Raw genomic sequence first — 109,252 nt, 5'->3', positions numbered from 1 at the left:
AAAATACATGTCTTATCAAGGGAAATTTGGCAACTCTCGAATGTTCGTGCGGCGTTCTACCTTATAACACTCCGCTAGGATAATCACGCCTCATTCCGCCCGTCGTAGCAACTGGCAACTGGCAACTAGTGGGTGAGGTCCGATATGTCGGGTTAAAACCACCGAATCTCTGGCGAGCAAAGTCGGGGCGATTGGAGAATTTTTTGAAGACCTATCAATAAATCAGGGGAAGGCCGAAGCAGAGAGAGAGGGAGAGAACGCTGTAGCAGCGGACGGTGGTTGGTCGCGGACGAGAGAGAGAGACGAAGCGATGACCGCCCTGGCGGAGCCGAGAGGAGAAGCGGAGAAAGGTGTTGGAAAGGTGACGGATCTAGGATTTCTCACGCCTGGCGATGCGCTCTTGACTTCGGCCCTGTCCGAATTTCACCCCCACCTGAGCCACCCTCAACCCCCACTCGACTGCACCCTGCACGTGCGAATGAGCAAAGGTAAACTCATCAGGTAAATCCGGTGACCTCTCGGCCTATTGTCCAGTTTCCATCCTCGCCTCCCGGAGTTCCTCGTTCTGTTCCCTACGTCGACTATTTTTAGCTCGGGTGGTGCGGTTTCTCGCTCATGCTCGGGTGTTGGTGGTTTGAACCTATGCGAGTGTTTGAATTTGTGAATCGTTTTTGCAGTGCCGCTTTCGATGGTATCGGCGGATTGTGCTGTGCCTTTGATTCTTAGTGCTTTCATACCCGGAACCTACCCGTTTTACTTTGTTTGGAGAAACGGACAACGGACACCAGCGTCATTTAAAATGCATGTTGGATTCTTGCTCAAAGGTAAGCCCGACAAATTATGCCTGTGGTACTTGATGAGTGGGCATTCAAATTGGTGAGCGCCACTAGGGGTGGTGATGTTGTGGTTAGATAATGAGGTTTTCATGTGCATATTTTCCCTCACTGATAAGACAATTGAATGCTTCCAGTCTAGGGACTATATATTCGGAGATTTTCTCTGAATTTTGATCTCACTTCCAAGACGCGGATCAGAGTCCCGTTAAGCATTAGAAATAGTTGCGCAATTTTAACACCAAATGCAGCTCACCAGGTTAAATTTCCACTTCTCATATCCCGAAATGCCACATCGCTAGGTCGTTTGCCATTACTTTCTTTCGTTGGTGAGTCATAGAGTAAAAGTGGATTTGGGGAGTAGAGAAATAGCGAGTCAGTAAGCACGTGCTTGCGTTGCGTGAAAGCACCGGTCTCAAAATAATGACGCTTATTATGAGATGAATGGATGATATAATGTTTGCACGTCTGTACAACTTGTTGCGGTATCATTGTTATCTATGAACGCCCTTATTTACTTACTTACACACGTTTGCTTACCATTGGTCTGTGCCAATTTTTCCGTGAAAGTAGGCGCACATGGATTGGTGCAGTTTGAATAGCCATACTTAAAAAATCGAAGTTGAATAATAAAATTGATTGATAAGATTGCTGATACGTTGCGGTAACGTTTACTTTGAGTTTCTTCAACCGTTTTAGCAACCATTTGCCAGGTGGGTAAGCTACACTGCAAAGTACACCAAAAAATGAAAAGGACGATAAGTTAAGGTTAGAACCCCAATTATTAAGTCTGTAACTTCAAAAGTAATTTACTTCCTTTACTTGATAATGCAGACCCTACCATTAAAAGTTAAGGGAAGATACGAATGACAACACTGCATTTGAATGGCAGGTCGCTGCGCTGCACACCACCTCTGTCAGGTAAACAAGAATGGTTTCATTCTTGTAGCAAAATTCAAAGAATCTGAGCCTCTCCCTGTTAAAAATGTCCCATGTGCAATATCCAGAAAAATTCCCACGGGGGCACATGGTATTTTGGGACGCGAATTACTCCGGGGTGCACATGGGAATGGAGTCTCCCCATGGGGGCCCATGGGAATGGGGTCTCCCCATGGGGGCCCATGGGAACGGGGCCTCCCCATGGGGGCCCAAGGGAACGAGGTCTCCCCATGGGAGCACATGGGAATGACGTCCCATGGGGGCACATGATATTCAGGCCTGTGAAAAACCACGGTTCCCCGTAGAGAGAACAAATCTGATGGGGAATCATGAGAGGTGCGATTCCCACTGAGGCCAATTTACGATGTGCCCCTATGGACATTTGGACGTACTTCTGCCAAACAAAACTAAGTGCATTATGACGTGAGCTCTGTTATGCATAAAGTCTTATGAGTCTCAGGGCTTATGTCTTAATGCACATAGTTCCTTTTGGCAGAAATACGTCAAATTTTTTTATAAGTTTAAAATGAAAGGAATTATTGAAATGTCTATGAAATTTATTAAAAAAGTACGATCTTCTGTGAATTTGCATGCAAAAGGAAAATATAATGGGCATGACTCACCAAATTCAACTGATCCTTCATCAAAAATAAAACCTGAAGAAAAACACCAAAGATGCTATTCATGATACTTTGAACACAGCACTTTCACTTTCATTTATTTTCTCCTTTAGATTAGAGCAATGAATATTAAAGGTAACTAATCGAACTTCACACCACTTCAAATTTCTTAAGAAATTTTCGGTCACACATAAAATTTTAGGAAAACTATGGGTACTACGTTTATTTTCTCTGAACACACTGCAATTAACTTCTTTTGATGATGTTGTTTTGAGGCGATTCGTGGTGAATTTCTCAAAACCAGATGATTTTTAGTTGCTGCTAATTTCCTATTGGATGACTGCTCAGATGAGAAACTGACAGCCATGTCATAGAACAGTAGCCGCTTTCTTAATCCAGAATGCAAGATATCCAGAAAGAAGGCGCAAGCTGGAGTGCAGAAAGCCCTTCAAAACCCTGAAAAACAAACAAATAAACAGCATTATACAAGGCATTTGAATGGTCATTTGGTGTTAGTTGGATGAGGTTGTTACCGTTCAGCTATACGACTCTATTTATACTTGATATGCAAATTTGACCCATTGAAAAAAAAAAAGACCTAGATCTTAGGCTGATCAATTTAGAATGAAATTTTAAAATGTTCATAAAATTGCAATTTTCTCAAAAACTATAAATCGGTGTAACTTCTCAATTATTATGATACCTACCTGAGATTTAATCTTAAAATTAAATTTTAAAAGAACTCTCTTGAAACTGAGGATTTTACTTTTTGCTCTGCCTAATGTAAAAAACAGGTTCAGAGGAACACATACCAAAACCGAGTTGCCAACAATTTATTTTCAAATATTCTCAGCAAATTTTAAACTGAGGAAAAGTAGGCATCTGAAATCAGGTTTGGATTATCTTCTTTTTTCCCCTCGGATCCAACACAAAGATTGAATTTCTTAATCATTCAGTTCCCAAAATGTAGGTTAGTGCAAAGTTACGTGATTTTTCTCATTTATTGCACTTTTGAAAAAAACAAATATACTATTCTGCACTCCAGTTTGTTTGTGAAATAATGACCCAGCATAGAGTAAGTAAGAATGGAACCTGAGAGACTATATACTGATTCGCTCTGAAGGCTTGGATTCATTCATATCTTGGTCCCTACAAACAGTTCAATGAAAAAATGCTCCTCCAAGGTGAAATTTGGTCATGCTTAAGTTCTACAGCAATCTATATTGCCTAGGTGCTCGTAAATAATCAAGGAACGAAGAGCCGGAAGCACCGCTCACAGGCACAACATTTCTATTAAATCTCCACTGGAAATTCTAACATGCAAAGCCACAATTGTAGGAAAAGTACAATGGGTCAGTTGTTAATGTCACGGAACAGATTATTTTAGTTGTAGGTCCTATACGCTTATAGTGCTATGTCAAACGAGTGAGATATTCAAGATTCAAGAGGTACCGTTTCATGTTCACTGAGAGGATTGGAAGAGGTCATGTGTTTGAGTAACCTTATGAGAAGACATCAAGGCAGTTTAGGTACAAAAATAATGGAAATAGGGGACATAATATCACTCCCATGACAGATAGGCGTAATTTTGTATTGTACTAGCTGCATGAGCTATAATGTCCACATAACTTGGCTCGTATAGGGCTCATGTGAAAATTGAGGTGCAACCAAAGAATGAATAAGCGATAATATGTTTTAGTAGCAAGTAATACATCCAAATTCAACACTGAGTTTCAAGGCCACTAATTTTTTGCATCGCCTGTAACCTAATTTTTTCATAGGTGCTACACTCCGCAACAGAGAATCGTAGCTCTTGTTCGTCCAAAATGGCAGAGTGTTTTTCACAACAGCAGTGGCTGAGTTAAGTTGCACACTAAGGCAGGTGGTCAGAGAAGATCAAGTCATTCTCGACATTTAGAGATGTGGCATGAGCTCGGCTTGTGAGTGGGAGATAGGTCAGATCGGGACGAACGTCTGAACTTGGGCACTGTTGTCTCATGAGAGGAACGGGGACTGACAACTTGTGAGACGAAAGTATTTCATGGTTTCCAGTGAGTCATTAATGGTTCCTACCCTCTCCATGTTTTCCAGAACAATTTCTCTTTTCATAATGATGAGGTAAAACTAGGTACAATGTGACAGAGTGAGTGAGGCTGGAGGGAGGAAAATCTCAGTTCATTTAGATCATTAATTTTGGGAAAGGTCTGTTGATCTACATTATCTGAACGATATACTAACAAACTTTAAGTACTTACATTAATTTTTAAGACTGCATATGATGAGAGAGAGAGACTGGAATGATCGGCACGCAAATCTTTCTCCGCTAACGTCGTAACGGCTCCAGGGCTGCCAGAAACGGGACTTGAGAAAGTGCACAGAATTTGAGTCCAAAGTACAAAATAATCCGAAATTTTGGGGGAAAGTACAAAATAATCCGCGAGAAAGAAAGTACACAAATAGTACACATTTTTTTCAAATATACACAAAAGCACGCCAAAAGTACTTGGAAGTCTACAATTTGATCCCACGATTGAGTAGAATTAGGTAGAATCAACCATTGAATAACAGAGAGGGATTTCTGCGGGAATTTTAGCCTAATAAATTATTTGCGCCACTAATTCGGCGGGAAATTTTAAAAATTCTTTAAGAAATCCACTACTTAGGATTCGACTGTTGTGTTAGAAAGGAATTTCCAGAATTTTACAGAGAGACTAATTAATTTTCTGCACTCGAAATTTGATTATCAAACAACACGTACAAATATTAAATGCAGGTTGAGGAGAAAAAAATTGAAAACTCGAGATTATTTCCTAATTTTGAAAAAAATTGTACACAGAGTACACAAAATTCGGCGAAAGTACACAATTAATCCGAATTCTGAAAAGTACAAAATAATCCAAAACGAAAATCGATAGTACACGTGTGTACCGAAAGTACACGTTCTGGCAGCCCTGGTTGAGACAAAATTAGAGGGAAAGTGAAAGCTTGCAGCCAACTAAACGGCAAGGAACAAAAATCTATAACTTTGAGAGAAAAAAATTGAAAACTCGAGATTATTTCCTAATTTTGAAAAAAATTGTACACAGAGTACACAAAATTCGGCGAAAGTACACAATTAATCCGAATTCTGAAAAGTACAAAATAATCCAAAACGAAAATCGATAGTACACGTGTGTACCGAAAGTACACGTTCTGGCAGCCCTGAACGGCTCTATCTTCCCAAGGCGGATCAAGGTAGATGGCGGATAAAGAATGGGTCGCATTTCGATTTTGGCTGCCATCTTGAAGCGTTGTGACGTCAGGAGGGTACGGGTTTTGCCGTGCAATCCGAGGTTGATTGTGAGTCGGCCCCCCCGGCCTCGGCCAGCCCATGTATCCGATGTACCCGATATCGTGTGACGTCCAGAGGGTACGAAATGCGACCACCATTCTTTATCCGCCTTGCTATCTTCCATCAGAACTCGTGACGTGATAACAATTTGTAAACAAATCAAATCACTATTTTTCAGCACTAGACCACTGGCAGCTTTTACGGAGGAAATAAGATAATGAGAAAGAAAGGGTTCTGTGTATCACCATGGACCAAGAGCTTGGAAAAGTGAAGGAAATCAGCCCATTTCCTTGACAAAAGCCAAGGAACGTTTTTACTTGGGAATTACATAGGTAGTAAAATTATTGCAATTCCACTGAGAGTTGTGTATGTTGCCTAGCTCATATTTGAAGGGGCCCAATTTATTGAAACACATTGCAATAAAATTAAAATAAGTAATTGCAATTTTCTATTTTGCATTGCGTATTGCCTATCTTTCGGACACATTAGAGCTCATTTTATTGATTGTTAAAATCGGCATAAATCGACTAAATTGTGTAAAAATTGCAATTTGATGGTAAAGAAATTACCATTTTATTAAAATGGAATTGCAATTTAATTTCAATATTTTCGTTGCACTGTGCTACTTGGGATGAAGGTCATTTCAATAAATAATTATACATTTTTCGCAAGTAAAATGATTTTTTCTATTAACCTCAACAGCACCGACTGGCAAACTTTAACTTCGTTTTTCTCAAGCTCTCAACTTAATTTTATTGTGATCGCTATACCTTATTAAAATAAGTGGCTCTCAAAGGGTAGTATAATTTTTAAAGTTTTCTCGGGTGTTCTTTGTACCAAGTGATGCAGAATTAACTGTTAAGCTTTGACCTTTCCTGGGCACCGACACTTTCCCGCGGGCAACCCGGTCTTGCTCACGGACGCCCAAGTTCTCTCCACGGGAACCACAGTCCTCCCCACGGGCACCACGGTCCATCCCCATGGGCACCCCGGTCCTCCTCATGGGCACCCCGGTCCTCCTCATGGGCACCCCGGTCCTCCCCATGGGCACCCCGATCCTCCCCATGGGCACCCCGGTCCTGCCCATGGGCACCCAGGTCCTGCCCATGGGGACCCATGAGCCCCCATGGGTCCCCATGAAATTCACATGGGCCCCCATGAAATTCTCATGGGCCCCTATGAAATTTTCATGCGGACACATGGGACATTTTTAACAGGGAGCTGTTTCTTCTGTGAATTTTCCGCTCATTCTTATTCATGCATTCACTTTTTGAAATTTTAAAGTGAATATTATTTCGTCATCCTTGGGTCGTCCGTTTTCATCAAAACCCTGTAATGTCGACGTTGCACAGAAGGAGGGTTGTACATACTTATTTACTCCTTATTAGAGTAAGGTTGTTGCAACGTTGCCGCAAGGGTAGCAGGATGCAAATCGACGGTGTAAGTCGGCAGTCACATAACTCGGTTTGCGACGTCGCAGACTTCCTGTCATACTTCATTCTTTAAATGGAAAACTACTCGACGGCAAGTCTTTAAAACAGCCGTGAATTTTCTTTTCTGTGCGAAGAAAACTCTGCATAAACTTCAAGGAATGATGTCAATTTGTTCTCCTTTAAAAAAATAACACAGAGGCGGAGATTTTCAGACACCGCCAACGAGATATGTGATTGCGGACTTACGTCGTCGAAATGTTGCGGCACTTTTGATAAGCAATGTATTTTCCCCGCAACAATGCTTTTGAGAAAAGCCGAAAAGTATTGTAAGTATTTTTAAATGATTTCTTCCACACTCCCACTAGTGCGTGATGGAAGGAGTAAAATAATTCTGTAGAATGCCTGAATATCTTTGTACACAAACATGTCTCCATTTCTGTAATGAGCTTATTTCTCGCGGACAAAAAAGTGAATTTCTGAAATGACCATCCCTAGGAGAAGGAACCTTGCGCCAAAATCTCTGAATCTATTCATTGGCACCTCTGTTAAGAGAGATGTGTGAAATTTTCGATTCCATACACTCTCCGGTGCGAAGTTGTGACAGTTCCATGTTTACTCTAAAACATGCGAGGTACGAAAGGTACCTCGACGGAAGGCATTTTAAAGTTTCTACATGGAGTGTTCAGGCCACAAAATCTTCGGGTTTTGTACCAGAAAGGGATTCCCGATGGGAACTTTCACAGCCAAATTTTATTTCGTTGCATACCCAACTTGACAAAATTGCCCTTTTAAAAAATTTGCATCTGCGCACTAAGTTCCCTTCAATACTATAACTTTCACAAATATAGTGATAAACATAGTGATCTGTAACGGGTGTCTCCTTTCTTTAAAAATCTATTTAGAAACTGACAAGAGGGTACAAAACTCACCATTTGTACCACTGTCCTCTGACTGTGTGGAAATGAGTCATAACCGCCCCACAAGCAACCTCCTCTCTTGTTTGATGACAATTATGACGTCACATATTAAAGGGGGTAGCTCCTGCTTGTCGACATGACTTCGCCATTTGATGCGACCCAATTTGACGCGTCTCTTATCGCCCCTATTTTTTTCAATAACGATTTTTTAATGGCAGCTGCGATGTCTGCCCCAAAAGAGGTGTCTGTTCATCAACGTCAGAGTCAGCGCAACGCAAGTGACGGCACAGGTGTGGAGATCATACATAATGACAACATCACCCTTAATATTGATATTGAGATAGATACACTGAAAATAACACTTTATAAAATAAAAACTGTTTTACCCATGCACCTCAAATTTTCAGGTTAAGTTCTGGATAGTATTTGCGGAGGAATTCTGTAAAAACATTGTCCCAGGGTACACAGTTTTCCTGCTATGTTACATTGTTTCTAAAAAATGTAATATGGCGTTCGTAGCGTTTTTGCGGTGCATGACAGTAATACTGCGGCTCGCAGTCAGCATAAAAGTGACTGCTCCGGGCATGAGAAATCCCAATTGCATCGTAATTATCAGAGAACAAGAATGAAGCCTGTACGGAGTCGTCAGGAGGCAGAAGTTGAACAATGACGAAATTTATTTGCATTCTCTTGGCGATTTTTTGCTGTTAAGCCCAGAGGACATGCGTAGCTCTCATTTTCAGGTTTATTTCAGCGCGGCTTCCATCTGAAATTTTGCGCCAAGAGCCGTCACTCGTCATCCGTTAGTTTTTGCACAATGCCATCTCCCTTACGAAAGATCGTAACTATATTTCCATGTTGCCAAACCTCTCTTCGCAAATTTCATTTTAACTAGGAAATTAAGGGCATTTCTAACTGACGACGCCACTGATTTTTTCTCTGATTCCACGCTAAAATTAGAAAAAATTTGGAACAAAATTACTCAAGTATACATTCATTAGAAAAATGTAATTACCTGGGTCAATTTTGCAACATTGGAATGGAATTACGTTCCTTCGTCTGGAAAACGACGATAATACAACCAACGTGCCGTGGCGCACGCCTCTTGCAGGTGCCATGCAAACCAGTTCGCCTTAATTTGCTCTGAATTCCTGTAACGGGCCATTCTGAAAAGCAGCTCTTCTCATCTCGATGCTCGGTTGGATTGTGGCCCGCGAATTGATCTGACGTTCGAGCACAATTTTCGATGACGCCCCCCCCCCCCCCCCTCATTATCGAGTTAATATTTAAACAGGACCGTCTTGAGGTGAGAATAGCATGTGAAACAAAACAAAAAAACTCGGTGGACCCGTTGAAAATCTATAAATTCAGTTCATCCGCGAAAACTAACACCCGATGATCACTTGCTCAGATCCAAAACCCATGACTACGTTTTCAAATCGCGTGCTAAACCATAATTTTGGATCACTTAGTGATCGCAAGCTTTATTGACATAATGTTTTCCCCCAACGACAAATTCACGTGTTTTGAAGGAGGGAGGACGCAGTTTTGTGAGACCCAATCCGATTCCTTTACCGTGTGCATGAAACTTCCCCAAGGACGGATTTGATCACCATTGATACTGCTTTTTTTTCCGCGGGTTGGAAGTTTAACTTGGATGAAAAAGTACTTTCGCTAATTTCGGTCTAGGAGTTTCATCTTGAAATTCTCGCTTATTTACTGCGTTTCGTGATAAATTTCGATGTGGACAACTACGCTGTCTTTTAGTGCCTTCATGAAGCAGTTGTGCGTGCCAAGAAACGTATGGCAAAGTATTTGACTTCATTTGCCGCACACTTTAGGAGCAGTTTTTCCGGTCCTGCTCTTTTCACTGCTGCCGACTGTGAAACATCGTTTTTATTTCAGGTTGATAGGTTCCCTCACTCATTATGTGGCTTTAGAGGTCAAATAGAACACAAACAACTTTAAGTGTCAACTTCTGGAATATATGTGTTGCAACTTCTCTCTCATTAGGCGCCCAGTTACCCCTCTTTTGGTCTCTGCTTTTTTGGCTGCATGTTGGGCAGGGGTACATCTCTCTGTAAACGTGTATCTTTGGTCAACTAGCTTCCCATATCCATAATTATCCAATAAATCACTCGATCAAAACTGTAAAATGACTGCGAATGGCTCTTTACGGCAGCAACTTTGCGATACCACTTTATCAACAAGGAGGAGCCCTTTTTGCATACTTCCAAAATTGAAGGCGAAATGTATCGGACCAAGCAGCTCAGCGAAGAAAAGTTACACTCGATGAATTTTCGTTAAATAAATGATTTTTTTTTCAAACTTTTGAAGTTTCCGTTACGAGCACCGTTTTTTCTCGAAATTTAAAAAAGGAACCGTACAAATTTATGCGTAGTGTAGACCTCGTCTATCGGCCTTTCCAACACCTGATCCGTGAGCGGATACTGCCGTGCGAGAGGAAACCGAATTTTTTGCCGAATTTCTCGCAAAACTGCTGCGATATTTTATTGGAAGAGTCGTGTTCTCAGGGTTTTTAAGTGAGATCCGGCAACGCTGGAGAAGAGGCAAAGAGGACAAAGCTCGGAGCGAGAGGACAAAAGCCCGATTGTTTGAAAACCTTTTCACTCCAAATCAGCCGAAGTCTTTCGGTTTTTAGTTCAAGTCCGGCCGGCGCGAAGCCTCATTCCGACCGACAATAACGACGAATGGCGAAATAATTTCGAGCAGTGAAAATTCGAAATGAAAGTGAATCGCTGTGCCCCGCAGCCGTGAGGCACGATTGCACCAAAGACTGACAACAATGAAGCTCCTACGAGGATGTCGATTTTCGATTCATCGCAAAATCACTCGGCAAAAGCACTCGTCCGACTCAAACTTTCTCAAATTGGACGAATGTTTTCCCGATGTTTAGAGTTTTCATAATTGCTAATGCATAATGTCGCGTCGAAGAAAGAAAAAGTGACAAAAATGCTCTCAAACCGATTAGATGGCTAGGTCTGACGTTGTTGCAGGACCATACGAAAATAGTCAACATGAGCGCCTCAATTAATTAGAGTGTACCTTCAAATCTGCAGTTATGCAATGTTATCAGTGACGAGGCGTGAATGATCGATTATCAATATTTCCCAAAATGAAGCTATGGTAAAAAAAAATAAATGAATAAATAAAAATGCCGCCTTTAATTTTTATTTGTCATCCAATTTTTCTCTAAATTTCTAGGGGAAATATTCACAGAGTCGTATTCATAGTCGTTCATTAAACTGCTCCTTTCCTTTGGAGGCCCCGTATGGTTTATTACTTTGTGATCAAGGGCGGTTCAAGGGGACCTTCAACATAGCATTATGGAAAGGGACGATCTTTTAACGAACATAGTGTAAAACTCATAAGTATAATTGAGGGGCTTGGAGAACAAGACGCACAAGTGCAGTTTTTGCTTTCTCGAGAAATACGTGTTTAAAGTTTCGAAATTTCAAAATAAAGTGTTCTATGATGCTACGTAAAACATACATAGATGCTACATAATTGTATTTGTATACATTGTATTTTTGAAGTTTAAAACTGCACTAATGCGCCTTGTTCTCCAAGCCCCTCATTTATAGTATTTTCAACAGAATTTTAGGTAGGTTCTCCGTCAATAATGCAACTTTAAATAAGTTTTTCCCTTTTTAATTTAATTTCCCTATTTTTGACTATTCTACAAACTATAGGTACATTTCACTTAATTTCTTTTCATGAAATGATCTTCTCCTGAACCTTGTGATAGTCTCCTTTCTTGATTTCTTCCCCAGTATGTCATTTCAAGGCACATTTTCCACGAGCTGGAATTACGAATCCACATACGTGCGGGAAATTTTCGATGCTCAAACACTGAGCCGCGGAGAAAATTCGCTGTGGGATCCTCGGTTCCGCTCTAGTCCAATTCGATGCAAATGGGAATGGTAATAAGATTGCTATGCTCTCTCGAGGGTCTTGTTCAACGGAGAATAAATTATCGAGTTCATTGTTAGTCCCTTTGTCGTCGGCCTCTTAGCTTTGTGTTTTAATTATTTCCGAGAGGACGATTTAATCAGATAGGTATCCGTCGGCTCTAGTGCTTCGCTCGCGGCTCGCTCCTACCAAGATATATTTCGTTTTGTCATGGGTTCTAGGACTCACTATACTTAATAAGTACCGCTCAATTCGTATCAATGCATAATTTGACAGTTCAAGTCAAAATACCCCCATCACCTGCCGTGAAAAATTCCTCTAATTTCTCATCTCTTTGAAATTCTCTATTTCACATGTACTATAGACACAAATGGTTATGGTATCGCTTGAAATGTGACAGAGTAAAATAAAAGGTATTGGAGGTGGCTCCTTTGGGGCGTATCTCAATTTCTACGTGCACGGAGAAAAAACCTCGTGTGTGGGACCCAAAGTTTAGGTCGTATGAATTTCTGAAGTTTTCGGATTGAGCATCTGAACACTTTAGGTCTAGCTGTCGAGGCTCGGAGTTCATCTGAAACTTCAGTTCTTACATCTGAAGTACTCCAGATGTGAGAACCGAAGTTTTTCGGATGTGAGAACCGAAGTTCTTGGAGTGTGAAAACCGAAGTACTTTCAGACGTAAGAACTGAAGTTTCAGATGTGTAATTCAAACCTCAGCAGCCGGACCTTAAGAGTTCGGATGCTCAATTCGAAAACTTCAGAGATCCATATGACCTAAACTTCGGGTCCCACGCACGAAGTTTTTTTCTCCGTGTGAGCCCTGTTTAAAATGTAAATCCATGCTCTCTGGGGCTCATGTGGAAATCAAAACCGCTCTTACATCAGGAAGCGGCAAAATGTAACGCAATTTTTCCGGATGTTTTGACACCCACCCACACTTGGTAGTGCTATCGTGACGTGGGTCCGGACACCTCCAGAATAATTACATGATTTTTATAATTGGCCCCTCGTCTTCACAATAAACTCGGAAGAAACAACTCGCTGTGTCTACGGTCTTCATAAATTGGCAAATCAGAAAAATTAAATTCAAATATGATGGAAAAAATGGACATCTGAATAATAAATTAAGATATAAATTAATAGTAGTTGCAGAGAGATTTTGTGAAAAATACAAGTGAATAAACAAATACTGAAGAAAGTAAAATTAGCATATCATAAAACTTTAAGAAAAAAAACCAGTAAAACATACCATTACGTGACGCTGATTTTGACATCCCCCGCACCCCATGCCACGCCCAGTCACAAAATTATGACGACTCGCTCACCCGCTAGTGCGTTCCGTAATTTACGTACAGCCAAAGTGATTTACGTTACGCACAAACAAAGTGAGACCCTCCTTTTGTCCTCCTTTGTCGAAAAACTTTTTTAAGCAGTGTTTGGCCACTGAGGGTTTACTCGTGATTGGCTAAGCCATACTAAGATTTATGGGCTAGGATGAAAAAAATGGCGGACGTTGTAAGCAGACGATTTGAGAGTGCAGATACTGAGGTTTTATATGCCAATATTACAATTTATCAAATCGCGTAGTTAGGCGTGCGTTTTTACTCAGTTTTGAAATCAATTTTGTGCATTACATTTGAAAAAAAAAAAAAAAAAATGAATTAGAGCCTCTACTATGATGAAGTTGGTAATAGGCGGGGCAGTTGATAAACGTCAAAAGTTGGCGACAGACCCTTTTCACTCGTTCCTGCCTTACTCTCTTCTAGAATCGCCGCGCATTTTTTTTTTTAACCTAGGAGTCTCCATGAGACCCGGTATACGTTTGTGCAAAACATGTAAAGGAAAATTAGAAAAATCGCCAACACTGATAGTCCCTTTGACATAAGTATAGGTTTATTCGATCGACTGAACGAACACCCCGAGGAGAGAGAGAGAGATAGAGAAGAAATATTGATTGGGCCCTTTCGAACAAGTTCCAATGTGCAGTGCCTTTCTCGCAGTATAAAGTTGTCGACTTTTCGCCGACCTATCTTGGCCATATGGTGTTCATTACGAATTGAATAATTGGTTTCATCAAGGATTCCTGGTATTTTCTCGGTAAAACCGAGCCGGCGCGGCCTATTCCTATTCCGACCCCGTTGATTTTATGGACCCTCCTTCCGGTCGCGACTGAAGTCGCCGTGTCAAAGAAGAACGACGTATGATCATTCAAGTGTTGTCAAGTTCTTGGCAGTAAAGTGGGTTTATTAAAGAGAATTTATGAGCCGAATTCGTTGTCGTTCCATTTTCAGCTTAGTTTCTTGTGAGGCTCCATATTATGATTCACATCGCGAAGGAGGGAGGTTTAAGGGGACCTTCAACGTAGCATCATAGCACACTTTATTTTAACATTTCGAAACTCTAAACACGTATTTCTCGAGATAGCAAAAACTGCACTTGTGCGCCTTGTTCTCCAAGCCCCTCAATTGTACTTATGAGTTTTACACCATGTTCGTTAAAAGCACGTCCCTTTTCATGACGCTATGTTGAAGGTCAGCTTGAACCGCCCTTGATCACAAAGTAATAAACCATACGGGGCTTCCAAAGGAAAGGAGCAGTTTAATGAACGACTATGAATACGATTCTGTGAATATTTCCCCTAGAAATTTACAGAAAAATTGGATGACAAATAAAAATTAAAGGCGGCATTTTATTTATTTATTTATTTACTTATTTTTTACCACTTCAACTATCTTACAAGGGATAATCCTGCTCCTTGTCCCGTCCCCGTCTGTCCTTACTGAACAACAAGTCCCAGGCAACCATTGTCTAAGGCCATCAAACTCGGGTCGCCTGGCCGGGAATTGAACCCAGGTCCTCTCGATCATAGCGCTAACGCTATACCTATGTAGCGAGAGTATGGACAGATCGCTTCACGGAGGGCTTAGGCCCAAAAGTGCAGCCACCCTTCTAACCAACTTATTATGCTCAAAATTTCACTGCCAGTCTGCAGATTCCAATTCTAACCAAGATGGCTTGGAATGTACATAAATGAGCGTTCTTCCACAAAAATGATTAAATTTATGCGAAAACTTAGTCAAATACGTGCTTTATAAACGATGGTTCGTAACAATTGTATTAGTAAAGCACTCTAGATCATTAAAATTCATAGGTTGGCTGAATTTCTGGGCCCTAACTTTATTCGCGGAGGCATCGGTGAAGGCCTGATGGATTTTCGGAGTTTCACATCTGTCTATACTCTCGCTACTCTAGCTAGCGCTACAACCACTTCACCAAAAAAGGCCGAATTTCGTAAGATTCAAAGGAAATTAGTTTCCTACCAAATGAAATATTGGCAACGTCGGAGTGTTGTTACGGCGTTTTTCCTGAGAACGGAGCGATGAGTCACCGCGGCGACTGGTTTGGAAAACAGAATGGAGACGACTCGGCCGGGCAACACCTCTATATTTGTCTGCGACCGCGTGCGCGAGCTCATGCTTCCGAATTAAAAGGAGGAAAGCTCTCAAATTGGAGCCATACTGTCTGCAACGAAACTAAGTCGCTTCGCCTTTTACGACGAAACTGACGAGTATATGGTGACCATCCGTCTGCCAGGTCCTCACACAGAGGCAACTCGCAGCGTCCATTCTCGTGCATGAATATTGTTACGTTCATGTTACCACTTACCAGCCCGATTGGGGGTTTGGCGGTGCAGAGGTCGGGATACTTTTTTTTTTTTTTTTTTTTTTTTTTTTTTTGTGTTGATAATATATGAAATTAGCAAAGTTTATACTTTCCTAAGATCGTATGCATAGTCGTACCTTAAACAGCCCCTTTCCTTACACTGAAAAAAAAAAACTCCGGCCGTGGGAGCCGCAATTACGGGCTATATAGACATACCGTCCGTTCCGGGTTCAAAGGCCGAAATTTCCGGCTGCTGGAGCCGGAGCTTCGGGCTCTGAGCCCGGAACGGACGGTATGTCTATATAGCCCGTAATTGCGGCTCCCGTGGCCGGAGTTTTTTTTTCAGTGTAGGAGGCCCCAAATTGAAGGTGAAATTACCACAGACCGGACCACGTATCTCGTCTGCTATATTTTTAAGGGAAAAACATCGGTATATTAGAATTTTTTTTTTTTTTTAGCCAACGTATGCGTTAAAAATCAGCATAAAGCTGGGAATCTCAACACAGGGGTTAAAAGCTCAAATGAGCACATTTTTCCTCCAAGAGACACGCTAAAAACGATACGAAAAAAAAGAAAGAAAGAAAAAAATCCAACATGCTGTCTTACGACCCGCTCGTCTGCATTTCAAAATGTTTTGGTTGCTTTCACTAGTTAAAAAAGCTTAAAAACTTTAAATAGAACCGGACTTTTTTTTAAATTCATTTGCTTTTTGCTTACCAGGGTGACTTATTGCCAGCGAATTGCAATGGCGTGCCACTGAAGAGCAAGAAGGACGAGAGGTAGTAAAAGATGGGGAAAATCAAGGAAAGTTAAAGCGCCCTCATTTTTTAAAACGCAGCACGGGCAACCACTAAGCACGAATAGTTGCATCCAGTGTTTTGCTTTCTTATCCTTTCGTTAAAGTCTCCGAACCATCACGGCCACTCTTACACACGCATTTATAACAGTGTTGGCAAACTTGAACCGAGTATTATCAATTCTCGTTCATTCACCAACTATCAACATTAAATAGTTGAATATTTTCCTAAAAAAAATAGTCCGACAAACTTTTAAATATAGCATTTTTGTGAAGTTGCGTTTTTTTCTTTGCATTTGCATTCTCTCCATTTCAATGTATTTGAAACAATCGATTTTAGGTTATGCAGCCCAGATCTTTTTATTTTTGAAATGTTAGTATTTGTATATAGAAATTAAGGGTTGGAAATGTGACGTACGTGACGTTAGCATGAATATGAAACTAGGAGGTGACCTGACTTAGAGTTCGCGAAGGATCCGAGTGGTGAATTGCCCTAATTAGTAATTACGTGCTACTAATGGTCTATAAATGATGTGACACATTCAACGCCTATCGTTCCGATTTATTTACAGTTATGAACTTTCTCTTGAATTGTAGTTCGCTAGAGTTCTTCCTGAAGGTGTCAAATGCAAAGAAAGTGATCACCAGAACCTAGGAGCGACAAAATTGGCTTTTTCCCTTCTCCTTTCCAACATTGTTGGAATATTAAATTTAGTACAGCAACCTCAAAAAATGACGGCAATGGCTGGAAGTTCCTATGAATTTTCTTGACGCATTCAGAATTTTTCGGAGAATACTTCAAGGAGAGTAATTAGTTCTTTTCCTTTTAAAAATATGAAACATGATTGTAGATTGTTAAAAGTCGCGATGGGATTATTTTTATTTAGGCGTCAATCATTAAATTGTTTCTAGATCAGAGGAAAATTGTCGGTTTTACTAGGTACTCAAAAGTGCTTATTCGCAATACTTGAACGCCACCTAATCTCCACACTGCCGTGCTAAGGAAGAGCGTCGTATGAACATTCGAGAGTTGCCAAATTTCCCTCGATAAAATGCTTATTTTTGAGGATAAATACGAATATATTTCCTTCCCATTTTCAGAAGTTTTAGGTGAAATTGCGAACAAAATTATCTGAAAAAAGGGGAGGAAAATTTTCATAAGTTTACAAGGAAATTCGCGTTTTATCAAAGGAAATTTGGCAACGCCTGAAGGTTCATACGGCGTTTTTCCTAAGCACGGCAGCACAGGTTCTGTGGTTCACCAAAGTCAGGTTGCGGTGTGATGACCAACCACACCACCTAAACTGAGGGGGCCTCCCCCGATCCAAGTGAGTAACCGGATATTAAGGTATCGCACAAGCCCCGATTCAACACCCCCTCCCTCCCCCACGATTCAAATTTCACGTTTCGAGAATCTGCGACCTGCCCTTTCTTGTTTCGTCTCTCCGTTAACATGTCGCGGCGGTCCATGGGTTTGAGAGTCCCCGAACCCCGATTTTTCACTCGAATCACCCGCCACTACACGCTTCTCTACAAGTGTCAGAGACAGGAGGGGAAAGATCGAAAGTTGGACGAAAAAAAATTTGATTCAGCTCTCCGCTGAACTTTCCATCCATTTGGCGGCGCCAATTGTTGAACGAAAAGTTGAATGTGACGTTACATTCAACTTTCCGTTAAATTTTTCATCAAATTGTCGTTGTCTTGCGTCAATAACTATCCAACTTGCCGTTACGACAAGTTGCATTCAAGAGTTGAATGAAAAGTGTGATAGTGGGAATTGGACTTTAGGTGATGTCATATCCATATTTTGCGTGTGAACCGAAAAATCATTGGATAAGAAACCTCTTAAAACTCTTCTGACACAAATTGCTCAAAAATAGAGATATATCACAATTTAGAGGTTTAAATTTGAAAAAAAAAGTTGGGATACATAGGCCACCCCCCCCCCCGCCCCGTTAGCTAGACATGATAAGAAATGTTTAATTTCCGACCTCTGGCATTGGCTCTAAACAATTTTCAATGCGTGTTCTGCCGAGGTTTGCATTATTTAAGAAGGTATCATCCATTGATTGTCTTTGAAAAGTACAAATTCCTCTCGGTTGGGTTTGTTTACGTTGGATCCTTAGAGCCTTTAGGAAAGTTTAAGTGATCAATTTGAAATTTCGAATTCACCTCGGGACTTGAATTCGATTTTTGAATTGATGCAAGAAACTTCATGTTTCACCAGAATTTTTGTTTCATCTATTCTTTCTGTTGTTGTGTTTTGCCATTTCAAGTCCACTGTTTGCAATCTGCTGCGTTTTACTGTTAAGCATTTTCGTATTTTCTTCTAAATTTCTTAAGAAAAAAAAGAAGAAAAAAATCTGAACTCTGATTGGCTCCTGCTTTCACCGATTATCGGCATCACTCTGCATTCATCAATTCGTCTGATGAATGATATTCGATCGCGAAAATTCGCTTAACGCCTATCACTTGCCTATTTCGCTATCGGAAAAATCCACAGAGATTTTCCGGAGAGCTGGTGGATCCCTAGAAATACAGAAAAATCCTAAGATATGAGGATAAATCCCTGAAAGTACCGAAAAATCCCAAGATAGAAGGATAAATCCCTAATCTTGGGATCACTGCCGAAGCCAAGTCTGGAAGCCGCGGCGGGAATGAGCAAGATCGGCTGCGGACTGACCCAGCGCGCCGTGCCGCGGTCGCCGGCGCGGTGGGGACGGCAGGGGATGAGCGGGGTTGGGGGCGGGGGGTGCCGGGAATGGGGGGGCACGTTGGGGGGGATGCGGGACAGGGGAGGAGGCACGATGCGCCAGGCTGTCTAGCAATAACATTAGCCACCTGCACCAAAATCAAGTTAGCTGTTAGGGGGGAAACCCGAAGAGATCTCGGAGATAGCTGTTCCCGAAGAATGTTACAATACCAGTTGTGCGTCAGGCCTCCGAGCATAAGTTTGGTCTTTGTTTAGCCCGTTTCGTTATACCTCGGTTATATCGCCTATTCCGATTTGGCCCCTTCGTTCGGTGCAGCGCGCTTTATTTCTATTTTTTCGCTCGATTTTCAATTTTTTTACGAGTGTCGGTCAGTGCAGTGAGTGCGTGGTATATCCGCCTCCGCTTATCCTCGTTGGTGTTAGTGTCTGGTGGTTTTGTGAAGTTTATGTTCGACTGAAACGGTTACAATTATGCTTAAGGATTATGTGATTGGATTAATACACCCGTTACTTATCATACGTAAGTCCTCCTTCAGTATACGCTTGCGCTTACGTCTTGCGGGGCACTGGATTGATGTACCCCAATCATTTTCAAGGTGTTCGTAACTGTTTTACTCAACTTTTTAACCCGAAACCACGTAAGGGTGTCTAAAAGCTGCGCAGTCGTAGGGATGCAATAAGATATTGGCGTAATTCGCATTTTGTCATATCGTTACAGGAAAGCCTCGTGAGAGTACCATTACAATGGTTGAATTCTGGAAACACACAACTCAGTTGCAACGTTTTTGGATTTCCGTTCGTATTTTAATTTTTCAAGCAAATTAAGCGAATATTATCGCTTGAAGTTTTAACGAAATAATCGTGACCGGCTTTAGAAAAACGAGAAAAAATTGTAATAGATGCGCTAGAGTTTTTTTTCCTTTAAAAAATAAAATGCATGAGAGAGTACCTATGCCTTATTTTGAGGAACGAGTTTTCAGATGTATGCCATTAGTGGTTTCAAGCACCTACATAGTTTTGCGCGATGTAAGGTGCTGAACGGCGATGCATCTCAACCGAGCGTCAGGTACTATTCGAGATTAATTTTTTTTTTTCATTTTATTTTTTTTTTATTCCCTTTTCTCCTTTAAATTCAATTTTAACCTCCTGAAGATAAGGACAAAAACAGTGAGCTATAAAACCTGATTATTCCTCCCGTTAAAGTTTCAATGAGACCGAAGCAGGAAGGAAAAGGGAGGATAAAGTTGCGTTTGCTTATACTTTGAGGCAATTTTTTACCATCACAGTGCAACTCGAGCACAACCATAAATATTTACCAGATTCTCGTTTTCTTTTTTTCGTAAACACCCCGATAGTTCTTGTCGTACTCCCTCTATTTCCAAATGAAAAAACTATTTATCAACTTAATTTCTAAATAATATCGATTGGTTTTTGTCTTATGTGGAATATTCTGCAAAAATTCCACGTAAGTTGCTCTCTATCCCTCCGACAAAACAAAACGGGAGCAGACATTTTGAAACACCACTCGCAATCAGTCTAGATATGTAGTTTCTATTTTTAGCCTTCCATTACGTTCAAATACGATGAATATAAAGTATTTAGAATTTTGAGTGAATTTACCCTGAACATCAACGACCTAAGACGCGAAACCACGTATCTCCATTTGCGACTTTGCAGACTTCCTGTTATACTTCTTGTTTTCCTTCGAGAACTTGCTAAAGTTTCTTGAAACATTCTTGGCATTTCTCCTCCGTTAGCAACGAAGTTCTATTAAAGTTTCAAGCATTCTGTTAAGGTATTTCAAGCTCTAAATGTTGCTTGTGTCTCTTCAGAACATCATTTGGAGCGGAAATTTTGAAACACCGTGGTGCGCATTCGTAGTTCCGCATGAACGTACTTATGCTAAAAGGAACTATGTGCATAGAATTTGCGTGAGACATAGTGCCTTTTGGCATAAATATGTACTCATGTGCTCTATGCATGTGAGCAGGCCCGCCACAAGGGGGGGGGATACTGGGTCCTTGGTACCGGGGCCTGGGTCCTTGGTACCGGGGCCTGGGTCCTTGGTACCGGGGCCCGGGCCCTGGAGGGGCCCGTGACGCAGGTGACAAACCACTACGAATTCATGTGTAACCCTTGTCTCGTAGGGAAAAGTGAAAAAATTACCCTAAAAATTCCGCAAAAGGTGAATAAAGTTTCAAAAACACGCTAGGGCACTATAAAATTTTTCTTACTTTTTTAGAGATTTTCAAGATTTTGAGTATATGTAGAATGATATTTTTAGTAACTGCGAGTTTCATTTTCTTCCGTTGTCGGATGCTAAGAGGCTCCTTTCTGGGCATCCTCGACTTCAATGGCTTAAATTCCTTGCCATAGACGTACGAAAGGGGAGTCCAGGGGGGCCCGGCTCCCCATAGAATTGAAAATTATCATCTGCCCCCTCAAAAAAAATTTATAGATGTTTTGAATGCAACAATTCGAAAGTTTTTGGTGCTGAAAGTAAACAAAAAGGCGTAATTATTCTGCAGAAATTGATGGAAAATCTCCATCATAAGAGCTTCATAATGCGTCCAAATAGATTTAAAATTTCAAAAATTTCCCGGGGGAGGCCCCCCCCCCCCCCGTGCTAGGGGCCCGGGCCAGAAAATTGGTACCAGGGCCCGAGATGGGATGTGGCGGGTCTGCATGTGAGTATACATGGGTAGGTGTTTATGTGCCGAAGTCCACATCATCCCAACATCTCTAGAGAGTTGTCAGGCGCCGCGATTGGGACTAAATCTCTCGGCATAGATTCTAGATTCTTTATCAGAGACTGCACCAAGGCAATCATAAATTAAGCTCGAAATTGAATACGGATCTTTCCTGGCTTAGATAACTCATGTTTTCGGTTTAAGTAACCGAATTTTTCGAACATAGGGACCCTTCTGTAAATTGAACCGAAGTGCGGTCTCCGTGACCGAAATACCTCAACCTGAACATTTCGATGTACAATAATAGAGCCATCCTTGTTTTCTCAGTGAAATCGATTTGCTGGCCGTGTCGAACAGCGGAAGTCTTCACCTTAGAGGTCTTTTGCCGGAATCCGTCACCTTCGTTTTAATTCTTTAGTTAATATGTGCATCAACGGGATAGAATCATACAATGGGGGGGGGGGGGGGGGGTTATAAGGCGAACGGCCGGTGTTCCATATGATTTTCACTATTCGGCCCGTTGAATCGAGCTTTTTGTCTTACCTGAACTTATGAGGTAAATTGGACTGATGAAAAAAACTCGGTTTCATGAATATAACTGGACGTCCGGTTATACGAACTGAAATTTCTGTTTGACAAGCCCATTAGTTGGGATGATATGGAGCACCAAATGTACAGTTCATAAGTTCGAACTATTCTTTAGTGTGTATATGAGTTTCTGGACCACGCAAAGAATCGCACCTTTTTCCGTTAAATTTTATAAAAGATCTCTGTGAATGGAGTAATTAAGAGCTGCTGCGGTCTTGCACCACTCCTGCACTCAGCCCTAATTTGTTTTTGTTTCATTTTTACCCTCCCGTTTCAAATTGGGCGCTGAGTGTTTTAAAAATAGCCGCCCGAAGTCATTGACCATTTCCATTGCTTCGTCGCGCAGGCGAGTGCGCAGATACTCCATGCCTGCGGGGCTCGGTAAAATTCAAATTTTTGCCTCATTTGAAATTTAGATCGGTGAGAGGTTCGTTTTTTTTGTTGCCTCTTTTTCTTTCCTCTGTTGTTTTTTTCTCTTGAAAATTTCTGAGGAGTAATGTTTCATCGCAAAACATTGAGCATACTTACCTCCATCCTATAAAAAGTAACGAATAAAACATTTTACTCTTGTACTTTACCTACTCAGGGTTCGAAATTAAGACCCGCAATATTTGTTACTTTATCGACATTTTTCGTAGGGTGCATCAAAACATTCCAAATTCAATTCATGAGTTATAGAAAGGAAAGAGTTTTGTGTATGTTAATTCACGCTTCCCGATAACAGATCAGCTGGAGCCTGTACCTGACAATGAGTAAAATCGAGCCCGGAAGTAATTTTGGTAGATTTTCTGGGGGGGGGGGGGTCTTAAAATATAAAAGTCTGTTATTGTTAGGCTAGGGACGCTTAAGGCTTAGGACACTCGGCCTGAAACGTTTGGAACCGACTTTAAGAAATGTCCACGCAAAAAAGAATGGGAATATCCCTAAAATTGTGGTACTGCCCAAATTCGTTGGACGATGGACATTACCAATTACTTTTAGTAGTACGCAACATTTAGGTCAGTAACCTAAATTATTGGAGTACCATACCACAATTAATTGGAAATGTCCAGGTTGGAACCCCTAGAGTCCCTTTATACTGAGAGTCAAGACAACCCCCCCCCCCCCCCCTCATGGAGTCACAAACGGGAATAAAGATTACACAAATTGAAAGTTGTTCGTAATCCTTGATCCGCCCATTCTCAAAGTCTTTTCTCCGTTCCTTCGCTCATTCCGTTTGTTCCTTGCCGAACCCGTAATTCCCCGGTCCATTTCAGATTATAATCTTTGCAATCGGTGAAAATGCAATCTTTATTCCTGATTGTGACACTGTGGAGGCCTAAAATACGGGAACCAATCAGAAATGGATTCACATTGTCTTGACTCTCAGTATGAAGGGACTCTAAGAACCCCTACCTCTTTTTCCCGTGCTCCAGAAGTCACATTTTCTGTCTAATCATCTTCCTCCCGAATATTAGTGTCACTGAACGTGTTTCCCCTCATATCTCTATTTTAGAGCTAATCGGATTTTTACGTTTTCCGCCTTATTCACCATTTCATTATATCAATCCTTTACTCTTCACCGCGGGTTTTAGTGAGAATCGTTTTAGTAGTCATTCATTTATCGTCCATACAGTAGTCATCAGTGGCGTGGCCTGCTCCGCGATATATCGATTTATCTCTCATCTAAACTGACGGAAAGGATCGATAAACAGGCTGTTCACAACGAGCACCTTAATAATCGATTCTTTATCATAGCTTTAAATGGGGAAATATCGAAAATCGATCATTCACGCCACTGGTAGTCATGGTGAACGTTTTAATGCGTTTGCAGAATTTCTGAAACGTTGGATGGACAAGGTCACTGCAGACAATCAAACTGGAGCGTTGAAGGGAATCATTGACCGAGATAATGTCTCGACAGTTATCAATGTATGCCCGCCAGGAGCGATACAGCGTCATTACTGCAAGAATTCAATACTCCCAGTTAAGCTCGGAATAGAATATGCGTCTGTTGCACGCACGAAAATGCAGCCGCGTGAATAGACATTTAAAGCGGTATGATGGCACGAAAATCAGGATGGTTTTAAAAAGTCCGGAATTCACCACATAGTGTGCAAATTTCGTAGTTTGGAACACACTTTTTAAATTTCCCGCCTCCGGGGGAGGGGTGGGGGGAAGACACTTTTATAAGTTACCGGAAACGAGCAACTGCAACTTCGGGCTCCCTCTGTGGTTGCCGATTTGTTGTTGTTGTTGTTGTTGTTGTTGTTGTTGTTGTTGTCGATTTGTTTTGCGTGCAAGCGAAACGTGATATTTGATAGTGGCTCACGCCCACGAGCACAATTACCCCAATTGCATCGATCTGCAAGTTATGTTGGTAAATATTGCGTTTAGAATTGTCCGTTTTCGTGAACCGCAAGTTGCCAGATGTTACTGCATACTGCCATTGCCTGTTTTTAGATCCGATGACGAAAACTGCCCTCAACCGCGGGAAATTTGAAACAAGCGTGTTCCTGACCATTCAAATAAATTAGTACGCACATTTTTATTGCTTTATTTATGAGAGTAATTAAATAGCTACTTTCGCAGTAATTCTTACAATTTTTTCTGATAAGGGAAACAGTGTAAAAATAGATTTTTAATTGAGAAAATGCACCGCCTAGCGAAGTCATCAGGCGGCATTTCCCACTTAAACACATATACAGGGTGTTTCAGACCACCCGTACCAGGCCTTTTTCTCAGTTGGTATAGGTCCTACGAAGTCGGAGACCGCGGGGTTGAATAGAAAATTGACCCCAAGGAATCCGAATTTCGTAGTCCCGAAACCCCCCCACCCCCCCTTGGGGGGTAACGGGGGGGACACGATGCTAAAAGTCACGGTTCCCGACCGAATTGCGGATAGATTGCATCATAATTGAAAAGCACGGAAAATTTCACGTGGAATTGACCCCTAAAAATCCAAAATCGGACCATCCAAGGCCCAAAAATGACCCCTAAAGAGGGGGACAGTACCCCCTCCATAATTTCTCTTTGGTCTCAAAATTGACGTAAATTCTCCAGAAAAAGACGGTTTCCCAGGTAATCGACCTCGAAAAATCCAAATTTCATGGTCCCGAAGCTCCTCTAGCCCCCCTTGGGGGGTAAACTGGGGGGCCCAATTTTAAAAATCGGGGCTCCTTTCCGAATCGCAAACTGATTGCATCCAAATTGAGGAGCAGAACACATTTACATCTTAAGTGACTCCTAAGAGTTCTAATAGACCCCCTGAACGGCAGAAAGTAACTCCCTGAGGAGGGGGCTTCACCCCCGCCAAAAGTTTCTCAAGATTCCTCTTTGGTCGCAAAATTGAGGTCGATTCTCCAGAAAAAGACGGTTTCCCATGTAATCGACCCCGAGGAGCTCAGGAACATGAAATTTAGAATCCTCGGGGTCGATTACATGGGAAACCGTCTTTTTCTGGAGAATCGACGTCAATTTTGCGACCAAAGAGGAATCTTGAGCAATTTTTGGCGGGAGCGGAGCCCCCCTCCTCAGGGAGTTACTTTCTGCCGTTCAGGGGGTCTATTAGAACTCTTAGGAGTCATTTAAGATGTAAGTGTGTTCTGCTCCTCAATTTGGATGCAATCAGTTTGCGATTCGGAAAGGAGCCCCGATTTTTAAAATTGGGCCCCCCAGTTTACCCCCAAGGGGGGCTAGAGGAGCTTCGGGACCATGAAATTTGGATTTCTCGAGGTCGATTTCGTGGGAAACTGTCTTTTTCTGGAGAATTTACGTCAATTTTGAGACCAAAGAGAAATTATGGAGGGGGTACTGTCCCCCTCTTTAGGGGGTCATTTTTGGGCCTTAGATGGTCCGATTTTGGTTTTTTAGGGGTCAATTCCACGTGAAATTTTCCGTGCTTTTCAATTATGATGCGATCTATCCGCAATTCGGTCGGGAACCGTGACTTTTAGCATCGTGACCCCCCCGTTACCCCCCAAGGGGAGGTGGGGGGGTTTCGGGACCACGAAATTCGGATTCCTTGGGGTCAATTCCCTATTCAACCCCGCGGTCTCCGACTTCGTACGACCTATACCAACTGAGAAAAAGGCCTGGTACGGGTGGTCTGAAACACCCTGTATTTTCGCAGGTGAGATCATTTTGTCATATCTCCTCCAATAATTGTTCAATTTATGAATCAAGGGTATCCTTGTGTTCAGCTCATTCAGCAGTTGCCAATTGAACGCTAAATTCGCGAAACTTAAGTCACCTGCAAATTTTTCATTCCGCACTGAAGGGTGGATTCCAGACTTTCTTTACTTTACCATTGTAATATTCGTGCCGCAGAGAGTCTATTCACTTGTTGCATCTCTTGTCTGCAACAGACCTTCACAATAATGTAAGGTTCACAATTCAAGAATTTGGTTCCAAATTAGTCTTTTCGATCAGGGAAAACGCAGCCAAATTAATTTTACCAATATTTACTTGGAATATCGAGTGCATGATCCTCAATGCGAGTAATGAATGAAAATAAAGTTCAGCGATCTGATTGTGAATAAAATTGTGATTTAGAAGCAAATCACGCTCATTTTGGTATACCTAATCAATTAGTTTACATTACGTTTAATATTTTTTAGGGTAGGATTATTTTTAAAGAAACAGGAATTCTTTTTAAGACAGTTGGTATACCGTTGTGGGGATTGCCCACAGTGCGTTCTTAATGAGTCGATAGAAAATTTTCCCAGTGCGGGCGTATCATCAAAGCTAGTTTTTCTATCATGGAATTAGACGGAAGAACATTAAATGAGGAAATCCGACATAGTCTTATCAGATTAAATAATAAGAGGGCCATGTGGGTCAAGTTAGGCACAATTAAATAGATGAATCACCATATTTACTTAGAAACGAACAGAACTTTCCAAAGTGATGTCATGATAGAAACTCCTGATGAGTCACAGACTGAATCATGATTCGGCGCGATAATTTTGTGCTTAGACTCACGGTTGGAACAGAAAGTCTTATTTTAAGCCATGGGGGTGGGTACAGCTGCGATAAGGGGATTAATTTCAATAAGAGCATCGTCAAAGCTCGTCCTGATTGTACAATTGCAACGATGACCGTCTAAAGTTAGCTGGTGCGGATAGGGATGCATAAGACGCGTTTACTCGTGTTGGATACATTTTTTTGCGGAAGCCCTGTCAACACTACTAGCAAAAATTCACGGAACTTGTTGAGAAAGTTAAGTTCCGTAATCCTGTCTCTGTATGGACAATGCCTTCCATTAATAAGAAATGAACGAAAAAATTATGAAAGAACAATCATAAATGTGGTTCAATAATTTTAACTTCCACCGCCGCGCCGTGCTGATCGCACTTTGTTTGGCGCAATGCGTGAAGTATTCCTACACTCTTGTAGGCGCTATGCCTTTCACGCCGACCGCTGCTGAACGCACTGTGTTTGACGCAATGCGTGAAGTATTCATGCAGTCTTGTAGGCGCTATGCGTTACACGGCGACCGCTGCTGACCGCACTTTGACGCTATGCGTGGAGTATTCATGCAGTCTTGTAGGCGCTAATATGTGTTACATGCCGACCGCCGCGCCGAGGGCCTCTCCTTTTCATTTCAAGTCCTCGTCATCATTGCTCTCTGCGCCGCGCCACTCCAGGCCAAATTGCGTGTTTGATTTCTCTCTCAAGTAGACTAATGAAAGGGCAGCCAACCTTCTGACAAAAAAATGTCACTGACAAAATTCAGATTCCAATGTCAAACCAAAACGGCCAAGAATGTTCATAAATGAGCGTTCTGGCCATGTTGCGTGTTTGGTTTCTCTCATAACTCGACTAATTAAAGGTGCTGTCTTTTGTATCACCGCAAAACGACAAAATTAGAAATTACGATACTCACAGGAAATGCAAGATTTTGTCGCATTTTCCCGTTTGCATTTTTATTTTTATACCTACATTTAAAAAAAATTGCAAAATTTGCCGCCATTTGCTTAATCCGGCCCTGGAATGAGCTTCCTCTTGTATTAAAACTTGTCTGCCATTTTACGTGTATTCTATGCACTTACCATCAACCATTGATTAACCCAGAACCTATTCCGCGCAATTAAATCGAGCCATTAAATTAACGTCGGTAAATTCGGTCTGTGTACTAATCGGAATTCTTCATTTACACATGACCCTGTCAAGTTGATGGCTACTTTATTGGTTCGTGTAACCAGAAGCATAGATTACTTGCAATTCCATATAATTTTTCAAGAGACACAGTAAGTATATAAAAACCTCACATTTGCTGTCTTCTATTGAGGGGGCGTTTTTTGGAGGACTCTTAAAATGTTTCCCAAATTGTGATTGAGATGAGTGTCGTCATAAGTAATATGTCCCATACTTACAGTAAAAACGACATCTTCAACGTGAGGAAATTGGTTGATATTGTGAATTTTCTGAAAAGTGTCTCCACCTATTCCAGGAGGACTTTTTCAGGAGCATGATTCTGAAATTCAATATAGGACTTAAAATGAGTCATAAATTCCTGAATAATCCTAAGGCTACTGCAAATAGGAATCTCTTGCTGATTTACCAAGGTTAAAACTACACTATAAACAGTCGTTTTGAATATCTAATTTTCGCACTGCAAGGAAAGCACTCCTCGGCATGAAAACTCTTTAAATCGATGGATTATATTGTTTCTTTTTCATCATCAGTAGCAAAAAGATGAGTGTTGCTGTCTTGTGAAATGCAGAATCTTTGAAAGTATTTTTTAGCTCATAGTTTCACATTTCATCAATTATCGTATGCTCTTAAAGTATAATCACTCCATTAAAGTCTTATTTTACGTTAAAATAATTGGATTGTTGAAAATTTACTGGTGTCTGAAGAAAATTTTCGCATCTCATACGAAAAAATCGGTTACTTTCTCAATATAAGCAGTTATAAGAAAACCACAGTTATCGTAAAATGAGCCGAATACCTAAAAATACTCAAAACTCAAAACCCAACACTTTTTTAATACTTTCAAGGTGATGGGAAAGTCACCATACAGTACAGGCCACAAAAGTTATCATCATTGTCTCGGTCACACTCGAAGAGACTAGAAATAAATCAAGCGAAATTATAGGATAATCAACTTTTATTCGCCGCAGCGCCTCTTGACAAGCTAGAGACACAGGCAAAAAAGGCTCAGGATTTAAGCTGACCATTAATCTTAAAACTATCAAAAATTCTTGGAGCAAACGTTATTCATCTCGCTATGACCGCGATTATTAAGTAGACGGGTGCTTTTACTATTATCGGTGCACATACCGTCACACGCTAAAGTATCAAAGAGCTCCATCATGTTGCCAGGTTTTTCTTAATTTCTGTGAACATTTTGGAGTTTATAGTTGTTTCAAACTCAATACTGGACTCAACAGTGATTCAAGGAAAGGGCCAATGAACATTCTTACAACCAGAATAAAGATTAAAACCAACAGTTTCGATTGAAAATGTGACGCGTCCCTTGACTTTAAAGCGTCAATATTATTATTTGATACACATTTTTAAGAGCAGCCCGAGACAATGATAACAGTGGAAAAACAAGGGGGAGAAAATAGGAAACAAGGCTAAAATACACAATTAATAAAAACCGAGACGTTTCGACTCACGACTGAGTCATTTTCAGTCGGGAATATAATAAAAATTAAAAAAAAAACGATGAAAACCTGAGCCCTACATGGTGGTGGCCGGGATACGAGAAAAAGAGAAAAATGATGTTGTGAGTCGAAACGTCTCGGTTTTTATTAATTGTGTATTTTAGCCTTTTTTTCCCACTTTTATTATTTGATGCTATGCTTTCTGTAATAAACCAAATCAAGAAATGAATGCTCAAAATTGCATCTCTGAATGGCTCAAAAAGGAACTGAGGAACATATTTTGAGTCACCTCAAAATCTCAAGTGCCTCTGTATATAATATTCTGAAGTCCGCGATCAACTCCAAACGAGACGTGAATTACGGCCTATGAAGGCGTTATGTATACTATATAACGTTATATGTCGGTACCACACCGTCAAATAAAATGTCATTTTTAGGGACCGTAACTTTCGCTAAAATTTACTCCTCGCTAGCGAATCTTCAAATAAAATTTTGCCCGTCGATGCCATATATCCCTGACCAGGAAATCTTCCTATAGCGCAGCTAATATGACTATCAGATGACTTTTTTCTTGCTAACCGTAAAACTTCTCTTGGTAAGGAGATTTTACCGGATGACTGTTTTGCCGCTTACCGGAATACTTTTTATACCGTCAAGGGTACTCCCAGAAGAAAAAGAAAAAGAAAATTCATGGTGAAACTTCATTCTTTCGCCTTGAAATTTTCATGTATTAGTGATGAATGTTTGACTGAAGTTAACAAATGCCACAATGGTGATTCCTTGTCATTATGCACATGGAAAATTAGGCAAACACGAAAATTTTGGTCGCGCAGTAATGTACCTAACCATGTTCATTCGCATCAAACGTTGTATCAGTGGACTGTTATCAACAGTGCATCGTTGCGCGCTCACTCTGGCCAGTTCGCGCCTTCAATTTTAAAGTAGGCAATGTGGGTGACTCGGGAGCAATAGAAGTTGCTTGCATGTAATGTAGCCACGTTTGTTCCTACTAAAATTTGTATCGAATGACTACTATCTATAAGCAGTGCACCGTCTCACACTCATTCTAACAAATTCGCCTTGAATACTAAAATAGGCAATGTGAGCTAGTAGCAGTAGTAATTGCTTGCAAAAATATGACCACGTTCATTAAATAAAATAATTATGATTATGCGATTATTAAGGTGGGGGGGGGGGGGGGGGGGTTTGCATAAGACGCGTTTACCCGTGTTGGACACAGTTTTTGCGAAAGCCCTGTCAACACTACTGGCAAAAGTTCAAAGAACTTGGCGCGAAAGTTAAGTTCCGTAAACCTATCTCTGTGCGGACAAGGCCTTCCATTTGTATGAAATGAACGATAAAATTATGAAAGAACAAACATAAATGTATAGTTTAATAATTTTAACTTTCGTCGACGGGCCGCGCTAACTGCATGTTGTTAGGCTGTGTTTGGCGCATTGCGTGAAGTATTCTTACGGTCTTGTATGCGCTAAGCGTTTCACGCCGACCGCCGCTGCACGGCGTGCACGCACTGTGTAAGACGCAATGCGTGAAGTATTTATGCAGTCTTGTAGGCGCTATGCGTTTCACGCCGCCCGCTGCTAACCGCAGCGACCGCGCTGTCTTTGACGCAATGCGTGAAGTATTCATGCAGTCTTGTAGGCACTCATATGTCTTACATGCGAACCGCCGCGCCGAGGGTTTCTCCCTTTCATCTCAAGTTCTTGTCATCATTATGCTCTCTGCGCCGCGCCGTTCCAGGCCAAATTCCGCGTTCGATTTCTCTCTTAGTCTTAACTCGACTAATTAAAGGTGCTGTCTATCGTACCGCAGAAACACAAGGTGACAAAATTAGAGATTTACTCTCAGGAAATGGGAGATTTTGTCACTTTTTCTCGTTTGTAATTTTTTTCCTGAATCCAATTTTTCTTTATAGCCTGGACTACATTTAAAAAATTGCAAAATTTGCCGCCCCCTAAAGCCGCCATGGGCCGCGGCCGCCTAAATCCGGCCTTGCCTACCGTAGGTCCTTCAGGAGCAGAAGCCAAATAATTAGTGGGAGAAAAAACTTTTTTGCTAAGCTTGTACAAATGGATTTCGCCGTATGAAGTGTGACAGAAACTAATTTAATATAAAACAAAAGAAACAATAATAATGCTGATAATTTATATGTATGAAACCTGCATGTGTTCGAACCATAGCAAAAGATAAACACGGAAGGGTCATGGTTCCGGATTTGTTTTTTGTTTGGAATATTTTACCTGTCCCGTTCATAAACTGGGTAAAATCTATGAAAAAAGGTAGGTTTCGCGATTGCGGTTTAAGATCTTCTTAAAATTTAACTAAAACTTGTCCTGATGGATTGAGAACTTTTCGAGTTGCCAAACTAGCGAAAAAAATGAAAGGTACAAGAGTAAAAATGAGTTTAGGCGAATTTTTACAATCATCTATTTCAACCGTTGTAACCCCAAATCGAAATTCCCGTGGAGGAAATTTTTACTTATCTCATTAGCAGCTACTCTCCCACGTTGAATTCATAACTGAATTGTTAGAATAGCTAACCAAAAATCTGCAAACATCGTATCGTTTCTGTCAACTTATACTCCTTTCTGCTGTTTCGTTTGGTAAAATGGGACAAGCTGAAGCAGACTTTCATAAAAAAGTGTATGATGTCCGATCGGAGATATTCGCGTCTAATCATAACTTTGCAACATGGGGCGAGAGTTACGACGTTTCTGCGGGCAGGTGACGATAAAGAAAGCCATGAAACCGGAGGGTGAACAATAAAATTTGTCCGCAGTTTTGCAAAATAAACACCCGCGGTCACGACAAGGGTCTAAAGTGTTTTTTATTACGCTAAATACTTCTTTAAATCTCGCAAAATGATGTGAGATTGATTTTTTATTTCTTACTTTATAACAGCTGAACAAAAGATAATAAACCCCCTCGCTCGACTTCGAGGAAACCGCTTTATTTACGATCACAATTTCAAGAGTCCTCCGGATCTCGCATCGCGCGAGGCCCACTCAACATTCCACCAGATCGTTTAGCGAGGTTTAAAATTCTTGACAAATACTTCGGTATGAGTTTTCTTTTCCCTCCGCTGGGTCTGCAAATGAGTTTACAGGTCGGGCTTGATTCCACCTCTCTCTTTTTGTCGCGGTATGCTCAACGGTTCGACTCCTGTGAAATGCATTTCGTATGTCTGTTTTTCCGTCCGACATCTCAAATTTGAAACTTATGATAGTGCAATAAAGTTTCTTCTGGCATCGAAATCTTCACGATTCAAATAAAGGCCCGTGTTTCATACCTGGTCCCGATCAGGGCCGGATTTTCCTACTTGCCGCCCATGGGCCGCCTGTATTTTGCCGCCCCTTCTCATTCGTTTTGAAACATCAATAAAAACCATCAAGTAAACGTGCCAGACGGGGGAGGGGTGCATAAGACGCGTTTACTCGTGTTGAACACATTTTTTGGGAAAGCCCTGTCAATACTACTAGCAAAAGGTCACGTAACTTTGCGCGAAAGTCAAGTTTTGTAAACATATCTCTAATGGACAAGGCCTTCCATTCATAAGAAATGAACGAAAAAATTATGAAAGAACAAACACGAACTTTGGTTTAATGATTTTAACTTCCGACGCCGCGCCGCGGAGACCGCACCGTGTTTGGCGCAATGCGTGAAGTATTCGTGCAGTCTTGTAGGCGCTTATATGTGTTACATGCCGATTGCTGCGCCGAGGGCTTCTCCTTTTCATCTCAAGTCCTCGACATCATTTCTCCGTAAGTCGCGCCGTTCCAGGCCAAATTGTGTGTTTGGTTTCTCTCTTAAGTCGACTAATTAAAGGTGCTGTCTCTTGTATCACTGAAAGACGACAAAATTTGAAATTACTATTCTCTCAGGAAATGAGAGATTTTGTCGCCTTTTCTCCTTTGCAATTTTTTTTTCTAAATCCGATTTTTTTATACCTACTTTTAAAAAAAATTGCAAAATTTGCCGGCCCCTAGATTTGCCGCCATGGGCCGCGGCCCATGTGGCCACCCCCTTAATCCGGCCCTGGTCCCGATCATGATTTCATTCTGTAGTCCCATCTTATAAAATTTGAGTTTTTCATCCGCATCGAGGCTGAGGATATCTTCACAGTTAAAATTAAATTAGGCCCTCAAAATGGGACACCTGTCCTGATCCCACCGTCCTCTTCGTCTTTGAATTCCCACTTCTTTTGCTCCCAAATTTTTCTTTTTCTCTCTTGATTTTCTTCTGGAACGTAAGCCTGAGGATCAATATGATTGGTAATGATCTTCAAACGTACTGACAATAATTGTTAAAATACTCTGTTCCGTAAGATTTCTTGATTCACTAGTGTTCAACGATGAGTTTGTTGTAAACTGTGGTCACAGTGAAGAGGAAAAGTTCTTCACTTTACTTACAATTGGGTCCTAATTGACGCTTACTGCATCGGGAAAGTCTGATGTCTACTTCTAACTTCCCAACTTTTAAAAGAAATTTTCAACTTTATAAGGAGTGAGTTCCTAACTTTCCTGCTGCACTCGTCGTTATTTATGAGCCGATTTCGTTAGGAAAAACTCTTCATACTCCGTTGCGTAAAATTTTTTGACCAACCGATGGTAAAAAAAAATCCACACGACTTTATTTTGATCGCATGAAAGCATTTTAAGGCTCATCGGAACTTGTTCGTTGCAGGTTGATCGACCATGGATTCCTCATTGATTATAATGAACTGTCGAGAGTTGTCATAATCATCATGTCAAGACCATCTTGTTCCAGACTGGTTCACGGTCATTTTTGCCAATTTTTTGGGGGGGGGGGGGTAGTTGAAATTAATGAGCCTGTTCTTATTTCTTCAAAATAATCGGACCTTATTTTGCGATGAAAAACCATTATCTGTGGCTCGCTCATTCATTGAAGAATCTGTGTCAACGATCATGGTGTCAACAAACCCACAATCTGATCATGTAGTCAACAACTGTTGACGTCGTTCTCTGGCAGTAAAACGTAAAAATGGACCCTGAGCGTAGTGTCAACGATCACGGTGTCAACAAACAGAAAAATATCTTCCTCACAAGTAAAATAAAAAATCAAGCGTACAGGAACAGGGCCGGATTAAGGGGGTGGCCGCATGGGCCGCGGCCCATAGCGGCAAATCTATAGGAGGCGGCAAATTTTGCAATTTTTTTAAATGTAGGTATAAAAAAATCGGATTTAGAAAAAAATTACAAACAAAATCTCTCATTTCCTGAGAGTATAGCAATTTCTAATTTTGTCGTCTTTCGGCGATACAAGAGACAACACCTTTAATTAATCGAGTTAAGAGAGAGACCAAACACGCAATTTGGCCAGGAACGGCGCGACTGAGAGAGAAATGATAACGAGGACTTGAGATGAAAAGGAGAAGCCCTCGGCGCGGCGATCGGCATGTAACACATATTAGCGCCTACAAGACTGCACGAATACTTCACGCATTGCATCAAACACAGTGCGGTCACTGCGGTCAGCGTGAAACGGATAGCGCCTACAAGAATGCATGAATACTTCACGCATTGCGCCAAACACAGTGCGGTCAGCGTGAAACGCATAGCGCCTACAAGACTGCGTGAATACTTCACGCATTGCGTCAAACACAGTGCGTTCAGCAGCGGTCGTCGGCGTGAAACTCATAGCGCCTACAAAACTGTCGGAATACTTCACGCATTGCTCCAAACACAGTGCGGTCTGCGCGGCGCGGCGGCGGAAGTTAAAATCATTAAACCACATTTATGTTTGTTCTTTCATAATTTTTTCGTTAATTTCTTATGAATGGAAGGTCTTTGTCCACGCAGAGATAGGTTTACGAAACTTAACGTTCGCGCAAAGTTCGGTGAATTTTTCCTAGTAGTGTTGACAGGGCTTTCGCAAAAAATGTTTCCAACACGAGTAAATGTGTCTTATGCACCCCACACCCGCTGGGACGTTCACTTGATGGTTTTTATTGATGTTTCAAAACGAATGAGAAGGGGGCGGCAAAATAGAGGCGGTCCATGGCGGCAAGTAGGTAAATCCGGCCCTGTACAGGAGAGGTTTGGGTCACGTATAGTTAGAGTAGATTAGGACAGGTAAGGCTAGATTAGGGAGGTAAGATCGGGGAAATTTTGGCTCACTGGAGTTGGGTTACTTGTAAGGTAAAGTTGGTTGGTAAGGTTGGTGAGTTAGGTTAGGTCAGATTAGGCTAGAGTAAATAACAAAAGAAAAATTAGACTTGAATTCGAAAGATGTTATAGAGGGAAGTTCTAAGTTTTGTTGACACCATGATCATCTTTCATAGGAGTCAGAATTTTTAATTTTTGGATGATCATGGTGTCAACAAAAACCTAGAAAAACTGTTTGTTGACATGATGATCGTTGACACCGTGTAACGTAATCTTTAAGAGTCTTGATTTCAGATCCAAGAGCCATTTTTTCCGGTATTTATATCAGCCCATACGACCTCAAGGAACTTCAGTAGCTAGTACCAAATTCCTGGCAATGTTAAACATGCGTACAGAAATCTAGTGACGGTTATCAGAATTCTTAAGCATCATAACTAGTCCGAGTTAGGAGTAGTTTTGTTACTCCTAATTCATTTTTTTCTGTAATAATGCGCGGCTCCTAATCAGGCAAACTACTCCCTAGGGCATTTGATAAGATGTCTAGTTCGACCATTGGCTTTCACTCTATTTCCATGGTTTTCGTTTGAGTTCAACGTGGCATTTGAAGGAGAAAACATGGGGTGTAGCAATTCCATTCGCGCTGTAGGTATCTTTCCGCGACCTTTTTGTCGCGGGCCGGAGCATAAAAGGGTGGGGGGGGGGGGGGGGACAAAGCTTGTTGCGAATCGGTGTCGTATGAGAAATGAGCCGATACTCGGAATGATTTTGAAGTATTAAGTAACCTTTGAAACGTCAGCGCGTTGCATAACGCTTACTCATTCCAGGTCCAGCTGCCGCTGCCCGTGCACCGCGCCGCCGGCCGGGGGGCAAAATTCCTCGCTTTGCCCTCTCGCGGAAAGTTAGCCGACACCGCGAGACGAGCTTCGTGCTCGGAGAGGGGGCGGGAAGGAGAGAGAGGACAGAAGAGTAAATATAAAAAGCTAACACACAGCTTGTTTCGCCAACGATCTTGGTGTCAACATTCCCAAAAGAGGGCACTATTCTAGCTTCATCTAGAAAACACTACGGGAACATTGGCACCAGAAACAATACGAGCATATTCTATGGCCTGGTTACACGCTCAAATTTCCGTCAAATTCCGATCAAAATGATGACCAAGATGGCGGTCGAGAGTTATCCAGATTGATGAGTAAAATTCATTAAAACAGCGTGTTGATTGAAATAAGCATGAAATAAGCACGGTTGTGTGGAAATCAGATGAAGGATGAGCCCCACAGCTCCATCATCTACCATCAAATTTTTGCAGGCTGCAGAGATTTGATGGTAGATGGTGCGCACCAGTCACCATTTGATCGGAAATTGATGGGAATTTGAGCGTGTAACCAGCACACTAGAGATTCCGCGACTACTCCCAGTGCTAGAGTCCCTTTTTAGAGAGAGTTGAGGCAACGCGGCTTTTGGATGTCCCAAACGGAAATAAAGATTACTCAAATCATACGTTTTTTGTAATCTTTGATCAACCTATTCCCGAATCCCTGTCTCCATTCCCTCTCTCATCTCATGTGTTCCTGCGCACTCCCTATTCCCCGGTCCATTCCAGTTTATAATCTTTGCAATTGGTGCAAATTTAATCTTTGTGACATTGCGAAGGCCTAAAATACGGGAACCAATCGGAAATGGATTCACATTGTCTTTACTCTCAGTATAAAGGAACTAGACCCAGTGCTATCTTCCTCATAGTGTAAAAGTCAATTCGGAAGTCAATACTTAGATTCGCCTGGTGACGGCGGATGCCCAAAGATATCGCCCAAAGCCGGTCCCCGGTGGTGCAGTGGTTGTAGCGCTTGCTCCATGATTGGGAGGTCCCGGGTTCGATTACCAGCCAGGTGATCTGAGTTTGATGGTCTCAAACAACGGTTACCTGGGGCTGGCTTGATTAGGGACTGAGGGGAGATTGGACTTTTGGAACTGCAAGCGTGGGTTGACTCCCGTAGGGATCTATAAAGTATAAAAAAAAAGAAATGGGAAAAAAAGACTTGAGTATTCGACGCGAATTTTATTTCAAGTTCCGTGCCCCCTTACGAAGTTCTGTCCGGTTCTGCCCTGTCTCATCAATCACTGAAGCTGATCGATTCCGCTGCCTTTCAAATGTAACGCTTAAGAGTGAGGGGAGGGGGTCGAAATGAGCGTTATGCCATTGTTTTTTATACGTATGAAGGGGAAGGGACCTATATAGCGTTAGAACGGTGGAAGGGGGGGGGGATGGTTGAAAAATCAGAGATGTGGGGTTACGTATTGAATGAACGCGCCCCAAACAGCGGTTTTCCTGAGCACGGCAGAGGCTTTTCAACTTTTCATTGTGCGACGAGCCGAGCGGCCCTGTCCTCGCGGTGCACAAAATACAGCGAATTATGAAGTTGATGAATATTATGACGGCCCGGATAAAATCGTCGAGGCCTTTTACGGCGACAATAAATATGTGAAATCAAATCACGGCTCGGCCCATAAACTCGGGAGTTTTTCCCCTCTCACACGTGTTTGCGGCATTATGATCAGAGCCGAGCATTCCGCCCCACCCCCTCCCTGCTCTGTGCTGTGTTTACCCGACCCAAATCATCCGATTCGTAATCGTAACTTTGTATGCGCTTCTTTAAATGTTTATACAACGGCGAATCTTTCCGCCAGCGTTGCCTCTTCATCCAGATAGTTAGTCCTCTATAGGCCAAATCTCAAGCATCTAAAATGGAAAAGGTACGAAGTCACTTTTTCTAACTCTGAGAGAACCGACTAAGTAGGAAACCAAAGGACGCATTTCTGTCAAACGGAACTAAGCGCCAATTTGAATTCTTTTTTAGGAAAGAATGCCGGATAGCGCGTTCTGTCAAACGGAACTAAGCGCCATGGAAAAGCATTGCGAGTATAGGACGGAATGAGCCCGACGCCCGATTCCCCCGCCAATCCAAGCTCCCCTCTCCCTTCCTCCCCCGATGGCGCTTAGTTCCGTTTGACAGAAATACGTCCAAATCCGAAGGATCAATAGAGCACAAAGCCAATTTTTTGTCAAGATAAGTAACAATCGAATGTTACCTCGGAGGAAAATGTCTATCTATACAGTGCTTTTTAATAACCCCTGAAGACTTTCAAGACTTTGAAAATTTTTACTCAAAAAGTACAGCGCAATATGCAACGCTACTGAAGTTACGTCAGTTTGTATCACTTTCACGGTGGATCAAATTTTTGCGTATACTCATGGTTGCGTTACAAGAAGAATACTTCTCTCAAATGTTCGTTTGGCAACATCAATTTTGAATGAAAGCAGTCTTGCTCTTGCCTCGGCGGATAACCATAGTGAGCCCATGCTGAGAATCAATAAACAACGCGATCACTAAATATTCATCCAGAAATCAACTCTGTTATCGGTGATCATTGATCTTGTATACATTTTGTTGAAGTGTTTTCGGAATTTTCAGTAGTGAATCAAATTACTGTAACGATCCTTATGCTTTGTTGTTTATTCAAAAAATAGTTTGTTCGGTTCAACGAAAGAGGAGGTCTTTCTTTTTTATTTTACCTCGTTCCTTTCGTTCCTTGCGAATTTTGGATTTTAATCGACAGGCGTGATATAGCATGTATTGTTATCATTGAAGTATGGATCTTGTTAATTAGTTGCTCATTTTTTGGACCCGATTACAGAGATAGTGTTTTTCCTTTCTTTCTATCTTTTCTAAAACTTTTTGAATTTATGCGTTCCACTGAACTCAAAATTTAACCTTCCCCCTCAACTTTTTTGTATTTTCACTGATGTAACCTTGATTTCCGTGGAAACACACAGAGGTGTAAATGGCCTTAGATGCTAAAGCACCGCTAAAATAAACTTATCTTACTACTACTACCCTCTTTCCTTTATTTATTTATTTATTTATTTATTTATTTATTTAACATTTTGTAACTTCGAATCATATGCCTGTCATCCTTTCCTCGTTAAATCTTAATAATTTTTACATTTCTTATTTTATTATTTTTGTTTAGCAAACATTTATACAGAGAGAAAGAGAGGAGGAGAGAAAAGAAACATCAGAGGTTCCCATCTCACTGAATGTATTGATTTTTAAAGTTTTTTCTCTTAAATTCTGCGTTAAAAGGATAAGGAAACGTTTTTGAAACCGTGCCTGGACATTCATGATGTTAGACTCATTTTAAAATTGACTTCAACCCTGTTGTTGGTTTTTTTTCGTGTTTTTATTTTATTTGCTATCTTTCTCATAGATTTTTATGGTTAAGGATCGTAGTGAAAGCTATTAACGTTAATATCTCTCTCAGGAGTTGATTCCAGTTTTCAATATCACGTCCATCATGTCCGGCGTGCAAAAATTAAACGAGGCAACAATTTTTGCTGTGTCCTTTTTATTAGTCTATCTTTTTGTCTACCATTATACTTCGAGAAAGCGGCAGCCCTTCCTCATTAATCAAATCGAATGGGTCAAAAATTTCAGGGAAACTTCATCTATTACCTCTGCGTAAGCGCTAAGCGCTGAACGTCCTTTTTTCTATCCGTTCGTTGAAGTCACCGGCTGTATGGGATTTCGTGCATTTAAAACCGCGTGATTGCACGCCGCGTTGTTAGCTCCCCCTAATAAAGTTGTGCTGCAGTGAGAAGCCGCAGCCTGCAGTTATGCCTCTGTACTTTCGTGCGTGCCTTACAAGCAGCTTAATCATGAGAATACGTGCGTACGTCACAGGTCGTGCAAGAACAGGCGGTACACATCGCTCGTCGTGAATCTTAATTTCGACCATTCTGAGTTCCTTTTTCTTTCAAGGCTGTAGGAGTCAGGACACCTTTGACTGAATATGTGGAGACCAGAAGGCTATGTTCCCTGGCCGTTACCCAGCCCAACCCCCTAAGGGCGTTTTGCGCCCTCCAAGGCCTTCTTCGCAGGTCCTTTTGACTTAATCTAAATAGAGCGGGATTTTTCAGGGACAATCTCCGATTAGTAGCAGCAAACACCATGAAAATCGGTCATAGTGATCTTCCGAACGAACTTTGAAGGGGAAAAATATGAACATTTACATTGTCTAAATAGGAGAATTCACAACTTTATTATTAAGGGTAGACAACTCTATAGCGGCAAAGTCACACGCAAGGCAAGGGTTAATGAAAAACGTACCTACCCTAAATTTATATGAAACTTCCTGAGACGCGACCAAATATTCATCAAGTTCTGATTAATTGTATCCAATTAAAGTTCATCAAAGAAGTCGGATCAATTAAACTTGTTTTTAAGTTACATTGTGTTTTCATTAAATTGTGTTTATTAGTGTATCGTCACGTTTTACGGGCGATCTTGTTGTTCTAAAATCATGTTCTCGTTTTGCCGTTAGTATAGAAGTTGACTCATGCCCTTAGTCAATTTTATCGGAGATTCAGGATTTTTAAATTTTGCAATATTCACTTTCCTCTGGACTCCTGAAACAGCGGAGTCAGAAAATTCTGGTTTTTTAAGCATCCGTTTCCTTTTTTCATCCGATTTTTTCTCTCGTGCATCTTAGTCACCCAGTAAAATTCACGAATTTGCCGTAGGGAATCGGGATTTCGGACGGTACAGTCAGACCGAAGAGGGGCGTGAATCTAACTTTAGCAACGGAATATTTCAAAAGTTGTTTATTCGAATTTAAACTTGGGAGCGTGTTTACATCTTGCCACCACCGCCGCTCCTCACTCGCACTTCGCACTCCGCGCTTCGTGCGTCACACTTTTGCGCAGCGATGCCAAATCGCTGCCGAAAATACGAACCCCAACCCCATTTATCAGCGAGATCTGGCAACGCTTTGAGGAATAGGAGAGAAAGGTTGTCGTTGCGCGGTTGATCCGGCTCGTTTCCAGGAATTTTTCGGCACGATCTGGAAGCCTTGCTTTTGCTAGAGCTTTATTCTTGTTCCCGTTTCTTGGATCCCTGAATCCGCACCCTCCGCCCCCCGATCCACCCCCACCGCCCCCACCCTCGAGCTCATGCTTCAACTAGCTGGATCCTAGAGAACCGAGACCCAGTTGCATCCAACTCGTTCTTTGCGCCGTTGGCAAATTGGCCGGGGTATGTAAATGTTATTTCATGAAAGCTCGCGACTTTTGGTGCGATCTTTGACTAGTCAGTCAACCCTGCCTGAGTTGCGCGGTGCCCTTTCCTTTCTCTGAGCGTGGTTGTCAGTTCGTCGAGTAAGGAAGAGTATTTGCGTCAAAGCGTCCAAAGAAGATTAATGATTCAATTTCTGAACTGAAAGATTTCCACGGAAAAAAATCAAACCTTCCCGGAGATGTTGAGTGTATGGTTTTTTTTTAAAAAAAAATAACGGGCCTCAGATAAATTACATTTAAGCATGCGCTTTTATCTGAGTTTAGCGTTTAAAAATGTCCCCCTAATTTGTACTTATTTCACAGAAGAACCACAATTTTTTTATCATTAGACATTTTAAGGGAATATTTTTAATGCACGTCAAGTCGCCTTCGGGAGAGTGATGGAATCAGTCAAACAGGCTCTCAAAGCGACGGAAAAGAAGAAGAGTCTGGTAACTGCACTACAGCTGAAAAGAATTGATTTGCATCATTTAACATTAAAAACATCGCAAAATTTCAAGAAGTGACTCTTTGAGCGCCAGTCAAAGTTTGTGAACGATATAAATCGCAAAAGCAACTTTTACCTCATCTCTGATTGTGAGATACCTAGATGAGGGAGTTGGAATAACTCATTTTGGGGTACCCTCAAGAGAGCTTTCTCTGTACAATGATGATTCTTGCAAAACGGTGACATCATTTTTCCATTTATATGCATATGAAATGATTGATTCTGGGTGAGACAGACTGTCTCGGCTAGAATCGATATTTATAATGGTTTTAAATTAGTTTCTACCCTTAGGATCTTTTTTCTGGCTCCATCAGAGGTAATTTCACGGACAGATCATCGTATGTCAGGGCACCTATAGAGGGATAGCATTGCTTTGGCTGTGATTGGTTTTAGGCTTTTCATGGGGTTCCTAAAAAACGTATTACGTCCAAAACTCAATCACCATCTTGTTAGTTTGCTCCGGTCCGATCCAAGCAGAGACAATACTTATATGTTATAGAGATCCTGTTCTGATATCTTCCGTTTATTGGATATCAATGCTCAGATTTGCCAAATGATGTCCACAGCTCGACCAAAGGGTCGAGCGATTGATTTCTTAAGCACAACCTAATTTGTAAAAACTCTTTTAGCAAAGCGCTAAACACAACAGTCATCAGTCATTATAAGGTGAACTTCTTTTAATTATTTGCGCATGAAGTTGCTCACGGAACATCGCTATTGGCGTAAAATAGCGTTGACTCCGAATTAATTTCAGCCTCATTTGATTACGTTGCTCAAATTGTTGAGGCGGGGTCTCTAAAATATATTGTTACTGATTGAAAAAGTCGGGACGTCAATGCTCTTTTCATGTAAATACTGTTTAGCCAACGTGGACTGGAAGACAGAGCGGCTTTGAATCGGCTCAAAGCTTTCAGCGTGGAGGTGCGCTGGCCCCGACGCGATCGCTTGCGAATGCGGCAATTGCAGTGAGCGGCACAGTGCAGCAAAGTGCAAGCGTCGCGTTCGCGTAGCCCCACGGCTCGTAACTTGCGGCCCTCTCCTCGACGCTTACCTCTCCCTGAGGCGACGCCCCTGTTGCTTCCAACGGTGACTCCAGCTGGAGTGCCTACATTAAGCACAAAAATGTCGGTAATTTAAAGGTTAGGTCATGGAGCATCTAGAGCCCAAAGGGCAGCCAACCTATGAATTCAAATTATTCAGAGTGATTTAATATTATAATTTTTACGATCCGTCGTTTGTAAAACACACATTTGATTCAGTGTTTGCATAAATTTATTAATCCTTGCAGGGGAGATATCATCAAATATGAACATCTTAGCCATTTTTGTTTGATATCGGAATCTGAGGATTGGCAGAGACATTTTTTGTGTCAGAAGGTTGGCTGCCCTTTTGAGCCCTGAGAGCTACGTATTCCTTACGTCCGTGCTCTCTCGACATAAGCACTCTAATTCCAGCGAATTGGTGACGCTTGATCTCCACCGTTTAAATGCACATGAACGGAAATATATAGAGAATCTCCGCTGGTGTCTCAACTGGGTGCTATTTCTTTGGGGGTCTCTGTGACCTACCTGTTTGTTGTCGGTTGAGGGATACGCTTGAGTTATTCGTTCAGGAAACAAACCGATAATTCATAAAACATTTTACCGCAATGCATCACCCGAGACTCATTATCTATCCTTATGGGCGGAACTAGGAACATTTCATAGGAAGGAGGCGGAAGAGCACCTCATCAAGGGGGTTTAGGGGACCCAAGAAGTCACCCCACCAAGGGGGTCTGCGGGACTCCCCTGGCTAAAAGGAAAGTTCGGAGGGGCTTTCCTAGCTTTAGAGGATCCGGAGGACCTAACTCGGACAATTTTGAAAAATTAAGTCGTTTTAGGAGAAATTTTGAGCAAAATGGATCCAATTACTATGCCTAAAATTAAAAATTTGTCACGCACATATTTAACAAAATCTCTCACATTTTTTGAGAGGGGCCAAGTATATTTCTGAAAGTGTAGGCGCAGGCCCCTCGCCCTCGGCCCCTCATTTCCACCCATTTCCATCCAACAAGAAGGTATCCAAAATCAGTGTATCAGGCAATCATTGGCTTGAAGAACTAAGCGGGGTGAGCGGTTACCGAAGCTTGACTAATCTTATGGGCCCCTATTTTATTCGCGAAGGCATCGTTAAAGATCCGATGGATTTTCGGGATCACTAAGTCGGCCACAATAGAGTACCTTTATGGGAAGAGTATGCACAACTTAGGGCCCAAAAGGGCTACAACGTGAAAAACGAAAATCGTCTGAAAAGTGCCGCTGCCAACCTATACATTTGACACATTAATCAATAGGGCCAGCCGGCCAGGTTGGCCTAGTGGTTAGCGCGTCTGACTCTAGGTCAATAGGTCCCGGGTTCGAATCCCGGTGGTGGCGACAAATTTTCATGGAACTGACGAGTGGATCTGTAAGCAGAATTCGCTCGGCCTTAATCCGTGAAAATTTGTAAGCCCGAGCATGGATGTCTACCAAACTCCCTGATGTCTTCGGACAATAAATAGTGCCTATAGATGGCTGTAGATTCCTAAAGGAATAGAAGCCACTAAACTCTCAATAAAAAAAAAAAAAAAAAATCAATAGGGCCGACAGCGTATTGTAAACAAGCGTTTTTAAGGATTCAGACTTTGAAGCTGAGAAAATTTATGCGAAATCCAAGATTTATACGTGCTTTTGTAATTCTTGATCAGTGTACCTACCAATGTTTTCGGTACCTACTTTCGCAGTTTAAATTAGTACCACTGGATAATTCGAGTTCATAAGTTGGCTACCGTTTTGGGTCCCAAGAGCTACATGACACTGGTAAAAAAAAACCTCTTGGACCAATGCCGCGGTGCATTGTCTTAAGAGTGCAGTTTTTTGTCGCCGGATTTAAGAGTCTTGAACTCTTGTTTTAAGCGGATTTTGCATTGATTCAATTCAAAATCCGCTTGAAACAAGTGTCCAGACTCTAAAATCTGGCGACAAGAAACTCCACTCTTGAACCAAGAGGTTTTTTTTACCAGTGACCTCATCAAACCTAACCTCCAAATTTTCGAGTTGTCCCTACTCTCCCTCTAAAGGTTCTCTACTCTCCTTAGGGTACTGCGGGAATCGCGGCCGGAGCGTTGCGAGTGCGATGCGCGGGAGAGTGGATGCGCTTCGGCTCGGGACGCGAAGGCGGACGGAAGATGGAGATCGCACATGACACATGACGCAGCACAAGGTTACTCCTCTCGTAGATCACGTTCTAACGTCTGCGCCTGCGCGTCCAAGCTCCGGTCACCGCGCGCAGCGTCATGTCAGTCCATGGCCTCAACCGGCGTCGCGGCGGCTGCCCCTCACCGACCCGGGGTTCTCCCTGCAGACGCCTTGGCAACGCTGTCGTCGGCGCAGCCGCGGCGTCGCCACCGATTACGACGTTCCGCAGTGTTGCCAAACTGAGCGCCGTAAAACTGCGGTGTAAGTTCAAGCTTTGGTCCTGTATTACATAGATCACAGGGCTGGATTAGCCGGTACCCCGGGCCTCTGCTATCACGCGGCGCGAGTAATTTTTTTTATTTCTTTTTACTTTTCGTCCGGATAATCTAGGGGTCATCGGAGTCTAAAAGACAGATTTGGAGAGGGCCTAGAATTTTAGGTGTCATAGGGCAAAAAACTTTCAAGATTTGAGACCGCTGTTGACCAGCATCTCAACTGCCGTGATAGCGAAGAGAGCCGTAAGTGCAAAATTTTCGAAATCGAGTTTTCTTCAAAATTCGTTTAAACTCTTTTAGATGAAATTACTGAGACAACTAAAACATCAAAATTCATCCTAATTTAATGAAAACGAGACGTATCAGAAAGCCGTAAGTGCACAAAAAATGACCTAGTTTTTTTCAAGACAGCCGCAGGTGCATGAGAGCCAATGAAAACAGTGCTTTCCAGTAAAGTGCCGCCCTCTTCTGCCAATTTCTAACCTGAAAATGTGTTTGTCGTGCGTCCAAAACGCAACCACGAAAGCATGTAGAAGATAGCATTTACGGCTGTCTTGCCTAACAATAACCCAACACGAAATTGAATTTTACCTTTTTTATGTACTTTAAAATCAAATCGGTCGAGTTTTAATCCCCCTAATGATTTCTAGGAGTCTTCCGGACGAATAGGGGCAATTTGACAAAGAACGGAGGCTTCTTTCAATAAAATGTTCCACTCAGAAGCTTCTGATCCCGTTTTATCAGAACTTCATTTTTGCACTTACGGCTCTCTCCGCTATCACGGCAGTCAAGCTCCTAAGCGCGAAAACGGCCCTGCAAGTCGATGCCAGATATTGAAACGGCTCGGTGGATTTCTACAGATTACTTTGACAGAAATTTAAGATTTTGGACAATAGAGGGCATTAGGAATTGGAAAAGAAAGCGGGATGAAGTAAGAACAATACTTCCTTTAACCGCGAGGGGAGCGAGAAAGTAAAAATCAACCACTCTCAACACTTTTCCGAGCTCGCGCGCGTCCACGATGACAGTGTCTTATTCCTCTACTTTTCTTATCCTGCGTTTAAGTCACGAAGCGGTCTTACGCTGTCCGGTGCGGCGATGTTTTTCCCATTGCCGTTTACCTCACGTCGAAACTTCTAAGCCATTTAAGCTGAACCGTTTATACTTTTACTTATTTCCCACAGGCATAAAGTACAAAATTATCCGACCTTAAGAATGAGCCCCGAGCAGTATTGTATGTACAGCATTTTTTTTTTTTTTTAAATAAAATAAAAAGAAATTGGACGATTTTGAAAACACGTTAGGTAATCGAGTTGATTCCTTTCTGCCAAAGGCATTCCAAATCACTCAAAGTTTTTCTTGCCTCGAAACACGAAGCGTCTCTCAGAGTGTGACCCTACTATATCAAAAGTTGGTCAACCGGACAGTGCTCAAATGAAAGCCTATGGTAAGGCAAACTTCCATGCAAAGTTTCAACTTGAAGTGACCCCTGGTTTAGGCTGTACAGCGTTGCCAATTTTCCAGTTTCATGTGCTAAAATCAAGGATATTGGACTATTAGTCCGGTGCATAAGTAGACTAGTACACCCAAGTTGGTCAACGGGACAGGGCTCAAACGAAAGCTTATGGTAAGGCAAACTTCCAGGAAAAGTTTCAACTTGAAGTGAAACCTCGTTTAGGCTGTACAGCGTTGTCAATTTTCCATTTTTATGCGCTAAACTCACGAAATACTGAATCGTCATGGTTCAACAGACTATTATACCCGAGTTGGTCAACGAGACAAGGCTCAAACGAAAGCTTATGGTAAGGCAAACTTCTGGGAAAAGTTTCAACTTGAAGTGAAACCTCGTTTAGGCTGTACAGCGTTGCCAATTTTCCATTTTTATGCGCTAAACTCACGAAATACTGAATCGTCATGGTTCAACAGACTATTATACCCGAGTTGGTCAACGAGACAAGGCTCAAACGAAAGCTTATGGTAAGGCAAACTTCTGGGAAAAGTTTCAACTTGAAGTGAAACCTCGTTTAGGCTGTACAGCGTTGCCAATTTTCCATTTTTATGCGCTAAACTCACGAAATACTGAATCGTCATGGTTCAACAGACTATTATACCCGAGTTGGTCAACGAGACAAGGCTCAAACGAAAGCTTATGGTAAGGCAAACTTCCGGGAAAAGTTTCAACTTGAAGTGAAACCTCGTTTAGGCTGTACAGCGTTGTCAATTTTCCATTTTTATGCGCTAAACTCACGAAATACTGAATCGTCATGGTTCAACAGACTATTATACCCGAGTTGGTCAACGAGACAAGGCTCAAACGAAAGCTTATGGTAAGGCAAACTTCCAGGAAAAGTTTCAACTTGAAGTGAAACCTCGTTTAGGCTGTACAGCGTTGTCAATTTTCCATTTTTATGCGCTAAACTCACGAAATACTGAATCGTCATGGTTCAACAGACTATTATACCCGAGTTGGTCAACGAGACAAGGCTCAAACGAAAGCTTATGGTAAGGCAAACTTCTGGGAAAAGTTTCAACTTGAAGTGAAACCTCGTTTAGGCTGTACAGCGTCGCCAATTTTCCATTTTTATGCGCTAAACTCACGAAATACTGAATCATTGCGTTCGGAATTCAATTTTCTCCGTCTGTAGCGTTCATTTACTATCGAGTCGTAATGTTTAGCCCATACTCATCAAAGTTATAGCCCATGAAGGTACGTTTTCCCCCAAAAATCTCGGAAAAACCCTAATTTTATGTTAAAAAAATTAATAATAAATTGGCAACACTGCTTCGAAAAGTTTACGATGGCCCTTAGTTGCGCTTCTATTCGATCTCAGGGTAGTATTCAGCTCGTAGACCGATGAACTAGTTTGTTTGATTATGATGCATTGGACTATAAGTCCCGAATTTCTTCATTTTGGCACATAAAAATGGAAAATTGGCAACGCTGTACAGCCTAAACGAGGTTTTACTTCAAATTGAAACTTTTCCCAAAAGTTTGCCTTACCATAAGCTTTCGTTTGAGCCTTGGGTATACCAACTCGGGTTATACTAGTCTGTTGAACCATGATGATTCAGTATTTCGTGAGTTTAGCGCATAAAAATGGAAAATTGGCGACGCTGTACAGCCTAAACGAGGTTTCACTTCAAGTTGAAACTTTTCCCGGAAGTTTGCCTTACCATAAGCTTTCGTTTGAGCCTTGTCTCGTTGACCAACTCGGGTATACTAGTCTGTTGAACCATGATGATTCAGTATTTCGTGAGTTTAGCGCATAAAAATGGAAAATTGGCGACGCTGTACAGCCTAAACGAGGTTTCACTTCAAGTTGAAACTTTTCCTGGAAGTTTGCCTTACCATAAGCTTTCGTTTGAGCCTTGTCTCGTTGACCAACTCGGGTATAATAGTCTGTTGAACCATGACGATTCAGTATTTCGTGAGTTTAGCGCATAAAAATGGAAAATTGGCGACGCTGTACAGCCTAAACGAGGTTTCACTTCAAGTTGAAACTTTTCCCAGAAGTTTGCCTTACCATAAGCTTTCGTTTGAGCCTTGTCTCGTTGACCAACTCGGGTATAATAGTCTGTTGAACCATGACGATTCAGTATTTCGTGAGTTTAGCGCATAAAAATGGAAAATTGACAACGCTGTACAGTCTAAACGAGGTTTCACTTCAAGTTGAAACTTTTCCTGGAAGTTTGCCTTACCATAAGCTTTCGTTTGAGCCCTGTCCCGTTGACCAACTTGGGTGTACTAGTCTACTTATGCACCGGACTAATAGTCCAATATCCTTGATTTTAGCACATGAAACTGGAAAATTGGCAACGCTGTACAGCCTAAACCAGGGGTCACTTCAAGTTGAAACTTTGCATGGAAGTTTGCCTTACCATAGGCTTTCATTTGAGCACTGTCCGGTTGTTTATTGGATCTGTTAGCCGATACAATTAGACTATACGTCGTGCCAGGCCTAGGCGTGGTCATATTAGCGGGCGATATAATTATGATATCGATTTGCGGTTTGTGGCGTCCTTCCTCATATCGAGGGGGAAACTTTTTGAGGTACTTTTCAGTTCTTCACCCCCCCAGGGGGAGGGGGGGCGGGGGGCAACTCAAAAATTTCAAATGGCAACCCCCATCATGTGATACATCGTTAGAAAGAGCATGAAAAAAGAAAATTTTTGGCGCAAACCGGAAGTCGATCTGACCCCCCTGTCAAAAGTTAGGGGGGTCCAAAGGTTATTTAGGGGGTCCGTACCTTCATTTTTTAGGGTAGCTTCGGCGGCTCTTGGACATACCGTTTCTCTTTTCAAAGAGTCCTCGAATACTCCAAGTCTGATACCGAAGTCTTCATATTGCCCCCGGGCCACCACAGCCCCCCCGTAGGGGGGGATGGGCCTGTTACAATGAAACATTGCATTAAAATGCGAAAAGTCACAGAAGAGCTTCAAACTTAGCATCAAATCCGAGTGGAACTTCTTGCCGATGTTAACGCAAACGCAGCCTGCGACTTTAAAGTGAGTTTTCAAAACTCTTAGCCCCCTGCCCCCCTCATTTTTGGTTGCAGAGCGGGTAAAAACCGGGAAATTCACTACAAATAATGCCCAAAACTAATGTCCAACTTGAGGAGGACCCTTGAAACGTTGCGACCAGTCGGAGCATTGGAATACAAGGACTGCCACCCCCTTAAAGTACGGAAACATCCAAAACACCCCCGCTGCCCCCCTCATTTTTCGTTGCGGAGCGGGTGAAAACCGGGAAAATCGCCAGAAATGATGCCCGAAACCACTGTCCAACAAGACGAGGACCCTTGAAACGTCGCGACCAGGCGGAGCATTGAAATATAGGGACTGCCGCCCACTTTAAGGACGGAAACATCCATAAAACCCCCGCTGCCCCCCTCATTTTTCGTTGCAGAGCGGGTAAAAACCGGGAAAATCGCCAGAAATGATGAACCGGTTCTTACCAGCTCTGCAACGAAAAAAGAGGGGGGCAGCGGGGGTTTTATGGATGTTTCCGTCCTTAAAGTGGGCGGCAGTTCCTGTGTTGCAGTTCTCCGACTGAGCGCAACGTTTCAAGGGTTCTCGTCAAGTTCTACAGTGGTTTCGGGCATCATTTCTGGCGATTTTCCCGGTTTTTACCCGCTCCGCAACGAAAAATGAGGGGGGCAGCGGGGGTGTTTTGGATGTTTCCGTACTTTAAGGGGGTGGCAGTCCTTGTATTCCAATTCTCCGACTGATCGCAACGTTTCAAGGGTCCTCCTCAAGTTGGACATTAGTTTTGGGCATTATTTGTAGTGAATTTCCCGGTTTTTACCCGCTCTGCAACCAAAAATGAGGGGGGCAGGGGGCTAAGAGTTTTGAAAACTCACTTTAAAGTCGCAGGCTGCGTTTGCGTTAACATCGGCAAGAAGTTCCACTCGGATTTGATGCTAAGTTTGAAGCTCTTCTGTGACTTTTCGCATTTTAATGCAATGTTTCATTGTAACAGGCCCATCCCCCCCTACGGGGGGGCTTTGGTGGCCCGGGGGCAATATGAAGACTTCGGTATCAGACTTGGAGTATTCGAGGACTCTTTGAAAAGAGAAACGGTATGTCCAAGAGCCGCCGAAGCTACTCTAAAAAATGAAGGTACGGACCCCCTAAATAACCTTTGGACCCCCCTAACTTTTGACAGGGGGGTCAGATCGACTTCCGGTTTGCGCCAAAAATTTTCTTTTTTCATGCTCTTTCTAACGATGTATCACATGATGGGGGTTGCCATTTGAAATTTTTGAGTTGCCCCCCGCCCCCCCTCCCCCTGGGGGGGTGAAGAACTGAAAAGTACCTCAAAAAGTTTCCCCCTCGATATGAGGAAGGACGTCACAAACTGCAAATCGATATCATAATTAGAACTAAAGTTATGGCCAGTGGTGCGTAACTTTTGAATAACCCTGTATCACATCATGACAATTCAAAAATCTTAGCAGATTTTGACTTAGCCCTGCGCTTGAGCTTAAAGAGTCACTCTAGGCGAAAACATAGCACGATTCGAAGCGTTAAAACAGGATTTTGTCACAGCAATGAATTGCATGAGACCCAACAATCTATCCCTGTAAAAGCAATGCTTTTTAGTGGCCAAATCCTGTTTCCATCCCTCCGGATATTGCTAATTTTTTCGTTTCGTATGATATAACCTTCTAAAACTATTTTTTCATATCGTACATTTCTTTCTCCTTGACAACATTCCTAGTGTATGCGCTGAAACTTTCCTCCTCATCACGAGGAAAAACTTTACTTTCAATGAAACAAGTTTTACTTATTCGAAGCTCTTTTTCAATGAAGGTCGTAAAACTTTCTCAATGCTTGATGATTTTGTGGTTACCTCCTATTTTTATAGGTTTTTATCGACTAGGAGAGCTGCAAGGACTCGTCTTATAGGTACTGCCTTGCTAAGGAAGAACGCCGTATGAACATTCGAGAGTTGCCAAATTTCCTTCGATAAAACGTTCATTTTTAAGGAGACTAATGCACATTTTTCCTTCAAATTTTCAGGAACTTGAGGTAAAATTGTGAACAAATTGCTCTGAAAAATTAGAGGAAAAATATCCATAAGTTTACCAGGGAATTCGAGTTTTATCGAATGAAATTTGGCAACACCTGAAGGTTCATACGGCGTTTTTCCGTAGCACGGTAGTATAGGTCTTTCTCTAAAGCTCACCGAATGCCCGTTTGCAATTTGTTGGCGGTGGTGTAGGTAGCGATTGAGTGGGGGAAAGTTCGCAAGAGTTCCATACGTTTAAAATTTACTTTCCCGCGAGAATTTGACAGGAAACGCACAAACTGAGAGTTTGATGAGCCACCCCGGATGTTTCTGGGAACTTTCCCGTTCCTGTTCCAGGCACTCGATTAGTGGCGTGGCGTGCTTTGTGATGTATCGATTGATCTGCCATTTAAACTTATGGAAAAGGATCGATAGACAGGGTGTTCGCAGCGAACGCCTTACTAATCGATTCTTTACCGTAGCTTTCAAAGGAGAACTATCGATAATCGATCATTCACTCCTCGCCACTGTCACTGCTCTCTGCCTGTTTCTAGAGTACCTGCATACGGGAGAGTATTACCATCTCTGTGCCGCTCTCTGATTGGTTCATCAGTTTTAGGCCATCACAGAGCTCCAAAGTTGGCTCAATGTGAACAAACCCGACCGAGAGGAACATATATTATCGGCTGAGAAATGAATGGTAATCACACTCAAAGCTTAATTTTCGGCAAGTACTCATCAAAGTTCGATCTGAACTCAATTTAGAAGTTGGATATAAAACATTTCTATCACACCCAAAATCACGTCCAGAACTTTGTCGCTATCTTGAATATTTACATTGTGCCGAACTAGGAGCGGAGGGGTTGGGGCTTCTTCACATTGTTCCAACTTTGGGGCTCCATGATAGCCGACCAATCAGAGAGCGGCACACTTTTTCTGTAGTAAAATGATTGAGATGGCAATACTCTCCCGTATATAGGTACTCTAGACTCTCCAGTGCAGAAGTTTTGTCAACGCAAAAACTGAAACTCCTTATTATCAGTGGCTAAAATCGAGCTGAATCACTTCTGTATAAGCTGGGATGCATATCAGTACACTGAAAAAAAATTCTCGGCGTTTTTACCACGATCCGTTGGTACCTTTACCGTCTCACTTTTTTTTTTACCAATTATTGGTAATTTTATCAAGACAGACTGGTAAGCTTACCTTAAAACCGGTATTTTTACTGTTTTTTTTTCAGGTATAAGAATCCCACTTTTATTGGTAATCAATTCCCGGTAACTTTGCCATTTTATCTCGGTAATTCTACCACAGTCGATAAAAAATATTGGCGTTTATACCAAGGTCCAGTAAAATTACCGAGAAAGTTCAAGAATTTTACCGAGATTTCTCGGTAAAATTACCAATTCCATAAATGGTAATTTTACCAAGAAAAAACTGGGATCAAATAGAACCCTGGATTCTTGGTAATTTTACTCTTTTCTTAGTAAATACACCAAGATTTTTTTTTTTTTCAGTGTAACTAAAATCGAGCCGAATCGCTTCTGTAAAAGCTGGGATGCGATGCCAGCCCTCAGTAGAAATACTACCATCAGCACACATCTGACCATGGCTCTGACCTTGGTGCGTGACATTTAAAGGATGACTTACCTTCAAATCGAAAGCTTTAAAATGGTAGAATTCGGTGGGGTCTTCCCTGTACATATTTATGTAATCATGTCATCCGGGACATCTGAACAGGGTTGTTACCTGAAATTCGGTCCGGCTGCTCGAAGTGCTCCGGCACAGTGCTAACTGGGTAAGCGAAAGTTTCAGGCCTCTCATCCGCGTTCGCGGCGACCGCATCGGCTTGCTCAGGTCCTCGGGCGCTTTTTTGTGCGGCCCCGAACACCGCTGCCAACTGTGCTGTTGCCGATTTTTCGGCCTGTGCCGTCATTTCTTTGGACATGATTTTGTTCTGAGCTCTTGCGCACATCTTGCCCCGCGGTTGAATGGACGCTATTTTCTACGAATTGATTTTAAAAGGCGAGACATCGAGACTAGTGTTTGTACCTTACATTATGTTTTCAGATTTTTTATCGGAAAAAAATTTTCTGGTAAAGTTATGAATATTTTCCTTCCTATTTTTCAGATAATTTTGTTCGGAATTTCACCTGAAGATTCTGAGAATTTAAAGGGAAAATACTCATAGCTTTCCTCAAATATAAACGTGTTATCGAAGTAAATTTGACAACTCTCTAATGTTCACACGGCGTTCTTCCTTAGCACGGCAGTATGGTCTCCTCGTGCACGTCAAGTGATTTTAGGGTAAGCTAAAAAAAGGGGGGCTAGTTTTTTCATCGCAATGCCTAACTTGTTGTCCTACCTATAGTGGTCCCTCGGACGAAACCTTCAAAAGGAGTGCGTGACATTGCATCCACCTGCGATGCATCCACCCTTATCTAACTTCCTAACCTAACCTAACCCACTTAACCTAATCTAACCTAACCTAACCGAATCTAACTTAACCTAACCCAACCTAACCTAACCTAACCTAACCTAACCTAACCTAACGGCTGGGTGGATGCATCGCAGGTGGATGCAACGTCCCGAGCCCCTTCAAAGTAGTCATAAATCTTGTAACGAAATTGGCTTATTAGAGGTACACCTGTGTGAGTTTTTACTAACAACGTTGTGATTTTCGGTGTTTCAGGAGTGTGAACCATGCATGGACTGTTGCTTTTACTGGCGTTTATTGTGCTGACGCTAGAACCAGTGATGCGGGTTTCGGGCTCGCCGACCCCGGAATCCGCGGCCGTGATCGAAGCCAACCTCCTCTCATTACTCGGCATGTCGCGACGCCCCAAGATGGACCGCGAGAAACTCAGGCGCCGGGCTGCCATCCCCGCCGTCATGATGCAGCTATACAAACAGCAGACCAATCAGGAGCTCGACACAGCCACCCTCCCCCTCCCCGGCCGACACATCCGATCCGCCAACACAGTCACCACTTTCACGCACACAGGTGAGCACACATCGTCATTTTCATTCCAACTCGACACGGAAAAAATTAAATTTCTGATTTAACAATTCAATTGCTAAAAAAAGTGACTGCAATGTTTCAATGTAGAATTTACAACAAGATAATGCTACTATAACCACTCCCGTGGTTAAAGTAGCTTACAATAGTGGTTAAAGTAGCATTCTCTTGTTGTAAATTCTACATTGAAACATTAAGTCACTTTTTTTGGCAATTGAATTGTTAAATCAGCAATTTAATTATTTCCGTGCAACTCCAACAACAGGGCGGCATGAAATAAGAGGAACCTATAAGTTTCTATTCAGAAAATTGACAATGCCACGATGAAAATCAGCAATAATAATGTTTTTACTTCATCGGCACGATAGGCAACGCCGAATTTCAGTCACGGTGCAAGAGAAACAAGCGAAGCTCCCGTAGATAGTTTCGATCGCGATAAACTCTCATTGTAACTTTTGGATGCAACTATTCGGACTCCATGGATGTCCGTGTTGCATACTCACATATATGAAGGCGTCAGGCACTCATCACTGTACCCACGTCCCGTACCCCGTACCGCCGCACATAATGGGTCGAGTCAATAGGAGAGGTCGGACATACTTTAAAAACTTTACAAGGGTATATCTTCATCAATATGAAATGTTGGTGTTTTAAAAGTGGATTCATTGGTTTTTTCGTAACATTTTCTGTGAAAAGCATCCATTAAAATTAAAATTAAAATTCTGACGAGGTAAACGTAATATTTCACAATTTTTGTCAAAAAATTCATGTCCGACTTCTTCCAAAGACTCTTTTCACTGTGCGCCGAGGCTTACCGCCAACGGCGGGCTTTTCTGCAAGGTTCCAAAATGGCTCAGCGCTTTCCATTTTTCGTTTTTACGTCATTGCCAACTTTTAACTTTTAAATTCTAGTCTAAAGTTGGCTGCAGGTGCTTAACACAAAGCCATTAAAAACCGAAAAAAAAACTTTTAAATTCTTAAGTTTTTACCGGCGTAGCTTTTCTCTGATTGAATATGCGTTAGGATTAAAACCTCCGAACTTCTGGATAACCAGACACTTTTATGTTTTCTATACATTTTGACCGCGCCACGCGGTAGCAATGAAAAAAAATACCTGCAATCATCCCCTGCTTGTATGAAGTGAAAAAGCTTGAGATTCAATTCATCGTGCATAAAGTACCACGGTGTCAATTCAGGAGGATTGTGATTTCGAGAGCTTAAATTGAAATCGTACGTAGGAACCAGGGCCGTATTAAGGGGGTGGCCACATGGGCCGCGGTCCATGGCGGCAAATCTAAGGGGCGGCAAAAATTTGCGATTTTTTAAAGTTTGGGTATAAAAAAAAATGGACTTTATAAAAAAAAATTACAAACGAGAATAGGCGTCAAAATCTCTCATTTCCTGAGAGTATAGTAATTTCTGATTTTATCGTCTCTTAGTGATACAAGAGACATCACCCTCAATAAGTCGAGTTACGAGAGAAACCAAACACGCAATTTGGCCTAGAACGCCTAGGCGCGACTTAAAGAGAAATGATACCGAGGACTTGAGATGAAAAGGAGAAGTCCTCGGCGCGGCGATCGGCATGATGTAACACATATTAGCGCCTCAAGACTGCACGAATACTTCACGCATTGCATCAAACACAGTTCGGTCATTGCGGTTAGCGTGAAACGGATAGCGCCTACAAGAATGGATGGATACTTCAAGCATTCCGCCAAAGACAGTGCGGTCAGCGTGAAACGCATAGCGCCTACAAGACCGCGTGAATACTTCACACATTGCGTACAATACGGTGCGGTCTGCGCGGCGCGGCGGCGGAAGTTAAAATTATTGAACCATATTTATGTTTGTTCTTTCATAATTTTTTCGTTCATCTCTTATGAATGGAAGGCCTTGTCCACACAAAGATAGGATTACGGAACTGAACTTTCGCGCAAAGTTTCGTGAACTTTTGCTAGAAGTGTTGACAGGGCTCTCCTAAAAAATGTGTTCAACACGAGTAAGTGCGTTTTATGCACCCCTCCCCTCCGGCACGTTCATTTGATGACTTTTATCGAGTTTCAAAACGAATGAGAGGGGGGCGGCAAAATATAGGCGGCCCATGGGCGGCAAGTAGCTGAATCCGGCCCTGGTAGGAACTCATGGCCTAAGAAAATTTGATATTGTTATTGTTCGACTGTGTGTATGAATTCTGACAACCCATCCTCTGCACGTATGGCATTGATGTAAAAAATCATCAATTTTCCAAAAATTGTCACGAAACATTTTAATGCAAGTAATAGGACGGTCGACAAAAGGAAAATGAAAAGCAGAAATCCCCCAAAAATTGTCGGTATGAAACACGCGTCTACTAACGAAGGAAAGGTGTAATTTCGCAGCGTTTAAATTCAATAAAGTATGTATGATTTTGACTCCTTTCAATGAGAGTGCAATAATAAGTCATTAGAAAAGGTGCGAATAAAAATCAAGTAGCTTATTTATCTTCCGAAAGTTCGAGTCAATAACGATATATTCAACAAAAACTACAGAGATTTGGTTCTAGGCTAGAGAGTGACGCCATAATTTGAGAAATTTATTAATTTGAAAGAGACCCCGCCCCCTTGTTTGATCCGGCATGGAACTGAACTTTTAGTTTTAATCATAGTCCAATTCTAGAGAGACAGAGCGTCGAGAAATACTTTAACTCAAAGTCCTCCTATACTGGTTCAACACGTGGTTATTGAAATTATGTCGATTTCAGACGGCAAGTAGCAGAGAGACTCTGTGCTAATGGTCTCGCATAGAGTTAGACGTTGACGTATATATTAGGACTTACTTATGATTGATCCCGTGTTGAGCAATCCCAAATGAAATCAACGGTCTTGTTGACAAACAAGTCTTATTCTCAAAAGTTGCTTCATCAAATGTACAAGTTGACATTTATCATTCATCGTTAGGCAATGATGAGTTGTCCGCTATGAGGAAATATGAAATCCTGGAGAGTAACGTTTGTCTCGACCGCTTCTAATACATACCTAAATAAATCACAAGATTATGATCTCAGGGATATTTTTTCCTTCAGAATATCTGGACTAGAAATCATAACACCCACATTCCTCTTGGATGGGGGAACCGGGGAACCCTTTCGCCAAAATTGACGAACTAAGATTTCACCCCTTCAGGCGTTCGATACATGGGCTTTTCAACAATTATGTATGAAAGAACTGGCATTAATATATTTTTGACTTTGCTAGTACCACCCTATTTTGTTTCTCGAGCAACCCCGACTCTGAATGAATCCGTCTACAGGATGTCCCAGAGCACCCGTACCAGGCCTTTTTCTCGGTTGATTTTTGTCGGACGAAGTCGGGGACCGCGGGATTGAATAGGGGATCGACCCCTAGGAATCCGAATTTCATGGTCTCAAAAATGGAGGGCACAATTTCCCCCGACTTTTGAAATGTTGCCTTCTCCATTGCTCCTTGGGAGGGTAGGGGGGCTTCGGGACCATAAAAATCGGATTCCTTGGGGTCAATTACCTGGTGAACCACCTTTATCCGGAGAATCTGCGTCAATTTTTGACCGAAGGGAACTTATGGAGGGGGCCACCGTCTTTCTCTTCAAGGAATCATTTTTGGGCGTAAAGTGGTCCGATTTGGAATTTTTAGGGGTCGTTTTCACGTGAACTTTTCTGTCCTTTTCAATTCCAATGAAATCTAATCGAAATTCGATCGAGAACCCCGAATTTTAAGATCGTGATCCCCCCTTTACCCCCCAAGGGGTGCCGGGGGATTTTTGAGATCATGAAATTCGGATTCCTTGGGGTCGATTCCCTTCAATTCCGAGGTCCGCGACTTCATCCGACCTAAATCAACCGAGAAAAAAGCTTGGTTCGGGTGCTCTGGGACACCCTGTGTATTCTGAACAACTCTCAAAGTTCTTATGCACATAAAAATTGTTGGCCTCAGCGAAAAAGAGGTTCAGCGGTGCCTTCCCCAGCCTTCTCTTTAGGCAGCAATGGAAATTAGGGTATCGAAGAGCCCTTTTGAGGCATTCAGTTCGAGCAGAGACAAGGAGAGGCCCTCCATTAACCTCTCAACCTCTTGGCGATAGGTGGAAACTTTTACCTCTGGAGATTCAATATTTTGTTATGGAGAATCCTTGGACAGCAACAGTTATCACAATTATTTTGGTTATTGACCTATCCACTTGATGTTGATGAGCTTCGGGTGACGCAATTTGTGTCAAACAATTAGTGTACGAACTTCACCCTCTTATCCCCTACGAAATGCTCAACGTGAATGTTGGAGTCACGGAAGTATAAGCTTCGATCCACCATTGCCAAGATACCGATGGAGAGTCCTTGTCCGTTAAGTTTGAGCGTGGAGGGCCGAAAATCTATGTAAAGCGTGGAGTTTGGGCCCTGTGTGCGCATACTGTCCACTCGGCAGTCCTATTGGTCACGACAGAATCAATGCACCACCACCAAGAGCCTGAACCAGAATTCGCAGCGTCAAGCGAACCGAGTCCATCGGAAGCTCTACGTGAGCTTTCTATCGCTCTGGACGGAATAACATCGGTGGCTCGTGCCAAAATTTAGATTCTTCTCTTTTCGCTTGAATCCGTCCAATCGCGCACTGGGTGAGGGAGGAAGGACGAGATGTGAGCGGGGGAAAGACATCATCCAAGCCGCTGTTGTTATTTACATCCAGGACACATTTATTCGATCTCATCTCGTACATAAATCGTAATTGAAAACACTCGTGGAAGGAATGCATCAACTTTAACCGCATTCCAGCGTGCAACCCGACTTATCACCGCTTCGGTCATCCTCTTCCCTCACTCATAGCCCGACCTTGTTTCTTTTCAATATATACGAATATTTTCTCGTCTTTTCTCGAAGTTGCGTTTCCTCCAAATGTTTCTGTGCCACTTGTCGAATGAATCGCAGCCCGCCATATTTGATGGGACACGGGATCAATAGGGCCAGAGACGATACATTTTAAAGACCCTCTTTGATGATTTGGACGTACTTCTGTCAAACGGAACTACGTACATTATGACGTGAGCCCTGTTATGCATATATTCTTATGAGTCTCAGGGCTCATATCTTCATGCACACACTGAAAAAAAAATCTCGGTACATTTACTAAGAAATGAGTAAAATTACCATGAATTCAGGGTTCTATTTGATCCCAGTTTTTTCTTGGTCAAATTACCATTTATGGAATTGGTAATTTTACCGAGAAATCTCGGTAAAATTATTGAGCTTTCTCGGTAATTTTACTGGGCCTTGGTAAAAACGCCAAAATTTTTTATCGACTGTGGTAGAATTATCGAGATAAAATGGCAAAGTTACCGGGAATGGATTACCAATAAAAGTGGTATTCTTACCTGAAAAAAAAAAACAGTAAAAATACCGGTTTTTAGGTAAGCTTACCAGTTAGTCTTGGTAAAATTACCAATAATTGGTAAAAAAAAGTGAGATTGTAAAGGTACCAACGGACCTTGGTAAAACCGCCGAGAATTTTTTTCAGTGCACTGTTCCGTTTGGCAGAAATACGTACATTTAAGCAACGTAATCGAGCGAGGCAAAAGTTGGGTTCTGAACCCATTCGCGCATTGCTCAAGCATTATGCAAGCCTCGGTTTTCTTCCCGTGGGCGGTTCCGATGGTTATGCTGATCGAGACCACCGGTGAATTGGAGACGATGATTCTCCCACCCAGCTTTTAATCCGCACAATTGAAGTCATTTTGCGGGAATTTTGTCCATTTTTGCTGCGCGAAACAGCCGCAAAAACAGACTTCAGCGGCGCAGTTCATGGTTGTCATGTGCGAATGTTCCAACGTATCGGAATGCCCATGTTCCTCTCCATTTTTTCCTACCTATCATCAAAATAATCTTGTTGGGGCTTTCCTCTCCTCCCTTCGGTAAATATAACTTAATGCTTGAAATTTCCTCGCTCACCGGCCGGCTGGGTCAAAGTTTTGCTTAGCTTGGAATTCCACAGCCGATCGACCACTCCTTCATTTCGTATCCATTTTGCTGTGAAAAAACCTCGCATGAGCCCCCAAGGAATTGTCAAATTTCTTTGGATGAAACACGAAATTTCTGGGAAAGTTGCGAATATTTTTCCTCCAGTTTTTCACAGAATTTTATTCGCAAATCGATCAGTAGTTTCTGAGCATTTCAAGGAGAAATACTCTCGATATTTTTCAAAAATAAATGTTTTATCGAGAAAAATTTGGCAACCCCCGAATGTCAATAGGACTTTTTCCCTCGGCGTTTGTCGTGGCCCATCGCCCTGGCATTCGTTGAATTCGACGATAAGTTCCAAGTGTTGTATGGTAATCGGAAAATGTCACCGCATTAAGCTCGTTGGGACACAGTGACATAAACGGCGGAGGTATGTAAGTGGGCTGCGTCGGGAGAAAGGATCGTAAGTCCGAATTGACTCGAGTCTTGGGATCAAACGGAGAAAGGCATTGCCATGGCTCATTTTGAATGGAGATAGATGCTTTTTCCTCGACGTCGTTCGAGTAATATCGCTGTAATGACTCGCGACTTGCGGCGCGGCTTCATTTCCATACGGCCTTGGCTCCTATCATATTTCTGTTTTCACGATCGATGAAAGGCACTCGACACTTAAAGCTTCACTATCAAAGGTGTATACATGAATAAAATCAGTCTGCTTCAACTCTCACAGTCAAAAAGCTCTCTCCTGGTCAACTGTCATTCCCTGTTTGGCGTTTCTGCATTGAGAAAGGCCCCAATTAACAGGGATTTACCATTTAGACACACTAGACTTCGTATCATATCCACAAAGTTTCCCCCCCCTACCCTCTCAATTAAACATTTTTGATTCCATCGTTGGTTATTTTCTTATGGCTAAATCTATAGAGGTTCTTCAATTTTCCCTTATGACCTGTATGCCGCACCAATTGCCTCAAATTGCGTTTAAGCGGAGTTAAAGAAGAGAATGATAGAAAATTAAAGTCCCAACATCTTCTTATTCTGTTTTCAAAGGAAAGGGATGATCTTCAACGTAGATTATGGCATAGATTCCAAACCCCTCACCCCCCTGGGTACGCTTTCCATTGCCCTCTCTCCTCTCGGGAGCAGTGGCTACTTCCGCAAGTTTGCAACACCGTTTTCCTCTATAATTTGCAATCCCCAAAAATCTGCCGGCATGGGTCATGGTCCATGTGGCCCATGTGCCCCCTCCCCCTCCTCTAAATCCGACCCTCCGAAGTCCCAGTGTTGCTACCATCCAATAATCGCCACCGCCTAAGGGGTTCGAAAAAATCTCTTAAATTCTTTTATTAATCACACAACTTAACATTAAGGTTTTTTATCGTTTCTTCTTTTAAATTTTTATTGTTTCCGACTGAAAATGACTCAGTTTTGAGTCGAAACGTCTCGGGTTTCATTAATTGTGTATTTTTAGCCTTGTTTCCCGTTTTTTCATCCTTGTTTTTCCACTAAAGATTGCATGATACTAATGAATGGCGATTGCTTCTCTGTTCCAGACAGCGCCTTGGACGCCAGGTTCACGAACGAGAGGTTCCGACTGCAGTTCGACGTTTCGACGCTTCCGGAAACGGAGAAAGTGACGGGAGCCGAGCTGAGACTGAGCGTGGCGCCCCGGAAAGGGGAGGAAGACGACGCCTCACCCTCGCCCTCGCAGCGATACCAAAGAGTCCAAGCCCTGGAGATCATGAAGCCGGGGGTGAAGGGGAAGTCGCGGGCGATCCTCCGCTCCATCGACTCGAAGGTGGTGGACCTCTGGACGAGCGAGAGCGTGGCGCTGGACCTCATGCCGGCCGTGGAGCGGTGGCGCAGCGCCAAGGACGAGAACTACGGCATCATCATCGACATTCGGTCGGCGAGCGGCGAGAGGGTCTCCAACTCGTCGATTAGGTTAAGGCGCTCGCTGGAGACGCACGAAAGCGAGTCGGACTGGCGGCCGGTGGAGCCGCTGCTCCTCGTCTACTCGGACGACGGGCGGAACAACCAAAGAAGAGTGGAGGATCTGGTCAACAGGCGGAAGCGGGCCGCGGCGGCCGCTACTGCGGATAGGAAGCGCCGCAGAAAAAACGGCTGGGACATCTGCCGACGGCGAAGGCTCTACGTGGACTTCGCCGACGTCGGCTGGAACGATTGGATCGTCGCGCCCTCCGGCTACGACGCCTTCTACTGCGCCGGCGACTGTCCTTTCCCTCTGCCCGACCACCTCAACACGACCAATCACGCCGTCGTCCAAACCTTAGTCAATTCTGTTAATCCTAATCTCGTACCAAAAGCCTGCTGTGTCCCCACCACCCTTCAAACCGTATCCATGCTCTACTTGGACGAACACGGCCGGACCGTTCTCAAGACCTACGCCGATATGGCCGTTGAAGGCTGCGGCTGCCGCTAGTCACTGTGCACCTCCCATGCAGCAGGCTAATTATTCAAATCGATAGATAAAGCAATAGACAAGGAAGACAAAAGAAATTGGAGCGATCCTATTTGTGGAAACGGGTGGTTGGAACTTATAAGGGGAGGAAGGAAGTAGACTAACTTAACTAGCGACAACCCTTGAGGAACTCTTTAGTTATACTATATTTTCCCCTCAGCCTACAAGAACCGCTCGTTTCCACCGGTGGGATCGTTTCATTCTCATTTTGTCTTCATTGTCCAGAGCTTTGTTTATCAATTTCAATAATCAACCCTCAGAAGACTCGTCAACCAACCGTCCTTGCTCGGGCGAAAGCAGGTGTACATTTCAATGTCACAAAACTCCACTCGCTTATTGCATTTCTATTTCTAAGAATTGCGCGCAAAAGTCAGCATAACTGAGCAAAATCTGCCAAGTCATATTTTTGCAAAAAATGTAATTGCTTTAGTCGATGTTGTAGCCTTGAAATAGAGCAACGTTCCTTTGTCTTGGAAACGACGGAGCAAGACACTAGGCATCATCAATTGTCATGAAGAAAATGTTGAAAAAAGCTTCTCAGCGAAGAAAAAAATGTATCTCGTCTGCTATGCTCTCCGTTTTTTCAATGCGAAATGAGTCAGCGGTACCCATTTTGTAACCCATTCATCGAGAGTATCGAGTAAACTGAGCTTCGGGGAATTTTTCCTGATATTTTGAAACCCGTAATGGCATAGGACCCCTGTTTTAAAAATGCCAAAAATGAGACCAGCTTGAAACGATATTTTTGGCGGGCTCCGGCCCTGATGACGTAGCCAGGCGAGGCAAACGGCGTTTGATGATTGGCTGAACTCAGCTCTAGGCTTCGCCTTGTTTCGTTAACTCGATTGTCCGTTTTTAATTGGTCGGATTTGGATAAGCTTTTTCTCCCCTTAGAGGTGTTTTTTGTAACTTTTCAATGAACTTGTGATTTTTCACATTAAACAGAGGTAAAACTGCACTATAGGCCTGTAAAAATTTCTCGCCACTGCCCCCTTTTGAAGATTCATTTACAGCATAGTTACTTCATTCACATACACTGTATTCTCGAATGCTCTTCCATGTACTTTCTCCTCCTTTCTCATGAAACCTCCATGTGTAAATGATTGTAATAGGTCACTCAATGATCGTAATAGGTCACTCTTGTTATAATTCTAGTTTTTGAGACTGTAAAAATGCGTACCTCCACGATGAGCCGCACCATTTGACGTAGCTTTCATACATACCCGTAGGCGAAATTGCTCAGTCCAGAGACTACGCAACTTTTTTGTACCATCCGTGGACAGGTCATTCCCGTTGGTTGCCCAGTCCGCCGAACCGGCCGACGTTACTGCCCATTCCGAGAACTAGGCAACCAGTTCGCGGACTGTCCGGTCAAAAGTCTGAAAATTTCGCCAACGGGCCGGTCGTTAATTTTAAATACAATCCGTATGCAAATCGACGAATATCCACCACTAACCGACTTCTGGCGTATTATTCGCGAGATTTTGAAAGAAACCGAAACCATCAAAACGATTTACCAGATATGTATATGAATTATATAGTTTGTTTTTTTTTATGTATTTTTTTCTAAAGTTCTTGATACAAATTTACGAGTTTTTAAAATTTTGCTTATATTTTTAATGAGCTTGTTGCATTTTCAAAAATTGAAGGGCAGCTCTGCTTTACAAAGGCTAGGCTGAGTCAACTGTAGCACTTCGATGCAACTATTCGTGCTACACGCATGTGCGTGTTGCATGTTCATAATTGAAGGCGCTTTCGCTTTTCTCACTTCTTCAGAGATATACGTGACTCGTCAGCTGTAGCACCCGAAAAACAGAGTACCTTCGATGGCCATCTTAATTATCTCACTGCAAAAAAAGTGCTGCCCTCTAGTTGGTCCACGAATTTTAGGCGCTCATGGATTTTCTAATTTCCAACTTCTCAAATAATTTCTAAACAAAATTAAAGGATATTTTCGCCGATAATTTTTCTTTTTCTGCAAGTTTCATTCATCTCTCCCCCGATAAAACAAATTTCTTTTGGTAGGCTTTGTTCATTCGGCTACCGGAATTGTTAACCCAAACAAAACAAAAAAATTCATTAGGAACTCCTGAAATAAATTGAAAAAAATAAATTGTACACTTGTTTAACGTAGCCTGCAAATTTTAAAAATTGTATCGGTTTTCATTTTGATACTTCTAAGTTTCATCAAGAATTCTGAGAAATATACGTCAGAAATCGGTCAGTGGGGGATCGGTTCGTCGGTTAAGGATTGCAGCTAAAATTAATGATCCGCCCGAAGAGTACTCCCTTCAGTGGCAAGACGTGAATGATCGATTATCGATATAATCTCGTTTGAAGCTACGGTAAAGAATCGATTAATAAGGCGTTCGTTGCGAACACCCTGTCTATCGATCCTTTTCCATAAGTTTAAATGGCAGATTAATCGATATATCGCAAAGCACGCCACGCCATTGACTCCCTTTCGAGGATTCATCGAAATTATCCGACCAACTAGTCAAAGTCTAACAATCTATTATTAGTTGTTTCATTGAGTATGTTAGGCAACTCATTTTCTTTCCTCTATCATTCTAAATTCCAATACATACAATCTTGAGTGATCTACCTGCCTTTTGTCTAATTGAAGCATATTCACTTTGCGTGCCTTGAACTGACAATCTGATTAAGACTGAATATTTAGTGCCTGTTCTTAATTTTAATGTTGTGAAACGTAATTGCGTTCGCAATCAGCGCTGCTTGACGGCAAAATAATTTGTCGGCTGATCGATGTGTTTCTGTATTGTGTCAATTAAAATAGGAAAGAAATAAAATTTTCACGCCGGAGTCTTAACTTAATAATCGTTTCAGAATGTGGTAGAACAAAAACAGACTGCGCAGGGTTTACGACGGAAGGGTGCAACCCACATCACAAACATGTTGACGTTTTAAACACCCTCAAAATTCATATCTCAGGCATCATTGAATGCATTGGCATATTTTTTTTTTCATGTGCTGTCCACCAAACAACGCTGAATCGAATGAAAGTTTTTTTTTTTTTTTCTCACGATATTTTTTCTTTCTATGTCTTGAAGCAACTGCGAAGACAGACGGGGTCCAGCGATTTGGCAACGCCGGATTTCCTCCATTTAATCCTATGTGAAATAATCGATTGTTGTGGGAGCACCTCGCCCCTCCAAGAATCGATACATTCCCATAAGTGTAAATGGAGAAAAAACAATGTTACCAATTTGCTAGATCCGCCAATGTGCGAAGAGGACTGTGCAAATTAATCGTACATTATATCTTCTCTGATTTTTACCGTCCAGCGGAAAAGCCTCTCTGACCAGTAGCGCGGCTTATTCTAGAGTATGACACCAAAATAAAAATAGGTGTATTTTTAGTTTGTATAAAGTTTGCAAATACCTCTGTACATCCAAGAAATGTCTTATGTATAAAATTAATAATTAATTTTACTATGCTCTGTGATTTTCCCATAAAGTTGTATATATGTAATTAGGCACTCACTTGAAATGGAGAAAATGTGATCTCTTTTACGTTCTAATTCAGCTCAAACTATATTACCAATCTTTGTCAGTAACAAATCAAGCAGATTATTCTATTCGGCTTTCGCGTTTCTTGTAGGCTGATGACATAACGTCTCGCCTTTTTGAACGCATGTAAAACAGTCTATATAAAACGAGGCAGGCTGCCTCGCCTAAAATTGACAATTTAAAATGTACTTAGATGGAGGATGAGCAATGTTTTCAATTTTCCAGAACCACTTCTGCTCTTCATTATTGAGTGTCATCTATTTTATGATCATCACTTTTATAATGAAGTATATCAGAGGACTCAAAACACATATCTGATAACTCTGGTAAATGTAATTTTTTTGCTCATTTTTTGTTAATTCTGTTTAGTAAGTACTTTTATAAAGACCGTACTTGCGTCCAGCTTATTACACAGAATGGAAATAAATGAAAACCTTTCAAGGTTAAAAATAAGCTTTTCATCCCGCTAAAATATGCATTCGTCAAACCTGTTGATCTTCCTCAAACTTGGCTGTAAGTAGCCTCAAGTAGGCACACACCAAAATAGTAGTGCGATAAAAACTTGTAAAATACACCAAAGAATCCTTGTATATTTTCTGGTATTTTAGTTCAAGGTTATAGAAATATGACCAAATGCACAACCAACCGAAAGGTAACTTCGGTTAGTGGGAAGTTTTCGGTGGTGGTAGCCGAATTTTTTATTTACTTGACTCAAGACCCATTTCATAAAGATCAGAACATTGAAGCTACCTAACTCTGTTTTCAATAATTTTATATTTTTGTTTACATAATTCAAGTGATCCATATCATAAATAAACTATAACTTTGCGGTATCAGCAATAAGAGTCCGATTAGAACAATTATTCCAATGGTTTAAGGGTCATTTCTAAGCAATCGTAGTGACACGCCTCTCATCATAAATGATCTATTTTGAGCAGCCTTGTAAAGATCCTTACACTCGCCGGATGACACCCGAAATTTTCGATTGCTGAGTATTTCTCTTCCAATCTCCATTATTAGTAATTCCGATCTTCATTAATGGTAATGCTCCAGAAGTACGTCTATTCTCCTTCTGCTTTGTTACCATATATGGCAGAATTGAGCAAGAACTGAATCGTATAATAATCCATGTAACTTTCTGTAAAGGAATTTTTGTATATTATCTGTACAATTTGTTAATAAATCTGAATTTGTATAAAGTTTGTACAGTGTTATTTTTTGTATTGCTTTTACAATTTACATATTATATTGTTCAAACTTCCACCCTCAGTGATCTGTACCTAATCATCTTCAATCTTGTACAGAAAGGTTTTCTATGTTCATGTTGTAAAGAAAGATTCTGTTTGTATACTTTTAATCTATAAGATTTTAGACTGTATATGATGAATGTAAGAAGACCCTTAACTCTCTTTATAGTTTGAAGACGAGTATAAAATAAAGTGACTCATTTGAAAAGATAACTTTGGTTTTACTCATTTTATTGAACACTTTTCCTCCTTTCCATTGTCTTTTTTTAAAGGATGTTCACTTGCTCATTGCGAGGAATGATATCAAAGCCGATCATGGTGAAGACAAATGATTACACTGTACAATTTCTTCCAAAGAAAAAAGAAGATTAAAAATAAACTTCTCAAAGATCACAGATTTTTTTCCTCTTTTTTTTCTTTTGCCATGCTCAGAGACGAAGCCCTGTTATCATTTTTATAATAGAGCTTCATGGAGACCGAATACATGTATATCAACGGTGTAAATTCACAACCACGTATTTCAGTAGGGATGCGACGTTGCAGACTTCCTGTCATGCTTATCTTTTAAATGGAAAATTACTCAACAGCATTTCTTTAACTGGCGTGATTTTTCCTCACTGTGCGAAGAAAATTCTGCAAAAACTTGAAGGAATAACTTCGATTTATTTTACTGTAAAAAAAAATGAAGTAGGAGCCGAAATTATGTGACAAGATACGTGGTTACGAACTCACCCCGTCGATATTTACAATTTTCATTGATGTCTCCCAGTTAATATGTAAAGCAATTAATAACAAATCAAACTAATAAGATCTGAAGAACGCCGTCCAACAATATCTGCTTTTATTTCAATCCAAGACTAAGCGAATTTCATGCTCGAAAATAGTGCTGAAATAATGTGACTCATCTGAACTTGATTTAATAAATTTTTCAGAAATACCAAGCAAAATTCTTGAAAAAATACTCCGCTGAAGAAAGGAGGGAAATTAATAGGAATTGCGGAACCAGGCCCCTTACATTCATCGGCCTAACTATCGGATTCCCAGTTTTTTTCGAGTGTTCAAAGTTGAATGAAGTTCTTTTAACCAGTAATGAGTAAATTAAGTACAATTTTAAAGATAAAAGGGGGCAAGATTTTTTTAATACTCTCCATGAATGTCATTCTATAGAAATTCTCGGGGCCCCTTCATTCTTTCCCAGGCCCCATTTGAATCATTGAATACTATAATTTTCGGGGTATCGAGGACTCTTCCGTTGCTTCCGAATCTTTTAGGACCCCGTTAATGCCACTGTGATTCCCAATCGCGAGCCCTCAAGGACCTAAATTTCAAATTGGAGAGCCTTGCTTTACATATATTTGTAGCATTGGTGTTGATTCTCACTCGTTCAAACCAGCTCGCCTTCAATATCTCGATGGGCAAAGTGAGTGGCTTGGGAGCAGTAATAGTTGCTCGCCGTATCTCGGCCACGTCCTTTTGGTTAAGTACCTAAGTCATTGCAGTAGCGGCCTGATACTTCTCTCAATTGTTTCTCACCCAGGACCGGATTTACCTACTTGCCGCCCATGGGCCGCCCGTATTTTTCCGCCCCCTTCTCATTTGTTTTGAAACATCAACAGATCGTATTCGACAGTGGTTCGATGTATCGTTTGGTTCAAAATAATAGAACACAACCTCAAACACAAATTTTAGGATTTAATTCGGAAAAGCTGAAAATGAGAAAATTCCTAACAAATTCACTTTTCATTGCCAGAGAGTAAAAATTTAATCACATAAGACCCGTTACCTTAGATTTCTGCATTGACTTTTGAGGCTGTGGTTACATATTGAACCAATCGATATCAATATAATCTCACCCTTGTGATCCGTCGATTACGATCTATAAAAACCATTAAGTGAACGTGCCGGTGGGGAAGGAGTGTATGAGACGCGTTTACTCGTGTTGGGTACATTTATTGTGAAAGCCCCGTCAACACTAACATAAGTTCAGTTCCGTAAACCCATCCCTGTTTGGACAAGGCCTTCCATTTATAAAAAACGAACGAGAAAATTATGAAAGAACAAACATAAATGTGGTTAAAAATTTTAACTTCTAACACTGCTGCTGAACGCACTGTGTTTGACGCGATGCGTGAAGTATTCATGCAGTCTTGTAGGCGCTATCCGTTTCACGCCGACCGCTGCTGACCACGACCACACTGTTTGGCGCAATGCGTGAAGTATTCATGCAGTCTTGCAGGCGCTATGCGTTTCCAGCCGACTGCTGCTGACCGCAGTATGTTTGACGCAATGCGTGAAGTATTCATGCAGTCTTGCAGGCGCTATGCGTTTCCAGCCGACTGCTGCTGACCGCAGTATGTTTGACGCAATGCGTGAAGTATTCATGCAGTCTTGTAGGCGCTATGCGTTTCATGCTGACCGCAGTATGTTTGACGCAATGCGTGAAGTATTCATGCAGTCTTGTAGGCGCTATGCGTTTCGTGCTGACCGCAGTATGTTTGACGCAATGCGTGAAGTATTCATGCAGTCTTGTAGGCGCTATGCGTTTCATGCTGACCGCCGCGCCGCTCGCTCCGTTCCAGGTCAAATTGCGTGTTTGGTTTCTCTCTTAACTCGACTAATTGAAGGTGTTGTCTGATGCATCACCGAGAGACGACGAAATTAGAAATTACTATACTTTTACTCTGAGGAAATGAGAGATTTTGTCGTTTTTTCTCGTTCGTAATTTATTTTCTGGATCCGATTTTTTTCTCTCTTTTTCTGATACATACATTCAAAAGGATTGCAAAATTTGCCGCCATGGGCCGCGGCCCATGCGGCCACCCCCTTAATCCGGCCCTGTTCTCACCCGCTCCGATCAGTTCGCCTTCAATATCATTATCTCGATAGGCAAAGTGAGCGGCTTGGGAGCAGTAATAGTTGCTCGCCGTATCTCGGCCACGTCCTTTTGGTTAAGTGCCTAAGTCATTGCAGTAGCGGCCTAATACTTCTCTCAATTGTTTCTCACCCGCTCCGATCAGATCGCCTTCAATCTTCAATATCTCGATAGGCAAAGTGAGTGGCGTGGGAGCAGTAATAGTTGCTCGCCGCATTCTGGCCACTGATAGCATTGTGGTGAAACATGACATTCCTAATAGTAACTTGTTAAGTGTGCTCTCCGGACCTGCTAGATTCAATATTTGAAGGATGGAAATTCACATCCTAATGAGCGTAATCAGGTATTGCTATAATTGCTCATGATTTTACGTGTTTTAAAACAGCCCAAACGCCTTTACGCTATGTATTTAATGGAAATTTTCTCTGCATTTAGGTCTTATTTTCAACTCAAAAATTGTTATTCATAAGCCACCCTTCATTTTATCGTTACTCTACGTTACTCACTCATCTTTGTTTCTCTCTTCTTATTCCTCATATCTGTTTTCTTTTTTCTCATTTTAGCGCTCGTATAGTGTGGGCTTCAGACTCAAAACGGATCCGATTTTCTCGATTTTTCCATAATTATCAGAGTTCCCTCATTCTTCATGAATAAAAATGTGCAAAAAATTTGAGTCTGGTTGAAACCAAGACTACATCGACGGTGTAAGTCGGCAATCACATAACTCGGTTTGCGACGTCGCAGACTTCCTGTCATACTTTATTTTTTAAACGGAAAACTACTCAACAGCAATTCTTTAAAACTGCCGTGATTTTTCTTCGCTGTGCGAAGAAAATTCTGCAAAAGCTTCAAGGAATGATGTCAATTTGTTCTCCTTTAAAAAAATAGACAGATTTGGGGGACGCCGGACGGACGAACACACATTTTTTCAAGCATGGTTATTTTGACTCGGACAGGGAGTTTAAAACGTCTAGAAATGATGAAATTTCAACTTTTTTTTTCTTGGAGGGTGACGATACGAGACCTCGTACTTCCTCTCTACCTTAAGTAATAAGATAGAGGCAGAGATTTCCAGACACCGCAAACGAGATACGTGATTGCCGACTTACACCGTCGACATAGGCTTCCTTCTGTGATAACAGTTTCTGGCGCAATCATCGTTCCTTATAGAAAAACTAAATAGCGTGACGGGTAGGACATGTCCCATTTTTTATTATTCATTATTACACGTATCCATAATATCGTTACGCTCAACTGATGGGGCAAAAGCGGCTCAACTTCAACGTCTTGTCGAATTTTGCATACGGATAGTTACCTTCGAGCCTACGCGGTCTTCCTGCAGACGGCCACTTTGTCGAAATAATAAGTCTGCATGGAAGCACACAAATTGAAGGAATTCCCATCGAAAAAAATACGAAGAGAGGGACAGGAACAGAGAGAGAACGAGAGAAAATCAGCACATAATTACACAGCCCGCACTCGTAGCTCTCGGGTCGCGGGCATTCACTCACTTATTCATCAGCTCATCCCGTCTTTGAAATTTACGAGTTCTTTCAGCGACTCCTCTCGATCTCGACGCAGGCGGTAAGAGAAAAGAAAGATGTCGTAAAAGACAATCATCATATTTAATCCAGTTCCTAATGGAATCGGTCGATGTCGGAACCGGGCAACTCCGGCAACTGATGAGCCCCGGGATACGGTCGTTCTTATGGGGCCTCGTGCTCGTCGTGTGATGGAGATGCGTGGTTTTAACACGGACGGATTCAATGGCGAGAGGGAGAGAGAGAGAAAAGAGGAAGACCGCCGATTGAGTGACACATTACCACCTCCGATCCTCCGAGCTCCGGGCAGCGCTGTCGGAGTGTTGCTCGGGTCTCGGAGGCTTCGGCGGCTCACGCTCGGGCTTCGAAATGTGGATTTGATTCGGAGATCTTGAGGGCTCCGTCGAGTGAGACATCTTTGTTTTCTTTGCTTTGGTTTTTATCGAGGCCGCCGCTCTTTCATTAACTCGGCCCGACGGAGGACGGACAACCGTCCCGACGTAGCCAAGTCCTGCCGAATCCCTGCGCAACCCCCCCCCCCCCCCTCCCTCGTCGCATTCGGATCCTTACGCCCGCTGGGGCCCCGGCCGCTGGGTCACGCAGCAGCCAGCGGTGTGCTGGATTTTAACCCTGGTCGGACGCACTCGTTCCAAAGTTATTGGAAACAAAACCTGGAGTTCAACAGAAGCTCTTGGAGAACAAAAACGAATATAAGATGAAAAAATAGAAGAAGAAACAGAGGAAGAAGTCGGAGAAGAGGAGAGAAGAGATGAAGTAGCTATCATTGTCGGGACTTAGCGTCGTCTACGGACCGCACTGTCGGGACTCCCTATCATTGTCACTCGTTCCAAAGTTACTGGAAACAAAACTTGGAGTTCAACGAAAGCTCTTGGAGAACGAAAACGAATATGAGATGAAAAAACAGAAGAAGAAACAGAGGAAGAGGTCGGAGAAGAGGAGAGAAGAGAGGGAGAGAGAGAGGAGAGAGGAGAAGAGAGAAGAGGAAGAAGTTGGGGTTCAAACAAAAGTTCTTGGAGAACAAAAACGAATATAAGATGAAAAAACAGAGGAGGAAACAGAGGAAGAAGTCGATAATGGAGAAAAGAGGATGAAAAAGTTATTTCGCTCTCTTTTTCTGCCTCTCGTTCCTTGCATTCATTCTCTTTTCCTACCTCCCCTAAATGTTCTTCTTTCTTTATTCTTTTTCTTTTTTTGCGGTGTGCTGGACTTTAACCCTGGTCTGACGTACTCGTTTCAATGTTATCCGACTTGGAGAACAAAAAAGAATGAGATGAAAAAACAGAGGGAGAAAAAGGGGGAGAAGTCGATAATGGAGAAAAGAGGATGAAAAAGAGATTATGTCGCTCTCTCTTTCTGCCTCTCGTTCCTTTTATTCATTCTCTTTTCCTATCTCCCCTTAATATTCTTCTTTCTCTATTCTTTTTCTTTTTTTCTTTTCCTTTTTCTAAACAGAAGAAGAAAAGAGGAAGAAGTCGTTACTGGAGAAAAGAGGATGAAAAAGAGATTATTTCGCTCTCTTTTTCTGCCTCTCTTTCCTTTTATTCATTCTCTTTTCCTACCTCCCCTTAATGTTCTTCTTTCTCTATTATTTTTCTTTTTTTCTTTTCCTTTTTCTTCGCCCCCTCCTTCCCTCTTCATCTTCTCCTCCCTCCTCTCCTTTCGCTGATGCTTTCCTTTGCATTTCTGTCCTTCTCCTCCGAAACTTAAAACAAGGTCGGTAAAAATTCACTTTTTGAGTGATATGCAACCCAGTGTTGTCCGGTGCTCATAATCGAATTGCTCGGCACGCTGAACCGCATCATTGGTTTTTTTTTGGGGGGGGGGGGGGGTGTCGCACTAGGTGGTTTTACAATTTCCAAGGAAACACCCAGATCCGAAGTAACGTATTGCCTAACAACAAAACTGCAAAAGAAAATTTTGGGGGAAAAAATTGGAAGAGCGTTTGGCGGAAGTTACCAAATTCCTGACACCCGCGAACCGAGTAGTTCAGTTGAACAAACCAAATAATGCGGTTGTGTGATTGTGAATACCAAACAAGAGCATACGCTTCCATCGAGCCTTCGAGAGTGCGCCTTCAGAAGGCGATATATGCAAATATTATATAGGGGCGGCAAACTTTGCAATTTTTTTAAATGTAGCTATAAAGAAAAATCGGATTCAGAAAAAAAAATTACGAACAAGAAGAGATGACAAAATCTCTCACTTCCTGAGAGTATATCTCTAATTTTGTCGTCCTTCTGTGATACAATAGACAACACCTTTAATTAGTCGAGTTAAGACTAAGAGAGAAACCGAACACGGAATTTGGCCTGGAACGGCGCGGCGCAGAGCGCAATGATGACGAGAACGTGAGATGAAAATGAGAAACCCTCGGCGCGGCGGTCGGCATGTAACACATTTTAGCGCCTACAAGACTGCATGAATACTTCACGCATTGCGCCAAAGACAGTGCGGTCGCTGCGATCAGTAGCGGGCAGCGTGAAACGCATAGCGCCTGCAAGACTGCATGAATACTTCACGCATTGCGTTAAACGCAGTGCGGTGTGCGGTCAGCGAGGCGCGGCGGCGGAGGTTAAAATTATTAAACCACGTTTATGTTTGTTCTTTCATAATTTTTTGGTTCACTTCTTATAAATGGAGGGCCTTGTCCATACAGAGATAGGTTTACGGAACTTAACTTTCGCGCCAAGTTCCGTGAACTTTTGCTAGTAGTGTTGACAGGGCTCACGCAAAAAATGTGTCCAACACGAGTGAACGCGTCTTATGCACCCTCTCTCCCCTCCGGCACGTTCACTTGATGGTTTTTATTGATGTTTCAAAACGAGTGAGGAGGGGGCGGCAAAATACAGGCGGCCCATGGGCGGCAAGTAAGTAAATCCGGCCCTGAATTAAGTTACAAATATACAAACTGAAATTATACTGAATGTATGTGAGCGAATACTGCACGTATACTGTATGAATGTATGTGTGTGAATTTTATATGTATACTGAAATTTGCGAACTATAATATTATACGATGAGTTTGATGCCAGCCGTCCGCTCGCATCAATATTGCCCAAGGATTGCACAGGGCAACGTAATTCAACAATCGAAGTCGTCGGTGTAGAGTCGAAAATAGACCGAACCATGGAATCTATTTCATCCGAAATGGGTCTCTTTAAAAACCCCAGGGTAATGAAACAGGTCAATCTGAGAAAGTATCTCTTGAGTTGATGTAGTATCTCTTGAGTTGATGTCTACGGTTTATCGATCGGATTGATCATCGATTTATGCAGGCTATCTGATTTATTGATGCATATCACTCTTCCTATGTAAATTTCATGCTGCGAGGATATAATGGATATACATAATAGCATAACCTGCCGTGCACGGTGATCCAATGTTTAGTGAAATCATCTAAAAGAGGACCAATATATAGACGGAGTGGAGAATTAAATGCCGCAGTACATGTGTCCTCATCAAAATTTTACGTAGAACACGGTGGGCACATTGAAAATTTCCAAAAATTCATTCGCGACCTATTAGTGTTTAATGTTATCAGTATTTTTCGATTATGCCGCTTGCCAAAAAACTAAAATCCACGTGAATCAAATTGGAAACTATTTGCATTAATCTGTCGGTGCTTTACGATGTTCCGAGGAATAGGATTTTGGAACATCAAAAGTTGCTACACTGAACAAATTTGTCCCTTAAAATGACCTCAAAACTTTCGCTGCATGAACTGCTTAGAGAAATTTTCTCTAAATTTTGCCCCGACTTTCCCGTTGCTTGATATCCATTGAATGAGAGCATCGGCTGCAAAATTGCAAAAACACCAGTGGTGCTTGAGCAAATAGTCCAATATAAGCCAATATAAGATTAAATGCAAATAGTGTTCCACTTGATTCACAGGGATAATAGTGTTTTTGGCAAGTGACATAATCGAATCATACTACGAACAATAGTGCGCTACATTTGCGAAAATGAAGCTGATATTTTTGCCACGTCGCTAAACTTGGGCAACCTCTCTCTTCGCAGTGAATTTGAAGAAAAAATTAAATAAATGCATCAGAAAGAATTCCTCATTCAAGCAACAATTTTGGAGCTACCGTGAGAAACGAATTAAATTTTAAGGTATTTCTTGCAAGATGCTTTCAAGGTAGCATAATCCACAATGCATTAATCTTTTTCCGTGAGGCAAATCTAAACTTGCCGGATCGCCGCAAACGGTTAACGCTCTTGAACTTTTTGCACCCCTCTCCTGAAGAAGAATCAAGTAATAGGATGCTGGAATACAAATGTTACACCTGATGATCTGATCATCGTGGTCCATTGCGGCGTGTAAGAACGTAAAGTCACAGCTGCACACTTCCAGGGGAGAGATATTGCCGGATATACAGAGTTGGAATGTGGATAATTCATTCAATAGCCAAATTCCTACCGCTATTAGGATCTGGCGAGGCAGGTCTTTTATTGCACTGATTGTATGCTGGTGGCAAGGAGGGATCACCCTATAATTCTCAGGTCCACTGTTCGTTTTGTCGGAGGGTAAGTGTTCAGTTGTTCACCCTTTCCTCGTCATTCAGGTTCTCGACGAGGCGGTCGTAATCGTAACACGCGCGAGATGACAGTCATAAAGGTCACTTAATTAGAGGATGCAGGTGTAAGTGGCCCGATAGGATTTATTACTGCTTTTATTTCCCCGTTGACCGTGTAATCACAGATATTTTTTCGAAGGGTATCATTTCAAATTACCCGTGTTCGATAGTTGAAGCACCTGACAGCGGATCGTATCAATCAGCCAGAGCAATCGGAATCATGTGGTCTCTTTCATGGATTGTTTTCATACTTGGTTCTTTTTTTATTTCAAAATAAAATTTTTTATAAAATGGAGACTCTTGTGGGTATCCCTTCTTGGTTCTTTTCATAATGATAGTGCAGCTGGAATTCATCGTATTTGCCTGTATTGTAACAATCGGATTCTATACTTTAGCTTGGAATCATCATCCAATATTCGATCCTGCCGTGTTAAAGGGGAAAGCCATATGAGCAGGGCCGGATTAAGGGGGTGGCCACATGGGCCGCGGCCCATGGCGGCAAATCTAAGGGGCGGCAAAAATTTACCATTTTTTTAAGTGTAGGTATAAAAAAAAAATTGGATTTAGACAAAAAAAGTACAAACGAGAAAAGGCGACAAAATCTCTCATTTACTGAGAGTATAGTAATTTCTAATTTTGTCGTCTCTTAGAGATCCAAGAGACAGTACCTTCAATTAGTCGAGTTAAGAGAGAAACCAAACACGCAATTTGGCCTGGAACGGCGCGACTTAGAGAGAAATGATAACGAGGACTTGAGATGAAAAGGAGAAGCCCTCGGTGCGGCGATCGGCATGTAACACATATTAGCGCCTACAAGACTGCATGAATACTTCACGCATTGCGTCAAAGACAGTGCGGTCAGCAGCGGGCGGCGGGAAACGCATAGCGCCTACAAGACTGCATGAATACTTCACGCATTACGTCAAATACAGTGCGGTCAGCGCGGCGCGCCGGCGGAAGCTAAAATTATTAAACCACATTTATGTTCGTTCTTTCATAATATTTCTGTTCATTTCATATGAGTGGAAGGCCTTGTCTACAAAGAGACAGGTTTACGGAACTTAACTTTCGCTAATTTTACTGCAGAAAAAGTGTGCCGCTCTCTAATTGGTCAGCTATCATGGAGCCCCAAAGCTGGACCAATGTAAACAAACAAGATTGCGAAAAAGTTCAACAAAGTTCTAGACGTGATTTTGGATGTGATAGAGATTTTTTTCCAACTTCAGAATTAAGTTCGGATCGAACTTTGATGAATGTTTTTGCCGAAAATTAAGCTTTGAGTACGATTATCATTCATTTCTCAGCCCTACGCGTTCCTTTGGGTCGGGTTTGTTTACATTGGGTCAACTTTGGAGCTCCATGATAGCCTATATTGTTGAACCAATCAGAGAGCGGCACACAGATGGCAATACTCTCTCGTATACAGATACTCTAAGACGGACAACCTATAGTACCTATATTAAGAGAGTATGGCCACTGGGCCCCATGGAGAGGCTTAGGACCCAAAAATGGCGGTGCTTTGTTCTGGTTTTTGAGGATGGGAGGGGGGTCATTGCCAACTTTTGACAGTCATCACCAACCGCACTTGCTGCCAACCTTACCACATCCAAGATAATTTTTCTCGAAAATTGCACACGCTTAGCCGTAAAAATATGTCAAGAAGTTGCAATAGTGCATTTGGGTAAATTTCTCGTTACGATAAGCAAAGAAAACTACATTTTGAGTCATTTTGCATTACATTAACTTATGGCATCCGCCATTTTTGGGTCCTAAGGGCTCCGTTCAGCCTAAGATGGCTGAGCCAATCAGAGGTGGTAACGCTAGTGGCCATACTCTCTTGATATAGGTACTCTAGGACGACCTTGCCACAGCTCGAGCGGTTAGTGACTTCCAGGTTTGGCAGCAATGCGGGAAAGGACGGAGGAGCGAGACATGAGGACGCAGCCGCAATCGCGATGGGATGAGGGCGAGGGCGAGGACTGAGGGTGAGGAGGACCGCCACAGCGAGCTTGCGAGGACCGAGCATGATAATTACCGGGCACTCGGACTCGGGCAGGTTGGCAGCACTCGGGCTCGGGCAGGTTGGCAGCACTCGCCGAGGAACACTGACATCGCGCACGGCCGCGGCTCAGAGGAAGAGGAGCCCCAACAAAGACAATTTCAAAGTCGTAAACCCACCGAGCCGAGCCCAGTCCAAACAATAACGAGCCGAGCTTAAAAGGGAAATCCCGAGTCCCGCGCGGAATCTAATTTTTCGAGAAAAGTATAAAAACCGCCGCCCCGGTGCCCGGAGGCGCGGCGTGGGAGGGAGGAAAATGAGAAAAGCCGGCGGAGGTCGCTGCTGTGCTAAAAGAGAACGTCGTATCAACGTTTCAACGTTGTCCGATTAACTGGAAAGAATATTTCATCTTGAGAGGAGGTATGAATATCTTCCCTTGGAATGAAAGCTGCGCAGAGACAACATACGAGTAGTTCAGAGACTCTCCCATATGGACCTACGTTTTTCTTAAAAGGTGGCTTTTCTGGAACAAACGCAAAAGATAGACCTCAAAATGATCGTAAAACGCTAGCCAGTTGGGTTTGAAGCCTGCACTCGAAAAAGACTTTATCGAGTCTCCTTCCTCCAACTCCCAAGTTCGGCCGCTCTCCTATACCTTTGGAGTCTGGCATTATAGGAAAACCCTCGAACAAACATGACAATATATTTTGGAGACTCTGCAATGACGTCCGTAAGTTACTACAGCAGTCAGCACTCAGATTCGTACCACGACCGTTCGTCAGATGACTCATGACTAGAGGATTGAGCAGTTGGTGTGAACTAAGAAAAGTGGGTTTAAACTTTTACAGCCCCGTAAGACTCGATGTCAAAAACAAAGTTTGACTACTATTTCAAAGCTCGAAATATTTTTCCTCGACTTTGAATCTTTGACAGAAGAAAACTTAAAACTTGTTGAATTCAACACTACTGCTATTTTTACTTCCAGAATATGGCTTGGTACGTTTCTAGCCGACTCGGTCCTCCTATATTGTCTTTTAGATTGAACCGCAAATATAATTTGATAAAGAAGATGCTTAATTAGGTATTGTCTTTTAGATTGAACCGCAAAAATAATTTTATAAAGAAGATGCTTAATTAGGTTCCTCCCGGGAAGAGACGGAAGGAACACCCAGAACAAGGACGGCAACAGGGGTTTTGCAAGAAATTAGGGGCAGTGGCGTGGCGTGCATTGCGATACATCGATTGTTATGTCATCTAAACCTATGGTAAAGAATCGATTATTAAGGTGTTCGCTGCGAACACCCTGTTTATCGATCCTTTTCCATAGGTTTAAATGGCATAACAATCGATACATCGCAAGCCAACTCCCTGGAAGGCTTTGAAGGGTGGAGGAGTTGGGGGACTCATGTGGCTAGGATCGCCAGAGAACGCTGAGGGAGTGGTTCTTATGCACGTACAAAATTCGATAAAAATTTGTACTGAAAATTTTTGTAGAAATTTTTCATTTCTTCGGAGGAAATTTGGCAATGTTCGAATGTTGATACGACGTTTTTCCATAGGACGGTCGACTCGGCCGTCCGGCGAATGCGGTTCGCTAACATCCGGAGCGGCTTCCAGTGCTGTAATTAAGGAGGGGTCGAGGAAGGAGGGGCTCGATCCGATGACATCAATGTCGGCCTCTATTTACAAAAATAACTTCCAGCTAATTATTATATTGTCTTCGACCCTCCCTTCCGTCGCTCCTCCCCTGCCCCCTCCCAGGCTATTTCCCTCCCCCTCGCGCCGCCTTACCCCTCACCGAACCTCCCCTGTCTTACGAGTGCGGTCTTGGCATTTCTCGGCGAGAGTACCACAGCTTTATTTTAAAACCGCTTGGGTTTCATTCATCTCCCGAGGTCAGTCTCACTCCAGGTGGGGATACTGAAGTCGCTTAAGGTACGGCAGCCATTATATACAGCGTTGGATGCATCAGTGAATATGACGCAATGATATAACGGCAACTCTCGACCAATGGTGAATTCCGCACCTCACCAGGGGCTACAGTTAAATTAGAATAAAGAACGTATCTTCATAGAGAGAGTATCGCCATGTGGCTATTGTTATTGATTGGCTCCTCCTATTGAGGTCCCTGGAGGGACGAATGTAAGTTGAGTCCCAATGCATTGAGGTCATTAGGGGAGAAGGTAAATTGAGTCCCGACTCGTAATTTGTGGTACGTAAATTGAGTCCCGGTAGCATTATCACTGTATAAGTGAGGATGGGAGAGTGTGCGTGAGAGGCAAGAAATGAAGTAAATGTTTCGTGAAATTAAGTGATTGTAAAAAGCTTAAATTTTATCTGCAACTCTGTACATACAATTTTGATAGAATATGTATACACGCATCGAGTTTCAGGTACACTTGCCCCTTGATTGTTTTCCGTTGAACGAAAATCCAACAAAATGTCAATTTCCCTGTAGCTGCTTGAACGTTCTAACAATGATCCTACATTTTTGGATTTGATAATTTTCGGTGACAATACTTTAGTGTACGGCTACGATATGGAGACGAAACTCCAATCGTCCTTGTGGGTAGAAAAATGTAGTGCAAGACCGAAAAAAGAGAGACAAGTTCGGTCAAACATAAAAATCGCAAAACACCCTTGGGGTTGCCTTACTTCAAGCCACATACCAACGAAGCTAATTAGGATTTTTCAAATTTGTGAACGTAGCGTTCTTAAATATATTTTCAGCTATCAGAAAAGCTCAAGAAAACGTAATTTGGACGCATTGTGGGCTAGTTATGACCAAAATCCGGTTTCTAATCTAACAGACCTCGTATTCACGATCCATGGTTACCACAAAGGTCGATTTGTTCCATTGGTTTTCTTGTTATTGCCTGACAAAAAAACTGATACGCACGCAACAGCACTTCGGTTTGTCGTCAAGCCCTGTGAATATTTAGGTTTAAAGTTCCAACCGAAAGAAGTTTTTTTGGACTTCGAAGAAGGTATACACAAAGCAGCTCGTTGAGTATGGCCGAATGTTGGACTTAAGGGATGTCGCTTTCATCTTGGGCAGAGTTGGTGGCGCCACATACAAAAGTGCGGCTTAGCGACCGTGTATAAAGACTCTCGATCTGAACTCAGCAGTTATTTAAAATATTTCTTCGGCTTGCCATTTTTAAGTGAAGGAGATGTTGACGATGCCTTCGTATTTTTATTTATTTCCACTACTATCCACTGTTCAACAACGCAAATACAGTGGGACTCAATTTACCTATGGGGGATTAATTGACGGGACTCAATTTACCTATGGATGATTAATTGACGGGACTCAACTTACCCTCAAAGGATCGTTTGGGACTCAACTTACCTTCTCCCCCCTGGAGCTCATAGGACCCGAAAATGGCGAACGCTACAAGTAAATGTAAGTTTAAAATGACTTAAAATGTAGTTTTATTTGCATATCGTGCCGAAAACTTTACTCAAATACATTATTACGTCACGTTTACAAGCTCCCTTGAGCAGCAATAATTGCATAGGTAACGAGGATTTAAATAGCATTACGCGCAGGACCGGATTTACCTGCTTGCCGCCCATGGGCCGCCTGTATTTTGCCACCCCCTTCTCATTCGTTTTGAAACATCAATAAAAACCATCAAATGAACGTGCCAGCGGGGGAAGGGTGCATAAGACGCGTTTACTCGTGTTGGGCACATTTTTAGCGAAATCCCTGTCAACACTACTAGCAAAAGTTCACGGAACTTTGTGCGAAAGTTAAGTTTCGTAAACCTATCTCTGCGTGGACAAGGCCTTCCATTCATAAGAAATGAACGAAAAAATTATGAAAGAACAAACATAAATGTGGTTTAATACCTTTAACTTCCGCCGCTGCGCCGCGCAGACCGCACCGTGCTTGGCGCAATGCGTGAAGTATTCTGACAGTCTTGTAGGCGCTGCGAGTTTCACGCCGACCGCTGCTGAACGCACTGTGATTGACGAAATGCGTGAAGTATTCACGCAGTCTTGTAGGCGCTATCCGTTTTACGCTGACCGCAATGACCGCACTCTGTTTGATGCAATGCGCGAAGTATTCGTGCAGTCTTGTAGGCGCTAGTATGTGTTACATGCCGATCGCCGCGCCGAGGGCTTCTCCGTTTCATCTCAAGTCCTTTTTCATCATCTCTCTCTAAGTCGTGCCGTTCCGAGCCAAATTGCGTGTTTAACTATTTGGTTCCTCTCTTAACTTTAATAATTAAAGGTGCTGTCTCTTGTATCCCTGAAAGACGACAAAATTAGAAATTATTATACTCTCAGGAAATGAGAAATAATGTCGCCTTCTCTCGTTTGTAATTTTTTTTTCTAAATCCGATATTTTTTTATACCTACATTTAAAAAAATTGCAAAATTTGCCGCCCCCTATAGATTTGCCGCCATGGACCGCGGTCCATGTGGCCACCTCCTTAATCCGGCCCTGATTACGCGGAGATGATCAAACCTCTCCTCTTCTCTAAGAGGCTTTCTAATCATGAGATTTCATCAGAATCGAATTTAACAGAAATGTCCCAACATGAATTTGGGGGTAAAAATGAGTTAGTAGTAGGTTTGAATTCAAGGCATCACAAATCTTCTCCTGACAGAAATTCTAAGTCGAGAAAAAGTACTTTGAGCGTGAACACAGTTGTTAAGCATTGTCCTTGCCATAGAGCCATATGGAGGAAAAACTTCAAACTTCTCTTGCTCGATTCAAACTTCATGGGTTTTCTAGTAAACTCAGTTCACTTAAATTATATTTTAATGATTGCTCCGGAAGAAATGGCGACTTTTTGAGGGGTCAAATCACCTTTCACCAAGCCGATGAGATGAAGAGTCAAACAAAAGCGGATTTTTGATGAGGCCGAACAAAACGAAGATGAGCGAGTCGAATCTAGCCCGGGGCCGTATACTGTACAAGACGAACGTCTTAATCGGGCTCCAACAGTTAAGTAGAACTGAAGCGGCGGGTAAAGAAGGATTTCGATGAAAGGAGAAATTAATGGGTATAAAAAAGTAAATAAATGGAGCGGGAGAGGAAGGAGAGGAATGCTCGGAATGCGTGGTCTCTCGAGCGGTCAGGTCCGAGGTGGCTAATGGGTTTTGATCGCCTGCTAAATGGACTCGACTCCCGCTATTCGTGCAAAATGCAATATCGAAACGTAAACCCCCGGGGGAGGGGGGGGGGTTTCTAATAGTGTTTAAGCCACGAAAAAAAGAAGGAAAAAAGGGTTGCGAAGCGAGTGATGAGGCCCATCGCCGATCATCGATTTACATAATTAATTAACGGGTCAGGGAATGTGGATAAAGAGGATAGGTCCGCCGTGCAGCATTATTATTCATCAAGCACATAAATACACGGAGAAATTATGAATATTTGAGTACACCTCTGTCTGTGTGGTCTTGCGTCTTGCAGGACGGCGCGCGTTGTTTGTTTTAGTCGTCACGGGTGGTCCATCGCCCTCTGCTCCTCTCCTCCTACCTGGTAAGTATCTTCCCCTCCCCCTCCCCCTCCCCCCCCCCCCCGTTCGGCCGTTCCTGATCATACTCGGCGAGTAATATAGTTACAATTATGTTAAATTATATTTAAGTGTCAATAAATAATGAGGCCTCAAACTAGGTGCGGATTCGTGGGAGAGGAATCGTCGGAGCCACCGGAGACGCGCTCATCAGAGCTCGGGTCTGGGTCTTCGGCGAAAGAGTGCAGGATAAAGTGCGATTAAGGGAAAAGAACCGACCACGTGGAAGATAGGAAAAGTTTAAAATACGACAATAGGAAAAAACTCCGTGGGTTCAGGGATTTTTACCCGATTCATTCAATATCCCTCGATATACACTCAAGTATGCGCAGTTTTCCCACCATTGCTCCTTGAGCTCAAGTGAATCGTAGACGGTAGTACCTTTACAGGGAGCAGGGCCGGATTAAGGGGGTGGCCACATGGGCTGCGGTCCATGGCGGCAAAATTAGGGGGCGGCAAATTTTGCAATTTTTTAAATGCAGGTACAAAAAAATCGGATTCAGAAAAAAATTACAAACAAGAAAAGGTGACAAAATCTCTCATTTCCTGAGAGTTCATTAAATTCTAATTTTGTCGTATTTCGATGATACAAAAGACTGCGCACCTTTAATTAGTTGAGTTAAGAGAGAAACCAAACACGCAATTTGGCCTGGAGCGGCGCGGCGCAAAAAGAAATGATGACGAGGACTTGAGATGAAAAGGAGAAGCCCTCGACGCGGCGCGGTCGGCATGTAACATATATTAGCGCCTACGAGACTGCATGACTACTTCACGCATTGCGTCAAACACAGTACGGTCAACAGAGGTCGGCGCGGCGCGACGTGAAACGCACAGTGCCTACAAGACTACATGAATACTTCACGCATTGCGCCAAACACAGTGTGGTCAGCGCGGCACGGCGGCAGAAGTTAAAATTATAGTAAACCACATTTGTTTGTTCTTTCTTAATTTTTTAGTTCATTTCTTACAAATGAAAGGCCTTGTCCCAACAGAGATATGTTTACGAAACTGAACTTTCGCGCGAAGTTCTGTGAACTTTTGCTAGTAGTGTTGACAGGGCTCACGCAAAAAATGTGTCCAACACGAGTGAACGCGTCTTATGCACCCTTCTCCCTCCGGCACGTTCACTTGATGGTTTTTATTGATGTTTCAAAATGAATGAGAGCAAAATACAGGCGGCCCATGGGCGGCAAGTAGGTAAATCCGGCCATGACAGGAAGAGTTGGGCACTGGGACTCATGAAGGGGCCTAAGACCCAAAAAATGGCTGTGCTTTGTTTTGGTTTTTGCGGATGGGGGGGGGGGGGGGGGGGGGCTCATTGCATGCATTAGTAAAGGTCCCGTTTTTATATGCAAATAAAACTACATTTTGAGTCATTTTATATTTACATTTACTTACAGCGTCCGGCATTTTTGGGACCTGGATGGCTAGATTCAGTCTGAAATGGCCGAACCAATCAGAGACGGTAACCGAAGTGGACATACTCTCCCTATAAAGGTATATACTCAAGTGAATCGGTTTAACTTTGTACCGGGGTTTCCGGGGTTATATAGCTCTGTTTCCACGATCAAAATGAGCATTAAAAAATGGATCATCGATGCGACTGTTTAGTGTTACCAATCAAAATTAAGTGGTGCCTCCTTGCTTTTGATCAACTTAAATGCTGAATAGAGTATTGCGGCACTCTATATATTATTGCACGGATACCCTGTTCGCGATCATTTTGGCCCGAGAGTAAGAACGGAGCATATGAGCTAAGACTACTTGGATGAATGGACGATTGTAAAGGATATAATAATTGAAGTGGTACAATACTTTTTTCCTCGTCAAAATTTCACACTAAAAATCTAAAATCTAAAGGTAAATCTCTGAAGAATACTGAGATATTTTTTCTTACCGTGCCTTCAGACTGAACCGAAAGTGCCTCAGTCGCACAACTAGCGTTGAAATCGATCGCTATGATCAAAATACAATTTCTTAGCGATCTCGCATTAGTCGTCAAATTTCGGGAATTCAGCATTTTACCAATGGAGCATCGATCATCTTCACCTTGAAGTATTCATTGTTCACTGAATAAAAGTTAGTGCTCTGCAGCAATTTTTTTGCTCCATTTCTCGAGACCTGGGGATTTTATCGGAGTATATGTTGCCATATTGGAAGCTCGGGATAGAAAAGTGAATTGTATGCAGGGCTGAGCATTCTTTCGAACCAAGGAGTTTTTCAACTTGGGTACCTGTGAATTTCATCGAAATGTGGCTATTATAAATATAAAAGCTTATGACGAGAAACGCCTTTGGTAAAAGTTTTCGCTTAAGTTCAAAGCTGGTTTTGATGATACAGAATTGCAAAATTCGGGAAAGTCTGCATCTTCGGCCACGCAATCCACCGAAATTGCTTCAACCCCTTCGATTACGACAACCGCAACCATCCCAACAGTAACCTGTTTAACAACCTCAAACAATTTGGATCCCTGCCCATTCCACCATCCACTATGCTAAAGGAGTGCATGCACATTGCACATAGCCCCCTGGGGCTAGGGGAGCTAGTTCGGAGCGGTCTCTGCGGTAATTTGGCAGAATGCTACTTTGATCACACAATCTGGCGAGATTGATTCAGCCCCTTCGATGGTGATGACTGCAACCAGCGCAACATTGAGCATTCCCCATGCTGTCACACCACGGAAGAACACCGCATGAAACATTCGGACGTTATCAAATTCCTCCTGGAGGTATTATAAATCTCCAGGAAACTTGCGAATTCTATTCTTTGCTGTTAAAAGAGATTTTCCTGCAATTTTATCGATCGTGGGCAAAAATGTCAAGGAAAACTAATCCTAATTTTTTTTTTTTATAATGAATGTCCTAACGGTGCGGTGACAGGTGGAAATGTCCAATAAAAAATGTCCAATAAACAAAATGTCCTATTTAAAATGTCCAATTGTCATAATGTCCACGACAAAATGTCCAAAAGCTAAAATGTCCAGAATTCAAAATGTCCTATATGCAAAATGTCCCATATGCAAAATGTCCCTTATGTCCCATAGGTCCACATATATGCAAAATCAAAATGGCTTAACATCAGCTTACGTAATGCCTCAAGCCTCTCCTTCTTCGTTTTCTTCTTCAATTCTTTTGGGTTTCTTCAATCTGTAGGAAATGGCTCTCAGATAAACATCAACCGCTTCATCTTGTTTTACAAAACACTTGTTTTACAAGCCCCTTTAAGTTTCGGACATTTTAGGTTTTGGACATTTTGGGTTTTGGACGTTTTAAATTTTGGCCATTCCAGCTTCTGGACATTTTGTCGTGGACATTATGACAATTGGACATTTTAATCAGGACATTTTGTCTCTTGGACATTTTCCGTTGGACATTTCCACTGAGCACCGTCCTAGCTAGGAAAATGGGCCAGTTGCGCTGGTAACAGAATCGTGTGTTGATGCTTGATCCTTGTAGATTAGCTAAAAGAAATAAGGTATTTCCCAACAACTTTCTAAGTTGAATATTAACCGAGATATTGCCCTTTCAAAAGTCGGGTTTTTGACGTCATTCATCGCGGTTGTGAATAACATGGAATGTACTACCGCGGTGACGCCATGAACGACGCCATAAATCAAGTTTTTCAAGGCACAATATCACGGTTAATATTGAACGTAAAAAGTTGCTGTTTGGACGCTTATTATTTTTAGCTGATTTGCAAGAATCAAACACCAAAACCCGATTCTGTGACCAACGCAACTGGCCCATTTTCCCAGTTAGGACATTCATACATACATTATTAAGCCGCTTTCACAGCGCAGCTTCGCGCTCTGCGACACCCAATCGCCATTGATCCTCCCAGACATCATCGAGCAATCGGCACCTTCTGATCTCCTTCTCCACCCCTTGTCGCCAACCTTTCACAGGACGTCCACGCCGTCGCCTTCCGGGAGGAACCCAATCGAACACCTGCTTGGGCAACCGATCGTCTGCCATCCTTCGCACATGCCCATACTAGACCAACTGCTTGGACCTGATATCGTGCACGATGTCCTTCTCCACGCCCATTATCTCGCGCACCTTTTCATCATCATTCATTATCGAAAAAAATTAGATTAGTTTCCCTTGATATTCTGGCCCACAATCGATAAAATTGCAGGAAAATCTGACCCATTTGGCAACGTGTTAAGGTTCATACGGCATTCTTCTTTAAGATGGGAGTCGAGTACGCTCTGTGCGCGCGGGCGCAGCGCGAACCGCGGTGAGTGAATTTTTTCGAAAGTTGTGGCTAATCGAGCCGCGATCTTGAGGTCTTGAGCGCACTCCTGCTCGTTGATAAATGACTATGTCATTATTACTGGTTCGGCCTGCGATTATTTTCGGTGAGCTTTCGAGTCGCTTCGCGCGAATTTAGTCGGTGGCCCATTCCTCTCCGGCCGTGGCCGTCGTCCGTCGCCCGTCGCTCTGGACTCGGCCCGACACTCGACAGCCATCGCGGCCGGACTTTTATGCTAATGATCCCGGTACTGTTGCCAATTTGACCGGGAATTTCTTCGTTTCTCAACCGAATTTGACTTCTTAAACGCTCTACGTCCAGCTGGACCGAGTTTAACAAAATGGACCTGTTGTAAAATTCAGCTAGAGCAAGAAGAAGAATTATTTCTCACAAAACACGACTCGAAAATTACGATGAGCATCTGGAAACTCTGAGATACATTCCTCACTTCACAATCTGCGCGAGAAATATGCATGCCTTTAAGCCCGTCCCTTCAAAAATGATACTACGGCACAGGTGGGCATTTCGTAAGAGGAATCGTTCCATCCAACTCTTCCGCATTAGGATGCTACACAATATTCAACATGGCTGACGTTTCCGCGCTGAAATCGTGAGGAAGCACCATGATCCTATGGTTATGGTCCATAGTCCATAGTCCACCATGGTAGGCACATGACCGGATTTACCTACTTGCCGCCCATGGGCCGCCTGTATTTTGCCGCCCTCTTCTCATTCATTTTAAAACATCAAAAAAAAACCATCAACAGAACGTGCCGGAGGCGGAGAAGGGTGCAAAAGACGCGTTTGCTCGTGTTGGTCACATTTTTTGCGTAAGCCTTGTCAACACTACTAGTAAAAGTTCACAGAACTTCGCGCGAAAGTTCAGTTTCGTAAACATATCTCTGTTGGGACAAGGTCTTTCATTTGTAAGAAATGAACTAAAAATTTAAGACAGAACAAACATAAATGTGGTTAATACTCGTAATTTTGACTTCCGCCGCCGTGATGTCGCGCTGACCACACTGTGTTTGCCGCAATGCGTGAAGTATTCATGTAGTCTTGTAGGCACTGTGCGTTTCACGCCGCGCCGACCGCTGTTGACCGTACTGTGTTTGACGCAATGCGTGAAGTAGTCATGCAGTCTCGTAGGCGCTAATATGTGTTACATGCCGACCGCCGCGCGGAAGGCTTCTCCTTTTCATCTCAAATCCTCGTCATCATTTCTCTTTGCGCCGCGCCGCTCCAGGCCAAATTACGTGTTGGGTTTCTCTCTTAACTCAACCAATTAAAGGTACGCAGTCTTTTGTATCACCGAAATACGACAAAATTAAAAATTAATGAACTCTCAGGAAAATGTATTTCTGTAACAGCTTTCTTTCATAAGGAGCCTGCAAATGGTGCACTGTACTTAAGGAAAGTTTCAGGAGGTCTCCAAGATGGCAACATAAAAAGAACATTCTAAATGAATTTGAAAAACTCCATAAGCGGTGCGTGCGTATAACTTTAACAAAATCTACAATTATTCTCTTCGATATCCCGCATCTTTTATAGTGGTGAATCATTGTAATCTCCTGTAAGGATCAACTTTCAAGGTAATGCCGTAAAATTTTACTCAAAATATGTAAACGACTATACAGGACCGATTAGTGCTAAGGGGCCCGGGGTGCTTGCGGGTGAAAGGACCCGTGCACTGCGGGTTGTATTCTTCGTAAATTGAAGGCGATTCACGTTTTCAGGAAAAGAAAGGGACCCCGATGCCCTTATTTTGGTTCTAGGGAATAAAAAATACTGATTAGGAGCCTCGGGACCCCTGTGAAAATAATTGTAGTTTTCAAGTGACCGTACTGATCATAATTTATAATCCTAAATACTGCAACTTAAGGGCCTCGTAACCTCTGAAATCTCAGTTTCAGGACCTCCCTTATCCTTCAAAATCTCCAAAACTCATTTACCTTATCAATAGATAACACTGCTCTTTCAGTGAGCCCAGTTACCAGGGTTGTGTTGCTACCATGTTGTCACTGATATCAACACGATCTGAAACGGGTCACGGTGGTAACAACATGATTTCAACATGGTGCCAACATGCTCCCTCTTACCAGGAACGCTTGGGTACTTTAATTTTACTTTACCCTCCGCCACCTAAGTATAACTTCCCTCACCCCCCCCCCTCCCTCCTCCCTGAACTCACCGTTCCGGGCGCAGCGCAGTCAGACTGTCTGGCAGTGCCCCAGTAATGTGAGTGATCAGCGGAGACCTCTGCCTGGTCTGCTTTTCCAACTCGAGTCGTAGCATCTCTTGAATAAAATTAGCCGTTACCGCTACCATCTCGCCAGACGACGAGGGAAAATTAAGAGAAAATTTCAGCGTTTGCGCACCAAATGGCGCCCGACTCGGCAGCATAGCATGGCCAGGTGTACAACTTTTATATCTTCTATGTTGACAAAACTTATCTGCTCCGTTTGACACCTCGCTCATGAATAATTCATTCGCCCAGCTCCGTCTTCATAAATCATTGTCTACAACTTACCAGAAAAAAGAAGAAGGAAGAACTCTCATATTGAAGCAAGAAAATCTTATTCCATCAAATTGCTCATTTTACTTCATTTCTTTTGTTCGAGAGGCTCTTTCTCTTCAATCTTCATCTCCTTCCTCCCTCCTCCCAAGTGACCCTTCTTCTCTTCGCTTTTCCGCCTCTCTCCTCTTTCTCCTTTGTACCTATATCTCGCTTTTTTCATCTTCACTCCTTTATCCTCTCTTCCTCCCCTATTCGCTTCCCTCCCTTTCCTCCCACGCTGAATCTTCCTCTCCTTTTCTATACTGCCTTTCACTTTCCTACCCTCTCACCCCCTTACTTTATTCCTCACCTTACATCATCCTCCACCATCTTCCTCAACACTCATTTCCCCTTCTTCTCCTCATTTCCTAAACTGTATTCATTCTATCTAGCTTTCTTCTCTTTAACTTCTCTCTCTTCTCCTTATTCTCTCACTCTTTGGAATCAAAATATGGACAACGATTGACATTATCAGACAACAATCTCCATTTTCAGGTGTACTAATTTTAGAGCTCATACAGTGGAATGCTTTCTTTTTTCAACATTTCCAAGTAGAGGGAACTTTCTTAGTGGTACAGTGAACCTTTAATCTCATGGAAAATAGAATTTCAAACCTATTTTCTCTCGTTTTAACTATACACGAGTGCGGCTTGATCTTATAGAGGAATTTTCAGTTGCCTGCCATGTTTTTACCTGTCAAACATGTTGAATCTGAGCATATAAGAAGGGTGAAATAAAGCCCTCAGACGTTATGAAGCATGACATATTTCAAGGGCTGAGATTGAAAAATGCTTACCTTTACCGCAACGTTTGAATATTTCCGGTTATAGTTCAGGTTTTTACAGGAAACTAATCAAAATATCTCCTTGGAATTTTTACTTTAGCCATCGATATGTGCGAGCGGGTCGAGGGGAAGGGTGGAAGGTTGGCAATATTGGCTCTCCTCTATTTGAACCTGTATTGAATAATCGATTCTTGTCAGAGCCCCTTCGAGAATCAATACATTTCCATGGGTTGAAATGGAGAAAAGACAATGTTGCAAACTTGCTATAGATCCACCGATAATCGATTGTTGATTCGTTATCGATTAACCTTGATCGATAAATCTCTATCTTATCAATGCTATTTTATCGATCTAAATCCTTCGATATCGACTTAACAATCCAGCTTTTGATGTGAGAGCACGTGCAGCAACCGATCAGATTGTCCGGAGAGAACTGCAGCACACAGGACAGCGCGCGGTCGCTGGGTTGGGTGGGGGAGGGTTTGGAGCGAACGGTGGGTATTCAGTGGCATGGCGTGAATTGCGATATATCGATTGTTATGCCATTTAAACCTATGGTAAAGAATCGATTATTAAGGTGTTCGTTGCGAACACCCTGTTTATCGATCCTTTTTCATAGGTTTAAATGGCAAAACAATCGATACATCGCAATTCACGCCACGCCACTGTGGGTATTGTCCATGCCGCAGGCCAAAATCGAGCTGACATTTTGATCTTACGTCATTCAACGACTCCTCGTTTCCTTATCTCTTATCAAGTTTTGACGGAGTGCGCGCACCGAAACCTGTGCGGGCACGTGGCGCCTTTCGCGGGTTCTGTGCCCATGGACCCTCGGCTCGGCCGCAGCTCCGGTCATCGAAACAACATAACTCCTCTCGGAAAGCTTATGTAGTTAGGTGATTTAAGATGGGAACCCGCGTACTTTCCCCGCTTTGTACTTTCATCAGGCACACATGCATATGTATTAGTTGGCTCACATAATCTTCCGCCATTCCGACTCTAATCCTAGCCCAGGAAGCTTGCCAGGTTGCACGCTGAAATTCGCCCGTCTTATTGATTTCATGCTTTTTTATATCGAGGAATTCGAGGAATCTATGACCGCCGCTCGTGCTGAATAAAATGAGTGCCGCAGTGCCGGATCGCCCGGTGAAACTTGACTGTTCTACATCTCTAAGGGTAATCCGGAGTGCATTTCACTCCGCGCCAAGGTCGGATTCAGGGTAGCGCATCGAGAGCGAGTGCACCAGGCGCCAGGGACGGATTCACCTACTTGCCGCCCATGATGGGCCGCCTATATTTTGCCGCCCCCTCCTCATTCGTTTTGACACTCGATAAAAACCATCAAATGAACGTGCCAGCGGGGGAGGGGTGCATAAGACGCATCTACTCGTGTTGAACACATTTTTTGGGAAAGCCCTGTCAACAATACTATAGCAAAAGTTCACGAAACTTTGCGCGAAAGTTAAATTCCGTAAACCTATCTCTATGTGAACAAGGCCTTCCATTCATATGAAATGAACGAAAATATCATAAAAGAACCAACATAAATGTGGTTCAATGATTTTAACTTCCGCCGCGACGCCGCGCCGCGCAGAACGCACCGTGTTGGACGCAATGCGTGAAGTATTCACGCAGTCTTGTGGGCGCTATGCATTTCACGCTGACCGCTCTGTGTTTGGCGCAATGCGTGAAGTATTCATGCATTCTTGTAGGCGCTATCCGTTGCACGCTGTCCGCAATGACCGCACTGTGTTTGATGCAATGCGTGAAGTATTCGTGCAGTCTTGTAGGCGCTAATATGTATCACATGCCGATCGCTGCGCCGAGGGCTTCTCCTTTTCATTTCAAGTCCTCGTCATCATTATTCTCTCAGTCGCGCCGTTCCTGGCCAAATTGCGTGTTTGGTCTCTCTCGTAACTAGACTTATTGAGGGTGCTGTCTCTTGTATCACTAGGAGACGACAAAATTAGAAATTACTATACTCTCAGGAAATGAGAGATTTTTTCGCCGTTTCTCGTTTGTAATTTTGTTTTTAAAAATCCAATTTTTTTATACCCACACTTTAAAAAATTGCAAATTTTTGCCGCCCCTTAGATTTGCCGCCATGGCCACCTCCTTAGTCCGGCCCTGCCAGGCTCCATCACGATATGGGCGCTAAATTGAGCAGAGAGGGTAAGAATAAAATGGAGAAGAGAAGATAGGGGATAAAAGGAGCGAGAAAACAGGATTAAAGAGTTTGAAGTAATTCCAAAGCTGCGTGCGGCAATTTGGAGAAACAATTAAATGGATTACATTTTGCAATAAGGAACCACTATCTCTGGCTCTCCCACAAAAGCACTTATCTCCATTGGGAAACCAATGGCATGTATGTTGTTTCTATAATGGGCCAGAAATAGTGGTTCCTTATTGCAAAATGTAATCCAAATGTTTGTCAAACCGTCTGAAAACGCCGTAAGATTCCCACTGCCGAAATTCGGGTCAGAAATCTGAAACACTTCGGTATGCACCGAGTACTTCAGATGTGTGACCTGAAACCTTCGGTATATACCGAACTACTTCAATTGTCTGACCCGAACTTCGGCAGATGGACCTTAACTTTTCGGATGCGTGATCCGAAAACTTCAGAGATCCATATGATCTCAGCTTCGGGTTCCATGCACAAAATTTTTTTCTCCGTGTTTCCTTTTAGGGGACGCAACTAAAATTTTAGTAATTTTTTTCAGAAAAGTAAAAAAAAAAAAAAAAAAAAAAAAAAAAAAAAGTGGCTAACAGTGGTTCCTCACCTTTTCGTGGTGTTGGCTGTTTTTACTGAGTGGGAACCGTCCATTTTAAGATATAGTCTATTTCTTGCCCTGCCATTATTATTCTACAAGTTAATTGTGGAGTGAGAATTTCATAATGTTTTCTATGAAATCTTCAAAATATAGTGATTAAAAATTTGCAACTACTACAAATACTCCCATAAGAAAGCGTGGAATCCCAAGGTAAGTGAAACGAAGGTAGGTATACTTCTCTAATACAGACCACCCAAAATTAACAGGACGCTCACTCGCTTTAATTTTTTTTCGGTCTTGGCGGGAAGTTCGAAATAGGGCTCTAATTCTGCAATACTCGATTCTTACTGGCCCGATTTTCTCCGTGTGTCAACCAAGCGTTCAGTGCCCGCGTCATGACCAATTTGACTTCTTTGACCAACATTCGGCTTGGTCGAAGATGTTAATTTTACTAATACCTCGTTACCCTGGTATGCGTTCAACAGAGAGACTTAGCAGGGGCTCAAGTCAACCCTGGGAGGCACTAGAGTCCCTTTATACTGAGAGTCAAGACAATGTGAATTCATTTCTGATTGGTTCCTTTATTTTAGGCCTTCACTGTGTCACAAACGGGAATAAAGATTGCATTTTCACCGATTGAAAAGATTGTAATCTGGAATGGACCAGGGAATTACGGGTTCGGCAAGGAACAAACGGAATGAGAGAAAGAACGGAGAAAGGAATTTGAAAATGGGCCGATCAAACATTACAAAAAACGTTCAATTTCTGTAATCTTTATTCCCGTTTGTGACTCCATGAGGGGGTGTTGTCTTGACTCTCAGTATTAAGGGACTCTAGGAGGCACCGACCGGCTCACGACATAAAGAATATCGGCCGACGTAACGATGGGATTCGTGTTTTTATTTTGATGGCTTCAGGATGAGTATGAAACACCTCCAGCGTGGCGTTTCGGCAAAATCAAACGAACCGAAATGGGGCCCCCGGTGAATGGAATCAATGGAACTCGAGCCCAGGATTCCACACATTTCGGCGGCTGAATTTGGAGCCGCACGGTAGCTGGAAGCTTGACCACACGCACCGCGTGCTGGGGGGCGGCCCTGCCGTTGTTGGGAGCCACGCTACGGATCGAGTGAGTATAGCATGATCCGATGTTCCCATTCCTCAATCCGAATTACAAATTTCTTAAATTTTTTCGAGCCTTGCTTGAATTTTTTTAATGCAGCAGACTTTTTCGACGGTTTCGGCGTATGGCATCGCTATCGGAACCGAACTATGCACTGAAAAAAAATTCTCGGCGTTTTTACCAAGGTCCGTTGGTACCTTTACCATCTCACTTTTTTTACCAATTATTAGTAATTTTACCAACACAGGCTGGTAAGCTTACCTAAAAACCGGTATTTTTACTGTTTTTTCAGATAAGAATACCACTTTTATTGGTAATCAATTCCCGGTAACTTTGCCATCTTATCTCGGTAATTCTACCACAGTCGATAAAAAATATTGGCTTTTTTACCGGGGTCCAGTAAAATTACCCAGAAAGTCAATAATTTTACCGAGATTTCTCGGTAAAATTACCAATTCCATAAATGGTAATTTTACCAAGAAAAAACTGGGATCAAATAGAACCCTGAATTCTTGATAATTTTACCCTTTTCTTAGTAAATACACCGAGATTTTTTTTTTTTCAGTGCGAACTATGTGTTACTAGAGCGGAACCACGTATGTTTAATGCAGTGTTTCGAAATTTCCTCTCATATTTTGTTTTCTCGGAGAAAAACAAGTGAACTTTATTGCTTGAGAATTATACAGAATATACCGCTAGCAGAGGGTAAAAATCAAGAATGTTTTCTAGAAATCGCATTGACTAGTTCTCCAAAGGAAAACTAAAGAATGACGGGAGGTCCGCGACGCACAATGGATTGAGTCAATGGCGGAGGTCGGACTTTGGAAACTTTAAAAGCTCATAACTCCGTTCATACAAAGCTTTGAGGTTTCGAAAGTGGTTCCATTGGTTTTTTTGTGGAATATTCTTCTAAAAGCACCCCTTATAATTTAAAATGTGACGAATATACATCAAAAGCAGTTTTAGTTATGAGTTTCACTTCCGACTTCTCTGATTGACTCGATCCACATGCTTGCGACGTGACGTCGCAAGTGAAGGTAAGTGGTTTCGCGGGACATCAATATGCAGAGATGCGAAATTTTATAAATTTTGCTAGATGAAATTTTCTGCAATTTTTTTAACATTTTGTAATGCACCAAGTATGGCATGAAACGCATTGATAGAAACAGTAAAATCTTACTTTTGAAATTTTAAAAAAAACACGAGTCTTGCGTTTCTCCTCGAATTTTCTAGTAATTGTTGCAAGTTGCATAGCTAGGGATTGCATAAAGCGGGATTGCATGCGCAGCCCCTGAAAAATCGTTGACATCTCATGAAAAATCAGATTTCACTCCTCAGCGAAATGAAATTATAATCGGTGAATTATATTTTCCGTCAGTGAGTTTAGACGACGATTTGGACCGAGTTCATCAGAAAGGAACCAACCCACATTAAGTTAAAACTGAGAAAAAGAGGTTTGAAGTTGCATTCCTGCATAGGGCTCAATGTAGAAAATAAACTTTTACCCTTCTCCTCACAAACTAATTTCTGTGTTTCAACTTTCAGTTTTTGGCAGGAAAAAATTTACGGCTCGTGGGACTCAAAAACACTCTTTATCCATCTCTAGTCTACAAAATCTGTACTCTTATACTAATAATTTTCTTAAACTTATTCCACACCCACCAACCGTCTTACCCTCTAAATCATTCAATCTACCTTTTTCCAAACAAATCATTTTCTCTTCCACACTCAATTCCTACCATATGTTCACTTTGTATGTTTTCCATTACCCAGTCTCTGGGCATAGGAAGTCGCTCTGCCGGGTATCAGAGCGTAAAAATGGTGAAGGGTTCTCACCTTCTCCCTCTTCAACTCTACTTTTTATCAACCCCTCCCTTTTTTCCATATTCCTATATTTTTTTGTGCCTCTCACACCTTTAAAGTCGGTTCCTAATCACGTATAACCTCCATTCGATAGATACACACTAGTCTAAAGTTGGCTGCAGGTGCTTAGACACAAAGCCACTAAATAGCAGGGAAAAAAAATTCTTATTTTAATTTTTTCGAAAATGTGGGATGGTTCCTTTATGATAAACTCGGTCCATTTGAAAGGGCAGATGCAGAACTGACCACGAGAGAGCTGTGCGTGAGTGCGGGAGGCGAGTCATGAGGAATATTGCACATCCGAGCAAACGTTTTCCTCCTCACTCACGTTTTAATCATCACCCATTTTTGCAGAAAATAAAAATAAACCCATTCATTACTGGCTATAAATAAAAGAGCGCGGGAAAAAATAGCTCAGGCCGATGCATAATTTATGAGACATTCGTCGGAACAAATAACTAGGTAAGTATGATTGACGAGGCGTGCTAACCATTCAATCGCAGCGATGAAATCAGAGCCCGCTACCACTTGACGGCTCCAACTCGTGGGTTCTTATGCTCACATTTGAACCATTGCGTGCAGTGGTGGTGTAACTCTAATACGACGTGCCACAATTTGTCCGCGGACATATGTAGGTATTATTTTCTCGTTAAGAACTCTGCAACTTCTTTTTCTGTAGAAATTCCGGAGAATTATTTTCTTCGTACCTTAAAAAAAATTTCACAAAAAAGGAGTTCGGCTAATCTGCCGTGCTAAGGAAAAAAGCCGAAAGAACCTTTGGACGTTGCTGAATTTCCTTTGATGAAACACCAATTCCTTGGTAAACTTGTGAGTATTTTTCTTCCAATTTTTCGGATAATTTTGTTCGAAATTTCACGAACAGCTCCTAAGAATTTCAAGAAGTATTATTCGCAACTTTCCTAAAAAATTAATGTATTATCGGAGGAAATTTGGCAACTCTTGAATATTCATACGGCGTTTTTCCTTAGCACGGCAGTAATGACTAGCGTGCAAACTGCAGAGCCACCACAAACCGAGAACTAAAGCTAGACTGAGAGACTCCAGCAATCACGGGAAGAGTTCACTGGGGGTGGGGGGGGGGGGGGGGTTACTGCGTTTCAGACTGTCTAGTTTTCTGCTGTGCTAAGGAAAACCACCGTAAGAATATCCGAACGTTGCTAAATTGTCCCCGATGAGACGTTCATTTTTGAGAAGAGTTATGGGTATTTTCCCCTTAAATTTTTGAATTGCGAATAAAATTCTCTAAAAAGTTGAAAAAATACAAATTACAAGTCTTTCTGAAAGTTTGTTTTTCATCAAAGAGAAGTTGACAACGTTTGAAGACTTATACCGCGATTTTCCTTAGCAAGGCAGTACGTCGGATAAAGTCAGGCAAAACGAGCCTCAAAGTCGGGGAAAATGAGGAAGCTATTCCATAACCTAGATGGGTCAAATTTCTCTGAATCATTTCTGATCTCATCCGTTCAAATTCAACCACTCAAAATTTCAAAACTCCGCGCCAGTATTGCAATCCAATACCGGGGTAGCCGCCACCGGGCCGCGCCCACAACATGCCAACCAATGACAATAGTCCCATCAAAATTCAGGCTGAATACCCAGAGTAGATTGCCGAACCAACAACAACAATAATCCGTTCAAATTCTGTCAAAATACATGCTAACCATTGCAACATGGCGGCACTTCGTGAATGACCGTCAGCGAGAAGGAGCGCTAATTCGAGTCTTGGAGGCAATACAATTTGAGCCGAGAAAAATGAACAAAAAAGCGGTCCCTCCTGAGAGGAAATCTGATTATGTCAAAAGTAACAATGATCAGTCGACTAATTTAGGCCACTACCCAGTGCCCTGAGGCTGGGTCCACCAACAAGTCAATGACGGGAGGAGGTGTAGCGCAAAGGGATGAGAGGCTACACGGTATCATTGTCCGAAGAGGTAATTCATGAAAACTACACCTCCAACTCCTGAGCTGCTCTGGATTTGGAGTTGCCTAATTTCACGTGAAATTTCCGTTATTTTTCACCAACCATGCAGAATAAATCCGGAGACACTCATGACTAAGGTTACTTTTTCCAAAAACAGCATGAGCCCATTCAGGGCAGTGCATATCGATGGTGTAACTTACAGCGGTGTAAGTTGACAATCACATAACTCGGTTTGCGACGTCGACGTCGCAGACTTCCTGTCATACTTTCTTTTTAAACGGAAAACTACTCAACGGCAATTCTTTAAATCTGCCATGAATTTCCTCTCTGTGCGAAGAAAATTCTGCAAAAACTTCAAGAAATCTTGTCAATTTATTCTCCTATAAAGAATAACATAGAGGCGGAGATTTTCAGACACCGCAAACGAGATATGTGATCGCGGACTTACGCCGTCGATGCACCCTCCGTGCAAGGGATGTGAAAATTTAATGGGGGAAAATACATTATTGGTCTGCTGCTCAAAGTGGAGATTCATTTTTTTTTTTTTTTTTTTTTTTTTTTTTTAATTGAAAGATGCGTTGGACGCGTGTATGTAATAATGGAATATTACGGAACTAGAAAAATACGGACCTCGATTGAGCTTCTAAGAATTGTTGCTCTTACAATATTTTTTGAGTAATCAAATTACTAATATTTTTTTTTTTGCTTGGATTTGATTCAAAGTATTTCCAAATAGTTAGAGAAAAGGTATAAGGAATGCATTAGAACAATTGGTGTTCTTTCATGAGAGTAAAATGTAGCAGGAAGTTTGGAACTTCACATAAACTGGGATAAGAATTTCTCCTCCGATTAAGATGTCCGTAAAATAGGAACAAAGTTTGAAAATAGGAACTTACTTAAATACCGGCTCACTTAACTATGACCGATTTCACCAACTATTGCCCTTTGCGGGGCTCCTCCATGACATCCTTTTATTTTGCATCCCTAGCACCTGCTGCTCATTGTTCATTCTTACGTAAATTTTATTTGTCTTATGGTTTTGTCCACGGTGCTATCCCCTACTTTTGTATTTTTACAAACCCCTAGTACGGTACAATAATTAACTTGCATACAATTTTGTGGATCGGGCTGAGGTATATTCAAAACGTTGCATTTTCAACAAATTGCAACGATAACTCATACTCATTCCCTAATGAGTTCATTTCGAATTCCTGCAACGACCGTTCAAACATCTACACGTAACCATGAATGGAGACTCATAGCAGAACGTTTTGTTCTGGACCAGCAGACTGGCAACATCGCCGAATCGATAACCATTTCATCTCTCTTTATACCTCATTGATTTTTGGGATTTGACTTCCAGAGGTAAAAAAGGCTCCCACGCAGAAAAGGCATTCGTACTGAAAAACCATCAAATTAGAAACAAAAAAGCGAGGGTCATCGTCATGAGATGTTGAACCTTCACTTGTCGGACCAACCAAGGTGGGCTCAAGTGGGGATGAACTGAAATAGGAGGAGTTTTGAGAAAATAATCCGCCCGCAAAAACGTCATGAGCTCCATGAGCAGAAGGAATGGAGCAGACCCGAGAGCTCAAGATATTTTGGTACTTGTGTCATTATTTACCCCTCCATTTTAATTCAGATCCGCAGAACCCACTTATTTCGAGCTGTGGCATCGTCAGTAATGATCAGTTTACCTTTACCTTCGCAACAAAGTAAAACAAATTAAATTACCTCTTCGTTTTTGGTCTGTTGGTCCTTGTATCATAACAAGAGTTGTCAAATTTCCATGAAACTTAAATAAAAAGTAATATTGGCGTTGTGAGGTATGGGCAGTATGGGCGAATGTGAATTGTGCGCAATAATCCACCCTGCAAAGAAATATTGCATCAGTATCGTCTCAATATCTCTGGAAGGAGTCTTGACTTTATTAAGTACTTTTGGAAAATTTTAATGCGTCCATCGTATCTTACATAAAATTTTTGTTAGGATATAAATATTAAGGTCCTTAAGTTTTCAGTCTGTTTTGTGGTCCATCGTGCCACCACGCCTTCATTTTGCCTAGGAAAAATTACAAAATATCTTCAATGAGTCAATAATATTCCGATAAATATGCGCTTAGTAAACGTACGTCAGTTGCCTAATAGCGAAATATTTTGAATTTTGAACAGCCTCATTGTAAGTGAAATCTTTTTCGGCAGACTCAGAGACTTTAACGCATGAGTAGAAAAGTCGGATGGGGCAAAAAATGTGAAACAATATTTCGACTTGCAAGAAGATGAAATTCCATAACCACAAAATGTAGGAGAACGTAAACTCTTTTCGGCTGACTGAGAGACTTGAGCGCACGAGTAGAAAAGTTTGATGGGGTGAAATAACACGTAATACAAATATTTTGACTTCCAAGAAGATGAACTAACTAACTACTTTGGTTCGTCAAACCCAACTTTCAGTTCGTGTAACCGAGCTTATGAGGTTAAAAGAATTGATGAAAGAAGTTTGGTTACATGAGCCACACACTCGGTTACACTAATGAAGAAATCGGTTTTATTCTGAACGCACTGATTTTTACAAAGATTCATGAGAAGTCTGTTGATATTTCAAAACGAGTGCAGAAGGGCTGAATTTTTGAAAAAATTACTGCGAGAGCGTTAAAGTTTTGAGATATTTATCGCGGAAGCGTTGAATTTCTCAGAAAAGGAATGCGACTGTCTTCAATTTTTAGACAATTTCTGCGAACGCGCTAATTTCGGGCGCAAATTATACCGCGAACGCGCAGTGTGATAGCCTCGGCTAAATCCCTGATTGCTCGAAACTGCGTGGGCCAAACAACTTTCTGCACCCCTGTTTTTGCCTCCACGGAGAAAAATCTATGGCTTATCGGCCAATTAGTACAGTGGCGTGGCGTACTTTGCGATAAATTGATTGTTCTGCCATTTAAACCTATGGGAAAGGATCGATAAACAGGGTGTTCACAGCGAATACCTTAATAATCGATTCTTTATCATAGGTTTAAATAGCAAAACAATCGATACATCGCAATTCGCGCCACACCACTGAATTAGTGGCTCACATTGAACACCACTAGCAGTAGGGAAGGCAATAATAGTACATATACCTTAGTTATGGTATATATACCATACTATGGTACGAGCTACCACAGTATGGTTCACAGACCGATAATTTTATTAGTTCATATACAACTATTGATGGTGTCCCATATGAACCACTAATTGCTATAATCCATATCTTCTCAGTGCGGACAAGAATGAAAATCCATATTTCATCCATGTCCCACTCAGCATGATATCTTAAAGCAATGTTATTTGCTGACATATGTTGATGTAATGTTACTAATATGGATGGAATGTTAAATCAGTATTGTCAGGATAAGACTGATAATATCAACATTGATGTAAGCTTGATAGACCGGCAAACAAGGAGATGTCAAGAAGTGTCAACCTGATAACAATGTTGACGGGGGCATATCAATATTATGTAAGATTATTGTAATGTTACTTCAACCTTACCATCAATGTTGTTGCAATGTTCAGGCAAGTCCCTGGCAGTAGCACATCAATATTGATGCAATCTTACCTCATTCTTACTAAGATGGATATAATATGGCTGCAATGTTGATGTGTAAGATGTGCAATATTATACTAAGATTGTATTAAGGTTCTATGCTGAGTTCTGATGAGAAAACATACAGGACGATACTTACATTCGCACCTTGTCCAGTGGTCCATTATTCGGCTCGCAAGAATGGCTATCTGGGTTACTGAATTGGCGAGACAAGAGCGATGAGGATGGCGATCGGCCTGGGCCTGCTCGCACGATCGCGCTTGATTCTGCTGGTTGGCTGACGCGGACTTCGGGGACGGACCCTGGCGCCCGGCGCGGGGCATTCGGCAACCCCGGCGGGCGGATCGAGGAGTCCAAGTCGGGACGCCAGAGGCAAGGCCGTTAAAAGTTGCACTTAAGCAACCAGCCCCGGCCGCTGCCACAACCACAAGGCACAAGCCAGAGCGCACTTCAGTTCAGCTTATTCACCGATGTTGTCGGCTCATAACGAAAAATCAGAGTCCCTTCTAACCCAAAGTAGCGCATAGTGGAATGCATTTCAGTGGCGTGGCGTGAATGATCGATTGTCGATATCTCGCCATTTGAAGCTATGGTAAACAATCGATTATTAAGGTGTTCGCTGCGAACACCCTGTTTATCGATCCTTTCTCGTAGGTTTAAATGGCGAAGCAATCGATATATCGCAAAGCACGCCACGCACTGATGCATTTCTGATCGTTTTAAGATGATTTCAGTGCACTGGGAAAAAAAAAAAACACATTGGATCTAGAGTCCAGACTCTTGAAAACATTGACAAGAAAAATACTCTGATTCGATCGGATTTTTGTTGAATCAAAACGAATCGCTTAAATTAGAGCTTGTTCATGATTTAAGCTAGATTCTGATGAATCGAAAGTACTTTGTCTGTCGATGTTTTAATGTCTGGACTCAAGATCAATGTGTTTTTTCAGTGTAAGATACTGTTCAACAATGGATCGCTCCACACTGGAAAAAAATCACATTGGATCTAGAGTCCAGACTCTTGAAAACATTGACAAGAAAAAATACTCTTGATTCAATCAGATTTTTGCTTAAATCAAAAAGAAATCCGCTCAAATTAAGAGGCTTGGTTCTTGATTTAAGCAAAAATCCGATTGAATCAAGAGTATTTTTCTTGTCGATGTTTTTAAGAATCTGGACTCTAGATCCAATGTGTTCTTTTTTTTTCCAGTGTGATATAAGCGTCCAGCCCGCTTACAACCTAGAGGCTTCAAAGAGGTTCATCGATGCCTTTCCTGGCCCTCTAATTGGCCAGCGGTTTAAGTCGGGGCAATCGATGAGTCTCTTTGAAGCCTCTAGTTTGTAAGTGGGCTGGACGCTTTAGGAGGAAGATTGCGCTGCCGCACACTGGATCGAGTCAAAATGAGAGGTCGGACAAAAAGTGGAAACTTTAAACGCTAATAACGTCGTTTATACAAAACTTTGATAAAGCTGAACGTGGTTTTATTGGTTTCCTCGTGAAATTTTCTTCGGGCGGCAGTGCCCCTTAAAGTTTAAAATGCGGCGAAATTAACATCAAAATCTGCAGTTTAAGTAAAAAATTTCATGTCCGACCTCTCCAATTGACTCGATCCACTGCGTGCTGCACAATCGGCCCCTTCAAGAGGGAATAATTATCAAAATCTATAAGTTGATGTAAGAAATTGACCCATAACATGTAGCAGCATTGGAGCTGTGTAATATGACATCAAATATGTGAAAATTTATTGAAAAGGAGGGGTACCGATAAGGGTCATTCTTGGGCCCACCCTGAAGTTCTTCAACTCTACGGCTTTTTGCTCATTGACGGTCGTATACCGTCGAATGTCGAAAAATCCACATTCTTTCGCATAAATTGGCCTTTAGACATATGTTTCGGCCATTATTAGACCAAAAAAGAGACCGATTATGACCATATCATGATACAATCCGTAAAATACAGACCCTCAATGGGCAAAATACTGTTGAGTCGAGGGAATTCAGCTAGGGTGGGCCCAAAAATGGCCTATCGAAACCCCTTTTTAAACCGAAAATCACTAAAACGGAATTGGCTCACTGCCTCAATGATTCAGAGAGAAGGCTGTAACGCTCTCTCTCCATTGCCCACATTTAGTCAATGACCCAATTATGTATTAGTAAAATTTTGGGTATTGATTTCAACGAGTCTTCACAAATTCGCTGTCATATTATTTGATGCTAATGTTGTTACACGCCATGTATCAGTTTCATTAGTTAATTCGTAAATTAAGCCAGTTAGCCACACATTCTTAGACAGTCAAGAACCAACTGTCATGGAAAACTATGTGGATACACCTCTACAACGTTCTGCAACCTAAGTCAAATTTTATCAGTCGAGGTACAGGGCCGGATTTTCTTACTTGCCGCCCATGGGCCGTCTGTATTTTGCCGCCCCCTTCTCATTCGTTTTGAAACATCAATAAAAACCATCAAGTGAACGTGCTGGGGGGGAGGGGGGATAGGCGTATAAGACGCGTTTACTCGTGTTGGTCACATTTTTTGCGAAAGCCCGGTCAACACTACTAGCAAAAGTTCACGAAACTTGGCGCGAAAGTTAAGTTCCGTAAACCTATTTCTGTATGGACAAGGCCCTCCATTTATAAGAAATGAACCAAAAAACTGTGAAAGAACAAACATAAATGTGGTTTAAAAATTTTAACTTCCGCCGCCGCCCCGCTCTGACCACACTGTGTTTGGTGCAATGCGTGAAGTATTCCTACAGTCTTACATGCGCTATGCGTTTCGGGCCGGCCGCTGCTGCACGTACTGTGTTTGACGCAATGCTTGAAGTATTCATGCAGTCTTGTAGGCGCCATGCGTTTCACGCTGCCCGCTGCTGACCGCAGCGACCGAACTGTCTTTGGCGCAATGCGTGAAGTATTCATGCAGTCTTGTAGGCGCTAATATGTGTTACATGCCGACCGCCGCGCCGAGGGTTTCTCCTTTTCATTTCACGTTCTCGTCATCATTGCTCTCTGCGCCGCGCCGTTCCAGGCCAAATTCCGTGTTCGGTTTCTCTCTTAGTCTTAACTCGACTAATTAAAGGTGCTGTGTATTGTATCACAGAAGGACGACAAAATTAGAGATATACTCTCAGGAAATGAGAGATTTTGTCACCTTTTCTCGTTCGTAATTTTAGCGGCTCTGGTGCTTGCACTAGAGCTGCTATTCCGGACGGTCCCAGCTGGGGAGTATCAATGCAGCATGTTACATTGTAGAGACCGCGCGTTGGTTGATGGGAATCGGCGCCATTTTCGGCTATGTTCCTTGTCATGACTTTATTTTATTGCATACTGTTTTATTGTTAGTCAATGCTATGTTGTGTATTGTATTTTTGGAATCATGGTGATACAGTCAACAATTCAAAACTTGTTTGTGCTTTTATCTCGTGATGGAAAAAATGTACTTTACGTTCAAAATTTGAAAATTTGAATTTTAAAGTTTTCGCGGTTAAGGAAGCTTTAACCACTGGGTTGGAGCTTCCTAGTCATTTACTCGATATCAGCTGATAGCAAACAAAGGTTACCAGGGAAACCGTAAACGTCTAACAACTATCGTGGCCATTGGGGCGATTATTGAAATGATATCGACTGTATGTCGCCGCTTACGACAGGACATAGCCCTATCTTAACTGTGTAATATATCGCAATTCGATATTGTTTTGATTTTTAAAAGGAGCAATTCATTCATACAGTTCCGATTAGTTTTGGCGAACGGGCCCTTAACCTACGGCACTCGGCTCATGGGAATTTTTTAACTCTAAATTTTTTAACCTAACTCTTCCATTCCGGGAACATATTTATTGAAAACGGCGACTTTTTCAACAGTCCTATTTTTATCTACAACATCTAAGTGGCCCTTCATAATCATTTAATTTTGGCCCCTGGCCAGAAAAAGGTTCGGAAATTGCAGTGATTTTGCCGAAAATGCTGAAGTAAGTAAATTTGGGCATTTTTTTTCCTTCTTCAAACTCTGTGGAGAAGCACTTCTCCTCCAGTACATCTATTTTTTTACTTATCTCTCGCAAGGTACATTTACAGAAGGTGTGTTCCAGTATTAACAGTTCAGATTCGTTGTTTTTTTATTATAACGCTTATTTCGGAAAGCAATTATTACATTGTTCAATTCTACTGACTTTCAACACTCGATTATACTCCCGGCAAATTCTGCAGCAGCGTTTCAAATGTTGACTCTAATGCTTCCAACAGCCATCCGATGTCTAAGGGTTTATTCCTAGATTTAGGGATTTTCCGGAATTTCCAGGGATTTAGGGATTTTTCAGGAAATCTAGGGATTTTTTTTTGATGAGGTAAAGTTACCAAAAATCAACTTTTTAACCTCAATTATAGCTTCGACAATCGAAAACATTTTTTCATCTATATTTTGTAGGCCTTTTTGGCAACACTATTTTCCCCGCAAATAAGCCGGAAATTAAAACGATTGTGTCCTTCGATGTACTTGACATTCAACTGCATTCAACCTGTTAATAATAAGAAATCAACTAATATTCTTTCATTTTATTGGTCTGGATTAGCACTGCTTTCAGAGAGCGCCAAAATTCAAACGAGCCAATCAGATTTAAATATTGCAAATCGCTACATCGAATGACATCATGATTCTTCATAAAAAAATGGCGCTTTTTGCAAAATCTAGGGATTTTTTAAGTATATTTGAGCAAATCTGGGGATTTAGGGATTTTTAGCGAAATCTAGGCATTTTTTTTCTTCCCCGCTAGGGATTT

The 109,252-nt window shown here is 42.1% G+C and overlaps 1 protein-coding gene across 2 annotated transcripts; it reads left to right on the top strand.

Moving 5' to 3' along the window:
- Positions 1 to 354: 354 nt before the first annotated feature.
- dpp (decapentaplegic morphogen) lies at positions 355 to 69,265 on the top strand. 2 transcript variants are annotated; one of them, XM_019042499.2, is made up of 3 exons: positions 355 to 824; positions 55,508 to 55,819; positions 63,347 to 69,265. In XM_019042499.2, exons 2-3 carry the CDS (start codon positions 55,519 to 55,521, stop codon positions 64,234 to 64,236), a joined length of 1,191 nt encoding a protein of 396 aa, XP_018898044.2. In that variant the 5' UTR covers positions 355 to 824; positions 55,508 to 55,518; the 3' UTR covers positions 64,237 to 69,265. The 2 variants fall into 2 exon arrangements, with proteins under 2 accessions (XP_018898044.2, XP_018898043.2); XM_019042498.2 differs by lacking the exon at positions 355 to 824 and adding an exon at positions 19,309 to 19,698.
- Positions 69,266 to 109,252: the final 39,987 nt, after the last annotated feature.

Source organism: Bemisia tabaci, chromosome 3 (assembly GCF_918797505.1).
Source record: "Bemisia tabaci chromosome 3, PGI_BMITA_v3".
Classification (NCBI taxonomy): Eukaryota; Metazoa; Arthropoda; class Insecta; order Hemiptera; family Aleyrodidae; genus Bemisia; species Bemisia tabaci.
The sequence above is the reverse complement of the archived record's forward strand: the minus strand, read 5'-3'. Positions and strand labels throughout refer to the sequence as shown.

Coding starts and splice junctions, on each gene's coding strand:
- dpp (XM_019042499.2), top strand. CDS start 55,519: ATGCATGGACTGTTGCTTTTACTGGCGTTTATTGTGCTGACGCTAGAA. Junction 55,820..63,346: donor CACCACTTTCACGCACACAG/GTGAGCACACAT, acceptor TCTCTGTTCCAG/ACAGCGCCTTGGACGCCAGG.